The 144,179-nt window shown below is 46.9% G+C and overlaps 1 protein-coding gene across 2 annotated transcripts; it reads right to left on the minus strand.

The window, feature by feature from the left end:
- Window positions 1–949: 949 nt before the first annotated feature.
- Window positions 950–120,941, minus strand: LOC147708506 (eukaryotic initiation factor 4A-III). Of its 2 annotated transcripts, XM_086927191.1 has the most exons (12): window positions 120,608–120,941; window positions 109,289–109,361; window positions 108,140–108,206; window positions 107,571–107,633; window positions 99,622–99,754; window positions 99,106–99,186; window positions 88,983–89,124; window positions 65,026–65,164; window positions 48,736–48,851; window positions 45,380–45,487; window positions 19,423–19,550; window positions 950–1,199 (listed from the first exon to the last, which is right to left on the minus strand). In XM_086927191.1, exons 1-12 carry the CDS (start codon window positions 120,774–120,776, stop codon window positions 1,183–1,185), a joined length of 1,236 nt encoding a protein of 411 aa, XP_086783317.1. In that variant the 5' UTR covers window positions 120,777–120,941; the 3' UTR covers window positions 950–1,182. The 2 variants fall into 2 exon arrangements, with proteins under 2 accessions (XP_086783317.1, XP_086783318.1); XM_086927192.1 differs by lacking the exons at window positions 109,289–109,361; window positions 120,608–120,941 and adding an exon at window positions 109,232–109,283.
- Window positions 120,942–144,179: the final 23,238 nt, after the last annotated feature.

Genomic DNA, 144,179 nt, shown 5'->3' on the forward strand with positions numbered 1-144,179 from the left:
GAGTGCCAAAAATGTGCAAATGTCATATTGCTTGGTTACGTACATTATTGTGACCATTCACATGCTGAGTGCTAAAGAGGAAGGACTCACTAAGACGTTCTCTCTGCAGTGAACTGCTAGTCTACATGTTGAGAAAGCTTTAAATGCAAAATCAACTTTTTTTTTTACTTTGAGAACATTTTAAAACCAAAACTAATTTGAGTTGAAGTAATACATTCTCAGTTTTCATTTCTACACTGAGATTTTAAGGATACCTTATTTTAATGACATGCACTTGCAGAAGTCTTTAACCTGTATAATTAACTTGATGCTTTAGGTATTGTTGCCATATGCGCACTTTACTCTTTTCTTCTTCTTTTACACACTGTACTGATGAACTTGTCTCTTATGGTTATAATTAACCAAAACAGAGGCTAATACACTTAGTGTGAAGCGGGTGGACAGTGCACAGGATAAAGACACTGCAGAGGAATGCATTATCAACCAAAGCTTATGTCATGTAATACATATTCACTCTAAGACTACTCTGCCAGCAGAATCTTTATCTTGGATGGTCCCTTGAAACCCCGGCCTACCAATGGTGCAGTGTTAAAGTAAAGTCGTACAGTCCGCTAGCCATAATATTTTAAAGATAAAGACTTGGCCACGAAGACGGAGTATTCATTATTAGAGCAACGCCTCTAAAAGTATGCTGAGTTCTCATTCAAGAAGTTAAAACTCCAGAAAGTAATTACTTGTGGTCACAAAATATCATGAAGCAGTTGACTGAGCTCATACTTTAAGATTCATGGAGCCTAACATGCAGGAAGATGCTGCAGAATTTCAAAAATTCTGGTGCAGTATTGTTTCTTAACTATGGTATTTACCAGCAATATTAAATAGGAAAGATTCTCTATCTTTTTGAAGAGCGAGCACCACGGATGATCAATAAAGAAGTGATACTGATAACTACAAAAATGTAACCATTTTATTTTTTTGAAAGGTTACAAATCGATTTAGACAAAACGTTTTATTTACAAAGGTTTTTTTTGCAGTTGAAAATTCAAAACAATGGGTGACAATGTGTTGCAACGACATTAAAACTGCAGTTAAATAAAAAATACAATAAAAAAGTGTTCTGCGCCACCAAAGAAAGATGAATGTAAAAAGATTTTCCATGGGTCTGTCTTCACCTCCGTTCCATTAAATCAGATCGGCAACTGCAAAAAAAGAAATTGTTAAATGGCCATCAAAAGTTTTGTTTGAATAGTTAATACCCCATTTAAAACATACATTTAACGCGTTTCCAGTGTTATATGGCTGAATCAGAGCTCGTTTAAAGCCTTCTACTGCAGTTCACCACACCCTAATTACCAGCAGTTCTAGAACACAGATAAGAAGCCAGTGTAGGAAAACGAGTAGTGGGATGATGAAAAGAAGGAGCTACCCAAATCACTGACGTGGCTTGAGGTTCGTGCAGAATCTTTTTCCATATCTACCTTTGTTAATCCAAGAACAGTCAACCATATGCACCTCATAGCTCAACAGGGAGTACTGAACAGCAGAGCGGCCCTTTTCTAGCTCTGCTCCCAGGTAATACAACAAAATGAAGAACATACCATATGAAAGAGCAAACACTCCATTTCTAGTGATGTGTCCTGTGAATAAAATACTTATCAGGAATCTTGGATACAGATGATTTTCTGCTGATACACCCTGTTGCAAAGTCATCCTGTTCCCTGGGCACCCCCCAACTTTTTGCTGACTGGAACTGGTGGTAACTGACTCCGACACTTGGCTCTGTTTAACCAGGCCCAGGGCCAGTGCCAAGCTAAAAGGAACACATTAGAATACAGTTAAGACACCCAACATACACTAGGGTACACTATGGTATGATGGGGTACCCCTGTAATTGGCATGACCTACCACCTAAGCCCCTAGTATGTAATAGGGCAGGGGATTGAAACTACCTAGAAGTCTCCAGTATCCTGGGGCATGGCAGTTTAGAGGCCAGCAGATTCTCTGCACCAGCATGTGTGCAGTGCTGAAGCCTGAGGTCAGTTTAAAAGCTGCACTGGTGGCCAGGACAGCTTTTAAACCTTAAATTGTGCCCAAATTCGACTTTGGGGGTAGGGGCCATTAAATACCTACCACGTTTTTGCATATTAGGGAACCCCAGGGTCACCCCTAGGTATCCCAGGGGTGGGGGGTCAGTTATCTATAAGGAGCGCCCTTATAAAATGAGTTTTTATATGCCTGGGTAAAGTGAAATTTTACATTTCACTGCCCACATTGTATTAAAGAGCTGCTCAAATTCGACTTTGATGCTAGAAGGATTGGGTAAGGATGATCTGCAATATTTCTGCAGATTCAGAACCCCTGAAGTCTCCCCTAGTTGCACAGGGGGTGAGGGTCCTGTAGAAATTAGGGAAATACTTATTAAATATGGTTTTATAAGCCCTGGTTCTTGAAAAGTGGCCCTATTGCAAACCCCATGACCCATAGGTTAACATGGTAGGAAGTGATTGATTAATAAATATTGAAAGGAGAGGACTAGCCGGACCATTCAAAGACTTCCCAGAATGGTAGTACTAAATCCAACATTATTATATTGTTAAATTTCTCCTAAAGTGTACATACAATAAGTTATGAGACTTTGTAAGTCCAAATTCAGCCTTTCAGTGGTCTGCCCTGATTGCTCAGAGTAAAGTGGATTAGCCAGGTTGCTGGGAGAGCTGTGTGCTGTTCTATAGGAATGCCAGGCCAGGAGGTGGCATTGTAAACTACGCTCTTCAAAGGCAAGAGGGGAGGCCTGGGTTTCAGTCCACTATGACAGTCTGGCCCAGAGTCAGGGCTAGGCTTAAGAAAGGTATGTGCAGATGGTAGGGGGTGTGTTTAGCCAGATCTTACCTCCTTGCTGGAAAATCAGCCATTATGGATTTGGAAGAATGATGGGACAAACTAATGCCACACTCCAAAGGATGTGGTCATAACTATGAGGAGTTGCCCTGCTCTCATTGGTCAGCAGTGACCTGGTGCTTGACCCAGAGAATTTTGAACAAGTATCTGAGAGGGGCAGAGCCCTCCAGATCTGCTGCTTGAAACTGAATGAAGCAAGAAGTGCCCTGCTAAAGATTTTGCTGTGTGCAAGAAACTAAGGCCTGACCTATGAAGACTGCACCATCTGAAACTACAGCCCTGTGGATACCTTGCTGCCAAAAGACTCAAGAGTGGAAACTCCCCTGCAAGCTACAGGTTAACAGAGCTCACCTGGACAGACCCACAAAGAATTCAAAGCCTGGAGTACCAGTGGATTTGTAAGGGTTTTGTTCAAGTGGATTGCGGAATTGAAGTTTCACACTTTCAAGGACCCTCTTGGAGATTCCAGAACCTTGGATTGTGTGTTGGATACTTTGGGGCTCGCAAGCAGAACGCCAGGAAGGTGTTCTAACTGGACCCGCTTGCTGAAGGCGGCGGCCCACTACAGTGGTGAGAATTCTTCAGAACAATTTATAAAGTTGTGTCCCTGACAGAAAAAACGAAATGACGTAAGGGGCACTGTTGGTTTCTAAGCACTAGAAAGTGACTAATCTTTAAAAATTCATATCTCTGGTTCCCTACAGTGGATTATTTTCCTTTGGTGTCATTTAAAAGATAAAAATATTACCTATTTTTATAAATTGGTGTTGGATTTTTATTTTGTGTTTTAATTATTTACTGAAATGGTGTTTTTAAATGCTTTACATACCTGTCTTTGAAGTTAAGCCGGTCTGCTCGCAGCCACGTTAACAAGGGTTGAGCAAAGGAATACTTTTCTAAGACCTATGCTGAGTCCTATCATGTGTTAGTGGCCTTAGACCTACATTTGCCCCTACCAATAACCCACTTTCCAACACACCCTAATAAGGAAGGGAATAGGGGAGTCTGAGTGGATTTGGGTGGCGCTTTGAAGGCAGAAGGTGGTATAGATCAATAACCCTGGAAATTAGCTGCATACAGACGGAAGCAATCACGAGCAATAGCAGATTACGTCTCATCCACTTAAAATTTTTGCATCGGCTGTACCATACCCCCGCTAAGCTACACAGGTTTCACCTTAGAGACAATGATTGGTGTGAACGTTGTGGGAGAGAGGGAGCAGGCTTTATACATTTAGCATGGACCTGCCCCCAAGTAGCAGATTACTGGACACTGGTCTTTGAGGGGCTGTCGGATATGCTGGGGGTTGAAATCACGCCATGCTCACTTACAGCACTACTAGGGCTAACGCCTGACATTAGGACTGTCCACAATTTTTTTTAGCAATGGGGCAAATGAGGAGACAGAGGGGGCGGAGCAAGCCGGCAACGGGGAGACGCACCTATGCTAGATGCTCTTGTGGAGAGCTCCGGAGAGGTTGACAATACCGTTTTTTTTTTTTGTGACATGGGAATGATACAGACGAGATAGAAATGCAAGACTTGTGCCTATTTGGAGTTATGTTAAATTTCCTCCACGTACTGCCACAACTTCAGTCATACTGTAATGTGCTGATGACAAAATGCTGAGATAATTGTTATATTGACATGTTTAAAGAATGTCTTCAATATTGCGTTTTACCTTCTGTACACTGTGCATATTGTTTAAGGGGCGGGAGGGTGCGAGTTTCTGTTTTTTTTGTCATGGACAATATGACTGTAGACACAGGAAGGTGTTGATTCCATGTTTGAAACGGACAGATGATTGGATGATTATATTACACTGATGTACCGTGCAACTGAACAATATAGGTTTTTGAAAGCAAAAAAAAAATTACAAAAAATAGATCAATAACCCTTCATTTGATCAAGAAAGAGGTCAAATTACGAGGCACTTGGCTAGCCTGATCCTGTAATGTTACACAATATCCAAATGCTGATACTGCCATGATGAAAGTAGCTTAAAGAGCAATATCTAAAACTTAAGAAAAAATCCTTGCATTCTCTTTCGTCAATACCCTAACACACTGCCAGTTGTACTCGCCACATTAAGCTAAGTTATCCGACTCCGTATTTTGTGTAGTAAACCTCGTGGCAAACTGTGACCTAGATGTAATTTATCATACTTTTATATCGGTTGTGTTGTGAGCAGGTATCTGAAGGGGAAAAAACAGTGCAGCTGTTTGTTGGGATGAAGGTTTTTGGTGCAATACTGGTTATTATCCTGCCTCCTTTCTCAAGTCTTCATCCCATTTGATCTTTCTGGAGATGGCAACTAATAGAAAAGTTCAATAAAATCCGGTTTATCTCATGGCTGGAGTGAGCCTCCCAGGATTTTGTTAATTATTTAGAACTGCAGCACATTATGAAAATGCCAGGGGGCAAAGCTATTGCCATCAAATTATACAGTAAGATTAACACCACTAATGCATCTTATCTACATCCTAAATCAGCTATATTTACTACTTATGAGTGTACATATTTCTGTAAACATACCTTAAATCTTTCAAACATCACAAGCATGATAATCTATTGGTCAAATTGAACAAGTTACTTGCCTTCGGTAGTACATTATCTGATAGAGACAATATCTAGCTGCAGATTCCTTACCTTTGAATTTTTCTGGTATAAGGCTCGATCCAGAAACTTTGCATGAGCAGTACACCTTGTGCGCACAGTCGTATGACTCCATTCGGCTCTGCGTGATGGCGTCCATATCGTCTGTTATGACGTCATGGTCACCTATATAGGCACCATGCAGGCACGCGGATGTCAGTACTTTTCCACCCCAGAAGCGCATAGCCATGACATGACTGGCGTGTGTGCCAAAACTAGGGCCCTGAAAGAGGGAGGAAACCTAGCCCCAACGAATATGTTTACAGAGCAGGGAGGCACGGGTGGGTCTGTAAGGAATCTGCAGCTAGAAATTGGCTCTACCAAATAATGTGTTACTGAAGTTAAGTAACTGGTTCATCTGATAGAGACTTCTAGCTGCAGATTCCTTACCTTAGAACAGATACCCAAGCCAACCTGGCGGTGGACTGAAGACAAATTCCCCACACTAGAAAATCCTGCAGGACTGAAAAGATAAAATGGCCGTCCCTGCAGACCTCACTGTCCAGGCAGTAATGCTTGGCAAATGTGTGCAGTCGCCACGTTGCTGCCTGACAGATGTCCAGGTCTGGGACAACCCAAGCCAAGGCTGTAGTCACAGCATTTTTCCTGGTGGAATGGGCTCTTAATCCCTCAATGGGCTACTTCTTAGCCAAGGCGTAGCAGATCTTTATGCAGAGAACGACCCAGTGAGAAATGGTTATCTTATTCACTGCCCAAACTTTCTTAGCTCCCACATTCCCAACAAAGAGTTGGTCACCCAACCGGAACTCTTTTGTGCAGTCAAGGCAGAACGACAATGATCTTTTTGGTTCCAGATGATGGAGATTCCTCTTTCTTAGAGGGATAAGAGGGGCAAAAAAGGTGGGCACCGTGATAGATTGACCCTGATGGAAGGGGGTCACCACCTTTAGAAGAAACGAAGCACCCCTATCTATGAAAGTAGTCATATAGGGGGGGTTACAAGATAACGCCTGCAATTCGCTCACCCTCCAGGAAAATGTTATTGCCACTAGAAAGGCTGTCTTGATGGTAAGCAGCCAGAGAGAACAATTATGCGATGGCTTTAAAGGAACACACATGAGAAATGTGGGAACCAAATTAAGGTCCCACTGAGGCATGACCAAGGGCGTGAGTGGATACAACTGACCCAGCCCTTTTAAGAACCTATTTACAATTGGAGATTTAAAAAGTGAAGGTTGGTCTGGCAGCCGCAAAAAAACAAGCAGATAGAGCAGAAAGATAACCCTTAAGAGTACCCAAAGCAGAGCCCTGCTGGGTCAGGGTAAGAATGAAAAGAACAGAAGACGGAGAAGCAGAAAGAGGGTAAATAGACCTTTCTGTACAGTATGATACAAATGTTTGCCAACGGCAGGCGTATACCGTCACCTGGCCGCCAAAATAACTTGCATACTTCAGAATGGAAGATCAAAAGCTACGAACTGCCGCCAATCAATTTCCACGCATGGAGTGGGAGAGTTGACAGGTTCAGCCAGGGAAGCCTCCCCTGCTGCTGCAACAGAAGATCCTTCCAAAGGGCAGCCTGATTGGAGGATCAATGCTCATTCGAAGCAGCTCTGGATACCAGACTCTCCTTGCCCAGTTCAGAACCACAAAAATGGGGAGGCATGGTGAGCTAAAGAATGTTTTGATTTGTTCTGTATTCCGTCCATCAATTGTGTCTCTTTTGCTTTCTCGCCCTACGTGAGCCGGGTATGCTCAGACGTGGGTCCCGGGCTCACTGTGCCACTGGTGTGGCATGGTGAGCAAAAGAAGGATTGGATTTAACCACAGATCTCTTGACTGGGGTGAATGTTTTAATTTGTTCTGCATTCCGTCCCTCAATTGTGTGTCTTTGACAAAAATGATTTGGGCCCAGTCGCTCTTGATCTTCAGAACCCTGGGCAGAAGTGGTATGAGCAGACAGGCGTGCACCAGATCTGAGCTCCACTCGAAAAGAAAAGCGTAGCTGAGCAACAGCCGCCTTCGAAACTCCAGTGTGCAAAACTGCAGACATTGCGCGTGCTCTTCAGAGGCAAACAGATCTAACCAAGGTTCTCCCTACTGCTGAAAGACCATGCACTACCTCCGACTGGTGATGCCATTCATGACCCGCTGAGCATTGACAGCTGAGTTAGTATTCCATAGCATTCAGAGAACCTGCCAGGTGTTGAACCATTAGGGTTATGCCCTGTTCCAGCCATGTCCAGAACGCAGGGCCTCTTGACAAATGGTCTATGACCCCACCCGCCCAGTTTGTTGCAGTACCACATGTCGGTGGTGTTGTCAGTGTATACCTGTGACAGAGGGAAGAAATTCTTTCAATGCCAATAGGGTCCCTCAAAGCTCCAAAAGATTGATGTGGAGACCCGACTCCGCCAGGGACCCGTCTCCCCTGATCTTCACCACTACCGGATGGCCTCCCCATCCCAGGAGTAACGCATCGGTCACCACTGTGTGATCCGGCTGGGGAAGGGAGAGAGGCCTGCCTTTGACCCATTCACGATTCGTCAACAACCACTGCAGATCTCTTGAACCTCCTTCGAGATCTGGACCATGTGGGTGAGATTCCCTTGATGCTGTGCCTACTGGAACTTCAGGTCCCACTGAAGAGCCAGCATGCGCCACCTGGCATGCTTCACCAACAGGATGCAGGAGGTTATGAGGTCCAACAGCCTCAGTCTCACTGAAATCCAGGACAGAGGCTGAAACACTGGAATCATAACATGAATATACTGAACTCGCTGCTTGGGAGGGTAAGTTCGAAAATGCACTGTGTCAAGAACAGCTAAGATGAAAGGGAGTGTCTGAGAAGGAGTCTGGTGTGACTTCGGCATGTTGATAGAGAACCCGAACAAATGCAAGAAGTTCGCTGTAGTCTGAGGTGAGAAACGACAGTCTGGGCGAGGACGCCTTCAACAGCCAGTCATCGAGGAAGGGGGAAGACTGAAACGCCTAACCTGCACAGATGAGCTACAACCACTGCCATCACCTTGGTGAACACCCGAGGGGCGCTGGTAAGGCTGAAGGGGAGTACGGTAAACTGAAAGGGCTCGTGGCCTACCTTGAACCGCAGGTAACGTCTGCGCCCGGCACGATGGGAATGTGAAAATACGCATCCCGCAGGTCCAATGCTATCATCCAGTCTTCTTGGTCTAGGGCAGACCAGACCTAAGCATCTTGAACTTTCCTTCTTGAGGAAGAGATTGACTGTTTGAAGATCTAAGGTAGGCCATAACCGTTTGCTCTTTTTCGGAATAAGAAAGTACGGGAATAACAGCCACTGCCTACTTCTGAAAACGGCTCCCTCTCTACAAGCCCCTTGGCCAGGAGAGCTGCAACTTCCTCTCGGAGCAATTTCAAATTACCCTTCGCCAGCAGTTCTTGAAGTGGCAGTATAGGAGGAGGAAAAGAAAAGGAAGGAAAGGCAGAAACTAGCCCTTCTGAATGACCTGCAAGACCCACTTGTCCGATGTTATGGACCTCCAGTGGGGGAGATGATGGATTTTTGCAGAGTGAGATTAGGATGCTTGGAGGCTGCGGCTGCTCAGGACAGGGTGGCTGACTACATCGGGCTTCTATTCCTAGGATGGATTGAGCCGCATCCCCACTCAACTTGGGAAGTCTGCGCAGGACTGGTGCTGCTGGAACCCCCTTCTGTTGCCACAAAAGGGGCAAAAGCTAGACTGGCCACGAGAAAGGCCCAAGAATCTGGCCGTAGCCCAAGAATCCTTGAACCATTCCAGGGCCAAGTCTGCCTTCTAACCAAACAGACGGGAAGAATCAAAAAGCATGTCAATCATATTATCCTGGATATCGCCCGAGAAGCCAAACGTTCTAAGCCAAGCAAGGAATCGCTCTGCTCAGCAAATCAGTCATGTCAAGTCCACACCAGTTAGTGAATTTTGCTGCATCTCTCCTGTCCGTAACTGTCTGGGAGAGCACAGCCCGGGCCTCCTCCGGGACTTGTGGCAGCACTTGCGCAACCATCTCCTAAAGAGAATGGCAGACACAGCCCAATAAGCATGCAGCATTCAATGACTGCAATGCCAAGATGGAGGAAGAAACTTCTTGCCAAGTGATTTCAACCTCTTGGATTCCCTATCCGGTGGGGTGGAAGAGAACATGCCATGGAAGGTAGAAGCCTGCACCACCAAACTTTCAGGGGTGAGGTGTTGGCTGAGGAACTTGGAGTCGCCCGGAGCCAGGCGATGGTGGCGTGCAATTGTCCTATTCACAGAAGCCCATGTGCTAGGCTTGGACCATGTGCCTAGTAGGACATCCTTAAGTACCTCATTGAAGGGCAAAAGGGGTTCAGAAATGGAAGGCCAGGCGGAAGCACTTTGGTCGTATTAGTTCTGACCTGCACAGAGGGCAACTCTAGTCCAAGGACCTCAGCTGCCCTCCTTACCACCACTGTATTAAAAGCCCCTTCCTCCATAGCCACAAAAGGCTCACCAGAAGAATTGGCCTGCTCAAATAGGAGTCATATGGCCTTATAAAACTAATTTGAGAAGAGGACGATCCAGCTCCCGGAAAAGGAGGGACGCGCAAAGTCGACCCTGGCTTCGGCTCCACAGAACCGTGCCTAGAGCATCAGAGCTCCTTAGCTATCTTGTCGGACGACAGCAGAGGTGAAGACTAAGTCCACTTAGACTACTTTTTCTTGCGCCTCTTCCCAGGGTGTCCCGGGGACCTCGAGTGGAACAGGACTTGGTACTCAAGGAGTGGTTCCGCGACCGCCCCTTCTTCCACCAGGACCGGGATGTACACGGAGTCTTTCTGGATGGCCTTGAAAGCCGGCCCGCAAGGAGCTTCATAGCCTGCTCCCGCAAGGCCTTCGCAATCATGGCACGACAGTCTGAGCGCGACTTAGAGCCGTGTTCGAGACACCAAAAGGCATACGAGGTGGGGGATCAGTAACAGACATGGCACGGTGATCAGCATCGCACGGTTTAAAACCGGTCTTCCGCGAATACATCCCTTGACACACAATAGAAAAAATCTATAAAAAATATACAGGGTCAAAAAGCGATAGAGTGGGGGGCATGGCCAGCAGCATGGCGGACTAGACATGTCCGTCCGGAGCTCCGAGGGCCGAGAAAAGATCCTGTGTAATCTTGAGCTCAAGTGGAACATCCTGCATACAAAATACGGACCGAATGTCAAGAACCGCTGTAAATGCATGGATTGCCCCAAACTAGACTGAATTGACCCGTACCTGCCTGAAAGAGACGAAACGGCGCAGACCCTGCCGCAAATAAGATGGCGATTTACAAAAAGGGGGTGGTGATGAACAGAGTGTCTGAGTTAAACAGACCACTCTTACCCAGTCCAAAGATCAGGGCTTGATCCATCACCGTTATTTATCTCACTGCCCCATCCCAGCTCAGAACCTGGCTATATGCAAATCAGTCTGTCCCTGGCCCAGTGCATCATGGGAACAGGGCAGACTAAACTACCAAGCCAATTCTTCACCAGAAAGGAGACAAGCTACCGGGGACCGGTTTCTGGCATTTCAGCCTTCTTCGGCCCGGCTTGCTTGAATCCTGATGGAGTAGTGAGAAAGGGACTCATGTCTGAGTATACCCTGCCACACCTATAGTGGCCAAAAACGATTTACAAAAAGGGGGTGGTGATGAACAGAGTGTCTGAGTTAAACAGACCACTCTTACCCAGTCCAAAGATCAGGGCTTGATCTGTGCAGTGAGCTAAAAAACGGTGTTGGATCTAGCCCTGATCTCTTGACTGGGTGAGAGTATTCTGTTTAATTCAGAGACTCTGTCCCTCACCACCCCTTGTTGTAAATATTTTTGTCCACCCTAAGCGTGGAAGGGTATACTCAGATGTGAGTCCCTTGCTCATTGCACCATCAGGATTCAAGCAAGCCGGGCCGAAGACGGCTGAAATGCCAGAAACCGGTCCCCGGTAGCTTGTTTCCTTCCCAGTGTAAGAATTGGCTTTTGTAGTTTGGTTTGCCCTGTTCCCATCATGCACTGGGACAGGAACAGACTAATTTGCATACAGCCAGGTTCTGTAACTGGGATGGTGCAGTGAGCTAAAAAACGGTGTTGGATCTAGCCCTGATCTCTTGACTGGGTGAGAGTATTCTGTTTAATTCAGAGACTCTGTCCCTCACCACCCCTTGTTGTAAATATTTTTGTCCACCCTAAGCGTGGAAGGGTATACTCAGATGTGAGTCCCTTGCTCATTGCACCATCAGGATTCAAGCAAGCCGGGCCGAAGACGGCTGAAATGCCAGAAACCGGTCCCCGGTAGCTTGTTTCCTTCCCAGTGTAAGAATTGGCTTTTGTAGTTTGGTTTGCCCTGTTCCCATCATGCACTGGGACAGGAACAGACTAATTTGCATACAGCCAGGTTCTGTAACTGGGATGGTGCAGTGAGCTAAAAAACGGTGTTGGATCTAGCCCTGATCTCTTGACTGGGTGAGAGTATTCTGTTTAATTCAGAGACTCTGTCCCTCACCACCCCTTGTTGCAAATAAGATGGCGGCGGTGTGCACATCGGGGAGGACAAGTGATAAACATGAGGAGCCTGTGTCGCGGCAGTGACATGCTGGGTGCCGTATAGAGACTACTGAGCGGTGGAGGCGTGGGTCCGTACCGGTCGAGGTACGCGGGTGCAGGAAGACATGTCCTGGTGCGCACTGGAGACTGGCTGGTTTTGTTGAGGAGCCCGACGACGCTGTGACGGAGGTCGGCTCCAGTGCTCCAGAACTGGTGCAGGCAGGACGAGCCGCTCGCTGCACAGGAGGTGAGGCGTTCGCCGACCCGGAAACACTCCTGACGTTTGCAGCGTGTCAATTGAAGTGCGTGCGGGGGAGTAGCGCGTGGAGCCAGAGACGCTCGGCTCAGCGATCCTGCCGTGAGTAGCGCGCACCACATCAAAGTGGAGGGAAGACCTGCAGAGTTTGCAGGCACGAAACCCTCTGGCTGATCAGCACACAGGGGGCAGACCAAGAGAGGCATAGGCAGACCTGCAACAGACAGGACATAGACTGGGTCCTGGGACTTCCTACGAGGCCCCCGAGAGATGAATAAAACAGTCCCACAGCTACGGTACAGCAACAGGTGGGAGCTTGAATGAGAGGGTTGAACTGATCCTAGAGCTGACAACACTGCACAACACTCCTGCGCCTGGGTGTGGTTACACGCTCTGCGGAGGGGACAGCAGAGGGCGCACACGGGCAGAAGGGCATAGAGGACTAGTCTCAAAGGCAACATATTGGAACGCCTATAGGTGGAAGGCTGGTGGACTGGTGACGCACAAGACATGCGAGAGTTCCGGTGGCTGCTCACTGGCATAGTGAGGTTGATGCTGTGACGTCATCTGGCCGATCCGCAGGAAGGTGGCAGACTAGGAGTGGCACTAGACAAGCCGCAGAGTGGGTCCTGGGAATCTCCTGAACTGGGTGGAACAGTTCTGTAGCTCCGGTGGAACGGCGGATGGGAGAGGGACTGAGGAGGCTGGGCTGATACTAGAACTGCTAACTCTGCATATTACACCTGCAATAGAGTGTGGGTTTGTTCTGTAAGAAGGGACAGCAGGAGACTCACACGGACGGAAGAACATAGGGGACACCTATCAATGGAAGCGTTCTGAGCTACCTGAAGGTGTGGAGGACACAGGGGCACCAAAGACGGGCACACTGGTGACGCACAAGACGCCACGGGCCCCCCTGCAGCTGCTCGCCCGACATAGCGAAGCCCATGACGCAGAGACGGTCATACTTGCGGTTAGTTGGAGGTGTGCAACATAGCTCGCAGGGGCATGGCAGCATAACTCCTCACAGAACCAAGAGCGCGAATACATACTGCGACCTAATCGTCGACTGTGTTGTAGGAGGTGGTCGGAAGGCTGAGGTGACTGCCCTGGGCACGCTGGCGGTTGCTCCTCGACTTACCCCCACTCTGAGTGACGGGGTCAGATGGCGAGGGACAAGGACATCAAAAAGTTAATCAAGCGGAACAACGGATCTCTGAAGTCGAAGATACCACCCGTACCCTGCGTAGCGAGGTCACGGCCCTGACGACTACCATGAAGGATGTCCTCTGGAGGGTTGATGATGCAGAAAACAGAGCCCACCGAAATAATCTCAGCTTTCTTGGCTTTCCAGAGGCCATTGAGGGGACGGATGCTGGTGCCTACCTGCGCAAGTGGCTATTGGCTACCTTCCCGGATGTTCATTTTTCACCATGTTTCATTATAGAGAGAGCACACAGAATACCTGGGACCAGGTCCCCAACGGGAGCACCCCCGCGACCACTGATTGCAAGGTTTCTTAACTGCCAAGACGGAGATCTGCTCAGGGCAATCCAGCAAAAAGGGGAAGTCAGGCTGGAAAACACAAGGATCATTGCGTTTCCAGACTACTCGCAGGAGGTACAGAAGCAACGTAAAACGTTCGACTCAGTGAAGGACAAACTGCGACAAATGCAAATCACATATATGCTCCTCTTTCCTGCCAAACTTGAAATGATTTATCAATTCCGGTCCATATTCTTCAACACTCCGAAAGAGGTGTGGAACTGGCTGGAGGAACGCCCCATCCCGAGAGTCACTGGAGATGCGCTGCCGCGCTCTGGGAAGGTCCAGTCACTTCGCAGTAATAGACCTAGATTTCAGCAGCGTTACAGGAGAAATACGGAGGTTGTCCCAAACACAACACTTAGATCGACACCGTACAGGAACAGGAGACTGACGGTGACCACTCCGCGAGCACTGGACCCAGAAAGCATGCAACGCCTAGACAGCACCATAGGAACAGGGAAACTGAAGGAACCGGTCATGAGACACTCAGCAGACTGCACGGATCAAGACATTACGACGGACTCTGAGGAAGATCATCCATTGCTGCAAAACATTAACATACTAGAAGGTACGGGAGAGACTGCCACTGGGAATGGGCCACTGGGAATGGGGAAGACATTCGGAACCAAGCAGTCTCTGAAGAAGTTGATGAGCACTAAATGACCCGAAGAGCATCGGGTGACCGGACCACAGAAGGACATTGCACACTACCCCACGTGTCCTATCCTTGTGATATCGGCCTGTCTTTCTACAGCCACTTATCCCTTTTACCCGCTCTGTTTTTTTCCTCTTTCCAGGTTCAGACTGTGAGCTATTGTAATTTGCAGTGGGAACACGTGTCCAATTTACTGGGCTTTGCACACTAAAGCTTGAGAGCCCACTCACACTTGGCCCAAGGGGGGGGGGCAGAGGCTCTACACGAGGAGGGGCTGGAGGGGCAGGACACAGTTTAAGCTACAAAGTTTTGGGGGGTGGGCGATAGACCTCACCAATCTGATCACGACACAGTTGGTCCCGTTGACCCTGGGGATAGTCGGATGGATATTGGGGGAGGGTGGGTGGTGGGATTTGGGGTTGGTGTTCCGTTACAGTTGAGTGGCAAAACAAGAATGCATCAGACATCATGGAATTGCAGAAACAACAACAGTGTGGAGGGAAAAGAGTTCGCTGAGGGACTGACCTTTGTGCATCACCGAGATGGCTATACACAATTCAGAAGTGTATTCGATCCTCTCCTGGAATGGGATGGGGAATAAGGTTAAAAGAGGGTTGGTGGCAGCCTACATTAAGAAATTGAAACCAGATGTAATTCTCCTACAGGAGACTCACTTAAAGGGCACACAGTGTGGGTTCCTGGGTCGAGGGGCGTACAAAACATTGGCCCATGTTGGATTCTCTACTGGGGCGAGGTGGGTGGCAATACTTATTAGGAAAAACCCACCCTTTAGACTAGAACGCACCTGGACTGACCCTTGTGGCACATATGTAGCGGTGAAGGGAGTGTAGAACAGAAGGCACATTACCTTTATTAGTGTACACGCACCACCCAAGCTCAAGAGGCAAACGATGGAGAAACTCGCAGCAATTTTATTAGAGGCAGGCTCCGACACACATATTATTGGGAGCGACTTTAATGATGTGATGGACCCTACAAGTGACCGTATGACTGTCCCAACTGGAGACGCCACTTAAACGGTTTGTAGATACTCTAGCACTCATGGATATATGGCGAAGGCAACATCCCCAGAGTAGAGCCTTCTCCTTTTATTCAGGGGCCCACACAGCTTTTTAAAAGATTGATTACATATTTGCCCCAGTGGGAGAACTAGGAGAGATACGTACGGTAGAATATTTAGCAAGGGGTCTCTCAGACCACTCCCCTTTATGGCTCACGGTGGGAGCCCATGTGAAACAACCGAACGGGGAATGAAAGTTGAACCTTTGGGAACTCAAAGATACTCAGGTGGCTAGGGAACTCAGGGTTGACCGAGTTGTATTTTAGAGAGAACATGGGGTCAGTGGACTCTGCCATCACATTGTGGGAGGCATACAAACCTGTATTGCGTGATAGGGCACAAAATATAATAGCCCATAAAAAGCGGAAAGATGAGGAGGAAATTTCCGGGTTGGAATCTCAAATACTGCAGCTTGAATCACTGGCAAGTAAGGGCGACGATCCCTTATTGCTCCGCAGCCTACAACTCCTAAGGCAGGAATATTTTGCGCTGGCTAAAAGAGATGCACAACACGCGATCCAAGCCATGCACCAGCGTTTGTATGATGTAGGAGACAAAACAGGTAGACTGCTAGCGTGGCTTAGCAAAAAAAGAGCTGGATATCGGGTGGGTTTCTCGGATTCAGACGGAGGACGGCCTAACTCATTTAACTCAGGTTGCTATAGCTAACGCTTTTGCAGACTATTACGAGGCCTTTTATAAACAACGCAAGCTAGCTGAGCAGTCACAGATACAGGTATATCTCCGAACTCTGCAGCTCCCCAAATTAACAGATAGCGACTCAAAGACACTAGACGAGAAGATTACAACAGATGAAATAATGGCAGCCATTGGTCAGTTGAAGACTGGGAAGGCCCCAGGGCCTAATGGACTACCTCCAAAATTTTCAAGCAACACGCAACGCTCTTTGGGCCGCACCTCCTCCACTTATACTTGGCGGCCCACGAGATAGGAAGTCTCCCAAGAGACTTGCGGACAGCCACGATCGCTGTAATCCCAAAAAAGGACAGACCACCACAGGTGTGCAGCGCCTATCGCCCTATCTCTCTCAAACATAGAGACCAAGATATTAGCCAGAATTCTAGCAAACAGGCTCGCAGTAGTGATCCCTGGGCTCATTCATAGTGACCAATCTGGCTTCATGCCTAAACGGTCGACGAGACTTAACTTGAGAAGGTTGCGTAACTGGTTGGAGGTGGCAAATAAACGAGAAGAGCCACATCTCATCCGGTCACCGGATGCCGAAAAGGCATTTGATACTGTGCACTGACCCTTTCTTATGTCTGCACTGGAGGAGTTTGGATTTGATCTGGAGTTTCAGCGCTGGATTGCTGTACTTTACGAAAAAAAACCATGGCGAGGGTCAGAGTCAATGGGGTGGTGTCAAGGGACTTCCATATAGGTAGGGGCACTCTACAGGGATGTCCACTATCCCCCTACTTTTTGCATTAGTGCTGGAACCACTAGCCTGTGCGATAAGAATGCACCTGGATATAACGGTGTTTCGGAAAGGAGAGAATGATGGGACTGACAAACGCATATCCGTTCATGCGGATGACATATTAATGTATGTCACAAACCCCGGAATTGGGCTCCTGCAATCATGGACAGTTGTGAAAACTATGGTGCACATGCCGGATATAAAATCAATTGGGGGAAGTCGTATTTATACCCAGTAGATATGAGTGGCGCTTACACAGTCGGCCCAAGCCGACTCCAACTGGCGCAAGAGGGCATAAAATGCCTAGGGATCTAACGGATAAGGCAAAGGCATTGGATCATAACCTTTACATGGTGCTTCGGGAATTTTGCGCAGACGTGGAGAGATGGACGACCTTACCGCTGACATTGTTAGGTAGGGCAGCACTGTATAAAATTATATTGCTCCCTAAATTCCTTTTACGTATTACAAAACTATCAATTAATATCAGCTGAGGTGTTTAAGAAAATTGATGACACATTACGGACATTTCTCTGGGATGGGAAACCACCAAGGGTTGCATTGGCGACGCTACAAAGAAATCAATATAAGGGAGGAATCTCTCTGCCGGATCTTCGGGCATATTACTGGGCGGCCCATTTAGTGGTGGTAAATGAATGGCAGTACATGGATAAAGATCATCCCACATATGCACTTGAACACTCACAATTCATTCAGGGTCCGCACACTTTACATATATGGAGGGAAGGGCACGTCACAGCATCTGACTGCGACGAGGATTGTTGCAACAGCATGGAAACAGGCTGAACGACAAATGAAACAGGATGGCAGGGTCACCAAAGAAACGCCACTCAGGGTAGGAAATAGGCTCCAGGAAATCATGAGTTGCGAGGTTTCCGACAATGGGACCTGCTAGGCATTTCACAACTTAAGGACGTACTGCACCGTAAAGAGCTGGTCACTATCTCACACCATCAGGCTGAATATGATATGAACGCAACCCAACACTACAAGTACCTGCAACTGGCCCATGCATGGCGGGCGCAACACAGACACCACTGACATTCCTGAATATGCGCCCTTAGAGGGACGACTCTTGATGGGGGAGTTAGAGGAAAAAGCGGTCTCATGGACATACAGAACGATAATTAATAATAAGCTAGATACGTTAAAGAAGCTGCGGGCTACATGGGAGTCGGAATTGGGAGAGATGGAGGACTTAGATTGGCAAATGGCGCTGATGCATCCTCGAGAGGTGGCCATTAAATCACGGCTTAGTTTGATTCAATTCAAATACCTGCACAGAGTGTACTATGACAGGGCACCACTGCATCGTATAGTGAGGGCGAAGACACCTGATTGTTTGCGCTGTAGATCGTCAGAAGGTATATTCTTCCATACAATATGGGACTGCTCCAAGATCCAGCTCAACTGGGCTACACTGTTGGAGGAACTTGGGAATATTCTGGGAAGGACCGTTCCGCTTAATCCCCAATTTGCACTGCTAGGAATATGCACTGAAATTGACCTCCCCAAGCCACAGTTAATCTTACTCCATTTGGGATTGGTGGTGGCGAAACGTGACCTGGCTAAGGCATGGGTGGCGGAGACAATTCCATCCCTGGTTGAATGGAAAAAAAGAGTATGGACATGTATATGCCGAGGAAAAAGACAACTTATAAAGCACGGGCCTACCCCAAGAAGTTTTGGAAAATATGGCAGCCATGGCTGGAATACTATGGACTCACACTCTGTCTCACAGTAATCTCCTAGGGTGGGTAGGCAGATGGAGGAGGTGGCGGGGCCTACTTAGGATGCACTGGTGTATACTGCGACCAACTGAATTTCCACCGTTATTTGAATACGATACAGATGTCGAACTGAATATGTAAATATGTTTTGCAACTGAAGAATGTTTTCATATTGCAATTAAGAAAATGCCAATAAAAATAATTTAAAAAAAAAAAGCGACAGAGTGGTTGCTCTTTCAAGATCTGCGTTTAACTGGAGCAGAAAGAAAAGAACAGACATCCGCACACCTGGGTGGTGCCTATATTGGTGACGACAAAATAACAGACACACCCGATGGTGTGAGCAAGGGGTACTGCTGACACAAAAGCTTCTGGATCCAGCCTGATGCTTGGAAACTATGGTAAGGAATATAGAGCAAGACAGCTCTATCAGATTCCCTGCCCTAATTATAGCAGACATATAGGACCACAACTTGAACAAACTTCAATGACCTTGGGCAATAAGATCACCTAAACCGTTAATGGCCTTGCTATGATGTCTGGCTCAGCAGTTATGCACATGTGACAAAATACAGTTAAACGCTAGTGACAGACAGTGCTGCACATTCACTTACCATTCATTGGCATTTCATCAATCTGTGTAGAGTAGTACTGCTCAATATCACGCAGGATACGAATATCATCATTTTTTACAAAGTTAATAGCAACACCTTTTCGGCCGTACCGACCCGATCGACCAATTCTGTTTAAAGATAGAAGTAATTAATAAATGCGTTACTTTTTTTATTGAACAAAAACCACCCCATCGTACTAGGAATGTGGGAATATTAAACCAAAATACTCTAAGCATTGATAAAAATGCTAACAAAAATGGCTGCCAAAAATACAATCAATTATAAGAAAAATACTAGAAATATACAGGATTAGTGTTTATTACATGCTCAGAGAAGTCCCAACTCCTCATCATATAAAGAGTAAACTGCTCAAGGATTGCAGTAACTTTATTTACATTTTTTCTAAATAACTATATATGCCCAAAGCACAGAATATTGACACATAATAAAAACAGTAAAACACATTCAATATGGATAGACCTCAACAACAGATACATCTTTAATCTATATATACACACAAAGCTGAAATCTAGCACTATTCAATTCTTTCACTAGCAGAACACGAACATAGAAAAAAAAGAAAATTATCAACTAGTTAGTCCACATTATTTAAAAAAAAAAAAAAAAATCCAGAAAACAAAACAAGATCTTAAAACATTCAAAATGTTTCCTCAAAAAAAACTAACAAGGGATCTTAGAGACTGTTGGGGAATTCTAGATTATTATTGTCATGCTTACAAAAACAAATTCATGTCGTTAACAATCTCAAACTCTGAATATCCAAGTTTAGGATATTACCATGTGTGCAATTTCATGCCCAATATGGAAACACTTTAGCTAAATATTTAGAGCCCATAATGATGCATTAAACACCTGACAAATTCCATAAACATTGATCTGGCATCTCATGGAACACCAAGCAGGTCCAGAATGATTGACTTATTTTGGTCAAACTTATTAAATTATTTATTGCATGATTAATTAAAATCTTACAATTCAAAGATCAGCAGTCATCAATCATTAAAAATGTATCTACACCTGAAAGTTTATATAATACATTAGATAAGCAATTCAATTCTTCATTATTACGATTCATTATTACTAATATTAAAATTATTATTTACAGGTATAAGATCTTTACTTGTATGCAGTGTCTCATATGCAAATGTTGCTAACTATCAATAACTTCCAGTCCTAATACGCTCGATTCATTAAATTCCAACTTCTTTTTTACAAGGTTCATAAAGTTTGTAAAGTTTGCAATCATTACTAGATCTATTGGCTTAAACAAGCTAACAAAGCTTGTCTGCATGATCGTATCCCTCTTTCATTAAAACAGGTTTTTAAATAACTCTCTCTCAACCTTCAATGATGTACTATGCAAACCAAATGTATAATATGTATAATATTTTTTCCCATTGGTTACATAATCTACAAGGGGTTGGCTTAGTTGGTCTCAACCATGGCTTAGCATGCATTAGACCCGGCAAATTGCCAAATCTTTAGTCAAACTTAAAAGACCCAGCAACTAGCCTTGAGGGAAAGCACTCAGATATGGGAAAGGACCTGCACCACAGTCCTACGATTCACTATATAGTTGCCCAAGAGTGTCCTCCCCGATCATCTACCCAGCTGATGGTCCAACATTAGCAGGAGGTCTTTTTCAGTACTAATTGCCAATGCTTAGCTCTTTCTTTGAGACCAATGGAATTCTCATTCCTTTTTCCACAGAAAATGTAGAACCTTCCAGTCCTTAATGCACAGGAACCCTCATCAGAAATCTGTATGCCAGGGGAGGAGGAGAAGCTCAGCGCGCGTCCAAAATGGCCGCGGGAGCTTAGGGCTCCCGAGACCCTCGCTGCCCTCTGACACATCCTGTTGCCTATCCTGTTGTCTGACGGTGAAATGCTGCAGCCAGAGCGGTGCCGGGCGCTGAAATCTGCGTCCCGCACGGCGCCGTAGATCGGAGAAAAAGGGCCGGGAAGATTGTGGCCTGCTTGCTCAGAAGCCGGGGTCTCGAGATGGCATTAGACCCCGGCCTGAGTGTGTCAACAACGGGGCCGGAAACCGAAAGTCGCCATCCCGGCCTTAAACTCAGTGGGCACCGCCCCCCCCCCCCTCCCCACCCCCCTGACCTACGCCATCAGCCGGATTAAGGGAGAGGCATGCCCGCACCACTGTAGCACAAGTCTCCGCGGTGATTGCACCGCAACCCCGGCCCCATGAGCATTATCTGCGCAATATAAGGCTACAGAGAGCGATCTTGAGAGTTGGGTTGAGGCAGGGTGTCCCCGATTGGAAGTAAGGACACCTGTGGCTGTGGGGAATGCCCCTGAGTATGGTGTGCAGGTCGAGTGGGGCAGATGTAGCACAGGGGACAGATAGCTGGTACAGCTGCGGCCCGCGCAGGAGATCTGGAAAGCCTGTGAGTCGGAGGAGGACTGGCACTTAATGAGGGGCTCCGACTGCGGAATCTCATCCAGAGATTTGGACATTGCGCTGGCGACTAGGAGAGAGCGCCGACACAGGCGAGCAGAGCGATCTTACGATTGGCCGTCCCTCCTATGTACCGGTTCATGCTGTTGTTGGCGGACTACACTGGCAGATCAGGAGAGAGGCTAGTATCACTCAATCAGCTGTACCCATTGTCTAGCGCCACTGTCGCAAGAACTCAGTCACTGAGTGTCTAGCTCATTACTTGACCTCAAAATGGTGACCAAGCCTGATGCAGAGAAACAGCAATCTAAGGCTGCAAGAGGGTCCAGATACACTCAAGCAACAAGTTTGATCGATACACAACCCAGAGGGTTGCCTACCGGGTTTGGGAAATCACAAGATGGGAATGGAGAGGCGTTGTCCGCTATAACGGAGCCTACACTACAGGATGTGATGGCCGCGATCGACGGGGTGAAAACCTCCCTTGGTCAGAAGATGGAGTCCTTAGATCGCAAGCTGGACAAGGTCACTATTGAGGTTAACTTAATCCGAGCGGACCTTACCAAAACTAGTGAAAAGGTAAAGTCGCTAGATATCAAAACGACCAGTCTTAGTGATGATGTGGCACAGCTGCAACAGGAAGTCTGAAATCTTAAAGCCTCTGGGTATATCGCAAGTTGGACGAATATGAAGGAAGGGCCCGTAGAAACAACGTGCGCATTATTGGAGTACCGGAGAAGGCCGAAGGTCAGGCCGCGGACCTTTTTGTTGAGGACATCATACTCAATCACCTGAAACTTAAAGGCCTGGGAAATTTCTTTACAGTGGAAAGAGCGCACAGGATTCCAGGAGGGAGACCACGACCCGGAGCTCCACCCCGGCCGATGATTGCAAGGGTGCTCAGCTTTAGGGACAGACGCTATCCTGCAGGCCTCCCGAACTGGGGGCCCCCTGAAGTACGAAAATTCCACCCTCAGTTTTTTCCTGACTTCACGCAGGCGGTACTGAAACAGCGGCAAAGCTTCATGGGAATCAAAAGAAGGCTTTGTGATAAAGGGCTAAAATATACTATGATGTACCCTGCCAAGTTGAGTGGAACATGAAGACCGGGCATATTTCTTTGACAATCCCGAAATCGCCTTGGACTGGTTGGAGAGTCTTTCCTCCCGGGGTGAGCCGCGGAGAGGATGAAGAGGGCTCGCAAGAACAAGAATAAAGAGCAACATTGTTGCCGGTGTTGTTGGACGGGGTTGGGGGGTGGGCCATGGATGAAACGTTTCCGCGAACATGTTTTTGTAGATGTGGATTTAACAGGTACAATAATATCCTAGGGGTCAGGTGTGGAATCGGAGGGTCGTACTCCTCCTCGGATCTACTTTTCGATAGTTAATTAGTTAGATTATGGGGCGACAGGCACAATGCGAGTTGGGGGCGGGCGAAAGCCGTGAGCAGGGTGGGGGGCGGTAAGTGGGGATGGTTTGTGGGGTGGGTTTTTTGTTGTTTTTTGTATTATTAGTTGTGTTTTTTGTTATTGTTGACCAAGGCATCGAGTTGGAACGTAGCATGTTTATGTTGAAGTGGTCGGTGGATTGTCACTTTCTTTTCATCTTTGATGATGGGGGGTAGGGAACTGAAGGTTTTGAGTTGGAATGTGAACGGGTTGGGGGACAAAATCAAAAAGTGTGGTTCTCCAGTATCTTAAACACGTTCCTGATGTAGTTCTACTTCAGGAAACGCATTTGGTAGGGAATTCGTGTAAGGCGATGCATAGAATGTGATACAGGTTGGTGGCGCATGCAGGATTCACTTCAGGCTCCAGGGGGGTGGGAATCCTGACCCGGAAGGCGCTCCTGTTGGTAATTAACTATCTCTGGGGATGACAGGGGCAGATATGTTGGAGTGACGGTTCGTTGGGAGAGGCACACCCTCTCCTTGTTGTCGGTTTATGTACCCCCAGGCATGCAAGCTACCACTTTTGCTGACTTGGGAAAGGTTCTTCTAGATCTCCAGAGGGGACTACTGATTTTGGGGGGAGACTTTAACGCAGTGGTCTCTTGAGTTCTGGACAGATATCCTTTGCGGGATATGGGGCGGGTTCAGAGATGGCTGCCTGATTTCCTCGATGCCATGGGTCTGGTGGATGGCTGGAGACTGGTCCATCCGGACCAAAAGCAATACCCTTTTCATTCTGGTGCCCATGGTAGCCTTTCCAGATTAGACTACTGCCTCGTGCCCGCGGCTCACGCGTCTTACGTTGTGGAGGCGACACACCTTGCTAGGGGCATATCTGCTCATTCTCCGCTCTGGTTCAGTTTCTGTGTTGCTTTGGGGTCTGAGGGTAGGGTAGCCCCTATTAATCCCTGGCATCTGCGGAACCCTAAAATCCGGAGGGACCTGATTAAGGCTCTAGATCAGAGGTCTTCAATCTGTGGGGCGCGACCCCCAGGGGGTGTCGTGGAGTCCTTGGAAGGGGGTCGCAGATTCTGTCAGGGGCATGCAATTCCTGGCGTTGGGCTGATCGAGGGTGCTCAGGGCGGAGGCCGAATTCACACCGAGGTGTGAAAAACATCAAAGGCTCATTAACAAGTAGAAGGTCTTTTTAAGACCTGTCAAGTACTCGGTGTGGCTGTGTGTGTGTCCCTGAAACGGTTTCAGCCGGGCTCACACACATGAGCTGCGGGAGGGGGGAAAGTGGGTGGGGGGTGGGGTCTGGGGGAGCAGGCTGTAGTGTAGCCCTTTGAGTATAATCAATGTTGCGCGCCTGGAGCTGTGGGTCCCGTGACACGTCCCCCCTCCCGCCCCCAGCAGGGAGGCACAGAGATGCCCTCCCATGAGCGGGAAAGAAGGAAGACTCAGATACTGACCATCCCCCCCCCATGAGAGAGTCACAGAAAAGGTGAAGTGAAGTAGTGTGGCTCACTGGTTAGAGGCAGCAGACCCGAGAGCAGAGGACGGCCCGGGACCAGGGTTCGATTCCCGGCGCGGCAGGTTTCTGGACCAGGGTCAGCGGACTCGATAATTCTCTCGCCTCGGTGCCCACTCTGATCAGCGATCACACTCGGAAACTCTGGGCATTAGCTTGCCTCATCTTCACTAACGGCCCCACCAGACCGCCGGGGATGCCTGGTCTCACCCTGGAGATACCCATTAAGGGACCATCTCTCAGGGAAGCCAGGAAGGGTTTCGCAGCGGTCGAAGCGCCTTGGGACCCTACGGGTAAGTAGTGCGCTATATAAATGCCAATACATTTACAAAAGGTGGGTGAATGAATGATGGGTGGATGTATGGATGTAAAGATGGATATGTGAAAAGGTGGGTGGATAAATGATGAGTGGATGGATAAAAGGGTGGATGGATTGATGGATGGATGGATGAAAGGGTGGACGGATGGAAGGATGGATGAAAGGGTGGATGGATGGATGGATTAAAGGTTGCATGGATGAATGATGGATGGATGTGTGAAAAGGTGGGTGGATGAATGATGGGTGGATGGATGGGTAAAGGATGGATGTATGGATGTAAGGATGAAAGGGTGGATGAATGGATGAAAGGGTGGATGGATGGAAGGACGAAAGGGTGGACGGATGGAAGGACGAAAGGGTGGACGGATGGAAGGATAAAAGGGTGGACGGATGGAAGGATAAAAGGGTGGACGGATGGAAGGATAAAAGGGTGGACGGATGGAAGGATAAAAGGGTGGACGGATGGAAGGATAAAAGGGTGGACGGATGGAAGGATAAAAGGGTGGACGGATGGAAGGATAAAAGGGTGGACGGATGGAAGGATAAAAGGGTGGACGGATGGAAGGATAAAAGGGTGGACGGATGGAAGGATAAAGGATGGATGGATGAAAGGGTGGATGGATTTATGGATGGATAAAAGGGTGGATGGATAAAAGGTTGCATGGATGAATGATGGGTGGATGTGTGAAAAGGTGGATGAATGATGGGTGGATGGAAGGGTGGATGGGTAAAGGATGGATGTATGGATGTAAGGATGAAACCGTGGATGGTTGAAGGATGGATGTATGGATGGAAGGATGGATGTAAGGATGGATGGATGTGTGAAAGTGTGGGTGGATGAATGATGGATGGATGTGATGAGGTCTAACAGGCGCATTTATGGTTGTCAAAAGTTGATGATGAGTACCAGTTTCTAGAAACCTTTGTCAGAAGGGGGTCCTTACGCCTAAAAAGGTTTTACAAGGGGGTCTCGGCATCAGAAAGTTTGAAGACCTCTGCTCTAGATCATTATTAGAGAATGAGGGGTCGATGTCCTCTTCGATTACACTCTGGGAAGCATTTAAGACAGTTCTTGGGGGTCAGCCTTTATCATTGATAGCGGGAGCGAAGAGAAACCGAAACAAAGAAATTGTTGAAGTAGAATCTGAAATAGGTCGCTTGGAGGTGGGGCTGGAGCAGGAGGTGAGTCGTGCTACACTGCACATCCTGAATCTTAAGCAGATCGCTGGTCACTGACCGTGCCAGAACCCTGAGTAGAGAGCAGCAGGGTCGGCTGTAAGACGTCAGATAAAGCAGGGAAACTTATTGCTAGGTTGGATAAGAAGGATAGGGCGGATCGTGTTGTCCTGGAGCTTGTGACAGCGGACAGAGCACGACTCACAGACCCCCAGAGTATAGTGGATAGTTTTGCGGATTATTTCCACACTGTGTACACCTCGGTCTCGGATCTCCCGGAGGAAGACTCCCACTCGCTGCTGCGAGACTTACAGCTTCCATGCTTGACTAGGGAGAACCGTGATTTCATGGATAATGCCCTCACCATGGACGAAGTAGCCCAGGCTGTGCGCTCTTTGAATTCGGGTAAGACATTGGGGCCTAATGGGCTCCCAATTGAGCTGTACAAGCTTCGACCTGATAAGATTGCTGATAAGATTGCTTCGACCTGATAGGTTTATCGATGCCCGGGAGAAGGGGATACTACCCTATGATCAGAGAGTAGATTCTGTTGTGGTTATTCATAAGGAGGGTAAGCCAAAATAGAGTTGTGCTTCATATAGACCTATTTCGTTATTGAATGCGGAACCCAAGATCCTTGCCAAGCTTCTTTCCAATAGATTGATTAAGGTGATCAGCGGACTGATACATCCTGATCAATCTGGTTTTATTCCTCATAGGAATACAGCCCTAAACGTACGCAGGTTACATGGTGATAGCCAGGGCTCATACCCTGATGGAGCCTGCCATAAAAGCATCGCTGGATGCAACAATGGCCTTTGATACTGTAGAATGGCCATATTTGTGGGCAGTCCTGGCTAAATTTGGCTTTGGCCCCGACTTCATCCGCATGGTGCGTTTGTTATATTCTGAACCCCTCGCCCAGGTAGTGGTGTTTAACCGGGTCTCTGCGCCATTTTGTCTTGGATGGGGCTCTCTCCCCTTCTGTTTTCGTTAGCTCTTAAACTTCAGCGGCCTGGATCCGCTGGGAGACCTCTATTCGGGGTATCCAGTGGTCCCTACAGTGGGAGGACCGGATCTCTGTACGCAGACGATATTTTACTTTACCTGGCCTCGCCTAGAAAATCCCTGCACGTTGTTTGCGATGTGTTGGCCTCCTTTAGCAGGAACCCAGGGCTGTCCATAAATTGGGGGAAATCTCTTCTGTTCGTTCTTAGTGGGGAGACCCGGTTCCCCCGCGAAATTGCCCGATTCAGATAGCTACAGACTGGTTTAGGTATTTGGGGATATTTATTTCATTAGACCCCACAGTCCGTTATGGGAGGAATCTCCTTCCCCCTTTGGTTAGGCTGAGGAGCGACGTGGCCGGCTGGAAGAGGCTCCCTCTCTCCCTGTTGGGGTGTGTGGCCCTCTTTAAAATGATGTCTTTGCCTCGTTTTCTTTATGCCCTTCAAAATACATTAGATGTAGTGCCAGCTAGTTATTTTCAAGAGGTTGAAGGGTTACAGCGTAGTCTGTTATGGGAGGGTAGACCCTGGATTGAGTTAGCCAAATTGACGTTTCCATGGTATGACGGAGGTGTTGCACTCCCTGATATCAAGCGATACTATTGGGCCTCTCAGCTGGCAGCCATTAACCTAAGTACTTATGGGCCCCCCTCTGATCCTGGATACGCAATGGAAATATGGCTTCTCCCTGGAGGCAATTATAATAGGGCACTCTACACCAAGTCAGCGGGGAGGAGCATGACGGGGCCGACTAAACATGCGGTGCGGATCTGGCGTGATGCCACTAGCTCTTTGGGATGGAGGGACCGATTGACGCAGGCCACCCCACTATTTGATTCGGAAAAGGTGGGCAAGCTTTGGAACACAAGAGGTTTTGATAAGTGGGACCTGATTGGGATATCAACCATCAGCAAAGTTTGGGCTAAGGGGAGGATTAAAACATTTGAAGAACTACAGGCTGAATTTGAATTGAGGAGAACTGAGTATTTTCTTTCCCTGATTTATAAGAAGTAGATTAATCATAGGGCGGATCTCCTGGTAGAATTGAGGGATATATGGTTGCAAGATGGCGTTGAATTAGAGGAGGACTGGCAGTCTGCTGTGTCCTCACCGAAGGAAGTCGCGATCCAAGCACGATTGAGACTTGTTCAGTTAAAAATACTACACAGGGTTTATGTTACAGGGCCCCGTTTGGTTCGGATGGGGCTGTCTGATACAGGTTTGTGCAGACGGAAGTGTGGTCTCGTGGGTACATTCCTCCAAATCCTTTGGGAATGTCGATATATAGCCGAGTATTGGAGTAGGATACATGATATTATGCAAGAGGTTTTGGGAGTGGCGGTGTTGCCGGAGGAGAGGAGATGCCTCCTTAATATTTGGGAACCTACTGATCTTAATTCAGCGCAGACTAAATGGGCAACACTGGATGATAGGATAGCGAAAAGGAATATAGCTCAGCGGTGGGGATCCGAGAGGCCACCAACCCTTGAGGAATGGAAAGAGAACATGGATTGGTGTATGTTTCGTGAAAAGACTGTTTATTTGGCGAGGGGCCGGCCTCATAAGTGGGCATCAGTGTGGGGGTTGTGGAACAGCTACAGGGGGAAATTTGTGTGCCACCTGTAGATTCTCCCTTTGATATTCCCGCCTCCCTGTGATTGTTCAATACTTATGTACCCTTGTCCCTGTTTCTGGGTAAGGGAATGGTACACTGTACCAATTATGTATAAAAAATGTCATAAAGGTGAAGTTTGTTATCAACCTGCTCTGTGTAGGGGAAGCTTACACAACAGCTGGAGGAGCAGTGTACTGCTGCTTGTTCTTGCTCCACCTAGCCTATGTTTCAGGGTAATATATAGTTTCTTACCTGTCAGTGTAGTTTTGCAGCTTGAATAATTTCTGGATTTATTCCGCCATCTAGTGGTTGGGTCTGAAATTTTAGTATTTTCTCTCTTTGTTTTCCCCCGTGGCCCAGGTGGGCGTTGACATACCACCATTTGGTGTCCTTCGTGACGTCGGCGTGCTTCCTCCGGAAACTCCCACCTTTGGCCGCCATCTTCGGATTCTTTTTTCTTGTGTTATTCTTGTTTTTCCTCTTATTTTTTGAGTCTTGTTCATTCTTAATCCCTTTCCTCCGGTCTCATCTTTCTGTCGGAGAAGGGTGGGTTCACTAGTGAATCCAGAACGTCTTCAAGCTGCAAAACTACACCGACAGGTAAGAAACTATAAGTTTTGCAGCGTGAATCTTTCTGGATTCACTATGCTGTGCATAGACTTAGTAGCGGTTTATGGTGGCTGGGTGGTAGATGAGCACTGGTTACTGAATATGTGTTGTAAGACAGTCTGTCCCACTTGCGCTTCTTTGTTTATTTGGAGATCTACACCGTAGTGCTTGGTGAACGTGTGCACTGAAGACCATGTTGCAGCTTGGCAAATGTCTTGAATCGATGTTAGCTAGAAACGCAATTGTAGCTCCTTTCTTCCTCATTGATTGAGCATGTGCTGCTCCTTGTAACTGTTGCCCAGCTTGTTTGTGGCACAGTTGAATGGTTTGTGCAATCCATCATGCAATGGTATTCTTGGTAACTGGTCGTCCCAAGAAACTACTTGCGAAGGAAACAAAGAGTTGCTTTGTCTTCCTGCACTCCTTTGTCCTTTCTATATAGTGCATCACTGCCCTTCTGGCGTCCAGTGTGTGCGGCGCTCTCTCCATGCTTGTGGTTGGTTTTTGGAAAAAACTAGGTATCTGGATTGTTTGGCTGATGTGGAACCGAGACACCATCTTTGGCATGAAGTGTAGGTCTGTCCTCATTACAATCCTATCACTGTGTATCTGCAGGTAGGGCTCTTGAAGTGTTAGCGCCTGCAACTCACTCTCCGTAGTGATGTGATAGCTACCAATAAGGCTGTCTTTAGTGTGAGCATGTGCAGTGTAACCTTGTGCATGGGCTCGAATGGTGCTTCATCAATTGGGTCAGCACTACGTTGAGGTTCCATGCTGGTGCTGGCATTCTGTTTGGAGGTGCGATCCTTTTCGCCACTTCTAGAAATCTCTTTACGACTTGCGAGGTGGAGAAAGTTTTCCCCGTGTCTCCTCTAGTGTAAGCCACAATCGAAGCTAAGTTTACCCTTAGGAACGTGTAGCTTAGTTTGCTTTGCAGTAGATGTGTTAAGTATTTTAGCACTGTTGACTCCCTTGTGATCCTCCTTTTCAATTTTTCCTAAATGCACCATTCTGAGAATCTCTTCCACTTTGCTACGTAGCATTTCCTTGTGGTAGGCCTTCTTGCCTCCCTGAGAGCTGCCATTGTGCTCGCCTGTAGTTTGAAATGTGCAAACTCTAGGTCCTTAGGAGCCATGCCGCCAAGCTGAGGCGCTCTGGGTGTAGCACCCTTCCGTTCTGCATTGTTAACCGGTCCCTTCTATTTGGGAATTTCTGTGCTGGTGCCTGCGCCATCTCCACAATTTGCGAAAAACATGACTGTCTGGCCCACTGAGGCGCTATTAGTATCAGCGACATGTTGCTGATCCTGCATTTGTTGAGTACCCTGTGTATCAGTGGGATCAGGGGAAGAGCTTATGCAAATGTCTTTGACCAACTTATCCATAGCGCATTCCCTTGTGACCAATGGTCTGGTTGCGAAGTGTTGGCATTTTGTATTTTGGTGTGTTGCAAATAGGTCTATTTGCGGTGTACCCCACTTCCAGCATACTCTCTGTAATTCCAGTTCGTTGATCTCCCATTCGTGGGGTGCGGACGTCTGCCTGCTGAGTCTGTCTGCCTCTACATTGTCCTTCCCTGGGAGATGTATTGCTAGTAGGTCTATACTTAGTGGGATGGCCCATGCCCATATGTCCTGTGCTAGCCTTGATAGCGCTACAGACGGAGTTCCTCCCTGCTGTTGATGTAGAACATGGTCATGGTGTTCTCTGTTTGGATCAACACCCTGTTTCCGTACAGCTGCTTCTGAAATGCTTACAGGGCCAGGAACACTGTTTTTAGTTCCAGGTATTTGATGTGCTTGACCATATCCTGTTGGAACCATAGCACTCACCTTGAGCTTGTGCATATGCATGCCCTACCCCAGCTGGGAGGCATCCGTCGTGATGGTCATTGTTTGAGTTGGTTGTGTGAATGGTTTTCCCTGAGATAAGTTGGCTGTGATCATTGCTGCTGTATCCATTCCTGGAATGGCCTCATGTGTAGTCAAATATTTAGGACCAGGTGAATGCATGACGCCATCTTTCCCATTAGCATGCTCAAAGTACTCACTGTCAGAACTCTCCCCCCCCCCCCACCCCCCCCCCCCCCTTGCGGTAATGACGTGTTTCCTTCAGTATCGCCACTGTTCTCGACCTGTTGGGGAACACTTTGGCCTGTATGGTGTTGATCTCTGCCCTAAGAATATCTTGATTTGCTCTGGCTCTGTTGACTATTTCTCCCAATGAATCGAGAAGCCCAGTCCTGTCAGTGTTAGTATGACCTGCTGGATTTGTAGTTTGCTTTGATCGTACGAACTTGCTTTTACGAGCCAGTCGTCGAGATAGGGGCATACGCGTATCCCTTGCCTTCGTAGGTGTGCTGCGACAGCTGCTAGGCCTTTTAAAAACACCCATGGTGCGGATTTCAGGCCGAATGCCAGTACTGTGAACTGGTAGTGGCTTTGATTGATCACAAACCTTATGAGGTGCTAGTGTTTGTGGTTGATGGGGATGTGCAGGTATGCATCTTTTAAATCTATAGTAGCCATGAAGTCTCCTTGCTGTATTTGTGGTATTACCTCTTGCAGGGAAGTCATCTTGAATCTTTGAATCCTTATGAATTTGTTCAGGAACCTTAGATCTAAGATAGGTCTTAGCGTTTCGTCCACCTTTGGCACCAGGAAGTAAGTTGAGTAAACCCTTTCTTCTGTTAGTACTGCGGTACCACTTCTATTGCCTCCTTGCTTAGCAATTCTTGCGCCTCTAGGGTTTTCGCCGATTGGGAGTCCTTTTCAAAGGATCCACTCAGTTGACTGTCCCTGGAGGCAGTTGCTTTCGTCTAGTGTTTCGGCTGCAGAGTTCCTTTTGAGGACTTAGCTTCACCTCTACAAGTGTCACTCAGGGCTTTTGCTTCACTCTTTCGAGTGTCGCTTGGATGTTTGGGGGTCGATGACTTCCTTACCTCCTTTAATGTCTTCTTATGGACCTCGACGACTGTGCAGTCCTCCGGTCCTTCGGCGATGTTGTCCACTTCTCCACTGGAGAGGCCCAAGTCTCGTAGCGAAGGAGGTGTTCCCTGCCCCTTCATGTTGTGGTTCGCCATTCTTTGCCGCTCCCTTACTCTAAGAGTCTTGGGTGTGAACGCGGGGCAGGCATTGCAGTCTTCGCTTCTGTGGTCGAGCGGCAGGCAGAGGTTGCAGACTGGATGCTGATCCTTCTGGCCGTACTTGTGGTAATTGGTGCAAAACTTGAACGGTGTTTTGTCCAACCTCGCGCTCAGGGAGCCCCCTGCGAGCGCATTCTCCATCGAACGTCAAGGTTTTGTTTGTTAAAACTTCTACCTCGTGGCTCCGGGTACCTGACCTGTAGTCCTGTGTAGTTGAAAACGTGATGCTTTGTCGATTTTCTTTGATTTTGCAGGATTCTGCTTCCAAAACTCTGGAACTCTTGGGTAACGATCCAGACCCAACGGCGGAAAAAAGAATCTGAAGATGGCGGCCAAAGGTCAACGTCACGAAGGACACCAAATGGTGGTATGTCAACGTCCATCTGGGCCACGAAAAAAGGAAAAAAAGACTACAATTCCAGAGCCAACCACTAGATGGCGGAATAATGCACAGCATAGTGAATCCAGAAAGATTCACACTGCAAAACTTGTTCTGCCGCTGTCCATTTTCTTTTACCACGTCTATATGATGAAGTCTGTATGTAGGAAAGTAGCCATTTTTGACATTGTCATCCCAACTTTTTGCCTGGTAACTGATGTATTTTGACTGAAAGCACACTGGGTTCCTGCTAACAAAGGTTCTCAGTGCCAGAGCTTTCCCAAAACTGTAAAATTGTTCCCACAATTGACAAAACCTTTAGCATTTATTTATTTATGCAATTTGTTGAGCGCAAACAATTGCCCAAGGGCGTCTCGGCGCTATGGATGAGGCAGAAGAAAGAGGAGGGAGCTGGGTTACTGATTAAAAAGCCATGTTTTTATTTTTTTTCTGAAAATGGTCAGAATGGGAGCGGACCTAACATCTGGTTCAAGGGAATTCCAGAGTTTTGCCGTTGATACATGGAAACTACGATCACCCCATGCCACAGTTCTGGTGCGTGGTACTGTCATGGTGAAATTGTTCATTGACCGGAGTGATCGATTAGGGACATGAAATGTGAAAGGGTCAATGAGAAAACGTGGGCCTTGTTTGCACGAGGCTTTGTAGGAAATACAGAGCGCCTTAAACTTTATCCTATTTTTGACTGTAAGCCAGTGATAGTTTTTTATGGTGTCAGCAATAGGTATGAATTTGGGGGTGCTGGAAAGAAGTCTGGCCGCGGCGCTTTGAATAGATTGTAACCTTTTGATGACCTTGTTTTGGTTGTTAACCAAAAGTCTGATTCAATAATCCATGAGGACATGACAAATTAGGTGACCAGTGTTTTTCCCTTGTTGTTCTTACTAATTGACAGCGCAATTGGGCGGAGCGTGGAGAGCTTGCACGCCGCCGACATTTGTTAAAGTGGATCTGAATAAAGTGAGCAGCAATATAAAGGAGTACAGAAGGTGTGCATCTCTTCACTACTGTTTTGTGACCAGTGTTTTGCCAGAGTTAGGGGGAAGGAATGGGAGAATTTTTTTTATGGCTTTAAGTTTGAAAAACGATGATGAAACAATGGAGTTAACATGAGATGAATAAGTGAGTTTATTGTCTAGGAGTATTCCTAGGTTTTTAACCTTGTTGGCTGGGAGTGGGGGGAGGGCCTAGGTTCGTGGGCCACCATGCATCTGGCCAAGTAGGGGTGAGTTTGCCGAAAGTCATAACCTCAGTTTTATTGGAGTTTAATTAAAGACAGTTTACTGACATCCAATTACTGATGGCCAGCATGCCCTGCTGGAAGTTGGCTGATATTTTTTCTCCATTCTCCTTGATAGTAAGAATCAACATGGTGTCATCCGCATAGGATGTTAGGCTCATCCCCCAGTCTTTGATTACCCTTGCCAAATCAGTGACATAGATATTAAATAGGGTTGGACTGAGGGATGAGCCTTGGGGAACACCACAGGGTAGGGCCAGTTGATCAGATAAAAAGGTGTCTAGCTGAACTGTCTGGGTGTGGCCGGCTAAAAAAGATTTCAAGAGATCTTTTGCTTTAGCTTGGATGCCAATGGCACAGACACAGTCGATCAGGATGTTATGATCGACCGTGTCAAAGGCCGCTGTGAGATCAAGAAGGATGAGTACTGCCGCTCCTCCCTGGTCAAGTGCTTTTCTTATCTCATCGGTTGATTTGATGAGTGCAGTCTCAGTGCTATGCAGTTTGCGGAAGCCGAATTGACTGTCATCTAACAGAGAATGTTGTTCTATATATTGGGAAATTTGGAAATTCATCAGTTTTTCGACTATTTTTGCTGGAAATGGCAGACTGGCTATAGGTCGATAATTGTTAGAGTCATCCGCATCAAGGTGAGGCTTTTTGAGTAGGGGTTTAAGGAGAGTGTCCTTCCAGATCGCAGGGTAGATTCCAGTGCTAAACATAATGTTAAAGATGTTAGCAAGTTGGGGTGCAATGATATCTGAAATGGGCAGGAGAATAGAGGCAGGACAAGGGTCTTCGGCAGATCCTGATTTGATGGTGTTCATGGCTTCGACAACTTGGGCAGGATTGATGTTATGAAATCGTGAAAAATTAGGGCGATTGATGGGGGCAGCATTAGTGCAGGAGTCTGTGTGGGTTTTTGTGAGAAGTTGGTATATATGTTGTTTACCTTATCAACGAAAAAGGTAGCCAGGTTGTTACAGAATGCTTGGGACGGTTTAGGGGTGGATTGGGGAGGCAAGTGTGACAGTTTAGCTACCACTTGGTAGAGTTCTTGGCTTGCTCAATTTGGGTAGAGTAGAAGGTACTTTTGGCATTTTGGATGAGAGATTTATATTGAGTCATTTCTCTCTTGTAATTTTCCTTATCTTCAGTGGAGTGGTTCTTTCTCCAACGTCTTTCTTTATTACGGCATAATTGTCTCTGCAGTCTTAGAGCCTCAGAGTACCAAGGTGCCGATGGAGTAGTATGATTTTTTGAGATGGTTTTAGTAGGTACTAATTTATCTAGGGTCAAAGTGAGCCATTCTGAGTATCCTCTGGCTGCGTTGTTGGGAGTCTTGGGGCAAGGTAACTGTGGAGGCAGATAGCATTTCACGAAATTGTTGGTGATCAATGTATTTCCATGATCTAAAGGCTTTAGTTAGTCGAATATTATGTTCCTTATGTGACAAAGGATAGGATGGAATAGTGAATATGACTGCATGGTGATCTGTCCATCCCAATGGGATGATCTCCGTGATATGTAAGTTATTGTCATTAGAGAATAGCCCGTCAAGAGTATGCCCTGCTTCGTGCCAAAAGATTCTAGATCAGTAATGAGAGTATTGAAATCTCCTAGAATGGTGGAAGTGTCTTCAATGGCAAGAGATTCCATCATCTCAGCAAAAGTAGCTAAGAATTGACTTTTACTTCCTGGAGGTCGATATAGGAGGACGCCTTTAAAGCGGTTGGAAGGGCCCAGGACTATGGAAAACTGCAGAGCCTCACATGTGGAGAGTGGGAGGGGGTTAACCGTAGTTTTGAACTGGCTACGATATATTATGGCAATCCCCCCTCCGGTTTTTAGTGGTCTATCTTGCCTGAGAATATTATAGCCTTCAGGTGTGGCTATTAGAAGATCAGGTTCTGATGCCGGGTTAGTCCAGGTTTTTGTTAAAAACAGTATATCTAGTTTTTCAGTACATATAAAATCGGCGATTTCCTCTTTGTGCTTACTTAAGGATCTAGCATTAATTAATGAGGCTTTAATGAGTTTGGGAATTGTTTTAGGGGATGGGGTATAAGCTTGTGTTGATTGAGGGGCCTCCAATTTGAAACCGCAACGAGTGCAGGATTTAAGATGATAGAGTGGCTCATGTAGATTGTAAATACAATCAGGACATGTCGCTGGCGGGCGTAAATTGAGAAGGGCCTGATGGTAAGGTAAGGCAGAAGCCGATGGGTCAAGATTAGTGGCCCTGGGCGCGGTCCAGGCGCAGACTGGCGCAGACGGGCTTGAGTTTGGTGCGCCTTCGGCGCGCACGCTGCGCGCGTCCGCTGCGCTTGCGCTTCGCCCTTTGTAGACTGGGGCAGTTGAGAGACTGGAGCGCTACTTTCGGCATCCGCCGGAAGTGAGGATCTTTCAATGACTTCCGATATAGCCCTCCAAGCAATCGGCACAAGCCGTGTTGGAACAGGGCCTCGGAGCCAGAAGACAAGATTGCAAGTAAAAACAAAGTGCGCAGTAGGTAAGGCTTTTGTGCAAGTAACAAAGACTTAAACGTTTAATACAACAAGAAGAGCGGCGCCTTGTAAATTCAGGCAGCTCTCTGTAAATCCCTAGTAAATAGTACCCCATGTACTACCTTAGGTCTGAGGTACTAACAAGGGCCCCTAAGGGCAGCAGTACGAATTGCGCCACCCTAAGGGATCCCTCACCAAGCAACTGCAAGGCTGCCATTGTAGGCTGCGTATCTTGGTACAGACAAAAGTGAAAACACGTCACACATCCCTGTGTGCCATGTTCCCTAACACTGCATGTAATATTTGTAAGTCACCCCCACAGCAGGTCTAACAGCCCTAAGGCAGGGTGCTGAATATTACATGTGAGGGTATACCTGCATGAGCAAATATGCCCCTGTGCTGATCAGTCCTATTTCAGCCAGTGCAAGTGATTAGGAAAGACATTTTAACACATGTGCTAGACAAATGAGTTCCCCAGATCTATGATGGCTTCTCTAAAGGGATGCTTGGTATCAAACATCTCGTATTGGTAAACCCACAATGGCTCCAAGGATTGATTTACCAATACATGCCCCCAGAGGGCACCTTAGAGGTGACCCCTGAAAGCTTACCAGCCTCTGGTGTGCTCCCCGACTGGTTTCTGCCAGCCTGCAACCAGAGACACTGTTCTGACCCCCTAGGGTGAGTGCCTTTTGCTCTCAAGAGACCCAGAACAAAAGCCTGTCCATAAAAGGGGTGTCACACCCTTCCCACAGGAGGGCCTGCTGATTAGCCTTCCTAGAGAGCAGGCTTCAAAGAGCTGCTACCTTTGAAATGCGAATCTGACTCCCCCTCACAGGAGAGGAAGCCAACCCCCTTGGAAAAGCAGGAAAAATAGCTAGTCAGGTAGGCGTGCCACCCCCAGGCTAGTACCACCCCTAAGGTGGGCTAAACCGAGGTGAACACTATCTTTCAGAAGTAGCAATATTTGTGATGGCATGTTTAGTAATTCTGAGGCAGGGTTATACCCACTTCCAACAGAAAGTGGTCATATAGGGGCGTAGTGATTCCAAGGGTCAGTAGCCCATAGGCTACTGCCCCACACTCCCCTAACGCCCCTAACGCCCCTAAATTCAGTATTTAGGGGACTCCATGGCATCACAGAAGCAGTTCCTGATGACAAGAGAGGACACTGAAGAGCCACAAAAGCAGAGATTAGAGAAGTAGCTGACCTGGTACCAACCCTGCCAGCCTGTCTGCATCCCTTGGCGAAACATGCAACAAATGTCAACTTGTCCTGCAGGTGTTGACTCCGGAAAACTTGGGAGGACTGCCTACCTTCAATACATACCCAAGACATCTTGTGAACAGTGGACCAGTTCTCTTGCACCTGCAGGAACTCCAAAGCAAAAACTCTGAAGCCCCCAGAACCGCCAAAACGAATAGTTTCTTACCTGTCGGTGTAGTTTTGCAGCTTGATGATCTTTCTGGATTCACTATGCTGTGCATATTCCGCGGTCTTGTGGTTGGGTCCGATTCGTAGTCTTTTCTTTGTTTTTTTTCGTCGCCCAGGTGGGCGTCGGCGTCACCCCTTCCTGGGTGTATTTCCGGTGACATCAGCATGCTTCCTGCAGAAGCTCCCACCCTTGGGCGCCATCTTCGGATTCTTTTTTTCTGTGTGTCTTTCGTTTCCGAAGTGATGGCAATGTTCTATGTAGGTGAAACTTCTTTTAACCGCTTTGTATAAAAGTCATCCATTTTATTCTATGGTTTTTTGTTTTTTTTTACCACCTCTTTCTCTCTCCAGCCTCATCTTTCTGGCGGAGGTGGGTGGGTTCGCTAGTGAATCCAGAAAGATCATCAAGCTGCAAAACTACACCGATAGGTAAGAAACTATTCGTTTTGCAGCGTGAATCTTTCTGGATTCACTATGCTGTGCATAGATTTTGTAGCGGTTTCTCTTTTCTGTGGCGGTGGGTAGAAGATGAGCTTTGGTTCTTGAATATGTGCTGGAGCACCTTTTGTCCAACTTGTGCTTCTTTGTTCATTTGAACATCAACGCAGTAGTGCTTCGTGAATGTGTGCACTGAAGCCCATGTTGCCGCCAGGCATATGTCTTGTACGGGTGTATTAGCCAGGAAGGCTATTGTCGCACCCTTTTTCCTAGTGGAGTGGGCACGTGGTCCCTCTGCTAGTTCTTGTCCTGCCCGCTTGTGGCAGAGTTGAATTGTTTGCGCGATCCATCGTGCAATAGTGTTCTTTGTTACAGCCTTTCCCAAGAAACTGTTGGCGAATGACACGAAGAACTGCTTTGTCTTCCTGTGTCCTTTTGTCCTCTCGATATAGTGCATGGCCGCCCTTCTGGCGTCTAGGGTGTGAAGGGCTCCCTCTGCGCTATTTGTTGGTTTTTGGAAAAAAACTCGGAATCTGTATGGACTGGTTCATATGGAATCTGGACACCACCTTTGGCAAGAAGTGTGGGTCAGTCCTCATCACAACCCTGTCATTGTGTATTTGTATGTATGGTTCCTGCAGAGTTAGAGCCTGAAGCTCGCTCACTCGTCGTAGGGACGTTATTGCAACCAAGAAAGCTGTCTTCATGGTCAGCATCTCTAGTGAGGCCTTGTGGAGCGGTTCAAAGGGCTCCTTCATGAGTTCCGTCAGGACTATGTTCAAGTTCCATGCCGGTGGTGGCAACCGCTTGGGTGGTGCGATCCTCTTCGCTCCTTCCAGGAATCTCTTCACAACCTGAGAGGTGAAGAAGCTCCTGCCCATCTCACCCCTTGTATAGGCGACTATCGCTGCCAAGTGGACTCTTAAGGAGGACGAGCTGAGTTTCTTCTCCAGTAAGTGCGTGAGGTATTTTAGCACTGTGGAGTCCTTCATTTTATTGTGAAGTCTTTCCTTCCTGCACCATATTGTGAATCTCTTCCACTTTGCCCCGTAGCACTTCCGTGTGCTGGGCCTTCGTGCCTCCCGAAGGACCCTGAGGGTGCTCTCAGGCAGTCTCAAGTGTGGGAATTCTATGTCCTCAGGAGCCACGCCACCAGGCTCAGGCTCTCTGGCTCTGGGTGCAGTACCTCTCCGTTGTGCAAGAAGAGCAGGTCTTTTCTTCTGGCGAATCTGTGGGGTGGACTCTGTGCCATCTCCTTGATCTGCGAGTACCATGTCTGTCTGGCCCACTATGGTGCGACCAGTATCAGGGTCATGTTGCTCGCTCTGCACTTGCTCAGTACTCTGTGTATCAGTGGTATCGGGGGAAAAGCGTAAGCAAATGTCCCGGACCAATCTATCCATAGGGCATTCCCAAGGGACCCTTCTTCGGGTTGTCTGGATGCGAAGCTTCGGCATTTGGCATTCTGGCCTGTTGCAAACAGGTCCACTGATGGCGTTCCCCACTTGTTGAACAACCACTTAGTCTCCTGGGCATTGAGCTCCCACTCGTGGGATGTTGATGTCTGTCTGCTCAGCCAGTCTGCCTGAATGTTCTCCTTCCCTGGTAGGTGTATGGCCAGTAGGTCTATCCTGAGGGGGATGGCCCATCTCCATATCTCCTGCGCCAGTGTCGAAAGCGTTGTTGACTGTGTTCCACCCTGCTTGTTGATGTAGAACATCGCAGTGGTGTTGTCTGTTAGCAGAAATACCCTCTGCTTGTACAGTTTTGTTTGGAAGGCTTTCAATGCAAGGAAGATTGTTTTAAATTCCAGATAATTGATGTGCTTCGACGCATCCGCTTGAGTCCACAGACCCCTTACTTTGAGCTCTCCCATGTGAGCGCCCCACCCCATCAGGGATGCGTCTGTGGTGATGGTCACTGTTGGTGTTGGGGGTGTAAGAGGCTTTCCCTTTGCTATGTTCTCCATGGTCCACCATGTCATTTCCTTCTGCACTGCGTGCGTCACAACCACTAGATCCTCCCAACTCCCTGAAGCTTGTGACCATTGTTCCTGGAGCCACTCTTGGATGGGTCTCATGTGCAGTCGTACGTTTGGTACCAGGTGGATGCATGATGCCATCATCCCCAAGATCTTGCTCGCAGTCCTCACTGTCCGAGCTTGTCCCTTCCGGTAGAGGCGAGCTTCCCTCACCAGGGCCCCTGCTCTCTGTTGCTGGGGAACACTCTGCCCTGCAAGGTGTTGATCTTTGCCCCCAAGAAGATCTTGACTTGTTCCGGCTCCATTGATGATTTTTTCCAATGGATGGAAAACCCCAGGTTTATCAGTGTTCTCGTCACTGTATGTGCGTCCTTCTTGCATTTCTGGTACGAGTCTGCTTTCACTAGCCAGTCGTCCAGGTAAGGATATACGTGTATCCCCCTCCTTCGTAGGTGCGCTGCGACTGCCGCGACTCACTTAGTGAAGACCCTCGGTGCTGATTTTAGACCGAAGGCTAGTGTCGTGAATTGGTAGTGGCTGTCTCCGACCGTGAACCTGAGCATATGTTTGTGCGTTACGTTCATTGGTATGTGCAGGTAGGCGTCCTTGAGGTCTATTGTGACCATGAAGTCCCCAATCTGCAATTGTGGTAGCACCTCCTGCAGGGAGGTCATTTTGAATTTTGTGTTCTTATGAATGTGTTCAGGAACCTGAGGTCCAGAATGGGTCTCATTGTCTCGTCGACCTTTGGCACGAGGAAATACGTTGAGTATATTCCCTTGTTTCTTTCTTTGAAGGGAACCCGTTCTATGGCCTCCTTTTGAAGGAGCTCTCTCGCTTTTTCCTGAAGCCGCTGTAGCTGTTCGTTTGTTAGTGGCTTTCGCTTTGGTCTCCTGCTTGTTGGTCTTCCTTCCAATTCCAAGCAGTACCCGTATTGGATGATGTTTAGAATCCATTTGTCTGATGTGATCTTTCTCCATTCCTGGAGATAGAGTCTTAATCTTCCACCCACTGGTGTTACGTGGTGGTAGTTGTCCATTGTGTCCTGACCCCTTTGTACGTGCTGTCCCCCTCTTTTATGCTGTCCACGTCCATTTCCTCTCCCTAGAAAGGACTGGCCCCTTGACTGGTACTGCCAGGACTGCTTCTGTTGACTCTGTTGCGCCTGCGAGTCAGCCTGGTGCGTCTGTTGGAAAGCCTGGTGTGAAGTACCTGGCTGGTTTCCACCTCTTCCGCCGGGCCTCCGTGACTGGCTGCCCCTTTTGTTGCCTCTGAACTGCAAAGCTCCCATGGATCGTGCAGTTTCATTGACTTTCTTCAGTTGACTGAGTTTTTCCTCAACTGTTGTCCCGAACAGCATCTCGCCGTTGAACGGAGTGTTCAAGATGCTGTGTTGCACTTCAGGCTTAAAGCCAGAGATTGAGCAATGCGTGTCTTCTTTCAGTGACACCCATCATCATGAGCCTGCTGGAGGTGTCCGCACCATCCAGGGCCGTCTTGAGGCAACAATTTGCCGCATTCTTCCCTTCTTCCACCAGTTTCTCTGCGTTCTGCCTGGCCTCCTGGGGTAGGTCTTTCACCAGTTTTCCTAGCTCCTCCATGATCTGGTACATGTGCCTGTTTATGAGGGCATTGGAATTAGCCATGCGCCATTGGGTCGCGGCATTCCGTTCGATCCTTCTGCCCACTAGGTCCATCCTCTTGCTCTCCTTATCAGGAGGAGGTCCAGAAGGGGTGGCCACGTTAGCCCTCTTTCTTGCTGTGGCTGTAATGATGGAGTCAGCTGAGACCACGCCTCGAATGTAGGCTGGGTCCTTCGATTAATGTTTGTACTTTTTTTTCTGTTGTGGGAGTGACTGCCTTGCATGCAGCGGGCTCCCTGAATGCTTCCATCCCCTGCGCCAAGACGCTGTAGAGCATAGGTAGATACTGGCTCCTTGTTTGCGTGGGGAGTAATGTCTCGAGGAGAAAGTCCGCTTTCTGCTTCTCCTCGTCAAGCTTGAGCTTGAAAGCTGTTGCCGCCGACCGTATCACCGAGTTGTAAGCCCCGATGTCGTCTGGCGGCGATGGCCTCGAGGGGTATGTGTCGACCGCCTCTTCTGGGCTTTCGGTGTCGACATCCAGGTAATCCTCCTCCTGCGGGTCAGAGGTGGCCGACTCGGCGTCCAACCTGCTGTCCTCTTCCTCCTCATAGCTGTAAGCCTCGTAGGGATTCTCGTCCTCTTCCTGGTCGTGGACCATTTCGGTGTCAGGCTCATGTTCCTCGACCTGTTCCTCTTCCTCCTTGGCCACTTCCCGCATGGGTGGCTTGGCCTTGTGGGGAATCGTGAAGGCTCTCATCTTGGCGTCGAAATCCTTTTTCCGCTGCAAGAGGTTTTCCATTTCGGCTTCTAGTCGCCGTTTCTTCTTTTCCATCTCGGCCGCGTTGTCCGCGCCGGATTGTTCGGCCGCTCTCTTCGGAGCCTGGCTCTGCTGCGAGAGCTTCGGCGTCGAGGCCTTGGACGTCGAACTGGGTTTCGGGTCCCTGTACGGCGTCGAAGCTTTAGGGTCTTTCTCCCTCGACGTCGATCGGTCCTTTTCGGGGACGATCTTCGGCGACTTCTGCTGCTCAGCAGCTCTTGGCGCCAGGGACTCCTTCTCAGAGGATCCGCTGGGCCTGTGGGTAGCCACGGACGAGAGGTGTCTCTACGTCGGCGCTTTCGGGGCCTTGCCCTCGTTTTTTCGAGACTCGGAGTCTCTCGTGCTCTTGGGGAACGACGAGTCTCCTACCTTATCATATGTCTTCGTGTTATCTGTCTCTACGACCGTGTAGCTGTCGTCTTCGGCGGCAGCGTTGTCCTCTTCCTCCGAGGACATTCCCAGCTCGTACAGCGATGGCGTCGGGCCTTTTCCTTTGAGGGTGGCATGCGCTACCCTCTGGCTCTTCCTTACACGAAGGGTCTTCTGGGCGAAGACGGAGCAGGCGTTGCAGTTTTCGCTTCTGTGTTCTACCGGTAGGCAAAGGTTGCAAACCGGGTGCTGGTCTTTCTGCGCGAACTTGTGGTGGCAGTTAGGGCAGAACTTGAACGGCGTGTTGTCCATCATCGAGTGTTTAGGCCTCCCTGGCCGCGCGAACGTCGACGATCGTCGAAGTCCTCGATGAATTCTCCTTCCTTTCGCCGGGCAGTGTTCGGCCAAGTCCTTCGTAGTCTTCTTCTTTCGATATCTTCTCCAATTTCGATCTTTTCTAGTACTTTCTCCAAAAATGTCTGGAGCCCAAACGGGAACGATCCAGACCCGACCGCGGAAAAAAGAATCTGAAGATGACGTACAAGGGTGGGAGCTTCCGCAGGAAGCATGCCGACGTCACCGGAAATACACCCAGGAAGGGGTGACGCCGACGCCCACCTGGGCGACGAAAAAAACCCCCAAAAAAACAAAGAAAAGACTACGAATCCGGACCCAACCACAAGACCGCGGAATATGCACAGCATAGTGAATCCAGAAAGATTCACGCTGCAAAACCCAACACCTTAAGCAACCACTGCACCAGTCGCCCTGGCCAGAGTTGAAGTGGGCCAACAGTGTCAACAAGGTGCCCCTGCCTCCAGCTCTCGTGTCCATCATAGTTTCACCCCTAGTGGACTCCCCGCCACCTTCAGCCTCTGCACGCAGGTGCCCTCGACTGCTACCGGTAAGAAAACTCGACACCTTAAGTCACCTCTGCATCCCTTGGTCCCGAGACCCCAGGTGTCCCCATGTCACTGAGTATCGCAAGACTTGAACCCACCTGTTCGTTTAACCCAAATTGCCTTCCAGCCAGAGCCTGCAGCCTCTTTTTGCACTGACCGATCACCATAGAAACCTATTGTGCTCCTGAAGCGGTATGAAACTGGCCATCCTGTGCCCTTAGTGGTGTACTGCTGGTGATGCTTTCGACCTTGCCCACCCCTCTGGGTGCATGAATAGTTACATTCATCACTGGAATCAGTGTGGATTTATCAATTTGAGATGTTTGATACCAAACATCTCTATTTTCAGTGAAGCCATCATGTAGCTGGGGAACTCGTTTTTCACCATTTTCCAGCAAATGCTTTAAAAGGGCGTACCTGGTCACTTCTACTGGCAGTAATAAGACTGACCAGCACAGGGGCATATCAGCTCATGCAAGAATACCCTCACATGTAATATTCAGCTGTGGGAGTGACGTACAAATATTACACGCAGGGTTAGGAGCATGGCAAACAGGGATGTGTGACATATGGTTTCACTTTTTTCTGCACCAAGACCAGCAGTCTGCAATGGTAGTATGCAGGTGCTTGGTGAGGGGTCCCTTAGGGCAGCACAATACATGCTGAAGCCCTTCGGAATCCTCTTTAGTACCTCAGGCCCTAGGTACCAGGGTACCATTTACTATGAACTTCCAGAGGGTGCTAAACATGTTGCCAATTGGGGGGACAATTGTACAGTTTTGGGAAAGAGCTCAGACACAGGTTAGCAGGAACCCAGTGCACTTTCAGTGAAAATCACACTGTTTACCAGGCAAAAAGTGGGGGTGACCATGTTAAAAAGGGGCCCTTTCCTACAAGGACACTCGACAAGGACTTCACCACTTAGTTCAGATTTCGTCAGCCAGTGTTTCTTAGAGGCAATTGCCTACCTTTACAAAACTTTCTACTTAACATTACTACAGCAAGTAAAAACAACTCTAGTAAGATCAAATGTAATCTCAGCAGATTCATCCTTACCTGTGTATGTACAATTCTCTGTTGTTGGGCAAGTCATAATTGATGATTAGTGACACTTGAGGAACATCTAATCCTCTGGCCCAGACGTCCGTAGAAATGAGCACCCGGCTGTAAAGACAAAGTGAACCAAATGAACAAATCTGCAATATTTAATGATCTAATTAAGGCCGGTGCTTTCAAACTCTAATATAATAGTAAGTTATGCTAACTACATATTAAGTAAGGACAATTTCTTCTACAACTGTCCAACTGCAATTCGTTCGACCATGAATCTGTGTTAACCTCTCACAGAATTAACTCCCTTCAAAGGCAGCAAAACACATGCCTTCTAAATCTTTCACATGTACCCATGTGTGTGTGCAACTATCATGGACTCCTCACAAGGCCATGTCAACAAGAGGCCTTTTATTTGTAAAACTAAATCAATGCAGATTGACCAGTGTGTTATAAGGGCATTAAGAGGAATAGTGGTAAGATATTAATGCAACCAATCTGAGTGATACAGACATCACATAATTATTATTATTTTTTTTTAAAGCTTCCCACTATCACCCCTGGAACTTAAAACGTCTTGGACAAGTTGCCGAGATATCATAAGTGACAGTCACTCCACAGCATTTTATATTTCCAAAAACACGACTCCGGATACTGGTTTCCCTAAAGAGAATATCACAGAACCTAGGATGTAATATTCCAGAGGCATAATGGAGGATACAAGTGTAGACTGATAGAAGCATGTGATATCTGATTGCAGTTTGAGGGGGGTTGAGATAGGGGATCTTGTACTATATAATCAAATAATGTATCAGACCCCCACCTTCAATCACTACTGGAGAAAATCCGGGTCAAGCAAGTCTTGTATCAAGACCTACTGATTGAATTGTGTTTGGGCTATGCCTCATTTAACTAGATTGCACTGTCAAATATACATTTTTGATATGGTGCATTCTTCATCTGCTGATTAACTACTCTTTTACTGTCAGATATTTACACATGTAAAGCACTGGCTTCTCCTTTTAGGGCATCTATGAACAGTATGGTCTGTGCTGTTAGGGATCGAGCGTAGTCCTCTTTTCAGGACCATGCCTGTGTGATCATGTGACCTACCTGTGGGAGTTAAGTGCTGGTCACTCCCTTCCCTCGATGCTTGGTATCTATTAGTTTGGTTCCTGGTCCTGGGCTCTGGTCGTGTTTGGAAATCTGTGATATTGCTGTGCTATGCTTGCGGGCTCGTAGGCGCAGACAGAGGAACCTTTGTCCCTACCTTTCCGGTCCCCATCTTTCCCGTTGTTGTTTCCTTTGACCTTTTCCCCTTATTTTGCTTTGTGTACTGTGGACATTTTAGCCCAGACGGGTTTTTGGTGACTGGGGCTCCAGTGCCCGTTTTTTCCCGACGATTAGCAGCAGTCCGGCGGGATTGCTGTTTGTAGAGATTTGTACGGAAACAAACGAACTTTGTAAATTACACGCAGCAGACTTCCGCGTCTTGTGTGACTATCCGCCTCATTGTGCTGGGCGGTGCAAGATACAGACGCTTACGGATCCAGCCTACGCGGGAGCGATCTTCTCTGTCAATAGCCTCATGGAAGGCATTTTCATCCAATTTCTGTACTAATCTTGTCTATTCAATGTATTGAACACAAGATTTAACCTTTAATACACCTCCTTTGGAACGGGCTAGCGCCCATGATAAACGACTAGACAGTATAAAAGTTAACTGTGTAACCTCCAAGTGTGAGCAATAAACTTAATAGATTATAAATCATAGAAATCATTTTCATTGCCTTACTGGTGTTTAGATATTGCAGCTTAATCACATGCTATAAAGTGTTGGTGCTATTCATTACAAGAAGTCGTAAATATAGAAGAGATGGTGGGGCTTAGAAGAGAGCGCCTATCCCAATCCTCTACCCTAACAATTATTCCTCCTCCCCACTTTTCAGCTCTCTCACTGCCTAAGTAAGCTTTAAGAGGTAAAACTAACATTGCAATTTGCCAGTTTACCCAACAGAATTAAAATCAGCAATTTAGCTCAAGGAAATACAAATTGTATCATAACTTAACACAAAATGATTTTCAGGTGGATGTGATAAGGGTATGCACTATCTGCGGGTGAGTTTCAACATTGTAAGGACCTAAATAACAATACCCTTGTGCGTAGAGAATGAATAACCTAGGATGGAAAGATTCAGAGAATAACTGATGCAACTTTTCCCATTATACCTATGTTGAAGTGTCTTTCTTTCTCCCCTATCTAGAGTAAAAATGTTTAAGGGGATTTCGCCATAACGGAATTCAAGCATATTAAAACTAACCAACTCTTCAACTTATGGTTAAGCAGCCATAACCAAGTCTTCCGAGCACTAAGCTTTAAATATTAACTCTGTTGTTCTAAGTCTTCATATAAACTTGATAAAATTGTCCAAAGAACTTATTCTCGAACATAAGATATTTCTGCTTCTCCTACAGAAATTTGTCAGCCACTGCAATCTCTGTAAACACATTTTCTAGTGCCCCACCACGAGTTCTAAAAATCACTTTTTCGTAATAGAGATCTCTACTTCGAAATTCTTTGAGACCGATAATTTGTGTGACAACTATCTGATGAAATTTAAGAGGTAACCCTATTTACAAGAGCAGGTAAATATTCGCAAGAGCAAAGTTCAAGCTTAGGAGATTAAAAGTGAGCGGAGCTACCCAAATACGAAGGATTTAGAATGTTTACACTTTCTACACAACATTCTGACTTTGATAAAGAGTTTCTGAAGAACACAATGGCAGATCGAGTGATTGTTAAGCTTTTAAGTGCACAATACCAAACCTCACTCACAAGTCTAAAAAATGCCTTTGAAAACTCGAAATAATTTGCTTCATACAGGACAGACAGAGTACATGATATGGCCATCTCTCTTAAACAAATGGTTCAGGATTAATGAGACTATTTCAATAATGTGGAACCCCCAGAGACCTACCAAGCCATATAACGCATGCCTAAGTCCAGTTTAAGTCCAAATATTCCTTTTATGAATGAGGAAAAAGGGAAACTTGGGTGGTACACGTGAGGGGATGTAGCAGTGATTGTGGGAGCATCAAGGTTACTAAGATCAAACATTAGCAAACAAAATAGAGAAATTCAAAAGTGTTCTCCGATTCTGCAATGGATGTTAAAAGGTACACAAAAAGAAAGTATTTCTTTAGAAGATTCTCTGCTGACCACATAAACCCAAACCACTGACATGAAAATGTGATAAGCATTCAAATGTAACTAATGATGCTTAAACTAGAACATTTGATGAAAATAGGATTTTAGCATTCTCTACTCTCCCGTTAAATATTCCAGCTTGACACATACGTACCTTGCACCAGACCGAAATTCTTTCATAATGGATTCTCTCTCTTTCTGTGGCATGTCACCATGCATTGATGAAACTGTAAAGTTTGCTTCTCTCATTTTCTCAGTTAACCAGTCAACCTGAAAAATACAACATAAAGCCACAGAGAAACGTAAGAAAACTGTACATTTTGTGGACATACATCTGCTTTGTAAAGAAATGAAAAACTATTAATAGGTACCAAATTCAACGCATTCCCAACCTAAAAAAAGCAAAATCATTTCCAGGGCACTTTTTAGTTCCATGTTTACAGTCACTTAACCTTTTACATATAACCACATCCAGAATATATTTTGAAAAGTATATGTTAAAACACTAGTTATTGAAAGTGTTTGAAGATAAATCTTTCCTGCAAAAGAAACAAAAAAGGGTGACTATTAAGGGTAAAACTCAAGTTGGCCCCATCAGAGAAAGGAGAGAACCAGATCACACACAACGCATCATGAGATGACCTCGCAGACACCATCTACAGACCATGTATAATGTAATGAAAGATTAGGACTCAAAATCAACTGTAGGAGAGAGCTTCATTTCTTACTTAAAAGGACAGAAAATGGAGAACATGCATAAGTAAGCTGTGAAAAGGAGGAAGACCACTTATTCTTACAAGCCCCACATAGCTAAATACTTGAAATGGTCAACTCTACAACAAAAAGATCAAGCATTTGCAATGCAACAGGTCTCGCAGCATTAACATTTGAGTTATTGGCATTGTATATGACAATGTGTTGCATTACATTTTTAGCAAAGTCTGTATTGGTGTATAAAGATGATTTGCAAGATGATAGCCGTTGCAAAATATAAGCAATGTTGGCAATAATATTATATTATAATAATATTGTAAGTTACTGTTGTACTTATAAGCATTTTGGTAGCGCATAGTGATGTTGTGGTGCCCCTGAGTGATGCTGTGGTGGTGCCGAGTGATGCTGTGGTGATAGGATAGATAGTGAGGGCGATAGATAGATAGATAGAGGGAGGGCGAGATAGAGGGAGGGCGAGAGAGAGATAGAGGGAGGGCGAGAGAGAGATAGAGGGAGGACAAGAGAGCGATAGAGGGAGGGCAAGAGAGCGATAGAGGGAGGGCAAGAGAGCGATAGAGGGAGGGCAAGAGAGATAGAGGGAGGGCAAGAGAGAGATAGAGGGAGGGCAAGAGAAAGTGTGTGTGAGAGAGTGAATGTGAGTGAGAAAGTGTGTGTGTGAGAGAGAGTGTGTGTGTGTGTGTGTGTGTGAGAGAGAGAGAGAGTGTGTGAGAGAGAGAGAGTGTGAAAGAGAAGAGAAATAAGCTACTTATCAAGGACTTCATTTAGAGAATGGTGGTAACGTATAATCCTCCAAAAAGCAATTAAGTATCTTCCATATGCGTAATTTCCATCAGATGATTCTCAAAGAAAAAGAATCGCTGTCCTCCAGGCATTGTACCGACAGTGGTAATCGCACTGAGGGTGAATTCTCCAGTGAAAATTAAAGAAATCACATTAGCATCACATTTTTGAGTATCATAGGTTGCCACCCTTCTCTAAATTTGGTTGCTATTGTCAAGCTTCAAAATACTTTATTTCGGCTACAAGCCATATTCGGCTACAAGCCATAAAAGTACAGAAGACAATTTCATCAATATAATACATTAGTAATTAGGTTGCTATTGTCATCTTGTAGTCATTTCTGCTCATTGCCTTAGCAAAATCGCATAGGAAGTATTATAAAACAGGGTATACAGATTGTGGAATGTTTACTTGAAAAATATACTAAATGCCAATAAAAATGATATTTAAAAAAATATACAAGTATAATAAAACAGCAATGTTTTACAAATCTAAATTACACTCCTGAAAATCGTAGACTGTGATTTTTTGCGTTCTCAGTTGTGCCAAGGTATATTCCAATTTCCCATGCCATAGTATCTTGTTCCTCCACTGTTGGCTTATGCTATAATCACATTTTTAGCTATGATGGTTGTTAATCTGATGCTCAGGTTTCACGGTCCAAACCAACACTAACAGGGCTGCAGACTACAGCCGTACACAAGATTTAAGGACACTTATTGGTAACTCGCACAAAATAGCTTGAACCAAAAAATGGGAAGGGCAAAGCATAAATTCCATGTTTGCCCCTGGTCTAAACCATCGAAAGCACTTGTGCTCTTCAACACATTCAATTGTTTCAATTGATACTCAACAGATTCATAATTTCTCTAACACATTGGTAGTTTGACAAGCTATACCTTTTGCTACATACAATGAAAGTGATTTCATTTTTTTATGCGTAATTTTCTCATTGATATTTCAAGCAAAAGCGTGAAGATAAGAGGTACTATATCTCAAAATAATGGGTTTGAAGAGAACAATTGTTCAGCAGGGCTGAATTCCCCAAAATATCTGATAAATTCAGGTTGTCCTACACAAGGGTGAAAGTGCGGGTCAAGGACATTTAGTAGGACCTGCAGATTTCCCAGATACTCTGCAAAAAACATTAAGGCAGAATGTAAAAAAAAAACAATCATTGCACCTACCTGGTGCAAAATAGCATATTTAGGCTCCTAAAGTCGGTCATTACCACGTACTGCCAACAAATATTCTCCTCTAAAGTGCGTTCTGCAATCCCTCAGCAGTTTACGGACCATTGTCTAAAGACAAATTCAGTAAAGCGTTCTCTTTTCAACTTGGTGCCATCCTTTGTAGGAGGTATGCAAAAGGTCTTGCAGGCCCAAATTATATTTAAAAGGTACAGTGGGCCTGGGATGAAATAATGCAGCCACCTTGTCTGTTTATTGAAGCCAGTAATTAAAATCTGGGGACAGCGAACACTTCTAGAAAATGAAGACAAACAAGGAAACGAGGAACATCTCATTTCTGGAGACTATTTTTTCAAGATCTAATCCCTCCTAAATAGCTTCACAAATCTCTCCGCCGTTGCTACAGACCTCATTTCATAGGGCTGAATAATCAGTGCTTCCATGAGGCCACACCATCTTGGCTGACTTGTCCAGGTTAGTCTTGCCTGCAGATATGTCTGGGGACGGCCAGGCAGTCCCATGTGCCACACCCATGAGGATAAGGAGCGATGCAATGAATGCGCATTCACCGCGACCTGCCTGACCCCCATTACCGCTGCACTGCACCCTCGGACGACTAGCACTGGGCTTCGATTCGGGGGGTGGGGGGAGCACCAGCGAGCTGTCCTGTGACAGTTGTGGGCTCAGGGAAGCAGAGAGTGAAAGGCTCTGGTTTCGGCAGACTAGCGCAGGGAGTTCCATTTGACTGGCAAATGCGGCCGGCCTGGCTCCGTGACGCACCGAGGGGAGTAGCGTCCATCCGCACACATCTCTTCCAGTCACTCGCCCTCCCTGTGCAGCTCAGCTGAAGCCTGGAGCTCAGAGCGAGCCTCGGGCCCTGGCTGGGTGAGGGCACCCGCCGCCCCACTCGTAGGTATCATTGGGGGGGGGGGGGGGGGGCGCGCTATCAGTCACTCATAAGACCCAGGGAGGCACCGAATGCTGCTCTCTGCAGCTGTGTTTAAGGAAACACAGAGGAAAAGAGACATACACCAAACACACAACACAGGCAGAGACATAAAACAACACGCAGTTGTCAGGCTTCCCCATAAAATGCACAATGGCAGGTGAATAAACACAGGGTGGACCATTGATATCAGTTCGGGCTGGACAGGGCTCTTTGGCACCCGCGGTCCTGCCTTGATAACCCTGGTCCTAGGGGTCAGGAAGGCAACGAAAGGGACAGAAAGCAGGGGTCAAACAACCCAAACTAGGTGGAGGAGCTTCGTGCGCAGCCAAGATGGTTCCGAGACCCTCGCCACCTCCCGCATATATCCTGCATCTTATCCCGATTATTACGACGGGTTATTGAAGACGCAACCCAGCGGATATAATAGCTGTTTTCAGAAATCGATTTGGACCCCGGGAGCCCCCCCCCCCGAAGAGTCAACTTTCGGTTTCATTCCTGATTTTTCCACCTCAGCCTATCTCCGCTCAACTCTGGCTGTCCAGGATCCAGACCCCGCAACTTCACCTGGTGACAGTGGCCGAGAGTTCCTGGTCGTATGATCTCCTGCCGAGACTCATACTCGGACTCCCCTGCAGCTGAATCGTGAGGAGTCATTTTTACCAGGTCTCAAAGGCCCCTTCGGGGCGCAAGATCTAACATGGCGGGCAAACCAGACGGCGAGAAGCGAGGGGGTACCATCCAATCGAACATTATGGATCTCTATACCCATCCTAAAGGGTCCCCTGGTGGTGCGAGTAGGACTCTGGAAGAGGCGGGTGATGGCTCTGCTGCAGTGGATGATTTGACCCTGCGTGATGTCATGGGCATCATTGCTAGCATGAAGACCTCCATTGGTCAACAGTATGAGGCATTGGCCCTAAAGCTAGACACGGTGGCGATCGATGTCACCTTGATCAGGGCAGACTTATCAAAGACCAATGAAAAGGTCAAACCCCTAGATTTGAAGACCTCCAGCCTTACGACCGATGTGTCCGATTTGCAAACTGAGGTTCGCAATTTACGGTCCTCCAACGATCTCTTTGCTCGCCGGCTGGAGGATTTTGAAAGTCGGGCAAGACGCAACAACGTGCGTATCATTGGGGTCCCTGAAGAGTCGGTCGAGTTAACCACAGATCTCCTCGTAGAAGACCTCATATTGAATCACCTCGCCCCCAAAGGCCTGAGCAGCTTTTTCGCGGTGGAACGTGCGCACAGAGTGCCGGGTGGGAAGCCGAAGCCGGGTGCCCCTCCACGGCCTATAATCGCCAGAATTTTTAATTATAGAGACAGAGACGCTATTCTGCAGGCATCACAGGTGGGTGGCCCTACTAAGTTTGAAAACGCTTCGGTGAGCTTCCACCATGATTTCACCCAGTCCGTTCAGAAACAAAGGATGGGGTTCCAGTGAATGAAGCGGCGACAGAGACATGGGTATGAAATACGCGATGCTTTTTCCATCTCGGCTACGTGTTGAACACAACGATCGGACGTTCTTCTTCGACCGCCCTGAGAGTGTGAATGACTGGCTTGATACACTGCCTACACAGCGTGATCGTTCAGAACATTCTGGAGGTGCTGCGGGTGGCCCGTTGGAACAAGAATGAGGAGTGGTTACCGGTTCCCGGACAGTGCACAGAACTGGCAGCTGTGGTTTGGTGACTTTTGTACTTGCAATACTTTTGGTGTAGTACCCAGAGGTGGCGAGGGGGATGGGACTCTCCCTCCTCCGGGTTTTCTTCTAGTAGATTAGTTTAATGTTAGGGCGACAGGCACACTGCAAGTTGGGGTGGCTTTTGAGTCTAACACAGGGGTACAGGGTGGGGGGATGTGTTCCGGGGATTTGTTGGGGGGTGGGGGGACGAGGGGTTTGGGTGTGTTTCATTTTGTTTCAAGGCAACGCATTATTCTGCATCTTGATCTGGGTGTTGTGTTCGCTGTGGGGTGGATTCTGCCCTTACTTTTGGGATGGGGGGGTAGGGGGTTGAAGATATTGTGTTGGAATGTTAACGGGCTGGGAGATAGGATAAAACGTGGAGTAGTATTGCAGCTACTGAGACGCCTTTCGCCTGATGTAGTTTTACTGCAGGAGACGCATTTGATCGGCAACACCTGCCATGCCATGAATCGGCGAGGCTATCGTCTAATTGCACACTCTGGATTTACCACTGGATCTAGGGGGGCGGGTATCCTAGTTAGGAGTTCCCTCCCCCTGGAGTTAGAAGATACAATTCTTGACGACAGGGGACGCTATGCCGCTATCACTGGTAGGTGGGAGGGGAAGACTATCTCATTGCTTTCTGTGTATGTCCCACCTGGTTTACAAACTATGACCTTTGCTGATCTGGGGAGAATAGTTTTGGGGCTCCCCGAGGGCATTCTTGTCATGGGCGGAGATTTCAATTCGGTCGTCTCCGGTAGGGAGGACCGCAGCCCCCCCAGGGACCTCACAAGATCACAGTCTTGGTTGAGTGGCTTCTTGGAGACGCTGGGTCTAATAGATTGTTGGAGGCTGCTGTATCCGGGACAATCACAATACACCTTTCACTCTGGTGCTCACGGTAGTCTCGCTAGGCTTGACTATGTCTTGATGCCGGCTGCACAGGCCTCTTCGGTAAGGGAAGTCAGACACTTGGCCAGGGGTATATCGGACCACTCCCCACTGTGGCTTCTGATGGACATGAAGATGGGTTCTGAGGGTCGAGTGGCTCCGATCAATCCTTGGCATCTCCGTGACCCCAAAACCCGGGCCGAGTTAGTTAAGTCTTTAGATCAATATTTTGCTGAAAATGTGGGGTCAGTGTCCTCTTCTGTTTCGCTGTGGGAGGCTTTCAAGACTGTTATCCGTGGTCAGGCGCCATCGTTAATTGCGGGCGCGAAGAAAAGCTAAAATGAGGCCGTGGTCTGTCTGGAAGCCGAAATAGCCAAGCTGGAGGGGGAACTGGAGTTGGGTATCACTCATGATAAAGTGCATGTCCTCAGTCTCAAACAACTTGACTATAGGGCCCTGGTAACAGACGCTTCTAGAACCATTTGTAGAGAGCAACAGGGGCGACTTTACGATGTTGGAGACAAAGCTAGGAAATTGATTGCTTGGTTAGATAGAAATGAGAGGGCGAGTCATGTGGTTCCCGTGATTGAGAGCGCGAATGGTGTGCGTTACCGACCCGGTTGAGATTGTGGAGTGTTTCGCTGACCGTTCTTGAAATGTATATTCCCCAGTCTGACAGACCAGAGGAAGCCTCGCATCTACTGTTAAGAGACATTGCGTTGCCTCGCCTATCGGATCCTTATAGGGATCTGATGGACTACGCGTTTTCGGATGATGAGGTAGCAATTGCTATTCGCTCCGCCCGCTCGGGAAAAGCTATGGGCCCAAATGGTCTCCCCGTCCAGCTTTACAAGCTGCGTCGTGACAAAATGGCGCCGTATCTTCGTCAAATGTTCATGGAATCGTGAGACGTCGGTTCCCTTCCCTATGATCAGCGACTTGCGACCATTGTGGTGATTCACAAGGAAGGGAAACCACGGGATCGTTGCACATCCTATAGGCCTATATCGCTCCTGAATGCAGAACCCAAGATCTTTGCAAAATTGTTGGCAAACCGATTGATAAAGGTGATCAGTGATCTGATTCATCCGGATCAGTCTGGGTTCATTTCGCATCGTAATACCGCATTAAACCTGCGGCGTCTACATGGCGTCCTGGCGAAAGCAGCGTCGCTGCGTGACCCGGCCATCTTGGTTTCCTTGGACGCCACAATGGCCTTTGATACAGTGGAATGGCCATATCTTTGGGCTGCTCTTGCAAAGTTTGGTTTCGGCCCTGGTTTCATCGGCTGGGTAAAACTCCAGTATGAGGAACCACTGGCTCAGATTGTTGTGAATGGTCGGGTCTCTAAGTCCTTTGTTCTGGGGAGGGGCACGCGACAGGGGTGCCAGTTGTCCCCACTGCTTTTCGCCCTCGCCTTGGAACCTCTGGCCGCTTGGCTGCGGTGGGAACCATCGCTCAAGGGTATTCCGTGGACCCCTGATTTTGACGATCGAATTTCACTTTACGCAGACGATATTCTGCTGTATCTCACGTCGCCTCGGAAGTCTTTGACCGTACTGTTTGATGTGCTGAACTCGTTTGGGAAGAACTCTGGCCTCGTGCTTAACTGGTCTAAGTCCTGTGTTTATGTAATCTCTGGGGACACTCCCCCTTTACCACGCATCTGCCCCATACAGGTAACAGACCGGTTTTAAATATTTGGGGGTCTTTATTTCACTGGACCCCGCGGTCCGTTACGAGCGTAATTTGCTTCCCCAGCTCCAGCGCTTGAAGTCTGAAGTTGCGGTCTGGTGTGGTCTGCCGTTGTCCCCCCTCATCAAGCGTGGATGCGGCTTAATGGGCACTTTCCTTCACATAATTTGGGACTGCCCGGAGGTTGTAGGGTTTTGGAGTTGTGTACATGCAGTAAAGGAGGAAGTTACGGGAGTTCCCCTGTTGCCCGAAGCCAGGCGCTGTTTGCTGAATGTTTGGGAACCGACGGATTAGGATGTTGCGTAGACTCGGTGGGCGACCCTTGGGAATAGGATAGCCAAGAGAGATATAGCACAATTGTGCGGGTCCCAGAGAACACCCACTATCTCTGCATGGAAGGAGAATATGGATAGGTGCATGTTTCGGGAGAAAACGGTGTATGTGGCTCGCGGCAGACCGAGGAAGTGGGGTAAAATTTGGAGCCAATGGAACTCGTACTGGGGTGACGTGTGCACTCCTCCCCTCATTGATACTCCGAATAAGACTCCTTCCCCCTAACCTGACATTCCAAGTGTTGTTTAGTCCTAAGGAAATGTGATTCTGTTTCCCCCCTGCTCCCCCCCCTTTTTCTTTTGTCATTGACGATTTGTATTGAATTGTAACACGCTTTCCCCCCCTAAGAGCATGTGTCCAGCAGTATTGCCTTTTATTGCCTTGTATATTCATGTTTATTTTAAGAGTTATAAAAAAAATAAAAAAGAACCCAAACTATGTTCTCTAATTCGCACTCCTTGCTCCACCTCATCAGAACAAGTGGCAACACCCCAAATCATATTGGTGACGGTTGGAAGTACCCGTGATTCTTGCGCTCGGTGTTAGAGCCTGATGGCTGCCTGTGAAGGATTCAGTGTCCCGTGCTCCTACAGCCGCCCTCAGTAGCAAGACGTGAGCGAAAACAAAACCTTCCGTGGGGCGGGACTTCCGTCTACGGAAGCCCGCGCACGCGCCCACAGAGAGAAGCAATGCATGGGAGCCCCGTGGTGGCGGCTGAAGTCCGGAGTGGAGGTAAGTGGGCCTTACTTGGGGGGGTCTCAGTGCACGTGTGTGTGTGTGTGCGCGCGCGCGTGTGCATGCGGAGGGGGTGGGTTCTCCGTATTTATGTGTGCGTGCATGGGCGCTCGTGTGTGTGCGTCTCTGTATATGCGCATGCGTGTGTGGTGTTGGAGCTTCCCAGGAGACAGCAGCTGGCCACAGAGAGCGCTCTCGCGAGCGCGTGGCCCGCTCAGATCGCCTTCTCGGAAAGGAAAAGCTGGCGGCCAGGTGCTGTCTCCTGGAAAGCTGCGTCGTTCACAATAGGTCTCTGGCGAGACAGCGCTTCGCGCTGTAATCGCCACGAGACCTAAAAAGCATTAAAAAGTTCAAGACCTCCAAAAAGAATATTGCAGGAGACTAAGTTATGGTCACAGTGTGTCCTTAAGCAGAGTTTAAAGTCGGACGGTCTCAACTACACTCATTTTATTTTATTTACAGTTTGGCATTAATGAATTATGAATGTATGTCATCAACAATGGACTCCACATCGGCATCTTCAACCAACTCACTAGGCATCCAGACTAACCAAAACACCGCCGTCAGACTCATCTTCGACGTTCTCAGAAGCGTTCACATCACTCCTTAATTCCTAGAAATACACTGGCTATGCATCCAGAAACAATGCCAAATCAAAGCTACCCATACACACCCACCAAGCAACACCGAACCTGCATACCTCACCGACAGACTTCACCTCTACCATCCAACCAGACTAATACCCTCAGCTTCACTAGGGCTTGCACAAGTTCCAGCATTCGCAGAAGCAAGTCAGGAGGGTGCTCTTTCTCCTACATCGCTGCCAAGACCTGGAATGAACTCCCTCAACACACCAGGACCGCCCCTTCGCTACTTAACTTCACAAGAAACTGAAGATCTGGCTGTTTAACCAGGAGCTCCGTTTGCCCTAAGTTCCTGCTCCAGCGCTTCACTACCCACAAGGGTGATAAGCTGCGCCATACAAATCGACCCAACAACAATCGAAAAAATTTCACCCAAACAACGATACTCGTCCCAGTGGCTCATCTATGGTTAAGCTACCAATGTGTCTCAGAAATAATCTGTCCTAATATGCAAAACATCACATCCACAAATGTCAGACATCGGGGGATAAATTGGTAGTCCAAAAACATATTCTTGAACTTCTAAGAGACTCTTAAGACTCCTATATCTTTGAATGGCAAGACCTGAGAATTGGTTACTTCACAAAAGGAAGAGCTGAGACATTAGCAACTAGAACACTACACCTACACTCGATCTTCCATTAAGGCAGCTATTACATGCCTTCAGATTCCTCTGACCTCAGCAGTATAAATCATGAACAGTCAAATGAACAGTGGACGAATGGTAGGCAGGTTGTTTCAAATCAAGAGTGTGCTATTTGAGCCAAAATCAAGCAAGATTTACAGGGTAGCCAAATTAAATAGGGAAATGTTAATTACCCACTGTAACCATAGCCTTCTGTATTGCTTTATTGTGCTACGCAAACCTGTCCTTCTACCTTTCAGGATGGTCCTGTTTGACAATCAGTCAAGCCCACTGGAGATGCTCTGTGTTCAAGATTTTTGTCAACATCATATCTTGCTCGGACTATAGGGTAGCACTCCAAAGTATACCCCCATTTATAAGTCAAAGTTGCTACTGCTTTATCAGTCGAGGATGAGTGTGATTCTAGTCAGGGGCACAGGTCTTGTCTGGGACATTGGTAAGATAAGATGTCTATGGTATGTTGGGAGAGGTGGTAAAGGACAGTGCTGAGTTCTGGGGTCCACTGGACCCAAGATAGTCTTATTTTGTGCTGGTTGTTACCATCTTTAATATCCTAGCCAGGATGTACACATCCTGCCTGCCAGATACCGGTTTTCCTAGAGGGTGGACAAAGATCTGTAGACTTATTTTAATGCCAGTTTCCATTTTCCCCTGCCTGAGAGAAACTCCCTGCTGCCCCTCTTTGTTTTGTATGATGTGGCCATCTCCCCTGGTAATAGCACTCTGAAAAAACGCCAACTGATATCAGTTCAGACAGTGGGTAAGAAGCCTTACAAATCTAGCTAGCAACATGAGGAAGATGTTCCTACAATGTCAGAGGAGCCTTTCCGCTATCAAAAGTACTAGAACATATGGTTGGATGTGGAGTTTTAGCACTGACCTCATTTATTCTGTGCTGGCTTAAGCTTTGTTGAATGGAAGAGGAGGATTGCACACCTGTGAAAAGGGAGTAAAACCCTCTGTTGGGTTACCATTCTCAACAGACACTGGCCAAGTCTAGGAAGAGTCCTCGTATCGTGTGGCGTTGACCACAGTCAAAGAGGTCACTCCACCAACCCAAGCTACACGGGAGTAGTAAAGCCATGTTTGTTTACTAAGAAGCTTCATCACTTTCAGAAATTCAGTCGGATGAGGTGCATTGTTCAGGTCACTTGCTCAAAGTTTACGTCGACTTATGGGGTACAGCTTGTCTTCACACACTTCTGGCACAGAGTTTTATCCTACAGCAAGTTGTGCTGATTCTTTAATAATGTAAACTATTGTCCTAGCCATCTCGTTCATAGTTGTTGCTGGTTCAAGTTGCAGGTCATATCTAATCCAATCTGACCAAGGGCGCCACATGGGCCTTACAGAGCCAGGGGACGTATGCAAATGTGAATGGTATATCGACTGCCCAATCCTCCGTTATAAATATCTGTTTATTACCTAAATGGACCCATCAAAATTTCTAATGTTAGAGCTGGGGACTGAGGATGTAACAGAAGGGGCTTCACTAACACTTTTTTTTACTGTGGGCCTAAGGTTGGTCTAATACCTGGGTTAACAAGTATCATTCTATCTTGACAGATGTCCTAAGGAAGGTTCTGAAATTGAAGTGATGTATTCTCTATAACTTAATTTTAGACAGCCGTTTTGAAATGGCTTTAAGGATTAAAAACAATCAAGTAAAAGATAATTATGTTGATATGCTGAATTGTCCCTTTTACGCCAGTTAGCCTATACACTTAAGAATTCATTTAGGAATATTATAGCTGAGAAGTTTAACTACAAAAATGGCACCCAATAATTAAGTTATGCGACTAAAAATTGGCAGTTTGAAGTTAATTTAGACTTGTTTTTCTTGGTTTTTTTTGTTAATATGATTAAGATCAAAATGGCTGAAACCTTTATTGGCGGACTAGAAGGTGAAATAAAGAAGAGCTGTTGATATTCAAATGCAGAGACCGGTTCTGTGTATTAAATTTTTTTAATTTTAAAGTACAGCAAACTATAAAGAAGAGCATGGAGAAAGGTTACCGAAAGTGAAAAGTGTATAGCTTCTTAATTCTCCTCTTCAGACAAGATTTCATATTTCAAAGAGTGGGGCCTATTTTTTATTTTAAAAATAGTTTTCTTGCTCTCTGTATACAAGTTTTACATGGTTCTTTGAATTTTTGTATGGAACTGATTGAGTCTATTGTATCTATAGGTTGATGGAAAGTTTAAAAAAAAGACGAGGACTAGTAGCTACTGGTGTCATCCTATACTTTTGTTTTTTAATGCATTTAGAATCACAGGTAGACATACAAAATATAGCAGTATAACTAACCCCAACAATTCCATCATTGTACATAAAATCGATATTGTAAGTACCTATCCCCAAAGTCACACACTGCTTATGCATGATCCTAAATATGGTTCCAATCATGAACCTAACAGTGTACATGGCTTTCACCCCCTAAAGGAGTAGTCCCTAATCCGTCCCCAAATCTTACAGAACTTCATTATGGCTGATACTCTTTGGGAGTAAAGCTTTTCTGTGGATTCCACTTGTTTCATACTATGTTCCAATTGGCCGAAGGTTGGAGTCTCCAACAGTCTCCCTTTTTTCAGGATCGAAGATTTGGCCACTAGTGAAGCGGTGCCATTCTATACTGCTGTGGATGGTCCCACCTCTGCGGAGGACTACCAAAAACAATGTCTACTGCAACAGCAGAAACAGAGATAGCTACTCCTAAAGATGTTCAATAATATTTTTAGAGTCATTTAGGGAGAGCCTGCTGGGGACCTTTAATTTGTTTCCAATAGAAGCCAAAAGGCTGATCATCTGGTCCCTGGGTTTGCGTAGCAGGAATTTAACACCTCGTGTTGATTGATGGCTGGATAAATGACACCCAGACAGTATAAGTACCCACAATTTCCCCTTAAATGTGTGAATCTCAATTGGGCAGTTAGCTTTAAGGATAGACTTTCTAAGGCTATATACTGGACCATTTTGGTCGTTTGAGACAGGGGGCATCTTTTATTTCTATTAAGGCAGTGGCTACATCAAAATAAACAAGCGTACCAGTTCCTTTGTCTATTTCACAAGAGTAACGTTTTTGGGTAAAGAAACCTGAAGACTTCTAAAATGTACTAAGACAACAAACGCATCCACCGCAAAAGAACACTGGCAATGAAGTTAAATGTAAAACTGGACATAAAGACATTTGCGGCTCTAACTTTGGTCCACAGGGTTTTAGGGCCTTTGATTTTCTTTTCTTTATCATACTTTTAACTGTAGTATTGTCCTTACCGGTGCTTTTCATTTAAAAAAGTTATGGGACAATCACTCCCAGAACATATGGAGTGTTCTCTGCTGAATCCAGAGAGACGATTTACAAAAGGGGGTGGTGATGAACAGAGTGTCTGAATTGATCAGACCACTCTTACCCAGTCCAAAGATCAGGGCTTGATCCATCACCGTTATTTATCTCACTGCCCCATCCCAGCTCAGAACCTGGCTATATGCAAATCAGTCTGTCCCTGGCCCAGTGCATCATGGGAACAGGGCAGACTAAACTACCAAGCCAATTCTTTACCAGAAAGGAGACAAGCTACCGGGGACCGGTTTCTGGCATTTCAGCCTCTTCGGCCCGGCTTGCTTGAATCCTGATGGAGCAGTGAGAAAGGGACTCATGTCTGAGTATACCCTGCCACACCTATAGTGGCCAAAATCGATTTACAAAAGGGGGTGGTGATGAACAGAGTGTCTGAATTGATCAGACCACTCTTACCCAGTCCAAAGATCAGGGCTTGATCCATCACCGTTATTTATCTCACTGCCCCATCCCAGCTCAGAACCTGGCTATATGCAAATCAGTCTGTCCCTGGCCCAGTGCATCATGGGAACAGGGCAGACTAAACTACCAAGCCAATTCTTTACCAGAAAGGAGACAAGCTACCGGGGACCGGTTTCTGGCATTTCAGCCTCTTCGGCCCGGCTTGCTTGAATCCTGATGGAGCAGTGAGAAAGGGACTCATGTCTGAGTATACCCTGCCACACCTATAGTGGCCAAAATCGATTTACAAAAGGGGGTGGTGATGAACAGAGTGTCTGAATTGATCAGACCACTCTTACCCAGTCCAAAGATCAGGGCTTGATCCATCACCGTTATTTATCTCACTGCCCCATCCCAGCTCAGAACCTGGCTATATGCAAATCAGTCTGTCCCTGGCCCAGTGCATCATGGGAACAGGGCAGACTAAACTACCAAGCCAATTCTTTACCAGAAAGGAGACAAGCTACCGGGGACCGGTTTCTGGCATTTCAGCCTCTTCGGCCCGGCTTGCTTGAATCCTGATGGAGCAGTGAGAAAGGGACTCATGTCTGAGTATACCCTGCCACACCTATAGTGGCCAAAATCGATTTACAAAAGGGGGTGGTGATGAACAGAGTGTCTGAATTGATCAGACCACTCTTACCCAGAGAGACAGCATACGGTTCATCAGCATTTAGGAGACATACATTTTGTGCAACTTTTCCTTGGAGTACCCACTAAAGGAGTTCTAATCACAACGTGAAGTCATTGCACTTCTGGCTCCCTCATCCCCCAATGAAGAGCCCTAATACTTTGAAAAAGTGACATAGAACTAAATCAACCTTTACAATTACAATGATGTGCAGAAAATGTTATTTTTGACATCCACAACCACCATCAATCACCATGTGAAGAAGTCTCTTCCTTGTTTTAAATAGCAATAATAAAAAATAATTAGCGTGGCTTGCGGCACAGCATTTTTAGCTGCATTTCCTGTAGGTTTCAATATGCTACGAGGTATTTATGCATCTAGCACCCTAGCACTAATTTGTGTCACCAAACAGGGATGAAAAAACAGGACCTATCCTAAAATGAACCGCTCACTGGTATGGTGCTTAGATAGTGGAAAGAATATTGGGAGAACCCCCTCCATACTTGCCGAGTTAAAGTGAAAGACACTGCTGCCCCCATTCACAAGGAGGGTGCAAGCCTGCAGGACAAGCAAGTGACAATGCTATTAGAGTGAATGAGGTGGAAAGACAGTATTGAAGGCAGTATTTTCTATACCTCCGAACCATGTCTTATAACACCTGCAGCACTGAAAACACCAGTTTGAGCAGTATGAAAAAGGAGCTATGAAGGGAGCATAGTGGATAAGCAATCTACTAAAGCAATAAGCAATAAGAGAGAAGGTGTCTGGTGGATAAACTACATTTGAACAAGTTTAATTTTTCTGAGGGTATGCATGCTCCTATACAGTATTCAAAGTGAATAAACTTGTGCTTGCAGCTTGGAAGCGGCACATGGTTCTTTTGAGGAAAGAAGCATAGGAATGCCAAGTGGTAATGGGGTTTTTTGCTAGGGGGAAAAAAAAATCAGGTTCCAGCATTTTTTGAGCCGTTTCCTGCACCTTCAAATGTACAGAGTTCCTTACCAAGTCATACTAGAAGTATCAATAATGAAATTTAGCAACCATTCTACACCGCAGAATTCTTGGCATCAGAAAAAAGGCACAGGTGCCTTTTGGTAATTTTGGCTTCAACATAACCCAATTTTACACAGAATCAGGGTTTTACATTTTAAAAGCTGGAAGGTAGCAGAATCCAGTCTAGGACATAGTCAGCTATAAGACTACTGATTATCTACAGACTGTAGACATAGTCAATGCTCATAATTTTTCTAGAGCAGGCACAGGATCAGTAACAATTTTAGAACTAAAATCCAAATCAAAAATAAAATGGAAAGCCTTTACTACGACATCAAAATGAGTATTGCTTATTTTATAATTTATCAACTTATGTGACCGCCACAGGACATTGATAGGCATGTGATATATACATACTATTTAATGTTTGAGCACACACAATTTAAGCAAAGAAGACCAAGATAAAGACCTGTACTCTCAATGGACTTTGCCACATGCCAAAGAGGACTTCTGGCACCACTTTGTATGTAATTCCAGAAAGAGACATTTGAAATGTATATCTATCCTTAGACTAGGTGATTTAAAGGGCAGATCATTGCAGACAATTAAAGTCTTCTAGCAAGCTGGTCTAAACATGAAAAAATAAGTATATGCTTTTGCAGAAATGCACACAAAATTATAGGCTATTGATATTTTTTTCCTGAAATCTGGATCCTCGAGGTATACCTTTCGTTTGGTATTACAGAAAATGACTGCCTGGGTGATGGTCAGAGTATCGTAGAGGTCACACAAGGTATCAAACTTCCACTCCTCCCGTTCCACGGCCACAAAGAACTGTTTAATGCCTTCCAGAGTCAACTCATCACTGGGTAAAACAAAAAAGTACATGTTCAGTGATAGACAGATGCGCCAAAATTCGCTTATATGCATCAGATTAATTAAACGTATCTCCCTCAGTCGTAACTTTAAACTCTGATGCCAATTTAAAAACACTTATAAGAATTTATATATCAAACACACACACATTTATAAGTGAACCCGACACAGACTCCTGGTCCCTCATTTCCTCAACATCATACATTTCCAGTGCAAAACACATCTTTTATAAACTGCACGAGATATATCTACAGTTCATTTATTATCCGAATCTTCCACAGTGTTCTGTGCATGATTGTGGACAATGAAGTCATTGAGAAAGAGGCCTCACATTTTTGCACTTGAACCATTAGCTTGTTAGTTTCCATATTAATTCTTATTTAGGGGGTAATTAACGTTTAGACCAATTTATACTAACATCCTATTGATTAGTAAACGAGGGAACAAAAAGGGGGACAAACTGCTATAAGAACCAAACAAGGCTACGATGAAGCACATCACTTTTTAAGAGTTATCTGGTGTAATGAGCCCTGTCCAAGCTATGCAATTAAAAACAAGCATTGGCAAAACCAATATGTGTGGCCTGGCCAAGACTGATGGTATTTTATTTACAAAGACGTAATTAGGCATTACAAGTTACAAATTAATAAAAAGGAAAATCACCACAGTCTAAATGTGAAGTGCATATGCTGTATGCTGGGGGCGGAGGAAGAGGAGTGTGGGGGGGGGGGGGGGGGGTTACATCAAGCAAACTAGTCACTTATTGTAGAGAACCAATGACTGAAGTGGCCTGACCCACTGCCCCACGCTCTAGTGAGCTGAAGCAAAATGTGAAAGACACTATGAATGAGACTATGCAAAAAAAAAACAGATGACTTAAAGCCAGTGTAGGTATGTATGAAGCCCTCTCCAAGCTAGATAAAAAAAACATTTATATTAGCAAATTTAGATGTATTCAGTTTTGGAACACAGTTTAGATTTAAGGCCCTTATGGGATAGTACTATGAACACCCACAATTCACATTCACAGACAAAGCTTAGTCAACAGAAGCACAGTTGGGAACATATACTTGGCAGGGTCAACAGGTGACAGTTGCAAGCAGAGGATGGCTATGTTGGCAAACTCCTATGGCGAAAACATAGGCTCCTTTATGTACAACTTTTAATATACTTGATTTATTTATCAATTTACAGACTTTAGCCCAGGGCTCACTCTTTACCATATTCACTTCAGAACACGCTCGGAAAAACTGTATTAAGGGGTTGGAGTCCAGTCAGATGCAACAATAGGCACCAACTGGAATTCTTCTGTATTTCTTAAAGATAATGATTTTCTAGTTTAATGCACTATGGAAAAGTTAGGTTAGTGCACTATGAGAAAACTCAGTTTAAGTGGGTTCCTGAATTTAAGACAATTACCTCTATGTTAGAGCAGGAATGGAGGATGTTCCAGAGTTTTGTATGCTGGATGCTGAATGATCTTTCGCTATGTTGTGCTCACCTGTAGGAACTTAGTAGATCAGGTAAGGGCACCATTTGCAAGCTCCTACATGGCACATTGTAGTCAAACTTTCGTAGGCAGCAGGACCTTCACTTCAGCAATCTTAGCAAAATGTACATTTGCATTTAATTCTGTAACCTTTAGATTTCACCAAGATCCACGAGTTGCCTTCAATGCTGGCTTGTTATGCTGTTGTGCAGTTATTCTGGCTGGCACTACACTTTTTACTTAGGTGATAGACTATTTAGCAATCAACAAAGCTTGCATTTGCGGTTTGTTTCAAGTAAAAGAAGGATTTCCAATAACAGAAAGTTTGTTATCCCCTTTTCCTTCGACTAGTAGTTGAGTCTACCTAGACACCCCATGATTAGCAAACGCTCTCCCATGTTGGAGCCAATGCAAAAACTAAGTTCCTCCTGGCTCGTAGTATGTAAAAATCATGGAATATAATCACAGGCCAGGTCTGAAGCTCATACCTGTTGGTTAAACTTCTGTAGCAGATGTTATGGTCCACCAAGCAGCCTATAGGCCAGTGATAAGCAAGGCCGTCTTTCTGCATTCATACAGGCTGATGGGGATTTCTCTGAGATGTGCCAGGCAGTGAGTGTTTTGCTGGTCTGAAGCCAGACAAACGGCCATTTAGTACAGCGGTCTTGTAACTTCTCTTTCAAAGATTTAGCTCTGATGCAGGAGAATAACTGCAGGCTTCAAATAAACAGACTCTTTCACTAAGCAAGGATTCTCCTTTCTTGTGGAAAATACTGTGTCCAGCCAAATATTGTCTGTTAATTATTGCTAAATCAAGTCTCAGCAAATCAAGGTATTTCGCATGCTGACACGACTAATCATTCCCTAGTATGCAAGGTATGTTAGCTGCCAGATTGTTAATACTTCCTTATTTTACAACAGGTTTGGGGGTCTGAGAGGAGTTTGGATAATGTCTTAAAAAGGTTAGGCAATGCTCATTTTGCACCCATAGGTGGGACAATCCAGAAGTCTCCTGCAAGCTACTTTCCATCAGTAAGGTAGAGTCAGATTTTGATGTGAATCAGCCCTCAAGAAAAATCTTGCAGGCTGGTTAGAAAACCTTGGCAAAGAGTACAAAAAGGTCTTGTTGTGGGTTCAAACTCAGACACATGGAATATACCTCTACAGTTTAATTTCATAACTACAAGGAAGGTTCTATCACATTCAAAATTATTATTATGAAATACATAGACCTTTAGAGTACAATCAAGATGTGTCCAATTATTTGGCTTCATAAGAAAGGATGCATGGAAAAATGATTGTATCTTTACAAAGTTTCCTCCAGTCTTTAATGATTGCATGTGGTTGTATCATTTAATCAGTATAGACTGATAACTAGACAAGACTCCTTTCTTAATACAAAGCTGCTTCAGATTGCCTAGTTTTAAATCTGCATCCACCCCAGCACTTAATCGGTGATTTGCAGGTAGTTAAGCTGATGATGCCACAAGAATAGGGCAACAAAGCCACCCACAAATAAACGATCCCTTCCTCCCAGTAACTTTTGTGCCACTTTCCAGGCCTTTTAGCGAAAAATATTAACAGCAGCAATGCCCAGTGCATAGTATCCTGCACACATAAAAAGCTCTTCTAAAAGCTGCCAGAAATAATTAACTGCCAACTGAAACACAATCGGCAGAAATTCAGCCATATCAACTCCCTTAAAATAATTCCACTGCCACAGCCTGGAACAAATCAGAGTCTCACAGAATGACAAAACCATCAACACAAATATGTAGTTCTACTCGCAGAAAAGCTTCACATCCCAGACATTGCTTAGTGGAGTCCTTGTAAGGCACTAAACCAACCCCCACCTGCAACGTGGACTCTAGTCTAACACCCCTAAACCACTACCCATCTTTCAGTAACAATCCAAGAAAAGGATCATTAGCTATATTTTCACAGATCTGCAGCACCAACTGAACAATTATTCGAGCCAATTTTCTGGTAGCTTCATTTTATCATTTCATTAAACAAAAGGCAGTACAGAGATCTTGGCACCAAACCTCAATTCTAGGGGCATTCAGTGTTTCACAGTTTACAGTGAATGTGACTTTGGAGGAACAAAAACATAAAAGTGTTCCAATCAGATGCTCTGTATTCTCTTACACGGCCAGAGTAGCCCGGCTTTTGTAAATGGATTCTCTGCTGAAGCCCAGTAATCTATGCCTTGACATCACTCCACTATTGCGTGAGTGCACACTGGAGCAGCAATGTCTCATTGCCATTAAATGGCAGATTTGCAGTGATCTCCACTAGATCCATGAAATCCGTGATTTAGCCTGGAGAGTACAACTGGGGTTTGGTGCTATCAAGATGCCCATTACATTTGTAGATTGGCATAAGCTCCCAAGTAAAATCAACTGGCAATACCACATCATGTAGAACAACTCTTCAGTCAACTCATCTTTGTTTCAGCTTATATGTGTATGCTCTATAATACACAACAAACATAGGTTACAACTACACGTAAAACAGCAAATGTCAATTAAACACACTACCATACCAAAAACATTACTTCGATAAAATCACTAAGCAAATTTGGGATTTCCAATCATGGTCACTTAGCTCACACCGGGAGCTACTACTCAAAGTTCTTTTTGAATAAAATACAGGGAAAATGTCCTACCAGGAAAAAAATTCGGACAATTAAACATGCCGTACTGAAAAAGAAAAAAGAAAATAATCCTAGCTGCTGATGCAAAGGACATCAAGTGCAAAAAGCAAATTGAACAAAGAAGTAAATTATATACAAATGCTCTTATTGGGGGCATTTAAAAGGTAAACTGGGTCTAGTAGCATTTTAAGCAGCGCAAATATATGAAGATACCGGGTTAAAAATTAGGTTAGAATCAGTGCGCATGGAAAAAAGCATCCTTACAATGTACTAAGTTGTAACCACTAAAAAGGAGGCAGACGTAGGATCTTCTGGCCTGCAGCACGATTAAACAGAGCAATATGAAGCGGGTGAGAGATTCATAACCCCCAAACTCACAACAGGCATCTGTGCACCTTTCTTCTTTAGGCCAGGTGCAATAATACAACCTCTCTGGCAATCTGCCTAATCTAATTATAATGTACAGCGCTATTTCGATTTCTAGATACAGTTGGTCCAAACATGGTTTGTATGTAGGAAAGGGTTTAAAAGCGTATTAACAATTTGCTGCTCAAGTAGGCAATATTGTGATCCTGCAACTTCTCTAACCATATGCCCACTCATTGCAGACCTGATCTCCTGATTAGACCAGTACTCTGAGCAGCCTATAGAGTTCAAGGTGGCTGACAAGTGGTTGTACCAGGGTACCCTGGTTGACTCTGCATTTGACCAAAGCTCACACAGGATTTTCAAGTAAATACTCGGGTCAAGCTTTATCCAGATTGTGATCCAATACAAGATTGGTTGAAGCTCTATGCAATGATCAACAGAAATAAGACCCAGGTCCAGCCTGAGAGCTTCAATTGGGGTTTGAGAGATAAGATGAAGACGAAGGAATGGATTTTTAGATCCCACATTCCCACAACTTTCGTTCGGCCCCCCCAACTCAGCCACATATGTCCCAGCAGCTACGGTCTGTGCTTTATATGCCTCAAGGGTAATAAGTCTACAGCTACAATCATAGTAAAGCATGGGCATATTGGCCCAGGGTAACCTCACTTTTTAATAGTTGAGGGGACCAGTACATTCTTAAATAAAATCTGAACCCCACATATTCATAATTTTCCACACGCTCCAACAGAGTTCCATAGATTTTAAATGCATTCCTAAGCTTGGCTCGGTCGTTTAAAATCATACTTTGTTTTTACTGTATTGATCTGAAGTTTCTTACCTTTGCAGTAGTCCGCAAATCCTCTAAGAAGTTTGTGCACAGAAATTTCGGTGCGGGATAAAAGGACAGAATCATCGGTAAATAACAGGAACGTCAAAGCCCTCCGACCCTTATATTGATTGCCAAGCGAGAGGCTTTTTCTCCTCTTAGGTCGTATCTAACTGATGACGAATTTTTCTCATAGAGTTTAATTGCAGACACCAATTTCTCTGGGGACCCATGGCAGATGAGTTCTGCCGCAGCAGGTGTCGGTCGACTGTGTCAAAGGACATTTTTATATCAATGAACGTCATATACAGCCATGAGCTTTTAATAAATGTGTATTTTAACCCTCTGCTGTATAATCACATTGCTTGATCGAGTGTGCCTAGGCCTTTTCTAAAGCCTGTTTTTGAAGCGGTGATAATCTTGTTGTCCATGGCCCATTTTCCAGGAGGGTAAGTAACAATTTGTGATGGATCTTGCAAATTCTATCAAGCAGAGAGATTAGGCGGTAATTGGCAGGGTCATTTCGCGGTTCTTTCTTGTGAAGCAGTGTGATAATTGCTGCCCTCCATGAAGCAGTCGTTAGTATGAGTCCCCACAAAGAAATATCTGATTGAAAGAGATACCCTGGTACACAGTCAGGACCAAGAGATTTATGTTGCTTATGGTTGAGAATAGCTGTTCGAACATCTCCAACAGTGAATTCATCATTACAAGGCTCGGCAATAGCAGTTGCTATATTTGGAGGATAGGTTAGGATACCAGATAGATCGAATTATTGAGGGGCCTGGTGTGGGCTTGCCGGGTATGATGACGTTCCCAAACAGGCTTAATTATACATTGTTAAGAAGCATTTGTATTGAGAGTCAGATGAAATACAGGTTTCTAGATTCCTTGATATGAAGAAATGAAAGTAGACAAACATGAGTTAAAGTGACATGTCTGGTTGCCAAAATTAAATCAGTCTATAAGCCACTACCACAAGTGTGTGTTCCAAGCAATCTCAGTACCTTTCCACAGCTCTAATAAATGTTCATTCAGATACAGCAGTGGGCACAGCTATGAAGCAAGCCACAGCAGTGTCTGCGAGGGTCGGACATCCTTAAACGACTTTCTGCTCCACCACACAAGTACCTGTTTTTGGAATGTGGAGATTTTCTACTGGTTAAGATGACATACTGTTCCTGCTTTAATCTGCTCTCATATTGCGATTGCAATCTACACAATAGCATCAACATTATCCTGGGGAAAACATGATCTTAAGACAAGAAAGCTAGAGGCATCATTTAAGTGCAAGAACATCAAATAAAACCTGTTTCTATCTGCCAGCATCCTCACCCTAGCATCTGTGATGGAAAAGGTAAGCAATTAATACTAGGCAAATGGAAGCACTTCAAGATTCTGGCACCTCATTCTTTTAGCATAACTTGTTGTAAAAACTTGGAAGGATGAATGGGTGGGTGGATGTATGGATGGAAGGAACGATGAAGGATGAAAGGTGGGTGGATGAATGAATGATGAGTGGATAGATGTAAAGATGAAAGGATGGATGGATGAAGGATGGATGGATGTGTGAAAAGGTGGGTCGATGGAGGATGGATGGATGAAAGGGTGGATGGATGATGGATGTATGGATGGATAAAAGGTTGCACGGATGAATGATGGATGGATATGTGAAAAGGTGGGTGGATGAATGATGGGTGGATGGATGTAAGGGTGGCTGGATGGATGGAAGGATGAAAGGGTAGATGGATGAAGGATGGATAAAAGGTTGCATGGATGAATGATGGATGGATTTGTGAAAAGGTGGGTGAAGGGTGAATGGATGGATGAAAGGGTGGATGGATGAAGGATGGATGGAAGGATGAAAGCGTGGATGGATGTATGGATGGATAAAAGGTTACATGGATGAATGATGGATGCATGGATGGATGTGTGAAAAGGTGGGGGATGAAGGATGGGTGGATGGATGGATGGATGAAAGGGTGGGTGGATGAAGGATGGATGTATGGATGAAAGGGTGGATGTATGGATGGAATAATGAAAGGGTGGATGGATGAAGGATGGATGTATGGATGGAAGGATGAAAGGGTGGATGTATGAAGGATGGATGTATGGATAAAAGGTTGCATGGATGAATGATGGATGGTTGTATGAAAAGGTGGGTGGATGAATGATGGGTGGGTGGATAGGTAAAGGATGGCTGTATGGATGGAAGGATGAAAGTATGGATGAAGGATGAAAGGGTGGATGGATGTGTGGAAGTGTGGGTGGATGAATGATGGATGGATGTTATTAGGTCTAACAGGCGCATTTAGGTTTGTCGATAGTTGTTGATGAGGAGTACCAGTTTCTAGAATCTTTTGTCGGAAGGGGGTCCTTACGCCTAAAAAGGTTTTACAAGGGGGTCTCGGCATCAAAAAGTTTGAAGACCTCTGCCCTAGAGATACATAACACTATTTGGGCATCATCCGCATAGGAGATTACTGAAAAGCTCCTTATCAAATTCACAAGTGGAACCACATAGATATTAAATAACATGGGACTTAACGAGGACCCTTGTGGGACCCCACAACGTAATGAGAAAGGTTTTGAAGTGAAGTTTCCTAAAGAGACTGATTGCTCCCTTTCATTAACAAAGGAGCAGAGCAGATTGAGAGCTGAGCTCCCCATACCTATCTCGATCAACCGTTGTTTCTGAACCGAATGACTCCAGGTGTCAAAGGCTGCGGATGAGTCCAAAAGGACCATTGACGCCTTGCTACCTTTATCCATGATGTCCATAATCTCCTCAAACGTTACAACTAGAGCAGATTATGTGCTGTGCAATAACCTAAAGCCGAACTGGTCTCTATCCAAGATATCATTTTGATCAAAATATATTCAGAGAGAGCAATATTTAAACGTCTCTATTTCCGCAAAGATCGTCCAGAAGTTCTTTTCTTCATTTGGATTTAAAGTTTGTTTTTTGATTAGTGGAAGGATAGGTGCCTTTTCCACTCAATAGGAAATCGCAATGCCTTAATAATGATGTTGAACAGCATGGCCAACAGGTTAAAAATGCATTCTATTTCATGAAGCACATTAGGAAGGCACGGGTCCATTGGAGCCCCAGAGTTAGTAAGCTTTTTCAATTGGACAACTCGCTCCGTTGTAAGAGATGGAAAGTTGCATTAGGCTTGGTGAGTGATGTCCGATCGACTATCTACTAAGGGTGGGAAGGTGGCATTTCAACTTACATTAATGTTCATATATACTGGTTTGACGTGGTTTTGGAAAACTTTAGCTAAGTTGTCACATAGCTGTTAGTGGGGGTTAAAATACTGCCAACAGGAGGGCTGACGATCATCTGTACCACCTGGAACAGTTCCCTTGGAGATTTACTGGCTGCTAATTTTTTTTTCTGTAAAATGGCTTGTTTGGTTTTCCTTTTATCATATTTTTATACTCCTGAATGATCAATTTTATTTGGTTCCCTTCTAAGGAGTAATTACTCCAGCAAGTGCTTATTTAAAAAAAAAAAAAATCCCCCCAGAGTTCTGTATAGCATGAACTTGACCCGAAGTTATCAGCTATCAGAGCGCTTTACTTGGCACCAGTAAGTTACATGAGGAACATTAATTTCTTGGTCTCGCCTAGCGTCGCAGCGCATGAGCTGCTCGCTCTGCGAGATCTATTGTCGTTGGGTTGCTTTGGAAGTGGAGTCGAAGCTCCACCCATGCTTTTGATTGGCACGCATCATTCTTTATGGTAAACGCTGGCATCCGATTGATGGTGAGGCTTTTTGATGACCGCCCTGTCTCCCTTAGGCACCGCCCACCCAGAATGGACTAGTCGCCTGTTGCTCGTCATGCGCGCAGTGGGTAGGTCGGTATTTGTTATATAAATACACTTATGTTTACACATCGCCTGACCACGGTCCTTCCTGGTTTACCCCAGACTCTTCCGGTATGTTCCTGTTTCTGTCTTTTGATAGAAGTCACTTCCGGTGGGGTTTCCTTTTTGCGTTCCCCTTCCAGTTGTTCTTTCGGTGATCTGTTATTGTTCCTCTTCTGGGTCTAAAGATAGTTTCCTGCTTCTCCATCCTGGGGGCGGATGGCGGCTCGGGCAGTACTGCTGCTGCTCCTTCTGGGGGTGGCCGGCACCTCCCACAGGGACACGGAGCCCATGTACCGGGACTGTGTGAGCCAGTGTGACCAAAGCAACTGCACAGGGGCCCATGGGCGGCAGTGGAAGGAGCAGCAGCCCTTCTAGATGAACCAGACGGGTGAGTGGGGCGAAGGGGGCAGATGGAATTGTGACTCTGTGGGCATACATATTATATATTTTCTTACTAAGGAAAGTCTGTGCATTTTTGTCACTTCCGCAGTATTCAATGCCTTTCTACATCAGTTCTTGAGAGAAATTCGATACATTGTTTTTCTTTTAGTTCTGTGATACTCCGATCTTTGCCCCTGCTGCCATCTTCCTGTTCCTTCACTAGTTTTAGGGTGACAGAATCTTGCCCTGTTCGAATGGAATGACCCTTTCTGAAAGGTCAGTGTGACTGAAAAGTAATGCAAATGCTACTTACCAGTATGCATCTGTTCTTGGCATGTAGGGCTGCTGACATTCATATCTGTGCATAGTCCGCCACCTAGTGTTGGGTCCGGATGATTGCACATTGTTGTCCTGGAAGAGTCTTCGAAGTATCACGAGATAGGTGGCTCCTCCCCTGGACTACAGTGCGCATGGGCATCGCCTCCATCCCCAGATTGTTTTTAGCCATTGGCAGAGATGGAGTGAAGAAAGTGAGTGATGACCATGCTATGAGCATATGTGTAAATGAATAAATACTGCAGCTGCTACAGGCGCCGGGGAGGAGGGTGGGCGATATGAATGTCAGCAGCCCTACATGCCAAGAACAGATGCATACTGGTAAGTAGCATTTGCAGTTCGAGGCATGTGGGCTGCTGAATTCATATCTGTGCATAGAATACATAGCAGTCCCTCCATTAGCGGCGGTCGCCCGTGCCAGCTGCAGCAGTTTGAAAAAGCGTTTTTAGAACAGCCTGACCAACAGCTGCCTGCTGTTTGGAATGCACGTCTACACAGTAGTGCTTAGTGAAAGTATGTGTGGTAGACCATGTGGCTGCTCTACAGATGTCTTCTAAGGGAATGTTACCTAGGAAGGCCATAGAGGCCCCCAACTTCCTAGTGGAGTGGGCCCTTGGTGGGATAGTGAGAGTGCGCTTAGCTTTAGCATAACAGATCTGAATGCATTTTACTATCCATCTAGCAATCCCCGCTTTGGAGATTGCATTTCCCTTGTGTTGTGTGGCAAAAGCAACAAAGAGTTGTTTGGTTTTGCGGAAATCTTTTGTCCTGTCCACATAGTACATCAAGGCCCTTTTCACATCAAGAGTGTGGAGCATACGCTCCGCCAGCGTCTCTGGGTTTTGGAAAAACACCGGCAATTCAATTGTTTGGTTCATGTGGAACTGTGAGACCACTTTGGGTAAGAATTTAGGGTTAGTGCGGAGCACCACCCTGTTAGCATGTACTTGGAAGAAAGGTTCTTGGATGGTGAGCGCCTGCAGCTCGCTTACCCTCCGTAGCGATGTAATTGCTACTAAGAACGCAACCTTCCAAGTAAAAACTGGAGTTCACAAGAGTGCAGTGGCTCAAAGGGAGGACCCATCAGCCTTGTAAGAACCACATTGAGGTTCCATTCTGGAGCTGGTGGAGTCCTTGGTGGAATGACCCTTTTGAGTCCTTCCAGAAAAGCCTTGATAGCAGGGACCTTAAAGAGAGACAGGTGCTGCCTATTCTGGAGGTATGCTGCCATAGCAGACAGGTGAATGCGGATGGAAGAGTACGCTAGATTACATTGATACAGGTGAAAGAGGTAACATATGATGTTCTGAATGGAAGCATCTAGCGGGTCAATGCTGTGGTCCACACAGTAGATGACAAACCTCTTCCATTTAGCCGCATAACAAGCTCTAGTAGTGGGCTTCCTTGCCTCCCGAATGATGTCCATGCAATCGGGAGGAAGATTGAGGTAGCCAAACTCTAGGACTTCAGGAGCCAGATCGCCAGGTTGAGCTGTTGCGGATCTGGGTGCTGAATGTCGCCATGGCTCTGCGTCAGAAGGCTGGGAGTGAGATGAAGCCTTTGATGCGGTACCACGGAGAGTTCCAGAAACGTGGTGTACCATGGTTGGCGAGCCCACGTTGGAGCAACCAGGATGAGCGTCATCGAGTGTTGCCTGAGCTTGCGTGCCACCAGCGGTATCAGAGGTGCTGGGGGAAAAGCGTACGCAAATCTGCCTGACCAGTTCATCCACATCGCATTGCCCTGTGATTGGGGGTGTGGGAACCTGGCGGCGAAGCTTTGGCATTTTGCGTTCTCCTTTGTGGCGAACAGGTCTATCTCTGGATGACCCCACTTTTGGAAGTACGGTTGGAGTACTGATGGATGTATCTCCCACTCGTGCATCTGATGGCTGTGTCTGCTGAGCAGATCCGCCATTTGATTGTCCTTGCCCGGGAGATGCTCTGCCATGAGGAAGATGTTTCTCTGAATGGCCCACTTCCACATGCTCTGAGCCAGATGAGACAGCTGTGGAGAGTGTGTACCTCCCTGCTTCTGGATGTAGTACATTGCCGTCATGTTGTCCGTCCGGATCAACACGACCTTGTTGCACAGATGTACTTTGAACGCCTTTAAGGCCATGAAGATTGCCATCAGTTCCAACACATTGATGTGCATCTTCCTTTGCTGAAGTGTCCATAGTCCCTGCACAGTGTAGTGGAGTACATGCGCTCCCCATCCCTGGAGAGAGGCGTCCGTCGTCAGGATGATCTGTGGGACAGGCTCTTGGAATGGTCGGCCCTTGCAAAGGTTTTGTGGATTCCACCAATGCAGAGAGTTGTACGCCCGACCGCTCACCAACACTAGGTCTGTCAGTTGCCCATGAGCCTGAGTCCACTGACGTGCAAGGCACTCCTGAAGCGGACGCATATGTAGTCTCGCGTGCGGGACAATGGAGATGCAGGAGGCCATCATGCCTATCAACTGCATGAACACCCTCGCTGGAAGCGAGTGTTGGGGTCTGAATCGTAGGATCAGCGCCTGGATACTGGCGATTCTCACTGAATTCGGCTGCGCAGTGGCTGCCAGAGTGTCGATCGTCGCGCCCAGATACTGTCGCACGTGGGCGGGCTGGAGATGGGACTTCGGGTAGTTCAGAGAGAATCCCAGATCGTGCAGGAGGTGAATGGTGCGTGACACGTGGTCTACGCACTGCTGTTCCGTCTTTGCCTGAATAAGCCAGTCGTCTAGGTATGGAAAGACATGGACGTGCTGGCGACGGAGATGCGCCGCCACAGTCGCTAGGCACTTTGTAAATACTCTCGGTGCCGTGGTGACCCCGAACGGCAGGACTCTGAACTGGTAATGCTGGTCTAAGATCTTGAATCTGAGATACTTTCTGTGGGAAGGATGCAGGGGAATATGAAAATAGGCATCCTTCAGATCCAGCGTTGCTAGGAAGTCCCCCTGTTGAAGCAGGGGAAGCACCTGCTGCAATGTGAGCATATGGAAGTGCTCCGAGTTGATGTACCAGTTCAGGGGCCTGAGGTCCAGGATCGGTCTGAGTGATCCGTCCTTTTTGGGGGATCAGAAAATACAGGGAGTAAACCCCCGTTCCCCGTTCTTGCAATGGAACGAGCTCTATTGCCCCTTTTTGCAGCATGACCAGAACTTCTTGCTGCAACAAGGTCAAGTGCTCGTCTGACATAGCACGGCTTCTTGGCGGTATGTCCGGTGGAATGGACGTAAGTTCCAGACAGTACCCGTACTGGATAAGAGACCTCACCCACCTGTCCGTGGTGATGGACCTCCACGCCGGCAGGAACTGCTGGAGTCTCCCCCCGACAGGTGTCGTGTGATTTGGGGGAAGTGACAAGACGTCACTGCTTGTTGGTGGTGGTGGACCTGGATGCATTGTTTCCACGTCCCCTGCCTTTGATATTGTTGCCTCTGTAGCCACCCCTGCCCTTGTTGTTGTTATACGAGGACTGGGTGTTACCCTTGTAGTATTGTGTGGATTGGGATGCCTGTCCCCTCGAGGTGCCTCTTGAATTGGAGCGGCGAAAGGAACTACCCCGAAACTGCTGACTTTGTAAAGCCCCCATAGATTTGTCAGTTTCAGTATCTTTTTTCATCTTTTCTAGGGAGGCATCCACCTCAGGGCCGAACAGATGGTCAGGATTCACTGTTTGACCCAATATTGTGGTTTGTATGTCGGGTTTGAACCCCGAAATTCGAAGCCAGGCATGACGTCTAAGTAACACACTTGTATTGATAGCCCTGGAGGCAGTGTCTGCCACATCTAGGGCACATTTGATGGATGCATTTGTAATGAGTTTACCCTCCTGAATGAGCATCTCCCCCGCCTCCTTATATTGGTCAGGCAAGTGTTGTAGGATGGCCTCTAATGTGTCATAATGGGCCCTATCATAACGTGCAAGCAGGGCTTGAGTGTTAGAGATCCTCCAGATGTTCGCTGCCTGTGCGGCAATGCGTTTGCCTGATGCCTCAAAGATCTTGGACTCTTTGTCCGGGGGAGGAGCGTCACCAGTAGTCTGCGAATTCGCCCTCTTTCGAGCGTTGGAAACCACCAGGGAGTCCAATGGCAAGTGTCCCTTAATATACGTGGGATCCGTGGGCGCCGCTTTATATTTCCTGTCGATGCGAGGATTGACCACCCGCGCCCGGGTGGGCTCCTTGAACACCTCCTGTGCATGCTTCAGCACCCCTTTCAGCATCGGTAGTGTCTTGACTTGTTTTTCGGCTACCGAGAAGGTGTCGACCAAGAAGTCTGCATCCACGGGGTCTGAGTGCAGTTCGACGTCATGGTTCGCTGCAGCTCTCTCTATTAATGCATTGAATGCCGCCGAGTCCTCTGTCGGGGACGTCTTTGCGGCGAAAAGTTGAGTGTCCTGCCCCGACTGCGGGTCGTCTGTGTCGCCTCCTGCTGTCCAGGGCACCTGCTCCTCCTCCGGATCCGAGTACGCAGGATAGTTGTACTCGGCCTCTTCCTCGTCCACATCAGGCACGGGGGAATGGGCCGGCGAGTGTTCCAGGGCTTGTGGAGACAGAGGTTCCATCAGAGCCGAAGAGTCCGCAGAGTACCTTTTGTTCTTGAGTGGAATCCTAAAAGGTTCCAAGGCCGGCTCCGACGTAATCTTTCGTTTGAGGAGCGACAATTTTCCGGTGTTGGCGTCGATGATCACCTCACGACGTTCCTCCACCGCAAGCGGCTGGAGCCGAAGCTTCGACACCACCAAGGCAGCCTTCGGCGTCAATACTTCCTGAGAGTGTCCGCTCTGCTTAGGCGCGAAGGCCTTCGGCGCCGACTTGGGAGGAAGGGTAAAACGAATGGGCGTTTGTTCCTTGGCAGGCTTTGGCGTGGGCCTAGGCACTACAGTGTCCTGGCTGGGAACCACAGTGGACTGTTGGATCCGCTTTAAGGATTCTCCCACCTTCTTTGTAAGGGAAGCCGAGGGCTGAACTGTCACGAGCGACTCTTCGTCTCCGAGAGCCCGGTCGCCGGTAGGCCTCTTCTTCGGTGCCGACGCCCCATGGCCTGGCGCACCGTCGGCGTGACGCTTCTTCGAAGCCGTCTTCGGGTCTGCGACCCCTTTCGGTGCCGACGCAGCCGCGTCGGATGCCTTCACCTTCGGCGCCGACCCAGAGGGCTTCGGGTCGGCCATTTTGGCGCGGCTCTTCTGGTCGGCCATTTTGGCGTGGCTCTTCAAGTCGGCCATTTTGGGTTTCGTGGAAGTTGACGCCTCCAGAACCTTCTTCACCAACGCCACTTTCGGTTTCGGTTTCGCATCCGAGGGTGCGAGACCAGTTGGCTTCACTTTCGGTTTCGTCTTAGAAATGTCCGTGACCGGGCCCGGAGGCGGGGACGTAGGACTCATAGTTAGATCTTGGGTAAGGCCCGAAGGCGATCCCTCGACCTGGGCCGTATGATGGGGAGTAACCCCAGAGTCTGGTTGGGGATGCTCTTCCTCCGAGCTATCACCCATCGTGGCACAAGCCAGATCGTCGTCCCCTACCTCGTCGGAGGCTTCGTCGCAGGCCTCCTCATCCGCGTCGTAGGTCTCTTCCTCGGACGCGGGGCCAGGGTCCGACCCTTGTACGTCGTCTTCTCCCTCGACCGATTCCTGGAAGATGTCATCGGGTGGGGGTGCCGAAGCCGACAATTGAGCCTGGAGCCGATTAGCCCGGCGAATCTTTAAAGTCTTCTTACTTCTAAATTTCGAACACGCCATGCAGGTGTCTTCACGGTGATCCGGTGACAAGCATGTATTGCACACGGGGTGCACGTCGAGGTGCGAATATTTAGAATGACACAGCGGACACTTCTTGAATGGAGTCCGCTCCATAGCAAAGGGTGTAGTGTAGGCCCGTCCGCGTCGAAAGCACGTGGAAGGGCAGCAAGAGATAGGAGCTGAGAGTCAGTAAGAAACCCGAACGCAACTATACCGACGCCCAGCCTAAAGACCTTTTGGTCTCAAGTAAAAAGTAGAACAACTATCGGTTCCGACAGAGGGAACCGAAACACATCCGAACCCAATGGCGGAAAAAAACAATCTGGGGATGGAGGCGATGCCCATGCGCACTGTAGTCCAGGGGAGGAGCCACCTATCTCGTGATACTTCGAAGACTCTTCCAGGACAACAATGTGCAATCATCCGGACCCAACACTAGGTGGCGGACTATGCACAGATATGAATTCAGCAGCCCACATGCCTCGAACTCATGCCCTCAGGAGCGTTCTCATGACCTCCACGATGGCATCACACTCCACTGATGTATGGATCTAACCCCAATGGGCAGAGGCAGTGTAGCGCCACTAGATGCTCTTGTAGTTCCCAGCGAGGGACACAACTGCTTCTAGAGTCATGCTGACGAGGGTGGGCAAGCAAGAAATACACATTTTTTCCAGACACTTCCATGCACTGGTCTGTTTGTTAACTCTTCTATATCTATTACACGTGGAGTGCAGTGCATGCATGTATAAAAAAAACAATTTTAAACAATCAGCCATAGCTTATTTCCAATTTCAGAGGGAACGAATAGTTTCTTACCGGTCGGTGTAGTTTTGCAGCTTGATGATCTTTCTGGATTCACTATGCTGTGCATATTCCGCGGTCTTGTGGTTGGGTCCGGATTCGTAGTCTTTTCTTTTCTTTTTTTTTTTTTTTTCGTCGCCCAGGTGGGCGTCGGCGTCACCCCTTCCTGGGTGTATTTTCGGTGACGTCGGCATGCTTCCTGCGGAAGCTCCCACCCTTGGGCGCCATCTTCAGATTCTTTTTTCCGTGTTTCTTTCGTCTCCGAAGTGATGGCAATGTTCTATGTAGGTGAAACTTCTTTTATCCGCTTTGCATATAAAGTCATTTCTCTCTTTTTTTTTTTTTTTTGACCACCTCTTTTCCAGTATAAGAATTGGCTTGGTAGTTTGGTCTGCCGTGTTCCCATGATGCACTGGGCCAGGGACAGACTAATTTGCATATAGCCAGGTTCTGAGCTGGGATGGTGCAGTGAGCTAAAAAACGGTGATGGATCAAGCCCTGATCTGTTGACTGGGTTTGAGTGTTCTGTTTAATTCAGATACTCTGTCCATCACCACCCCCTTTTCTGAATCTTTCACTCTCCAGCCTCATCTTTCTGGCGGAGGTGGGTGGGTTTGTGTAAATTGTGCAACTTAAAGTATTTTCGTAAGAGTTTTGCTGTGTGCTTAGTACTCTGTCCTCATAAAGAGTACAGGGCTGTTGTGATCTAAATAAATACACTGTTTATTTTCATAACACTTGTGTGGTGTCCTTTCACTTGGTGTTCAAGGGGTATATGTGATGGTATAACAGCTGGCTTAACACGCCCTCTAGAGTTTAGCCCGAAGACTGCTCGTATCCACGCTACTAGGATAGCTGGTCTATAAGGTTGACTTACAACCAATCACCATAAGGGTTGTTTGGACTGATACAAAGTGCTCACTAGAATAGTGAACATTATATATCAGGCCAACTTCTCACAGAGGCGAGCTTCCCTCACCAGGGCCTCTGCTCTTTTGTTGCTGGGGAACACTCTGCCCTGCAAGGTGTTGATCTGTGCCCCCAAGAAGATCTTCACTTGTTCCGGCTCCATTGATGATTTTATCCAATGGATGGAGAACCCCAGGTTTATCAGCGTTCTCGTCACTGTATGTGCGTCTTTCTTGCATTTCTGGTACGAGTTTGCTTTCACAAGCCAGTCGTCCAGGTAAAGATATACGTGTATTCCCTTCCTTCGTAGGTGCGCTGCGACTGCCGCGAGGCACTTTGTGAAGACCCTCGGTGCTGATTTTAGACCGAAGGCTAGTGTTGTGAATTGGTAGTGGCTGTCCCCGACCGTGAACCTGAGCATATGTTTGTGCCTTACGTTCATTGGTATGTGCAGGTAGGCGTCCTTGAGGTCTATCGTGACCATGAAGTCCCCAAACTGCAATTGCGGTAGCACCTCCTGCAGGGAGGTCATTTTGAATTTTTGTGTTCCTATGAATGTGTTAAGGAACCTCAGGTCCAGAATGGGTCTCATTGTCTCGTCGACCTTTGGCACGAGGAAATACGTTGAGTATATTCCCTTGTTTCTTTCTTTGAAGGGAACCCGTTCTATGGCCTCCTTTTGAAGGAGCTCTCTTGCTTCTTCCTGAAGCCACTGTAGCTGTTCGTTTGTTAGTGGCTTTCGCTTTGGTCTCCTGCTTGTTGGTCTCCCTTCCAACTCTAAGCAGTACCCGTATTGGATGGTGTTTAGAATCCATTTGTCTGATGTGATCTCTCTCCATTCCTGGAGATAATCTTCCACCCACTGGTGTTACGTGGTGGTAGTTGTCCATTGTGTCCTGACCCCTTTGTACGTGCTGCCCCCCGGGATCCTTTCTGTGGGTGGGCACACGGGTGTCTCTGAAGTCATTTAGAGGCGGGCTGCTGGCCCCCTCTTTTATGCTGTCCACGTCCATTTCCTCTACCTTGAAAGGGCTGGCCCCTAGACTGGTACTGCCAGGACTGCTTCTGTTGACTCTGTTGCGCCTGCGAGTCAGCCTGGTGCATCTGTTGGAAAGCCTGGTGTGAAGTACCTGGCTGGTTTCCACCTCTTCCGCCGGGCCTCCGTGACTGGGTGACCCTTTTGCTGCCTCTGAACTGCAAGGCTCCCATGGATCGTGCCGTTTCATTGTCTTTCTTTAGTTGACTGAGTTTCTCGTCAACTGTTGTCCCGAACAGCGTCTCGCCGTTGAAGTGTTCAAGATGCTGTGTTGCACTTCAGGCTTAAAGCCCGAGATTCTGAGCCATGCGGGTCTTCTTTCCTTGACACCCATCATCATGAGCCTGCTGGAGGTGTCTGCACCATCCAGGGCCGTCTTGAGGCAATAATTTGCTGCATTCTTCCCGTCTTCCACCAGTTTCTCGGCCTTCTGCCTGGCCTCCTGGGGTAGGTCCTTCACCAGTTTTCCTAGCTCCTCCATGATCTGGTACATGTGCCTGTTTATGAGGGCATTGGAATTAGCCATGCGCCATTGGGTTGCGGCATTCCGTTCGATCCTTCTGCCCACTAAGTCCATCCTTTTGCTCTCCTTATCAGGAGGAGGTCCAGAAGTGGTGGCCACATTAGCCCTCTTCCTTGCTGTGGCGATGGAAGTCGGCTGAGACCACGCCTCGAATGTAGGCTGGGTCCTTCGATGAATGTTTGTACTTTTTTTCGGATCTGGGAGTGACTGCCTTGCATGTTGCGGGCTCCCTGAATGCTTCCATCCCCTGGGCCAAGACGCTGTCGAGCATAGGAAGATACTGGCTCCTTGTTTGCGTGGGGAGTAATGTCTCGAGGAGAAAGTCTGCTTTCTGCTTCTCCTCGTCAAGCTTGAGCTTGAAAGCTGTTGCCGCCGACCTTATCACCGAGTTGTAAGCTCCGATGTCGTCTGGCGGCGATGGCCTCGAGGGGTATGTGTCGACTGCCTCTTCTGGGCTTACGGTGTCGACATCCAAGTAATCCTACTCCTGCGGGTCAGAGGTGGCCGACTCGGCGTCCAACCTGCTGTCCTCTTCCTCCTCATAGCTGTAAGCCTCGTAGGGATTCTCGTCCTCTTCCTGGTCGTCGACCATTTCGGTGCCAGGCTCATGTTCCTCGACCTGTTCCTCTTCCTCCTCGACCATTTCCTGCATGGGTGGCTTGGTCTTGTGGGGAATCGTGATGGCTCTCATCTTGGCGTCGAAATCCTTTTTCCGCTGCAAGATGTTTTCCATTTCGGCTTCTAGCCGCCGCTTTTTCTTTTCCATCTCGGCCGCGTTGTCCGCGCCGGATTGTTCGGCCGCTCTCTTCGGTGCCTGGCTCATCTGCAAAAGCTTCGGCGTTGAGGCCTTGGACGTCGAACTGGGTTTCGGGTCCCTGTACGGCGTCGAAGCTTTAGGGTCTTTCTCCCTCGACGTCAATCGGTCCTTTTCAGGGACGATCTTCGGCGACTTCTGCTGCTCAGCAGCTCTCGGCGTCAGGGACTCCTTCTCAGGGGATCCGCTGGGCCTGGGGGTAGCCGCGGACGTGATGTGTGTCTCTTCGTCGGCGCTTTCGGGGCCTTGCCCCCGTTTTTTCAAGACTCGGAGTCTCTCGTGTTCTTGGGGAACGACGAGTCTCCTACCTTATCAGATGTCTTCGTGTAATCGGTCTCTACGATCGTGTAGCTGTCGTCTTCGGCGGCAGCGTTGTCCTCTTCCTCAGAGGACATCCCCAGCTCGTCCAGCGATGGCGTCGGGCCTTTTCCTTTGAGGGTGGCGTGCGCTACCCTCTGGCTCTTCCTTACACGAAGGGTCTTCGGGGCGAAGACGGAGCAGGCGTTGCAGTCTTCGCTTCTTTGTTCTACCGGAAGGCAAAGGTTGCAAACCGGGTGCTGGTCTTTCTGCGCGAACTTGTGGTGGCAGTTAGGGCAGAACTTGAACGGCGTATTGTCCATCATCGAGTGTTTAGGCCTCCCTGGCCGAACGTCGACGATCGAAGTCCTCGATTAATTCTCCTTCTTTTCGCCGGGCAGTGTTCGGCGAAGTCTCTCGTAGTCTACTTCCTTCGATATCTTCTCCAATTTCAATCTTTTCCTAGTACTTTCTCCAAAAATGTCTGGAGCCCAACGGGAACGATCCAGACCCGACCGCGGAAAAAAGAATCTGAAGATGGTGCCCAAGGGTGGGAGCTTCCGCAGGAAGCATGCCGACGTCACCGGAAATACACCCAGGAAGAGGTGACGCCGACGCCCACCTGGGCGACGGAAAAAAAAAAAAAAAAAAAAAAAAAAAAAAGAAAAGACTACGAATCCTGACCCAACCACAAGACCGCGGAATATACACAGCATAGTGAATCCAGAAAGATTCACGCTGCAAAACTAATTTACTCTCCAAGGCTCAAAATATCCACATACTCTTCGTTTGTTTTTGCTCTTCTTCTTTCTTCTCTTACTACTTAAATTCTCTCACCTTTTCTCTTCCCTGTCTTTTGCTCCCGGTAACCTTTCGCTTTCCAGTCTATTGTCACTTGTTCATCCTTTCTCTTGTGGTCATGGATGTGCATGCTTTCATGTGCTCTTCTCCAATATCAGGCCTTACCCTTTCATGATTTTTTTCTCTTGCACCCTTCAGTGTTGCACAGTATCCGTGTATACTGTCTCTTGCTCTTTTTGTATTTTTACACCCTCACGTCTTAATCTCTTCTAGTCTTCTCTCTGCTGTCTTTCCTGCCTCGCCAATTTCTTCCTTTCTTTCCCACTGCTCAAGCTCCCCTTTCCTTTATTGTTGACCCCTGTTCTTTTCTCTCCCTAGTCCCCTTTTTGGTGTGTCTTGCTCTCCCTCCTTTAGCTCACCCATCATCAACCCCTTGCCTATTTCTGCATCTTTTTCTCCCGGTCTCGTGTCCTCTCACTGATGTTCTTTGCCTGAAAGGTCAGAGCTGAAATTCTCTCACCTCCCCTGTGTTGACTCTTGTTCATTTAAATGAGGATGTCCTAGGCAGGTCCAGGAGGACCAAAATCATGTCAATTTAAACAAGCATTTGCAAAGCGTCTTGCATTTACGCAAATTTAAGCTATTGGCATTGTAAATGACAATACGTTTTATTTAGGTATCAAAGACCAAAACCTAAATAAAAGGCATTGTCATTTACAATGCCAATAGCTCAGGCTCACTTAAATGCGAGACCTGTTGCTTTGCAAATGCTTGTTTTGTTAGGCACGGGGAGATTAAGTGATTTGCCCAGAATCATAGGATGTTCAGCGTCATTACAGAGGTCCGAAACCCAGATCCCCAGACTAGAGGCCGCCAGCCCTAGCCGTTAGGCCAACTCCTCTCCCCAAAAGTGATTAATTTGTAAAATATGTCCAGGCGCTCAAAGTTGTGTAGGTGGCCACACCCACGTTCCCACCCACTTCCTCCACTTGCCCCACCCACTTCATCCACTGGCTTCACCCACCTATTTCCCTTAATCCAAAGTGGTGTAGGCTAACAATTAAAGACTGGCAGAGGAGGCAGTTGCACAAGACACAATCATTTGGCAGCTCATCACTAAAAAACCACGCCCCCCACACTCAGTTAAGCACACCAATGGATGGGAACCTGCACTGCAGGAAGGTGAAACTCCGTTGACGACTGCCTGTGTAGTCTATGTAGCAGCTTTATGGTACGGCTAGGTTTGTGAGCTGTCCTGAACTGCAGCCAATTGAACCCGTAATGTGTGCCACCTTTAGCCAGTAAATGGCTTTGAAGAACTACCATAGTACATTGCGTTGTGGGTTGTCCAGTTTAACTTTATAACGTTTCAAGAATGTGTGCTGATGGCAGAAAATAATATTAGTTGAATATGCCACTCGACGCAAAAATAAAAAAAATCCACTTAAAAGTCAGCAGCTGTGGAGGAAGAACTGCATCCGTGGGCCCACACTATAAAAAGTAATTTCACACAAAAACAAGATTACCTGAACGTGCCACTCGAGGCAATTTTTGGTCGAGTGGCACGTTCAGATAGTCTTGCTTTTCTGCCATCAGCTATGTACTAGTGTTTAGTGTTAAATTTGTCTACAAAGCATTCATATTGATTATTATGCTAAATAGCGTTTTATCGTGTGGGGCACATGCCTGCAGATCTGCCTCTACTGCTGCTGAATTTTAACTTTAAAAACATTTTTTACTGCAAAAGTTTAAAGCCAGCAGCAGTACAGAAAGAGCTGCAGCCATGGGCCCCACACTATATAAAACGTTATTTAGCATAATTATACAATTCAATGTTGTAGACCAATATAACTCTGGTGAAAGGCATTACTTACCGGCACTGCGGGACAACCTTTTTATTTAATCTGCGAGGAAGGAGGTCTGCTGCATGACACGCTGATTGCCTCCGTAGCCAGACAATGATTAACTCTTCAGCAACGCAGTATGCTGGGCGGGCCGCAGGTGAAAACAGTACTCATTGGTCCGATTCGGGGCACAAACTTCATGATTCGCCAAGGAAGGACGGGGCGAGGATAATATATTTTGCAATCGTTTATTGGTAGTGCATTATGCTAACGCGCTAATAATGAATGACTGCAAAATGGAAATAGGGTGTGACTGTGTTGGTGATCTACGCTGAGGCAGGGACCCAGCCCAGGCAGTTTCCGTTTTGGGCGTCAATTTGATGTGTGGGGCTCACATTCAGGCGGGCGACAGAGCCGCTGCATTCAATTTGAAATATTTTACCCACACATGCATTGATGTGCGATATACGCACTTCACATGGGGGGGGAATCCGGAACGGTGGCACCTACTCCGAGAATGATTATTACTTACACTGCATGTGGACTAGGCTATAGAAATAAGAAGAAATAAGTGCCGGTTCTAAGCACCAGAAAGCACTGGCACAAATTAAGCACTGATCTCCACTAGACTTTTTCTGGTCATTGGCAGATCTTTTTCAAATCCCTTATTTGGAAGAATACGAGGTCTGTGGTTTTTATCTATCTTGATGGAGGCCAGTTTTCTTTTTTTTACTGCATCTTTTATCTGATTGAAATAACTGGAGGCAGCTTAATTTGCATCACAGAACAATGAAAGTTGAGAGGCCTCAAAGATTCCATTCAACTTGCTCCTAATTATTTTTTCCAGGAGCTCGCCGTTTTTTCCTTGCGAATCATTTACCAATAATTTATTTAGATTGATATTAAGACTAAATTGCATAGGCATGTGATCAGGAGGATGTCCTTCACTTGTAACTGGATGACTGGAAAAGATTCAGTCCTGGGTATAGCCTGCAATGCGTATCAGGGAATTCACCAACTGTTTTAAATCGAAACCAATCAGATTGTCAGTAAGTGCGTTGGATTCTTTATTGGCTGGATTTGTAGGAGCACCTTTCAAAACATCACATACCGTTTCACCAAGATGCGGATGGGATCAGTCATAAACTTGTTGGTCATCTCCAGGATTTCATGAGGCAGTGTGGCACTGATCAGACAAACCTGTGTTGCGGGTGGTAAATATCGATATACGTCATAAATCTGTTCTTTGAAACCTAATAAAGCGGGAGAAATATAATGATTAATTGGCAAAGACTACAGAATGCTGATAAATGTTTTGTGTCACAGAAGAATGAAATAAAATATTTCTTAGAACACAAGAGATGAACTAACATTTTCAGTTTCAGTTTATGATCACACTTATCTGGTCTGTGTGTGTAATTGTGTACCAGAGCCAGACGTAGCTCACCATTAAGCATGACATCCTTCATGGTTTACGTATAAATATGACCCTGGAATAATGTGCATCCATCCATTTCAAAAGCTAGTCTTAAGTCCATGCTAGAATCTCACAAAGAAATTTCCAGCAGGTTAGATGGCTAAGCCAAAGTGTTGGAATTGCAATTGTCATCATTAGCCACATACCTTTTATGCAGCAGCGACAAACAGTTTTGCACAGCTGTTAACCATCAAAAACAAGGAGTCCTAATCCAAAAATCTTCTAAAAAATTATACAAACAGTATGAATTAAAGAATAGGATATCTACACCAAAATCAAGGTGCAAGTCACAGAGGAAGGCCATGTTAAGCACACTCTTCAAACAAAGAACCAATTATCGAGTAAATAATCCAATGCCACAACTACCTCAATAGATTAAACTATATTTCCATAAAGTGCCCCCTGCTAACAACAGGAGAGTGTCACCATGAATCTCCTGTAAACATACATAACCTGTTCTCAAATCAAGATGCCACATCCTATGGCAGCAGCAGGAGACCTCTATTAAATCAGAGGGATGCTCCTGGAGTTTCGACTTTAATGCACCACACCGAAAGACCCAAATCGCATTGCTAAACTGCTGTGCTAACAGCAGGAAAGGGTTGGCCACAGTAGATTGACATGTACTAACTTGCACTATTCTGTTTATTTCATCTTGAAAGGCTACCCAACGGTGAAGAAAATTTAGGAAGGAAACGTGAAATAATTGGTATAATGCAACACTGTCAATAATAATTGGTATAATGCAACACTGTTTCAATAAAAAGGGGAATATTTAAGGTACGTGAAAATAAGTTGTCCTACTTTGTTATGAAACAAGCATTGGAAATGCAATAGGTCTCGCAGTAGTAAAGTTTGAGCTATAGGTGTTATTTATTTTTTTGTTTTTTATTTATGTGTTGTTTTTTCGAAATAGCTAAATTAATAGCTTTCTTCTTTACAAAGCCAATAGTTATAATTTTTGTAAATGTGACACCTCTAGCATTTGTAAAGCAACATGTTTTGTAATAACGGGACTTATGTGACTTATATGTATTGATATAAAAAAATCAATGGCTTTAAAAAACAATTAATAATTAATACGTAAATCAAATGGATTTTATTTTATATTGGCAATAGCTTAAAGTTTATTAAATATATTTAGTGAAGATGCTGTGGTTGCGCTGGGTGAGGGAGGGTGAGGGTGAGGGGTTGAGGGTGAGGGGTTGAGGGTGAGTGAGGGTGAGGGTGAGGGGTTGAGGGTGAGGGGTTGAGGGTGAGGGGTTGAGGGTGAGGGGGTTGAGGGTGAGTGAGGGTGAGTGGGAGTGAGTGGGGGTGAGTGGGGGTGAGTGGGGGTGAGTGGGGGTGAGTGGGAGTGAGTGGGGGTGAGTGGGGGTGAGTGGGGGTGAGTGGGGGTGAGTGGTTGAGGGTGAGTGGTTGAGGGTGAGGGAGGGTGAGGGAGGGTGAGGGGTTGAGGGTGAGTGAGGGTGAGTGAGGGTGAGTGAGGGTGGGTGAGGGTGGGTGAGGGTGGGTGAGGGTGAGTGAGGGTGAGTGAGGGTGAGTGAGGGTGAGTGAGGGTGAGTGAGGGTGAGTGAGGGTGAGTGAGGGTGAGTGAGGGTGAGTGAGGGTGAGTGAGGGTGAGTGAGGGTGAGTGAGGGTGAGTGAGGGTGAGTGAGGGTGAGTGAGGGTGAGTGAGGGTGAGTGAGGGTGAGTGAGGGTGAGTGAGGGTGAGTGAGGGGTTGAGGGTGGGTGAGTGAGGGGTTGAGGGTGGGTGAGGGGTTGAGGGTGAGTGAGGGTGGGTGAGGGGTTGAGGGTGAGTGAGGGTGAGTAAGGGTGAGTGAGGGTGAGTGAGGGTGAGTGAGGGTGAGGGTGAGTGAGGGTGAGGGTGAGTGAGGGTGAGGGGTTGAGGGTGAGGGGTTGCGGGTGGGTGAGGGTGAGTGAGGGTGAGGGATTGAGGGTGAGGGGTTGAGGGTGAGTGAGGGTGAGGGTGAGGGTGAGTGAGGGTGAGGGTGAGTGAGGGTGAGTGAGGGTGAGGGGTTGAGGGTGAGTGAGGGTATTGCTACGAGCTTTACAATTCCCTGCATTGTATTCACTTAAAAAATTGTTTTCGCATCTGGTCCCTCCGTAATTAAGAAAAAAAATCCATCCATCCTCCTCTTTTTATTTTGTACAGTTTTATAGAGCGTGAACTTGACCCAAGGGTATTGAAGCACTTTAAAGGTCACATTAATTGGGGAGATGAAGTGATTTGCAGTGACAGGATGTTAAGCCGACTCCAGCACTTCAATCGGTCCCCAGTTAGAAAGTCGGCAGCTCCTGCAATAACCACTCCCTGTCCTCTACATGGAACATCACCTTAGTGGTTTAAAGTAAATGTTAGGCCTCAGCCTTTGCTTTCAAAGAGCATATAAAGCCCCCTTCTGGTGCAAGCGGAAGGTTTGCTTTTAACACCAAAGGTGTTCAAACAGAGCCGAGATCCGTACACGTTTCTTGGTACTGCTGTGGTGGCTGTTTGGCAGCTGAATATTTTAGAAAATCTGGCATTTACTTACGTACGTTCGGCTCGAGTGCAGAGTTGGGTCCCAGGTGACGAGCTGGGAAAGGGTGTTGCTGGCTTGCAGCCTCTGAAGTGATTGACAGGCAGTCCCAGGAATGCAGGGCTTAGGCCCTAGATGCCCGGGACTGCTTGTAAATATGACACTTCTAAGCGTCATAAATGGGAGGTCTCTTTAGACCCAGATAATTGAAGTCCAGGGCCAGAATTTGGTCAGCCCTTAGCCTGCATAGTGATTGAAAAAACATAAAAGGATACTGCTGTTTGGCACATGTTCACTGGAGCATGTCCCTCTCAAGATTGCTTGACTCTATTCTCAGAAGGAAGAGAGGCAGTCAGGCATTGAGGGCACCACTCTGCACAGGCTTAAAGCCCTTATTCTATTAAAAAAGAACTAATATGGATAGTAATTGCTCTTGACAATTCCCATCCATATAGCTTGCAAATCTTGGTGGGCGGTGCCCTGGTGCCCTCTACTGGCAGCCACTGCTGCCCGTTTCAATGCAGAAAGTAACCAGTAGATTTCAGTCCAACTCTATTCTACAGAAACAGGACGGACGCGTGTGTAAACAGTTATAAAAGTCGAAGAAATATTCGGCACGTAAAGGCTAATAATTAATTAATGTTCTAAGAATAATGTTAATTAGAATTTGAGGAAACTGAGATGAGAAGTTTTACGGATATGTAATACTTGTGGAAAAGATTTTCTACCAAATGCCATTCATGATAAAAGCAGATATTTTTCTCATCTTTTGAAAAGCTCATTGGTATTTTCGTCCAACATCCAGAAGATTAATTCAAATGAGTTAGAGATCTTATCAAAAACGAACAATAACTCAACTAGTAAATCAGTAAATATATGTGCACAGGTTAGGCAAACAATTCTTCCATTAAGTGATTACAAACCTCAGAGTGCTAAATAAAAAAAAAAAATACATGAACTAGCAACGGCTGCTGTTTCTGAGGTACCAAGGCTGTTTTGCTAGTCGGGCTTGACGATTTCTGATCTAATTTTTGCAAGAGACTACGCGTGGGGGAGGAGAGGGAAGTGAAGAGATCTAGAGAGCTGCTAACAAACAAATCTATGGCGGGGAGGGGGCGGAGCGGGGGAGAGGGTGTTAAGCAGCAGGGTACAGACGGCTGAGGGAACAGACGGCGAACAGACGGCGGGCATTCTGGAAAAAGTAAAGGCAAATACTAGTACACCTATGGACATCTCACGTAAACGACGTGAGTGTTTTTGGATATTCTTTTTTGAGTCTGTAAAACAAGGACTGAATGAAGAAATTCAGTGGATTATTACCAAACCCTGGTAATTACTAATACACACTGGTTGTTTTCAGCTTCAAAGTTATACCTGGGTTAATAAATTGGTTACTGTGAGGTTTTACGAAGCCTTTCTCTATACTAGTGACAACCCAGAGGTGTGCTTATCTATCCTCTTTAGGCTTGAAGAGGGCTTTCATGGGTATATGCAGGAATGGCCAGGTGTATGCTAAACATTAACATGGTCTTATATGCAGATCATAATTTTTCTGCCAAAAGTGAAAGGTAAGTGTCTTGATCCATCACTGCTAGTCGAGAATTCGATTTTCAGGAACCCCTAACAACTATTGCCTTTCACAAGTGCTTTTAAGGTAACTCTGTATGTCGAGAGTGTATATATATATATAAAAAATTCCCCCTCCTTTTCTTTGGGGGGTCCCTTATCGGTTGAGCACGTTTCCGATTGTTAAATTATCAGTATGCAGGGGTCTGGCCATTTGATCCAATAGGTAATAAATGTTCGGAGACTTCGACTTTACTTACAGCTGAATATTACATGCCCGCAATTGACATCGTGTCGACATCAAGGTAGTCCGTTGTCTAAGTTTAGCGTAGGGCAGTCGCTTGCGACGTGGCATGAATTTGAAGAAACGATTACAGGAGACTTCGACTTTATTTTTAGGTATATATTATATACCGGTACTTGATATCGCGTCGATACTACTCTAAGATGGCGACATAAAGTGAGTCCGCTGTCTATGTTTAGCTTTCGGCAGCCGCCTATGACGTGGCATGAATGTGAAGAAACTATTACAGCTGATAGCTATTACAGCGTTCCACCTATCCGCTTGCGGGCTATTTAAGTTGGAAGCATGCCGTGCACTTCGCAGTATCTAATAACCCGAGGACGATGGCGGAGAAGATTTTTTACGGATATGTAATACTTGTTTTGCTAGTCGGGCTTGACGATTTCTCATCTAATTTTTCCAAGAGACTACGCGTGGGGGAGGAGAGGGAAGTGAAGAGATCTAGAGAGCTGCTAACAAACAAATCTATGGCGGGGAGGGGGCGGAGCGGGGAGAGGGTGTTAAGCAGCAGGGTACAGACGGCTGAGGGAACAGACGGCGGGCAGGGGAGGGGGCGGAGCGGGGAGGGGGTGTGAAAGCAGCAGGGGCCTGGAGTGCGGCTGAGGGAACTGATGTGCACGCGCTTTTAAGCTCAATGCGCATGCGCATTGAGCTTAAAAGTCACGGGCACTGCAAGGAATCGCCACGATTCCTTGCAAGTTGGATAAAGAGTGGATAAGCCCCCATAGTCTCGCTTGCTCGATGCGCATGCGCATCAACAGGCGAGACCTAAAAAATAATGGAGACTTCATTAACAAGGATAGCATGGCTTTTTGTTTTAACACGAGTCACTGACCTCACATGACTTCCCATTTAACACTTCTAGCGATGGCCACCAGACTAGTGGAAGACCCCATTTCATAAGTACTGTAAAAGTACTCTGCAGAAAACCAGAAACTAAAAACGAGGGCGCTGGAGATGCAATTAAAAAGTTTTAACACAAGCGTTTGACTGCCATCTTGCTCTCTTTAAAAGGGGAAGGCAACAGTAGTCCGGTTCTAAATTGGATTGAGTTCTGCTACCATTGTACCTTCTCTGTACAATCATCTCCTTCGCTCCTACCCTCTCGGAGTATGGCAGCATGGAGAATGAAGAGAATTGCTTTGTGCAGTCTTAGCCACACCCACAGCAAACCAGACAAGGTGGCATTCTTGAAGGGTTTTTCGAGTACTTAATCCTATTGACCTATAAGAGTTTCACCTCACTTGACACATTGACACCGGAGAGAAAAATACAAACACAGAAAAGCTATACTGAAAGATACCCATGTCAAATCAAGCTTTATTCGATTTCCGCATACCATACACTAGTCAAAGTAGAACAGATGCAGTGGTGAAAAACTGTATGCAGATTACAGAACATAGGCACATGCATATTAAAACATGTAGGCAGGCTTGTGAGCCCTCAAATAAGTGAGCATTAAAAAAATGACTAGAAGATATGCAAGGCAATTGGCTATGGACAAATGAAGACTCTTTACAAATAACTAGGGCTTAGAACTAGAGCTAAGTGCCTCATCTGTCTCTGCCTCATCTGTCTCTGCCTCATCTGTCTCTGCCTGTCCCAGCTCTCACTCTCTGCTGCCCTCTGTCACCTCACCCGGTGTGTGTGGCAGCCCAGGCAGAGACCGCTTCCGGGGCACACACACAGCCACACTGGAGTACTTCACATGTCTTTAAAAGACCATTAACTTGCTAATGAGGCTTTGTTGTATTTGACCTCTTCTTAGTGCCCCTGCAGCTCCACTCTGACAATGGCTGGAATCGCCCGCCCCAATAGAGCAGATTCTGTGTTTGCTGACACTCTTAAAAAATTTTTTTTTTTAAAAAGAACACAGGTACGATGTCTGCAAGGTCCGCGGGCCGCCAAGGAAGGCTTGCCGGGCTGCTGGCGGCCCGCGGGCCTTACTACGAGTACCCGTGCTTTAGACCATAACCCCCAGTCGTTACAGTAAAGTTAATTGGGAGCACTACATTTCAGCAAAGAGACAAACATTTGAGATAGATTGATAGATATCCAAACTCCAGCTCCCATTATACCCTTAGCCCCTACCAACTGAAAACAATCCAACAAAAACCCAAACTCCTTACCGCCCAACAGCTGCAATCTCCTACTTCCCCCTTCCGGCGTTACGGACGTTTAACTCCTGACTGACCACTATCTCAATGCTATGTCCACAATAATCAATGAGGCTGCACCCATGCAACTGAAAAGAGTTTCGTCCAAGATCTCCAACCCATGGTATGACGGGAGCCTCAATGATGATAGACGGGCCATGCGAATGGCAGAGCGCACCTGGAGGTCAGCCCCCTCTGCACTGCACCTAAAAACCCTGAAGAAACAGAGAAACGCCTACTTCAGGAAAATAAAACGCTCAAAAAGAGATTTCTTTAGCCTCCAGCTCGGCCAAGCAAAAAACCGCCCAAGAAAATTGTTTGAGCTAATCAGAACGCAATCCAAAACTTTTTTGTTCCCTGTGTCTGAGTAGCCGCTCCCCCCTTCTTTTTTGTGTGTTATGTTATAGTACCTGTCTAAGCGCCAGGACGCCCCTTTGCTGGGGCAGCTGTGCGCTATAAAAATAATATTAACATAACATAACAATCCAAAGAACAACCCCAGACACTCAGCACCATGGGCGTTACACCTTCCTGTGAAGACTTCTCTGCTTTCTTTAACTAAAAAAACCGACAACATAAGAAGCGATCTCCTCAATGACGCAATCCTTTACTCCAACCCCCAACACACAGCAGCATCTGAACCAAAGAACAATGCTACATGGTCATCCTTTGGCACCTACTCCGAAGAAGAAATTGGCAGATTGCTCAGCACCCTGAAACCATCCAATCACCTCACTGACCCCCTTCCTGCTAACGCTGTAAAAGACTTTACCCCTTTGCTCCTCCCACTCTGGACTAAGATTATCAATAGCTCTCTTCAACAAGGATCCATCCCTAACGCCCTCAAAGTCGGACAAGTCACACCGCTACTAAAAAAACCAACAGCAGACCCCTCTGATCTAAACAATTACCGCCCTATTACAAATATTCCCACTCTCGCTAAACAGTTGGAAAAATGCGTACAGCTACAACTAACTAAACACATAGATAAGTTTGATCTCCTCGACGCTCATCAATCAGGCTTCCGAGCAGGGCACAGTACCGAAACTGCCATGACTCACATAGTTGACGACGCCCTCCAAATCCTAGACCAAAACGATACCTGCCTCCTCATCCTTCTTGATCTCTCCTCAGCATTCGACACAGTTAAACATGAGAACCTACTCGAACTATTAAAGACAAGAATGGGCATTTCTGGGACTGTTCTCAAGTAGTTCACCTCCTTTCTACACAACCGGTCACAAAGATTCAAAAGCAACAACTTGATGTCCTCTCCGGTACCTGTATCGCTAGGCGTCCCTCAAGGATCCTCCCTCTCCCCAACACTGTTCAACCTAGTTATGGAACCTCTCACTACTTTGCTACAAACATCCAATGCTCACTTTCACATGTATGCCGACGACACCCAACTTTATCTCAAAATACAATCTCTCAAGGACATCATGCTTCTGAACACCACGATCAGAAACACCCAATCCTGGCTTGCCGAGAATCACCTCAAACTCAATGCGATGAAGACTGAGTTCCTCCTGATCTCACCTCCCGCAAAAATCTCTACGGCTCAAACATGGCTTAAGCACTTAACGGCTCTAAATGTACAACCTACCATTGTAGACTCAGCAAAATCTTTAGGCATAACACTTGACGCCAATCTCAACATGCAGCAGCACATTAGCAAGGCAACCAAAGGAGCGAACTTCCAAATCAATACCTTGAGAAAACTTAAACCCTTCCTTCCAGCCAAAGACTTCCAAACTGCAGTACAATCTATAGTCATCCCGCACATAGAATACGGTAGCACCGCCCTCTGCGGGCTCCCCCTAACTACAACGGCACCCCCAAGAGCGTCCCTTAACGCTGCAGCGAGACTCATCACTGGCTCAAAAAAACACTCGCGTATTTCCCCTGACTTTAAATCCCTTAACTGGCTACCTTTTGAAGCCAGAATACATCTGAAAATCGCCTGCATGACGCACAAGGCTGTACACATGAACTCACCCGCCTACCTCACTCAAAAGCCGTCAATTTCTGGTGGCTCTAGAACTACTAGAAGCACAAACAATCTTCTGCTGAAGCCTCGAAGATTTTGGAAGGAAAAAACCTATAAACGCTCCTTTTCAGGAATGGCACCCAGGATCTGGAACTCACTCCCTCCTGAAACCAGGCTCATCTCCTCCAACAAACTTTTTAAGAAAGAAGTACAAGCGATCCTCATGGCTAAATACACATGATCTATTATTCTGTATTTCTCGTGAATCCGCTCTGTACTACCTGCCTGACCCCTTGGTCTATTTGTATTATCGACTTATCTGATTGTATACGTTCCCTCTTTGTATATTTCTATATTGAGGACGCACCTGTCTGACTTTGCACACTGCACCTACACCACCTCAACTATCCCTACTCTTGTACTACTGATGCTCCTGTGTGACTATACACCCTGCACTCACCTACCTCAACTATGCCTACCTTTTTGCTATCTCCAAAAGCATTTTAAGCACGCTTAAACAAGTATATGCTCTTTATTTTTGTACTTTTATATTATTGGCGCAACTGTTTGACTATGCACCTTGTACCGACACTACCTCACCTGTGACCTACCTGTTGTATTTTTGACCTACCCATGTAACTATGCACCTTGTACCTAACTACCTCAACTATTACATTCTATTACTCTATCACCCCCTTGTAGTGTAAAGCGCTCCGATATCTGCAAAGATCTTGTTCGCGCTATATAAAACTTTCAAAATAAATAAATAAAATCCTTTCAAAGGAATTCCACAAAAGAATGCTCATTTAAGGCACTGCAGCAAGTTCCAAAATGTTTATTCAGCACAACTGTTGCCTTGTGCCAAATAAACAGTACCTGCGATGTTGGAGTGAGCCTCCTTTTGTGGAATTGCCTTGGAAGCAATACATCTATATATAAATATGTACACACAGTTTTATCCTGCACTTCTGCCAATCAAAAGTTGTAAACCGCACCCTTACCCAATATACTGGTATGCAATTTACTGACCTTAAATGAACAGAAGAAGGGTGGGGGGAGTGGGTCAGTCTCAACACACAGATCACATATATCTGAGCCACACACATCTATCTCACTGAAGCATCCCCTCAGCTATAGAAAACGAGGTGCATGTAACAGATAACAAGTACCAAATATTCATTAACAAAAAAGCAATTTAATTGTGTCACAAAATGAGCATACAAACCTTTATTGAGCATCTCATCTGCTTCATCCAAAACCAACATTTTAATAGCACGTGTTCTCAAACTTCTGCGACGAATCATATCTGCAGGGAAAAACACCATTGGCTTATTACTAAAACATATGACACAAAGCATCGACCTTGCATCTATTAATAGGACAAAGCTATTCTAAGCACCAACTTTTACCAGAAAAACTAATATTTGAAACCACACCTTGCTGTATACCAAACTAAGACCTATTCCCTGTACTAGATCTAAGAATGGACCTGGAAAATTAAAATCAAAATTACATCCACAAAGCTAGACTAGTAACTCGAGAACCAATGCCAACTGGGTTCTAGAAAACCCACCTGCAACTCCATGTGGTGGATCCTTTAAAATGTTCCCAGTTTAATGTCTTCCAAGAATTGTGGCAGAGTTACATATCAGTATTGTACCCAAATATTTCATACACAAATCTGGGATTAGACTATTTAAAAAGCATCCACTGATTTGCAGCACACCACCAAAACGCTTACCAAACACACGGCCAGGGGTTCCAGACACAACATGTTGCCCATAATCCAGCTTTCGGATGTCTTCTCCCACGTTTGTTCCTCCTATACACGAGTGGCACTGCACATTCATGTAGTCACCTAGAGCTAGGAGGACCTGGGCGGAACCCCCCATGCCAAAATAAAAAATAAAGTTAGACAGCGACAGAGCATCCACAACACATAATTTGCTCAATATTAGAGAAGTTTTTTCTGCTTCGGAAATGGACAGTAAGAAAAACAAACTTCAAGACAGACTGACAACTAAACGTATCGTGATTAGGTCAAAGTTAATCTATTTCCCCTCATTCAGGACTCAAGATACTTACTAGAAGCAAGTACTGTGCATCGGGAGTCATGTGGGCTCAGCTATTCCCAGAATTTTGGCTATCAGACATATTGTTCAAGTCATTGACTATCTTCATTACTAGGCAGTTCAATGGACATCAACGCATTTACCGCGGTGTCCCAGGGCTCGATTTACCACCACACAGCTAATTTGTTTCAAAGTACTCTTATTTGGATCTTGATTTTCAAAAAGGTATTGTGAACGAGCGGGAGATTTTATTTGTCCTAATGAAATGCATGCACACCTCCATTTCCTTTGTAGCTAGCTCTCTTCTAGCAAAGTTGGCTTTCTACTTGGCTCACTGTGGAGCCAATATACAATCCTATCTGGCCACCTTTAAACTGTCCTGACATGTGACTACCTGCACCAGAAGCCCCCCATAAAAGCCAAGGACAATGACTGAGAAATGCATTTTTCTCTGATAGATTGGAGAGAGCCTGCACATTAGTGTCCAGCAGATGCTTACAAGAAGCAGACGTTTCGAGGGAGGATTGTCATCCCGCAGGCTAGTGTCAGGCCAGTTTCCTGAAGACTTTTGCTGCTCTGTACAGACTGAGAAAAGGAAAGGACTATACTGAAAAAAGAGGAACCAAGCACTGAACAGCAGGAAGCTCTGCAGAGACCTCAGTCAAGCGCACACTGGAGAACCAAGACAGCCTGGGAAACACGAGATTCATACATTTTAACTAGTGAAGACAAAGCCCACAGAATCCATTGGCTGGGTCATTGAGTTGCATTGTAAGGCGCTTTACTGGTACATCCTTAATGAGCATTCGCTCCAGAGTGGACTGTACAATGCTGTACACTAACGTGCCCCATACCTGTCCTCTAAACCACAGAGGCCAGATGATTCTACTTAGTCTGGCCACTGTGTACTTTTACACTGGCAACCCAAATTTTGTTCTAGTCCATGTAATTCCTCAGAAATCTCGACTTTTCCCCAACTCCAAAAATACAGTTACCCGGTGAACTGAAGAAGCACTGGGGTCTAATGGGTTCCTGCAGTCACATGAATGCTCCAACCAACCAATAAAAACATGACTAGCTGTTTGTGATTCAAACTCCTAATGTGTGGTACCCAAAGGGTACTACTACAAGTGGATGTCAATCCAATACCACCACTCAGAATTTGAGATCAGTTGGGTTCTCAACTGGTCTCCAACTGCACTGTGTCCCTGGCTGAACAACAGTTACTGATTCACGGTTGCCACTGAACTGGACACAGAGGTGCTAGGTACACAAACTTCTCCAGTTGTATTTCACAAAAATGTACAACCTCTTTTCTGAGACAAATTCAAATTTGTATATCCTATCGGGTTAAGTTGACCCCAGAGAAGTTTAGGGAACCGAAAGATGTAGATAAGGAATGTGGTGAGGTTTTGCAAATAGAGAGTTTTACAAGAATGAACTACTCGCACCTTAACCATCAGGCCCAGAAATGTGAAGAGACAGTTTACATACCATTATCCCGGTTTAAGTCCAAGGTAGAATATTTAGAGAATGAGGCAAAAAGCCTGAGGTCAGAGTCTTGGGGGCGCCAAATCACTACACTAATGAGGGGCTACAAGAGGAGCTGCAATTCACATCAGTGATAACAACGCGCTTCACTTATCTTCTCACAAAGGGTCCATCTAGCACAACAGTAGAAAGACCACACTGTTGGCAGAACAGAGTGACTCCAAGCACTGCAAATTTGTTCATTCAACAGCAAAGCAAATGTACCCCACCCCGAGTGGAAAAAAAATACACATCTTCCTGAATCAATTAATGTCACTCTAATGGAGGGAATGAAACTATGGTAAGCCAAGAAAAAACTTGGCGAGTGCATCTACTGTGGTTCCCAATTAGGATGAGGTGTCCCCTGTGACCACTAGTTTCGAAGTATGACCAAGAGTTGCCTTTGTTGCTATTCCCAAGATGGAAAATATTTTCCAGAAAGTACCAGTTCACTGAAGGAGATATTGCTATGGACACATCATTGGGATACTTTGATGTAAGATACATGTTCCCTGTGCAAGTTACCCTTCATTAAGTAGCAAAATTTGAGTTAAAAAAAAAACATTGCAAAAAGCAAATATAGCTAAATCAAGGATGATGAAAAATTGCCAACTACTATACAGATAGATGAATTCTTAAAAAGTTCCTAAAAAGAAAACATGCAGCCACGCCATTTCTTCAGCAGCAAGGTACAACAGGTGCATAGCAACAACATTGTTGGTGTTTGATCTTAAGTCAATGAAAGCAGCAAAGACATGCTGGACTTCTGGTTTTACAATATAATATTGCTTGCCTTTCGGAGAAACTATTTAAAGCTAAACAGTCTAGTGTTAACCTGAGACTGTAACAGCAGTCACAAATGAACCATGTCTCAAATCAACTTCACAACTGCAGCAGGAGGGCAAATGAACGTGTACGATAGAGGAGGCATATGCACAGATGTACACATGTCTCCATTTAGAGGGCAAAAAACACAAATCAAGGCACATTATACAGAACAACTGATGCTCTGTCCTGGGGAGTGGGGTTTGGGAAGTTTTTCAGTTTTGGGAATGTTCGGGGGGGGGGGGGCGCAACTGCATTGGGGGGGGCTATGAACCTTCGTTATTTGAATCGGACTGTACGAAGTTGGAATGGGGACATTACCTAATTTGAAATGCCTGACGTGGAATGTCCGGGGGCTACGGACTATGGTGAAACGTCACAAAGTACATGCATATCTAGTACGCAGGGGGGTTCAGATTGCTATGCTCCAGGAGACTCATCTCACCAAAAAAGAGTGCGCTGCCTTGCAGAAAAGATGGCGGGGCCAGGTGTTTGGCACCACTTACTCAGCGTATGCCAGGGGGGTGTTGATCTGGGTGAGGGCGGGGATACCCTTTCAAGTGCTGAATCAAGTAGTGGATCCGGATGGCCGGTTTGTGGCGGTGGAGGGGAGGTTATATGGACGGGATGTGGTTTTCTGCTGTGTATATGCACCGAACACTGAACAAGCTCGATACTTTGATAGCCTCTCGGGGTCCTTGGCCTCTTTCCTGGCGGGCCCGATAGTGTTAGGGGGGGACTTCAATTCGATCACGGATGTAGCTCTGGATAGGTCCCATCCCCCCCTGGTGGACTCCCCGGTGCGCAGGCTGGCCGCGCACAGGAAGGACTGGCAGGAACGATGGGGGTTGCTGGATGTCTGGAGGGAGCGGCACAGGGGAGCCAGGGATTATTCCTTTTATTCTGCTCTCCATGATCTGCATGTCAGGATTGATTCGGTGCTCTGCGGTGGATCCCTAGCCCCATTGATTTCCCATGCGGAGTACCTGGCTAGGACTATCTCCGATCATAACCCCCTATTGGTACACATTCAGTGGCAGAGAGAGCGCTCACTGATACCAACATGGCGGCTTCGGCCGGAGGCGCTTGAGGATTCTGTGTTCAGCGACGCGGTTCGGCAAGGCATTGATAGCTATTTCGGAGTGAATGAGGGCACGGCCACGAGTAGGTCCACTGAATGGGATGCAATGAAAGTGGTGGTGAGAGGGGTGTGTTTGGGTAGGTTCTCGAATGCTCGCACTACTGTGTTGAACGACCTAATGAAAGCGGAAGAAACTTTGAGGGACTTGGAGCGCCGCAGGCCGGCTAGGCCAGATTTACAGGCCCAGTTATTGGAAGCGAAGGAAGTGGTTGCCACCGAGACGGAACGTTTAAGGTGTTATGACTACAGGCAGTATATCATCAGGGCACATGCAGAAAGGGACAAGGTGGGTACCCTCTTGGCCAGACTAGCTAACCCGGAACTTAGGGGCTGCCCGATCCTCAGCATTAATAATGCGCAGGGAGAAATGGTGTACTCCCAGGCAGCGGTATTGGAACGTTTTAGGGGGTATTATGAGGAATTATACCAGAGTCAGCTGGGAGTGGGGGTTCAGGACATTGCGGAATACCTGGAGGAGAGGCAGCTTCCGGTCCTGGACGAGGAGGACGCGAAGGAGCTGGGTAGCCCGATCACGCTCACGGAAATACGGGTGGCCATCAAACATATGGCCCGCAACAAGACGCCCGGGGTGGACGGACTGCCGATTGAATTTTATCAACAGTATGTGGACAGCTTGGCTCCCAGGCTGCTGGTGGTGTATACGGAAGCTTTCGAGGCGGGGGCATTGCCTGGGTCCATGCGGGAGGCCTTGATTGTACCGCTCCTAAAGCCTGGCCGGGATGCCGCGGATGTGAGGTCTTATCGCCCGCTATCCATGCTGACGGTAGATTATAAGATCCTGAGCCGAATCCTAGCCACCAGGCTGGCCCCACATATGACGGGCCTGGTACACAAGGACCAGGCCGGGTTTATACCCACGAGGAGCACGGCGCTGAATATCCGCCGCCTGGTGGGAATAATGGACGCCATCTTGGACGGGGAGGGAGCTCCGGCGGTCCTGTCCGTGGACATCGAGAAGGCCTTTGATAGTTTGAATGGTCTTTCCTGGATGGAGTGTTAGAGAGGTTTGGCATGGGCGAGGGGTTCCGCAGGTGGACGAGGGTCTTATATACCTCGGCAACGGCGAGAGTGCGTTTGGGCGGCCTGGTGTCTGCGGCGTACCCGGTGGGCAGGGCCACACGACAGGGATGTTCTCTCTCCCCCCTATTGTTTGCTCTGGCGATGGAACCCTTGGCGGTCCATGCGAGGTCAGGTGACAGGTACGCGGGGATAGTCAGCGGCGGGCAGTGGCATTATATATCGCTATATGCGGATGACTTGCTCCTGTACCTAGCTGACACCTCGGGGGCATTGGTCGGAGCGATGGATCTGTTGTCTGAGTTCGGCCGGCTGTCGGGCCTTAAGGTCAATTGGGCGAAGACTTGTGTGTTCCCGCTGCGAGCGGGATCGCCAGTCCCTGGCAGCGATTTAGGTGTGGTATGGGAGCCCTCTTGCATCACCTATTTGGGTGTTCGCATCTACCACGCGACTGCGGACCTATTGGAGGGCAACATTGGTCGCGGTGTCCGGGCACTGCGGGGCAGCTTGTCTTTCTGGTCGACCCTCCCGCTGACGGTTCTGGGTAGGATTGCACTGTTGAAAATGGTGGCGCTCCCCCGCTTCCTCTATTATTTCCGAACGCTGCCTGTCTGGATTCCCCAGGGGGTCTTTAGAGACCTGCGGTCAATGATTATTGGCTTCCTATGGGGGCATGGCCGCCGTAGAGTGGCCCTGAGCACGCTACTTCGCCCCAAGCTAGAAGGGGGCATGGCTGTGCCCGACTTCGAGCTGTATTATCTTGCGGCGCAGTTGCAGGTCCTTACACAGAACGTAGCTAGGGTGTTTCGGGGTCCAGAGGAGGTCCGGGATCGGGGGATACAACGCCACGTGCTGTCCTACATCATCATGCAACAGAGGCTCGAGTTACGGGCCCTCACCATGGAAGAGCGGACGCTCCGGCTGTGCTGGCAGAGGAGCCTTCGGAGAGCGAGGGCATCGCGGCCTTATGCACCGGAGATCCCGATCGGAATGCTGACGGCTTTGCCGCACGGGGGAGATTGGTCCCCGTTGCTGGATTGGGAAGAGGCGGGACAGCAGGTAGTGGGCGACTTATACATAGACGGGGCTTTGGCGCCGTTCGAAGCGCTCCGGGACCAGTTCGGGCTGCCCGATGGGGGTTTCCTACTACACGCGGCAGTGGTGGCTGCCATACAGAAGCACTGGACAGGGGGGCTCATGGAACCCACAACGACTACGGCGTGCCAATATGTGGTGATGGCGGCAGGTACGTTCAAAGCTGTGACGTGCCTCCATAATAGGATGCTGAATGAGGGACTGGAACCACTCCAAGGGCTCAAGGCTAAATGGGAGGTGAGCGTAGGCCGACCCATACCGGATACGGCATGGGCCACATCCCGCGGCGCACGTGGAAGGGCACGAGAAATGCGCGCTTTCAGCAGGTACATTTCTATGTGCTTCATAGGGCTTATTTAACTCCTGAGAAATTACAGCTGTACTTTCAGGTGCCGGATGCTCGATGCCCACGGTGTTCGTCTCTGGGAGCGGACATGGACCATTTGTTTTGGGGGTGCTCACACCTGGGGACCTATTGGGCGGAGGTAGGGGAACTCCTGAATGAAGTGACTGATAGGGAGGTGGAATTCGATATGGCGGCGTGCCTGCTGCTCTGGTTCCCGCATACTAAACACACCAAGGTGACAAGCAAATTCATAGACCTGGGTCTGATATTGGCGCAGAGGGAAATATCGTGGCATTGGAAGTCCAGGGGGGGACCCTCACTGCGTAGATGGAAGAATGAACTGCTGCGGTGGTCTGACTGCGAGAGTGTGCTCCGGATGAAGCAGGCTGTCAAGATGGGGAATGAGAAGGCATTGGATGCGGCGCGTGCATGGGAGTTAGTGGTACAAGCTTTGCGTGATTCTTTGGTAGAGGATGAGGATGGTGAGAACTAAGCCGATGGACACCGCGGGGCGAACACAGAAGTATTGTACCACGCACTGTAGTGGATCCATCCAATTCGACAGGACGAGGCACACACCTTAGCAGTTGCCAGGGGAGGGGGGGCTTTGGGGGGGCTGGTTAACGGGAGTTTGGGGTGGGCCGGAAGCCATTAGATGGTAGCTCGTTAGGGCATCTTGGAGCTACTAGGACGGTGGGTACTGTGTGGAGTGTGGAATGGCTGGGGAGAGCGGCCAGGCGTGACAAACCCATAGCGCCTAGGGCAGGTCCCGACAAGGGCGGTACCACTGATTATCACTGGGATGGCTGACGGGAGTGATGTTGTGGGTGGGGGGGTAAAAGCAGATACGCAAAACGACATTTCAACCATGGTCCCTATGGGACGTGCACCGTGATGTTTTCCTATTGAATGAAGTAATATGCCGCCCGGCCTCCGGGATGCGGGCTGAATGGCTGTGTACGATTGGGATTTCTTATTGGACGGGGGGATATCACGAGTGAACTGGCTGATTAATTGTATCCTGTGGTTTATAATTCTGCAATAAAAATATATTTAAAAAAAAAAAAAAAATTATACAGAACAACTGTTGTGAGGCTGCCCAAATTCCTAATCTATTTAGAAAAGTAATAAGATGTTGGTTATCAGAGTAGCACCAAACTAACCATGGAACATTCCACATAAAAGCAATAGAGCAATGACTATATAGAGAAACACAGACTAAAAGGAGCAACTAACAGAGGACAAAAGAACGAGACTTTGGATAGTAAGTGTCAATTTTACTTTATCAATGTCAATCAAGCGAGGATGTAAATTTAAAAAAAAAAAAAGCAAGGGAACAGAAAACAGGCAAGAATTACGAATATGTACAAAAAGTTCTAAAAAAATATGGGACATGAAGAAAAAGCATATCTTATCACCTCCTACATGTTTAGAGTCACAGCCAAGTTTAATCAATTTACAGGAGCTTACACTTCTGACCAAGTTCAAAACAGTCAAAACCATTTTTAATAGAAATTATCTGACCGTTTAAAATATTTTTTTAAAACAATTATTGCATTTGATCTCTACTATGGATTTATAAAGAAATTAAAGCAGAATTACAAGGAGAGCAAGAACATGCAGTTAAGCTTTAACATTTTTACCTTCTGTATCTGACCCGCCAGTTCTCTTGTTGGTGCCAGGATTAATGCTTGGGTTTCACGTACCTTTATACAATGAAACAAACATTTTTAATATTTACTCTGAACATTACAGCACATTAGGCTTGATAATGTAGTATATTGTGTCAGGACCAACTATACTCAATTTTAAAATTACCTTACCAAAAGTCTGCAGCCAAAGTTTATACATTTCTGGCATCCCTTTACACTAGCACTTTCCGAATTGAAGGAAGGGCTAAAACACACGGTCGAGTGTTTTAAAATGAAATTCAGATATTAGATTTTAACTTTACAATGCAAAAGATAACAAAAATGCTGCATTTCACGGGGTGTCCTAATATCTGTCCCATATGTGCCACAGGACATGGAGCCCAATAGAAAACAACATAGCTCTAACACTGCATAAATGATAAGATAGGCATTTAATCAAGTTGAAAAGTCGCTGTAGTTAATGTGTGTTGGTTAAATTAGGAACTCGGGTTGTTTTGCTAAAGCTGTGGCCTTTGGAAGTGTCTGTAGCAGAGATATTCATATCAAATGTATTTTATCACCTGAATGTCCAGGCACTGGAGAACAGAAACACAAAACGTTGCAGTCTTGCCAGTACCAGACTGTGACCTGGAAAAAGAGGAAACATTTGTAAACTAGGGAACACTCCATTATTAATAAGTGTTACAGGAAGACTATGTCAAGGAAGCAGCAAGTGTACATTTTACCCTGCAGCGCTAAAGTAGCCAGTTTCCAGACAATCTGGTTATTATATGTTTTTAAAACAATAAAAAAAACAAAATTGTGTAATTTCCATACTGAGTGAGGCTGCTGTAGCATCTCTAGAAACAAAGCTATTCCCTAAGGACTAGGTGTTATTCCGCAGACTGATGTACAAAGTGCCCTTCTGTTTTAAGTCAAACCCTTTCCTTCAACCAAGTTTACTTTACTTCTAATCATCAAAACTTCTAGTACCTTCCACAAAAGTGACTAATAGAGTAGCACTGCATCAAAACGGGACGCACAGCATGAACATTAGCAAGTCTCAGCTTCAGCCAGAAGAGGTCTTATAAGTACGATGTGGCAGAAACAGCACTTCTACTTCATGGTACCTGGACTACCGACAATAAGGATAGTAGTCTACAATTTGTACTTACTGGGAGAGCTATTTTAGAGACAGCCAAAGTGGTAGCACTGTTAGGACAGCATGTTCACAAGGCAGAAGACATGAATGCTGCACAGTCACAGATTCAATGGTCACCAACATGCGCCGGTGGGGCATGGTGAACACAGGACCGTACTGCCAACCTGATTTGGAGGGTAGTCTACGATCAGACACATTAATACAAAACACAGGCATGTCATTAGCTTCTTGCAATTATCTAATGTAAAACTGGATTAATGGTCAAGCTCGGAAGCTTGAAAGGTGACTGAGCAAGAAGACATAGTTGCGTAGGCAACTACCTTCCTTACCATCTGATTATAAAAAGAAAAGACTAAACAAAAGCCAGCTTGGGAAGCTTCTTCAGGGTCTAAACACCATGACCATTAAGCTGAGGGTTCCATGGCTAAAACCGTAGCCTCAAAACAGATACTCCCCTATTCCATTCAACTCACATTTCCAAAATGAAACCATCCCCTACATTCACTCATACCTGAATACGCTATACTGCATGCTGTAATCTTTCTCTGTGGTGTAGAGTCGGACTTACTGTGCAATTACATCTCTTCCTTTGATGATCTGTTTAATAGCTCGCTGTTGGATAGCAGATGGCTTTTCAAAACCTGAAAAAGAGGATATTAAATCAATGAAAACCTTACACAGTAAAATCGGAGGTTGCAAAAGCAATTTAAGATCATTTTTATGGATTGCTAAAAACTGAAATTTGGCGTGATCAGAAAAAAGAATAGTGGAAGCAATTTCACTTGGACCATGAGAGTTTCAGGTAAAAGTTGTAAGAGGCCCGTATGCCCTACTTCAGCAATGCACCGGGCACAATCGAGTCGCCCCCCCCCCCCCCAAAATAAAAATTGCCAATGTACCTGGACTACACTTATATATACACACATATATATACACATATATATACACACACACATGCATACACGAGCAAATGTCCCAGGCGGGGGGAGCGTCCTTTAGCTGGCGGCGAGGATGGGACACCCTCGCTATACTTATTAAATCAAGTTTCCTCATCAGGGACGCCGCACACCTCTTCAATGTTGGTTAGTTGTGCTTTATTTTCCTGTAGGTTTCTCCCACCAAGAGAGTGGGAGAAACCTACAGGAAAATAAAGCACAACTAACCAACATTGAAGAGGTGTGCGGCGTCTTCTTTGATGAGGAAACTTATATATATATATATATATATATACACACAGACATACTAATAGCAGTCACGAGTAGGTTATATGTTTTATCATTGAAAAGAAAAACAAAGGCTCAGATTTCACTCATACAAAACCAATTAAATTCAGCAGCTTTAGTTACCTGAGCTAATTATTACTTACGCCACCGCAATGCACTGCTTATGACCTCACATATTGCATTATTCATGATATGGTCAGTGACATCACTGATGACATCACAAATGATATCACTGATGACATCCAGTGATTGTGAGTGTTTCCTAAAATACAGTAAGATACCAAACATATTAAATAAAAAAAACTGTATAACTGAGTGATATTATTTATAACACATGTGAGTGGCTGAGTGTATCCATGTGAGTAGGTGTTCGAGTTGCTCTATGGTTGTATTGGGTGAGTGAGTGGCTGTGTGTGTGAACGGGTGAGTGGATGTGTGGGTTAGTGTATGGGTGAGTGAGGATGTATGGGTGAGTGAGTGAGAGGATGTGTGGGTGAGTGAGAGGATGTGTGGGTGAGTGAGAGGATGTGTGGGTGAGTGAGAGGATGTGTGGGTGAGTGAGAGGATGTGTGGGTGAGTGAGAGGATGTGTGGGTGAGTGAGAGGATGTGTGGGTGAGAGAGGATGTGTGGGTGAGAGAGGATGTGTGGGTGAGAGAGGATGTGTGGGTGAGTGAGAGGATGTATGGGTGAGTGGGTATGTCAGAGGCCGTATAGGTGAGGGATGGGGAGTGAGTGTGGCTATATGAATGTGTTGGTGTATAAGTGCTGCATGGGTGTATAAGTGACTATGGTTGAGTGAGTAAATGTGAGTTGCTGTATGGGTGTGTTTCTGTTAGTGACTATAGGTGAGCGAGTACCTATGTTAGTATATGCATGAGTGTGCGTGTAACTGTATGGGTGAGGGAGACTGTATGGATGAGCGAGTAGCTGTATGGGTGACTGAACGGCTATATGGGCGCATGAGTGGCTGTATGGGTGAGTGGATGTGAGTGGATGCGAGTGGCTCTATGGATCAGTGAGCAAGTGTGAGCGCTTGTATGGGTACACAAGTGGTTGTGTGGAATGGGTGTATGAGACGTATGGGATGGGAGTGTTCTGTGGATGACGTCTTAAGTGATGTCAGTGATATAAAATGGGAGGTCATAAGCAGTGCATTGCAAGTGCATAAGTTATAGTTAGTTGAGGTAACTAGAACTGCCACATTTCACAGGTTTTGTAAGAGTGAAATCTGATCCCAACTAAAATGTCCTTGCAACCTTTGTTTTCTCCCAGTGAATTTCTAAGCGGTTTTACATTGTATTCCCTAAATGTAACCTGTAAACTTTGAGAATAGGTATGCGAGTGGCTCTATAGATGGATGAGTGGGGATATTAGTGGCTGTATGGATATGTAAGTGGGTGTGCAAGTGGCTGCATGGATCTGTTAGTGGGTGAGTGAGTACCTTTGTGGGTCTGTGAGAGGCATTAGGGTTGTGTGAGTGGCTGTGTGATTCTGTGGGTGTGTGAGAGCGTTGCTCTGGATGTGCGAGTGCCGGTGTGAGAGTGGATTTGTGGGTCTGTGGGTGGGTGTGCGAGTGCCTGCAGGTGTGTCGTTATATGACTTTTGGGCATTGGTATACTAAGAGTATTTAAAAGGGAGAACCATGGACTTAGCACTCACCAGGAGACAAGAAATGTAAATGTAAATGTACCGGAATTTATATAGCGCAAATTACCGAGCTGTTTCTAAGCGCTTGCTTAGGGAACCCGTCCTGGTATTCCCCTGTGAGATAACCCCGGCAGGGTATCCGCAAGGTGAAAGCCAGGCATCCCGCCGCGAGGGGCCGTTGTGGAGATTAAGCAAGCTATTGCCCAGAGACGCAGAGTGTGAACCCGTGAATCGAGTAGGCACCGGAGCGAGAATTGTCGAGTCCATGGACATTTTAGGACTCAAGACCCCGCCAAGCCGGGAATTGAACCCTGGTCCCGGGCTGACCTCTGCTTCCAGGTCTGCCTCCTCTAACCAGTGAGCCACACTTCTCCACAAGAAAGAAACAGCTTGTCACAGTCACTACATATCAGATTACGCTCCATTAGATCAACAATGCAATCATCTCCATTATGTATTTGAGATTGCTTTCCAACGTGGAACACGAGAGGAAACACATTTGATTTGCCTTCACCAAGCCAAAGAAGTTATGAACGTTTGTGCTTTACAGAAATGGAGCTTCAACTGGGTCACTTGCTATGTTTATATTTGTAAGTGCTTCCCGTTCAGATATAATTACTGTGAAATGTGCACCATAGCCAGACTGGAACCTCTTTTTTTCCCCAGAAGAGTCTCCAGTTTTCCCAAAAACATCTACCCAACTGGAGTATTTTCATCTGGTTAATTAGTGCTGCCTCGATGGGTAAACGTCTCATGCATATTCTGCACTACAGCTGTGTAAAGGACCACGCAGAAATGTTTCCAGTGACCTTGTGTGCATGCAATTTCTGCAACGTGATTGCTCCTCAAGCGTCTTCATCTACAAATCTGTGATACATGAATCCTCATTAAGAAAAGATGACAAGACTAAAGAGGTGAATCGCCACCAAACAAGGATACTTCACCTTAACTAAATGAAGTAACTGCTTCTTTGTTTGGTGGAGAGGTCTTCATATTCCTCTGCATCAATACCGCGCAACCAAAATCATCTGCAAATGTGCTCGAGGTCCTTTCATTAAGCTGTCCATCAACGTGGGAAGGGAAGGGAGACCGTTGCATAATACCACTAAAGAAAACGAAGAGAAGGCCACGTAGCCCTGGTCCATGCCGATTTCGACCCCATCACCTGGGGCCCAGCCTCATCTCCCTGGTCTGTGCCACCAATGGAATCTAGTGTGCATGTTGGAGACCGCGGTGGGGAGTGTCAAAGCCTCTGCGGTCCACCTGCTGGAAATGCAGCTCCGAGTGAGAGAGCAGTACTTTCATCTCATTCTCCCTGCCCGCATGTTTGCCTCGGGAGGAGGGTGTGTCCTGTCCCCCCCAAGATGTTCTGCATGGGCCCACCTAGAGAGGTGATGGTCCCTGAGGCTGTGTAAATCCTGGAAGGGGGCCGCATGACCCGCCCCCCCCCCCACTCTTTAAAAAAGCAGCAGCAATTACCCCAGGAGAATGTAGGTCCCCGGGGCATTATTAAACTTTTGGATGGGTGCCCTGTGCAACCTTCATTTTTAAAATTTTATTTTGCATGGCCACAGGTGGCCATAATTATAACAAGCGCAGGAGACAGTGCTTTTTTTCTAATTTGCTGCGATATTTGCAAATTCTGTAGTGAATTTTTAAAAAGTGCTTTTCTGCCCAGCCCGGGGCCCTGTGGGACCCCAGGACCAAGGCCAGGGGGTTACACTATTCGTACTCTACCCCCATTTCTTGTTTATGCATTTTCTTTTGGGATTCGGCTGAAGCAGAGTCCCAAGATGGCTGCCAACACATCCTGGTTAACGTGTTTGCAGTCAACCATAGAAATTCAGCAGTTAGAGTTACATGAGCTAACTATAACTTACCCCCTAATGTGCTTAGGACCTCACATAATACATCACTGTTGATATGGTCAGTGACATCAACCAGTAAGTGTTTTCTAAGAGTTTATGATCATATACTAAGCTACTATAAAAGTTAAATTAGTATACTAGGTGAACTAGTAAAAGGTGACACTACTACGAACATATATTATGTGAGTGACTGTATCTGTGTGTGAGTGGGTATCCGAGTGTCTGTAGGGGGAGGAATACGTGGATGTGCGAGTTAGGGAGCAGGTGGCCGAGTGTATGAGTGTTTGTAAGGTTGAGTGGGTGGCTGTGCTGAAAGGCTGTATGAGTAAGTGACTGGGTGTGTAAGTAGCTGTATAAAGGAGAGTGTGAGTGGGTGTATGGGTAAGTGACTGACTGATGTATGAGTAACAGTATGGATTTTTGAATTGTTTTCTGAGTGGCTGTATAAGTGAGCGAGTGGGTGGGTGAGGGTGTGTAATTGGCTCTATGGACAAGTGTACCGTTGTGCAAGCGCTTGCATGGGTGAGTGAATGGTTTGGATATCATTGATCATGGAATTAGTAATTAAATATGTGAGGTCATAAGCAGTGTGGCACACGTAACTAGAACAAGGGGTTAAATCAGATATTATGCATGGATAGTAATCGTAAACTTATGAGTCCCCATGTAAAAATGCTTCACATAGATTCTGTCCCATTTGCCCGGGGTTTACAATCACATTCCAGAAACGCCTACCAGAATGTGAAAGATGCCCATCTTCTGCCAAAGCTGCCCATGATATCATGGCCAAAACTGTGCCATGTATGCCCACCATAATGCTAAAAACTTGGACATCACATCAGCAATGGACATTAGTAGTTAAATCATGACCGCGATTCGGACAGGCACATTCACAGCATGATTGGCAAAGATAGGTGCCAAGATGCCATGATATGTCCACAGATATCTCAGGGTGCCAACATTATCTCAGAAAAAGACATCATTGTGTCACATTAGCCCCGTATAACGTCAGTACCAGATATATTTGGGGTTCCCCGACAGCAGGTATGGCTTGCAAAAGAAGACAATGCCCTTCAGAGAGGAACACAATGCCAGACAATTACACAATACATATGACCAAAACAAAACTTTAACAAGTGGACATAAATACATCACAGACCACTGCATCAATCTGAAACAAAGAAGGCCATTGCCTATCTCCACTCAATTCAGAATTTGATCTTATTAACTGCAGACTTGCTAGTGTACGGTTTTTATGCACTGTCACCATCACTGGCAGTCCCTCACACTGGTGACTTCGCTCTAGCTATTGCTAGCACTTTTTGGTCTAGTTTTTTCAGAAAGTGTAGGACTGAGAGAATGGGGCTTGCAAAATGGCCATTCTCCATGTGAGTTAGCTAAATTGAGGGTTGACACACGTGGTCATGCTGCAGATACTTCAGGGTGTTCAGTGAGTGTTTGTGCGTAAGCATGTGGCCCTGCTATTGATTTAGCTGGAGGTCACCAAAAGAATACAACAAGCATTTGCAATGCAATAGATCTCGCATTTGCGAGAGTTTAAGCTATTTGCATTGACAATGAGAATGTCTTATTTATCCGTTTTGATAATTAACACAAATAAAAGGCATTGTCATTTATAATGTCAATAGCTCAATCTTGTAAATGCGAGACCTATTTCATGTCAAACAAGCGACTGCCATTGTTACTGCTGCTTGGAAAATGAAAGCACGCATGGTGCGCTGAATGTTGCAGGAATGCATGTCGGACCAGCAGTAGGAGAAACTTGGTAAAGAAAATAGGGCTTACAGACCAAATAAGACATACCATGTAACAACATAAGGAAAAGGGACAATCCTCACTGAAGGTTACAAATTAAGACAAGGCGGTACTAAGGGGGGGGGGAAATCAACAAGCCTATTAACAAATCAGAAGTCAGACTTTACAAAGGACAATGACAAGCCAATAAAATGTGGGCAGAGCTTCAAGTCAATACTAATACAGCATGCCTCGCAGAGCAGCACATGCGCTGCCCAGGCTCGACCAAAAAAAACAAGCATTTTCAATGCAATAGGTCTCGCATTTGTTAAAGTTAGAGCAGTTGGCGTTGAAAGAGGATGTTTTTTTACTTTTACTTTTTTATACCAATGGCAATAGCACTATGTAAATATAATTAATTGACGGCTAATAGAAACACGCAAGTAAAAAACATTGTCATTTTCAACGCCAACAGCTCCAAGTCTAACAAATGTGAGACTTATGACACTGCCAATGGTTCATTCTAACTGGTGTTTCTTCCGTTTCTAGAGTTCAGGCAGGTTTGCTATTTCTTTATTTTGCACTCAGTGGTGCGCCTTCCTCATTAGTAAAAAATAAATAAATACTTTATTCGGCTTTACAAGTAAAACCATAAAAGTTACACAGCACCAAAAACAGTTTAAAAGTACAATTCATAACAATAAAAAATAAAAAGCCCAATAAAATACAGTGAGATATATAGATCTAAAACATGCTAAGGGGGAGAAAGGGAAACAGGCAAGCAGTGTCCGTGAGTACATCAGCAAGTGAGGAAATGAGGAATGTCCTACCATTAGGGGTTTGTTAATTCTCCAAGCAAATGCTAGATCTCAATGCAGACTTCAGAAAACCTACTACAAATGGTATACAGTCTGGTTTCAACAGTTGTAAGTAGAATAGAGCAGGGCAGACCTGGGTATAATTCAGCTTCTTTAAAAGGGGTATTAAAAAATATCTGCGAGGGACTTTGTAAAAATTACAGAAAAACATAAAGTGCAGCAAATCCTGAGGAGACACTCCGTCGCAGCCACAGGATGCTAACACCTGACCTCCACAGCTCCCCTTTGGTACGGCCAGTAGCAGGTGAAAATAATCCAAACGGAACCTAATCAGTAAAAAAACGCTCATAGGACGACAAAGGCCACAGGAGATGCGGTTCTGTAGAGGGAGTAGTTTTGAGCATCACACATTTACGGACGCTATGTTTTCCCAGTTCAGCACAATCTCTATCAAGCTTTTTTAATGTCTTAAGTCTGCTTAACAAAATCCACATCCTTTCCAGTATTAAGAATAGATTTTAAAACAAGCATTGGAAATGCAATAGGTCTCGCATTAGAAAAGTTGGAGCTATTGGTCTTGTAAATGACAAATATTTTATTTATTTGTTGGTTTTCCAAATAGCTAAATTGATAGCTTTGTCATTTACAACGCCAATAGTTATAACTTTCGCGAATGTGACAACTATAGCATTTTGAATGCAACATGTTTTGTATGTACGTGACATAGATGGCAGCTCTGGTCGTTAGGCCACATCTCTAGAGAGCAGGAGAGTGCAGCAGGTGTGAGAGGGTGAGTGGGTGTGTGAGGGTGAGGGTGAGGGTGTGGGTGTGTGAGGGTGAGTGAGGGTGTTTGAGGGTGAGTGAGGGTGTGTGAGGTGGTGAGGGTTAGGGGGTGTGAGGGGGTGGTGGATGTAGGACAGTGGAAAAATGTCCGCTATATAAACTGGTGCAGCTTAACGTTGATTCGGAAGAGGGCACGAGTTGATCACGACCCCCCCCCCCCCCCCATGGTAATAAATAATATCCCTCTCTGCGGACCTGCACACATGCTTTACGCCGTGCCGATAATGGATTCATGCCGATAGTTGAGAAAGGTGTTAAAGGAGAGTTAGAGCACAGGAAGTGGTAAAACACTGTGGTAATAAATGCATGAATCGGAGTTTACTAGTAAGCTCGCTCCTATTATCATCTTTCCGTGTGCTTCATACATTGCACCAGTGAGGCATAAACACATTGATGTCATGCCGGTGTGCAAACATGTCCCCAATTAAAACATGTACTATTAGTATACTAATAAACGGACGTTCACAAATGTATGACCACGCACCACCTCGCAGAGCTCTTGTGTCATGCTCTCAGAGGAGTCCAGCAGAACATTCACACGGTGCAAACCCACTTTCGGCTCTGGAGCTGGTAAAAACCTCTGTTCACAACTACCAGAGCCACACAATTACCATTTCACAAATCATCTGTAAAGCTCACTGCTACTCAACTGTGTAAAGAGAAGAGTTATGTGGAAATACACACACAATCTTAAAAAATATATACTGCCCCCCTCCTGCCCTTTTCTGCTACTGGTCTCACTGTGAGGGGAGCGGGCAGACATGTAAATATGAAAGAGGGGCGAGAGAGTTTAATGCGCTCTGAAGACCCTGTCCTAGACGGATGATTGGGAAGGGGGGGCTGTTACCAGAGTGCCCGGCTCAGTAATAAATAGGCAGTCGAGCCCTATACTGTGTGTTGTCGGACACCCGGAAAGGAAAGAACGCTGTGAAACTTACACCAGGACCCGTCACTGCTGCCAGGCTCACCCACCCACCCCCAGGCAAACAGCACGCGGATTTCGCGCATCTTAAATTCAGAGCAGTGCGATTCAATCCAGTGATTCTTGCTCACAACAGAATCCTACCCCCAAAAAATAATAACAACAACATCCGATGCGGCTAATAAATGGGCTTCATTTTCAGGTGCTTTTGGTAAAATGAATTTCAAAAGGAACAGAAGAAACCAAAACTCCAGCGGCATACCGTCATCTGTTTTGGTCTGGGGATACATTTGCCAATTTCTGCCGATGTAACTGCATCGGCTTGGACGGCTCTGATAAATAAAAAAATGCATTGCAGGGCGCTGGAGGGAAGAGAGAGGAGGGGGGAGGAGAAATGCGACACGGCGGGCAGGGGAGGGGGCGGAGCGGGGAGAGGGAACAGACGGAGAGAAGGCAGATAAGGGGGGGGGGGGAGGAGAAATGCGACACGGCGGGCAGGGGAGGGGGCGGAGCGGGGGCCTGGAGTGCGGCTGAGGGAACTGATGTGCACGCGCTTTTAAGCTCAATGCGCATTGAGCTTAAAAGCCACGGGCACTGCAAGGAATCGCCGCGATTCCTTGCAAGTTGGATAAAGAGTGGATAAGCCCCCATAGTCTTGCTTGCTCGATGCGCATCGACAGGCGAGACCTAAAAAGGTCCGGCCGCCCCAGCTCTTCGAAACAATCCTGGATGTATTTTAACCATGGAATGCGCAGCATATAATCGAGACTTAACATTTCTCTTAAGATCTGGTGGTTGAGAACTAAATCTTTGTTCAGCCAACAATTGAGCCAAAACAACAAAGGGTGCATAGCCAAGATACCACAAATAAAAGTCAACCCCACTTCTTCTCCGCCACCTGTAGGGCATCAGTTGCCGCATAACCCCATATTTCACTTCCATAGCTTGCGATGGCAACACTTTTTGCCTGGTATATTTTCAGCATTGCCGCAATAGGGCGCTTACCCATCTTAGTGGCAAAGTTAAAAATTGCTGTATTCGCTCTTGTAACCTCCCCTCTTTCTCCTTTGAATAAGGGACCCCCAGTTCAGATTGTCATCTAGTAAAACACCCAGATATGAAAATGTTGTGGTCAGGGGCACCTTTTCACTGCCCACTTTAAAGGGATACAGCTTCTTTGAGCGAGTCCCGACCTGCATAATGTAAGATTTAGAATTAGTCATTGCTAGGTCGCGGTCTTCCATGAAGTTCCGAAACGTGTCAAGCAGGGTCTGCAGGCCACTTGCTGTCCTAGCAATGAGGACAGCGTCATCCACATATAGAAGGACAGGCAAACCTCGACGCCCCACATAAGGAAAATCTGCCCCTGTTTTTACCACTGTCTTGTGTGGGCCGTTAATATATAAATTAAATAGAAATGGGGCCAAAATGCATCCCTGCTGTACACCCCTCTCAATTTTAAAATCCCTTGAAACACGAAGATCCTGAGCATATCTGATGTTAGCCTTAGTGTCCCTATGCAGATCCTCTAGGAAGTTGACCAGATTGTCCTCCACCCCCATGGCCCTCATGGATTGCCACATTTTCTACCGATTGACGCAGTCAAAAGCGGAGAAAAGAGGCCATGTAGATCTACCTTGGCGGACAACTGTGTACTTCCCCACGATCAAGTATAAATTAAGGCATTGGGCTAAAGTGGAATGCCCTGGACGGAACACATATTGAATGTCAGTGACATTCTCCTTTTCTTCCGCCCAGGTGGCTAATCTTCTCAGAATTACCCCACCTACAACCTTGACCACAGAATCAAGAAGGGAGATCGGTCTATAGCACAAAGTGCTGCTATGATCGCCCTTCTTGAGGACCGGTACAATTGTAGAGGTGCCCCAGGACTCCGGGCAACCAACCCTAGCCGCCGCGTTGAGCGCGGCCACCAGAACCGGGGCCCAAAAACAAAAAGATGGGTTTGATTTAAAAAGGTCCGGAGGGATACCATCCGGGCCTGGGGCCTTATTGCACGACAGCCTAAAGAAGCCCATCTCCACCTCCTTCTGCTCAAACAATACTGAGACGTGAGTATTGACACTAGCTTGATGTTGTTGGGATACCGTATCGCTTTTGAAAATAGATGTAAAATGTGCCACCCATTCATCCTCAGTTATATTTGTAACTATTTCTCAGTCCCCAACCTTCTCAAATGGGGGACGATTAATGCCCCAAAACCTAGAGCTACTCTGTAGGGTACTTTGTTCCAATAGATCTCTCCAGGTTTCCTCCTTCAATTCACCCTTCCGGATAGCCAATGCCCGCTTATATAGGAGACGAAGGGCACTGATCAAAGATTGATCTCTTGGGATAGCTTTTAAGGCTTCAAGTGTCTTGCAGCTTTTGAGAAGGAAGCATCAAACCATCTGGGTTCACAAGGCAGTGTTCCCCCAAAAAACATATCTATGACCAAGCACTAAGACGTTTGGCAAACCCCAGCCGTTCCTTGAAGAGATCACTCCTAGGGGGATCACACACCCAGATCAGAGTACACTTTCTTTCAGGAAAGTCCAGATCCAAGCCCCTTTATCCTCCGCCCAAAAAGCACACCCGCAAGAGCTTGCTTTACAACCCCACTCGCCCCATAACTCCAAAGAAAACCAATAATAGTCACAAAACACTCGCCCATGACCTCGCCAAGCCCAATAGTTCCACGTGACGGGGTCAACTTTTTTTGGGCCTCCCTGACGGATCATTTGAACTTCAAGAGTTATCTGAACGCCCCCCCCCCCCCCCCCCCGACCCATAGTCTACCCGTCGCGCACCGTAAGCGTAGATGCCGCGCAGCAGGTCCTCGCGCAGGCCCATGGTGTCGAATGTAGGCGTCACGTCCACCTCCTCGCTGGTCTCAAACTCCACTTTGGTCATGTCCTCGTCCTTCAAAAGTCTCTTCCGCGCCGAGCTGGCGGAGGTGAGGCCCGCGGGAGACGACATGTCTGCGGGATGGTGGCACCGGACCCAAGCAGGTCACCGGCGAGACTGGAAGAAAACGTAAGGGGAGAGCGCATGCGCGATGACCCTATGGCCTTACACGTGAGGCTGAGTCGGAAACAGGGAGTCTGGGACTCAACACTCTGCACGTGACCAATGTGTAGATGCACTTCCTGCAAAGATGCTGCCATCTTGCAACACAAACACAGAAAAGGGACTAACGTTAGTGGGGCTGTATGAAAACCACCGTTTTATAAAGTGCTACTGTGTTACGCAATATTGAGCGCCGTCCGTGAGCGCCATGTTGGTAGAATAGTGGCTCTGGAATCCACAGCTATTCTTAACGAGACGGACTTGAGGACTAGATAAAATATGTTTTATTCTACGTACTGATAACATTTCCTAGCTATCGAGACAGAAGGATTCGGTGCTACTAGGGACAAGAGAGTCGTTACCAAGTGCAGTACGTAAACAGTAAATACTACGTTTGCCAAAGGACACAAATGAATCAAATTGTGACAAAATAACATTACAGTCCAGCATTCACAGTATCGTGAGGGTTGCTGCTGGGTGATGATTTTTACCGGCTTGACTGTATTTTAATGTTCCTGCAGGTGCAAACATTTGGAAATTCTATAGCAGGAGCGGAGGCTTCGGATCATTATTCTCTTTCTTTGTTCCAAAATCATAACAGCCTATGAAAAAACATAAACTTTAAACTACATAACCCACGATCGCCAGTAGTCCATCTCTCCACCAATCGCCGTGTCATGTAGCAATAATGTAATTTATTATTATGTATTTATTAATTTAATGCATTTTTATATAGCGCAGACTTTACCCGAAGGTGCCAGAGCGCTGTACAATAGAACCAGTTGCGTTACATGAGAGAAATGGTACAAAATAGAACGTTACAAAAATAAACAGGAGACTAGAAGAGATAGGGTAAAACCATAGAGGCAATAACACAATATCAAATACAGCAATCAAGGGTGGGGAATGAACAAGAAAATATTAAAAATTTACATTGATGAACTAACTTCCTAGAGGGGTCTGAGAATGAGGGTATTAGTTCTGAAAGTGTCTTTGGAAGAGAATAGATTTGAGGTCAGCTTTGAAAATCATGATGGAGGCGGTGGCACAGAGCAATGGTGGAAGCGAGTTCCAGATTCTCACTGCATTACCTGAGAACGATTGAGCCATCGATCTTTCCCTTTTGAAGGAAAGGGCTCAAACAGAAACTTTTCCACATTACGAGAAGGTCTCGAACCTCCAGACATTTTCAGTTTATTCGCCAGGTAACAAGGGGAGGAAGTGTGCAAGGCTTTGTGGGTGATGCAGGCAGTTTTGTAAATAGATCTTGCCTCGATGGGAAGCCATTGACGAGAAGACAGGATAGGAGTGATGTGGTCTCTTCATTTGGACCCTGAATTAAAGCTAGCTGCTGAATGGAGAATGGATTTGAGGGGGGAGAGGTGAGATTTGGGTAGGCCAGTCAGAAGAGAATTGCAGTAACCCAGTCTAGAGAGAACTAGCCATTGGACCAATGTTTTTAGGTGTTTCTCCGTGAAGAACCGATGAATCCCCCACAGAAGGCGCAGCTGGTAACATGCATTCATAGCAATGGAGTTGATGTGGGAGATTAGGTTGAGTCTTTTGCCAAGTATGACACCTAGGGGTTTAGCGCTGTCGACAATGATGGGTTTATTGTTGAGTAAGTTCAGCTGGTCCATCCAGGATTGAACAGGAGGAGGGGAGAGAGAGGTGGATAGTAGGAGGAATTCAGTTTTGGAGGGATTGAGAATGAGTTGGTGAACTAACATCCAGTTGTGAAAAGAGTTGAGAGTAGCGTTGAGTAGTGAGTGTTCGTGAGCGGAAGACACCTTAAGGTAGATTTGAGTGTCATCCACATAGAGATGGTAGTGGATCCCAGATTTACTTAGGAGCTTCCCTAATGGTTCCAGACCGTGATTGATATGATATGATACATTTTTTTATTAAGAGCACGTTCACCAGCGGTTTCTTGGCGCTAGACGGGGATGCATGGACAAATTCAGCGAGAGATAGTTAATTAAAAGCCTGGGAAAAGAGCCACATCTTGAGAGATTTCCTAAACTGAGGATAGGAGGGAGTTTGGGGAAGTTTGGGGGGAAGGGTGTTCCAGAATCCAGGCGCCAAAGTTAAACAAAGTGGGTGCAAGGATAGAACCTTGAGGGATGCCTTGACCTACCTCCAATGGAGACGAAAGATTGTTCGCTATCTTGATCATTTGGGATCTGTCAGAGAGGAATGAGGCAAACCATTTAAGCACTGTGCCTTCCACGCCCATTCTCTGTTGAAGAGTGTTAAGGAGGGTGTTGTGATTAACAGTGTCAAGGGCTGCAGAGAGGTCAAGAAGAATCAGAAGGCACAATTCCCCAGATTCGAGTAAATGCAGCGCATCATCAATTACTTGCAACAAAGCTGTTTCAGTGCTGTAATTTTGAATGAAGCCAGACTGGAATACGTCAAGGAGATTTTTGTCCATAATATGTAGGGAAAGTTGTTTCACAAGACATTTTTCTGTGATTTTAGAAAGAAAAGGGACAATGGTGATGGGGTGGAAGTTGTTGAGGTCGTTCGCATCTGCAGAGGTTTTTTTTAGAAGAGGGGTAACCTGTCCTATTTTGGGGGCAGCAGGGAGGGAGCATTGACAGAGGAAGAGATTAACTAGCCGGGTCCAGTAAGAGAGAGTATTGGTGTAGAAATCAATGGCAATGACACTAGGGATGGGGTCAGAGGAATGGTTGGAGGGTTTGGTTTCAAGGATGCATTTGAGGAGGTCATTGCATTTGCATTTATATAACGCTTACTACCCCTGACGAGGCATCAAAGCGCTTTTCAGCGAGTAGCACGCTACTCCAGAACACAAAAAGGATTATTGGTGAATTAGAATAGGAAAATCTGAAAATTAATTTGAGCAGTGAACGTGCAAATCTGTTATTTAGATTGAATAAGGATAATGTAAGGATAGAAGAGAGGAGGGTTTACATTTATATAGCGCTCGGTACCCCAGATGAGGTGTCAAAGCGCTTTTCGTCGAGTAGCACGCTACTCCGGAACCCAACCAGGATTAGAGGTGAATTAGAATAGGGAAATATGAAATTAATTTGAGTGGTGGACATGTGAGTCTGTTAGTTGGATTGCAAAGGATAGTTGAGAGATAGAAGAGTGTAGGGTCTAAAAAGTGTTTATGTGGAGATCGTAGCAGCAGGAGGAAGTTTGGCATGAGATGGGGAGGGGGCAAGAGTTAGAGGGAAGGGTTTATAGAGGCTTGTTTGGGAGTTGTGAAAAGTATAAGAGGTTTAAGATGCAAGGAGGGGTAGAGGAGGGAAATGTCTAGAAAAGGTTATTTTGGCGGTCATGGTAGCAGAATGGGGTTTGGGGTGAATCAGAGAGTGAAAGTAGAGGATATATTGAGACGGGTACAGTGTGAGACACAGGGTAGTAGTACATTGAAGTAGGTAGTAGATTGAGGTTTGAGTTGTCAGAGAATGGAGGTAAATGATATATTGAGAGAGGTATAGGTTGAGATATAGGGTAATGCATTAGAGATTCTGAATTAGGAGTAAAGTAATAAATATAAAGATACATATGTACATGGAAGGTATATACGTATCACTAAGGGATTATATCTAGATTTGAGTTGTATTTAATAAACCCAGACTTTCAAATGTTGCTGTACTTTAAGCTAATTTATTTTAAATTGGGTTTTTTCTTCAATACTGAAGCAATTGTAGACGGATAGTTATGATAACAATTAGCTTATTTATGCACTGACCTATATGCATGATAAACATGGAATAATGTAACCGTAAGTAATATGTACATTTGTTAATACGAACTAATGAATATCTAAATATTTATAAACATGATTATACAGATTTACACAAAGGAATACACATATCTAGGTACAAATATATCATCCAAATATCTGTTTATATACACAGGGATATCCTGTATATTTATGTTTGAGTATGGTGGTTATGTGGGGAAGAGCCATCTCTTGAGTAGTCTTCTGAAGATAAGGTGTGGATCGTAAGTAAAGAGTTTCATAGTTTGGCTGCTTGAACAGAGAAGTATGTGCCACCTATGGTTTTTGTCATGTATGGTGGGATTTTGAGATTAGGTGCCAATCTAGAGCAGAGGTTCCTTTGTTGAATGTTTTGGGTGATTTTATTCCTTTTTTTTAAACAGTTTTTATTTTTTCTCCAAAACAGCATATGGAAATCATACATCAATGAGTTACATCTGTTCTGTACATCATACCAGTCCTATTGCCCCACCCTCTCTCCTAACAGTGTAACATTCCTTATATTATTTATACATTTTTATTCCCTTTTACTGCAAACTTCTCGATGTGTGTACGCATAAGTTATTAGGAACAAGTTGAGGACTACTCAATGTCTATGTCTGATATTGCAATCCGTATAAATAACAATGAGCCATTGCAATGAAACCCCCTCCCCCTCCCTCTTAGTCCAGTGTGTCCAGGTCCCTAATTTCACATTTCAATATTAGTAACAGTTCCTTCGTGTTTCGTTTCAGTATAATTAGGGGACAATGTCTCCTGCCTCCTGTTTTTCTCACAGGACTCCCATCATTTAACTCCAAACTAAACTATTAGGCCCACCCCTATTCCCAGGCCCAGCAAGGGGGGACCCACTGATGCCTCCCCGACAGAGCCCACTTCCGAGTCAGTGTCAGGTATCTGTAAAGCTATTACTAGGGCCTCCCACGCCCTCTCCGCTTCCATCACCTTCTCATTATTAGCACGTACCGCCTGTTGCAATCTAACCGTGCTCTCGGTCGTAGACCACTTGAGTAACTCTGATTTTCACTTCCCTATGCTAGGCCCCCGCATTGATTTCCATTGGCCCGTGATCTCTCTCTTAGCTAGCAGTAGGCCCAGGTCCAGGAACTTACTCGTGATTTTCGTTCTGGGGTTATGCGGAAACCAGTGTAGTATACAGGTGCCCATGTCAGTGTCTATGTGGCACTCCGTAATTCCACAATGCAGCTCGACCACCTCTTCCCAATATGTTCCTAACTGTCCACAACTCCACAGCATGTGATGCAACTCTGCTCCCTCTAATTGGCAGCGTGGGCACTGGGCGGTATCTGTCTGAAAATACAGAATAATCTTGGCCGGGGTTAAATAAGCCCTGTGTAATATAAAGAAGTGTATTAATTGGCAGCTTGCATTCCTAGTACTCTTCCAGGTCCTCCGAATCAATTGCGCCCATGTTTTTTTCTGGTATGTCCTTCCCAAGATCCACCTCCCACTTTCTTCGTAAGTCTTGCAGCGGCTGCAGGCCTTCTGTAACCAGTCGCCTATATACATAGGTGATCACTTTGATCGTCCCGCCGCCATTACTACATATTGGCATGTCATAGAGGTCTTTGGTTCCAAAAGCCCTTCTTTCCAATGACGCTGTGTCACAGAACCGCTGAGCAATAAATACCAGAGACGGGAGATGCGGACTGCATTCCACCTCACATCTCCCTCCTCCTTTATTTACAGCCAAACTGGAATTTACAGCCAAACTGGAATGCCATACCTGCTATCACCGCTACTGACGAGAAAGAAGACTGTAGGCCCTTTAAAACAGGCCCTTTCACATTCCACGGGGAAGGTCAAGTGAGCTCGACGTCATTGGAAGAGGAACACGGAAAAGGAACACAGGAGGCTCTCTTTGTTATTCGTAGTCAAACCCAGAGTAGTCTGGGTTGCTCCCCATTTGAACTCCTTTATGGGAGACAGCCTAGAACCCTTCTCAAGATGACAAAAGAGGCTTGGGAGTAGGTGAAACAGGGGGATACCCAAAATCTTCTTGAATATACTCAAGCATCAAAATCACGCCTACAAAAATTAAGAGACTTTGCTTCCGCCAATCTAGAACAAGCCCAAAGAAAGCAACAACTATACCATAACAAAGGAAAGAAATGGAGACAACTCAACATCCATGATTGGGCTCTGGTTTTGTTACCCTCTTCCATATCCTTAAACAGGCAGAATGGAAGGGACCCTACGAAGTCATTGATAAAATAGGTCTTAAACCTATCAGTTACGATTATCACCCAAAAAAAAACACATTTGCCACATAAATCTTTTAAAGAAGTGGTTAGATCCCTTCCTAAAGCTGTCCAAATGACCTTTATGGAAACTGAATCCTTTCCTTCTTCCGTAGACCAAATAAACATAAATGAGAACCTAACTCGCGATCAAAAAGAGTCTCTCTTCCACCTCTTAGAGAACTTTTCTTCCATTTTCTCTGATCTTCCGGGTAGAACCTCCCTAATCGAACATACTATCACCACTCCTCTGGGGAAAATAGTAAAGCAACGCCCCAATAGACTTCCCGCAGCCATGTGAGATGCGGTTATCACTGAAATAGAGAACATGTTAAACTTAGGTGTTATCAAGCCGTTCCCTAGCAACTGGTCTTCCCCTATTGTCATAGTACCAAAACCTGATGGCTCCATACGCTTTTGCACTGACTTCAGAGCGGTTAATGCTATATCAAAATTTAACGCCTATCCCTTACCCAGTATTGATGAATTAATCGAGAAACTAGGTGAAGCCCAATACATAACTACCCTCTATCTCACAAAGGGGTATTGGCAGGTTCCACTGAGACAGGACGATCAGGAGAAAACAGCCTTCAGTTCCCCCACTGGCTTATACGAATTTACAGTGTTTCCTTTTGGGTTACATGGGGCCTCTGCAACTTGTCAACGTCTGATGAATAAGGTACTCCATCAACACCAAGCCTATTTATCAGCATACTTAGATGACATCATTATATTCAGTCCCAATTGGGAACAACAACTCCTCCATTGTAAAGAGGTGTTTCACACATATAAAATGGCAGGACTACACGTCAATTCAAAAAAGTCCGAAGCAGGTTACACTAAAGTAATATATTTGGGATACTTTTTGGGGGATGGGGTAATTGCACTTCAACAAGAAAAGATCAAAGCAATCCTGGATATCCCTTTTCCTTCTACTAAGAAAGTTATCAGATCTTTTTTGGGCCTAATAGGATATTACTGCTGGTTTATTCCTAACTATTTTGAGAAAGTAGTACCCCTAACCGATCTGCTAAAGAAAGAAGTCAAAAATAAAGAATTACTGAACCCCTCCCAAACAGCCAGAGGAGCATTTTCTGCTCTCAAAGAGGCCCTAACTAGCAGTTCTGTCCTTGTTTCCCCTAATTTCAAGAAACCTTTCCTGTTGCAAACCGATGCCTCAGAGCCAGGTTTAGGAGCCATTCTCTCCCAATGGACCGAGGATAATTTGGAACACCTGGTATTGTTTATTAGTCGTAAACTGTTCCCAAGGGAAAATAAATATTCTACAATTGAGAAAGAGTGCTTAGCCATCAAATGGGCAATAGAGAAGTTACGTTATTACTTAGAAGGAACCCTTTTCACCTTGTATACAGATCATGCTCCCCTATTATGGATGAGTCGCAACAAGGGTAACAACCCATGTGTACTCCTGTGGTTCTCATCCTTGCAACCTTATTCCTTTGACATATGACATCGGAAAGGAATAGAAAACGGGAATGCTGATTTTCTTTCACGTACCTCAGATTTCCCCGAACGGGAAAAAACTGGGGCTGGGGTATGTCCTAGAACCGCTGAGCAAGAAATACCAGAGACGGGAGATGCGGACCGCATTCCACCTCACAGCTCCCCCCTCTTTTATTTACAGCCAAACTGGAATTTACAGCCAAACTGGAATGCCATACCTGCTATCACCGCTACTGACAAGAAAGAAGACTGCAGGCCCTTCAGAACAGGCTCTTTCACATTCCACTGGGAATTTCACGTGAGCACAACGCCATTGGAAGAGGAACACAGAAAAGGAACACAGGAGGCGGGGAAAAAGACGCAGACAAGACGCGAAGAGAAAGAATAGGTGTTTCCCGATCTGGCGGAGCCCCTGAAAGTGAAGAAAGACGGAGACGGAGAGAAAAGAGCGGATACTTCAGAACGTGAAGCAGAGCGAAGAAAGCAGTCGCCGCAGAGTACCAGGGAAGAACCCATCCATGGCCCAGGAGGGTCGTGGGTTACACAGGTGCATGGATGCCTGCAGGGTTATTTACGGGGAGAGCTAGATAGAGGTCGGGAGGGACAAAAGACCGAGGGGGTTGGAAGCACATCATAACTGGGAGTGCTAATAAAAAGAAGTTCCTAGCGTTTTCACATAGGTGCTGACAGCCTTGCAACTGGTCGTATTCCTCCATTCCCCTACCCCTATAACTTTATCCCTGTATTTTTTGGGGGGTTCTGGTGGTCCCTCACACCCTTCCCCATTAAGAGAACAGAGTAGGTTGAAAGACTTACCTGAGCCTTTTCTTTCTTTGAGGGAAGCTGGGTCAGCAAGACATCAGCCCTGGGACTGCCACAAGAAGATCCTGGAAAGAAGGAGAGAAAGAGAATAGAGTCAAGAGAAGACCGATTGAACAAATATATTTTGTTTGATTTATTCAATGAAAGAATATTAGAAGGAATTCACGCTGTATAAGCCTTTTCTGGGTCCCCGCCCATTACAAAAGTATCACACGCTGTATCACCAAGGCCAGGGCTGCATGTAGCAAATAATCCCCTTGCGGCAGGTCATATCTATCTCGCAACGTCTGGAAGGGTCACAACACCCTGTCTTTGTACAAGTCACCCATCACCTGGACCCCCAACGTCTCCCATTCTGCCACTGCCGACCAATCCTTCCATGCGGAAGGGCAGTACACATGTCCAATAGAATCTCCGGGGTATACGGACGATTAAGTCCGGCTCTACGCTGGTACCTGTTCCAGCACTGTCTCAATGTCCGCTTCTCAGCAGTAAGCGATCCCAAGTGCAGGCGTTGCTGCAATATTGTAAATGATAGACCGTGAAGTGGAAGCCATCGGCCCTCAGGTCCATCCGGGCTGTGAAACCTGCGAGCCACCGCCTGAGTGAGCCATTGTAGCTGAGCCGCCAAATAATAGAGTTCAAAATCTGGCCCGCCAGTCCCCCAACCACTCTTGGCCTCAGCATTATAGGCAAAACCACCGAAGGGTGGCTTTGCCTATAATGCTGAGGCCAAGAGTGGCTAATGCCGTTTCCCCACAAAAAAACGCTAACCATGGATCGAAGCTGCCTAAAGGTTGCCCCCGGTATTCAAATTGGCAATGTCCTAAAATAATATAGCAGGCAGGGGAGCACCACCATCTTCAGGAGCGCCACCCTGCCAGGTACCGACAGGGGCAGCGCACTCCAAAACGTTTTCTCGCAGCCCACGTAAGGCCCTTCCCGCATTCCCTTCCAACAAGTCAGCAGGCACATGGTATATATTAGCCCCCAGATAGGGCAAGCATCTCGGCACCCACCGAATTCCCGCTACTTGCGCAGAGCCCACCTCTGACGGAAGCACCAGGAAGAGGTATGTCTTCCCCAGTTGACCCCCAGACCCGAGATCTCTCCAAGCACCCGCAGCAGGTTCGTTGCCCCCTCCAACTCTTCATCTGTATTGGCCAGGTAAATAAGGAGATCATCAGTGTTTAGATATATATGCTGTTTGTCGCCCCTCAATGCCAGTCCCTGGTAGTGCCATCCTATTCTAGCATGCACAGCCAACGGTTTAATGGCCAACGCAAACAATAATGACAGTGGACATCCCTGTCGTGTGCCTCGACCTATGGAGCAGGGGGAGGATATCACCATCCCCGTCCGCACCCTTGCTGTTGCAGCGCTGTACAGCAACCCCGTCCATCTCACAAATGCCTCCCCTAGGCTAAATACATGCATAACTCGATACAGGTAGGGCCACTCTAGGCTGTCAAATGCCTTTTCTATGTCCACCGATAGTACCGCCACATTGGTGGTATCCTTGTGGTCTGCATCCAGTATGCGGAGAAAACGTCTTATATTAGAGGCCGTATTCTGAGGCGGGATAAAACCCGCCTGACCACGATGCACCAGATGTACCATGTGGGGGAGGAGCCGAGTCGCCAAAATGCTGCTCAATATCTTATAATCAGACGTCAGCATAGATAGCGGGCGATACACCGACCTATCTAAAGGGTCCCTTCACGGTCTCAGAAGCGGGATAACAATAGCTTCTCTCATTGAGGTTGGGAGCCTTCCCCCCGCTCGTGCTTCTTTATAAACCATCAACAATCTTGGACCTAGTATATCAATATAAGTTGAGTAAAACTCAATGGGTAGGCCATCAGTGCCCGGTGTTTTGTTACGCGCCATGTGTTTAATGGCCCGCATATTTCCCCCAGCATAATGTCCTGCCCCAATACATCTGCCTGCTCCTCCTCTAGCTGTGGCAATGTTATATCTGCCAAAAATTCCTCCAGTACAAAATCAGGGCCCCGCAACCGGCTTCTATATAAGTCATCGTAATACTCCAAAAACAAACCGTTAATCCCTTTCTGAGTGTAAACCGGAGTACCCGACGGTGAGCTCAACGGCAGGATAGATGTGCGCTGGGTTAGCTAGCCAAGCCAGCAGCTTACTTGCCTTGTCTCGTTCCGCATGCGCCCATGCTAGGTACGCCCTATAATCATAACTACGTAATCTCTCTATCAAGGTCGCCACCTCCTCCCTGGTACCTGACACTTCCTCCTGCGCCTCTGGGTTCTCAGGCCGCTCTCTCTCTTCGGAAGCGGTGTTCTGCCGATTCAACATCATGCAGCGATGTCCTCCTCACACCCGCCATTTTGGCAATGCACATTCCTGTCACCACCGCCTTAAAGCCGTCCCACTCCATCACAACACTAGGCGCCGTCCCCTCATTGGCAGCAAAATACTGCTCGATTCCCGTTTCTATATCCTTACGGAAGACAGTGTCCTTAGCACCTCCGGTCGTAAGCGCCGCATTGGTATTGCAGCTGCCATCTTTGTTGCAGTGCCCTGCCCTCCGCTCGATTAATATGATTCTCCTGTAGAAAGGCTACATGCACCCCCCCTTCGCACCAAATAAGCATGCACCCTGTTCCGTTTTCCCATTGTGTGCATCCCTCTCAATATGTCACCATTACGATCTTCCACCTCTCGGAACCTCTGTACATTGACCATGGACACACCGGTAGCCCCTACATCCCCAAACAACATTCATAACATTCCACAACAATCCCGCCCCAGAACAGGTCCTAACTAATCAGCACCAATCCAAAGTCACAACTAAGTTGCCTCCCTAGTAGCTACCAGGGCCGGCTAAATAGAAAACAAAAGGAGGGGAGGTGCCTAGCGACTCCGATTCAGAAGAGCCCCACCATCTTGTGCCATTCCCACTAATGCCACAGCTCCCGCTGTAGCACCCCGATTTAAGGGAGCCCCACCCCTGTACCCATCCCCCAACCGCCCAACCGAAACCCAAAACCCATCTTACCACCCCCCACAATGCGACACAGGATTGTCAATAAGCAAAGGCATCCTCCAGTCCTTGAAACAGTCTTACTGCTATGCATCAGCGATCTATCTCATCAGCAGTCCCTGGTGTGACATGAGGCATGGTGACACTCGCCTCATTCCATTCTTCTGATGCCGTCCGTTCTGATCACTTCTGAGTATCAGTCGCACCCTCGATTCCGATCCCTGCTCCTGAGATATCTCAGTCACTGCTTGAAGTGCCATCATCCTTTCCTTCTCCGTCTGAGATATCGTTGGCTTCTGAGAACCAAACAGCCTTCTTCCAGAACGCTGTGGCCGGGGAGGGCTCGGCGCCCCCCTGCCGGCCTCCGGGTCGCGGCCAGTTTCTCCCCGCCCTGACCTGTAGGATTCCAGCCAGTCCTACGCTTCTTCAGGACTATTGAAAAAATACGTTTTACCGTCCATGGCCACCCTAAGACCCGCCGGGAACATCAGTGAGTATTGCAATCCTTCCGCACGAGGTGCTTTCTTAACTTCCAAAAATGAGGCCCACTGTCGTTGCACCTCAAAGGTATTGTCAGGGAACAGCGTCACACTACTATTGTGCATCCCGAAGGGGCCCACAGAGCATGCCCTATTCAGAAGCATATCTCTATCTTTGTAGTGGAGCAAGCGTGCTACCACTGGCCTGGGTGGTTTCCCGGGGTTCAAAGGACCTGCCGGTACCCTATGAGCCCTCTCCAAGGTGAAGAAGGGGGACAAACCCTCCGGGGCCACTTCCGTCCTCAGCCAGGTCTCCAAATATTCCACCATGTTGTCTCCTTCCACTCCTTCCGGCAGTCCTACCACCCGTACATTATTCCTTCTTTTCCCCCCTTCAGCTTCCTCTGTCCTTTTCTCCAGAGTCTGTAATCGACGATGCACTTCCCCCATTTGTGTCTCCAGGGTTTTGTGTGCTGGTTCCAGGATTCCAAGGTGGCCTTGGTCTGTTTCACCCGGTCTGCCAGTTTTGTGTGGTCCACTCGGAGTAGGCCCAGCCGCAACGACACCTGTGCTATGTCCCGCTGGAGAGCGTCTCTAGTGTCCATGATGGCTTTCAGGATCACCTCCACTTGCTGTTGCATCATCCACTCAGGCTGCGATTCCAACGCCTCCGTCTTCCGCTGATCTGCTGCCTCCTCTTCATGTCCCGGGGGCGCACCCCCCTGCTTGCCCCTCGGTTTTCCCATTATTTCCCTGTCCACCGGTCCAACAGCCCCCCCGGCGGTTTACCGTGCCCTCTCTAGTCTTCCGCTCTCGCCAGGATTCTTCGCGACGTTCCCTGTTGTGGGGCGTCCTTACCACAATACCTAGTAGCAGTCTGTCACCATTCAGTCTGCAAGGCTCGCAGAGCTTTCTCCTGGCCACTCCCCGCTGGTCGTTGGTCCACTAAGTGCTGGACCCCATCCGTCTCCTGAGGTCCCAAGTGGCCGCTTACTCGGCTCCACTCTCGGATACGCCTAGCTCTGGAGGAAGAAACTCGGCCAACCCTGCCACAACCCTGATGGTCCCGGTCAAGCAACTTAGCAGCTCACACTATGCCATTTGGATGTACTCCGTTGTCCAGTGCCCCCAATCCCTGCACTCTGGCCTTATCTTCTATAGTCCAACCTCTGCGTCCTGCACCTCACTGGAGTGCTGTACTCTTTTGTGATCAGGAGTAAGCCGCGATCTTCTGGCCATCAGAAATGGGGTCTACCAGTGCTTCTTCCCTGCCAGGGGGCAGCCCAGGCGCCGGGTCCAGACTGTCCTCTCACTGCCCTATGGCCTCCTCATCCGAATTTCCGGTGCCCCCACTCACCGCCCAAGGAGCTGTGCCAGCTAGCTCCACAGGCTCCTGTTGTAGTATCTAGGGGGCTTCCACTTGGTCCACCAACCATCTGCCCCCTCTTGTATGGGTCCCTCCCACAGGGGCCTCTTCGTTATTTGCCTCGCCCCAGGCCCAAATGGTTTCTGCGGCAAGTGCTGCTCAGACAATCTTCGTGCTGCACCGTAGATACTCCAAAATGGCGGCCTCGCATTCCCCGCAAGCAGCCTGTGTCCTCCGCGATTCGCAGTGTCAGCGTGGGGAGATCTCTGCTACAATTTGTCCGGTCCTCCCCCGCTGTGCCTCGGAGACCCGCTCCGTCTCTCTATTTCACCGCTGCCGCCTCAATCGCCACTTACGCCACTGGGAGGAAGGGGGCCGGAGGGGGGGAAACCTCCGTGTTCTGCCTAAGCCGCCACCGCTCCAGGATCCCCTCCGCGGCAAGTAGCCGGGGCCGCTCCAGGATCCACTTCACTGGAATTAGGATACTCTGCCCACCGATCCTCCGCTCAGCTGCCGCATCATCTGTCCATCACGCTCCGCTTCAGAGTGGCTCATCACCCCTCAGCTCAGCGCCATTTTGAGCAGCTGGGGTCTCGCTCAAGTTCATCCCCAGGTTCCTAGGAACTGTGCCTTTTCCCCCGACAACCACCGCGGGCACCTCCAAGACGATGTGGCACGTCGGTGGATTTTTCTTATAGGGGCAATATCCGCCCCCAGACAGGAGAAATGTTGGGGTTGGCGCAGAGCTCTCAGCTCACACGTCCATCCGCATCAGCCCCTAAGCAACGCCCCCTTGGTGATTTTATTCCTGATGAGGAGCGGCCCTGTTCCATGTATCGCTTTGTGGGTGCTACAAAGCAGCCTGAATGTGGATCTTCTGGCAACTGGTAACCAATCTAGGGCCTTCAAGGCAGGGGAAATGTGAGATTGTGGCTATATATTTAAGAGTAGTCTGGCAGCAGAGTTCTGAATCCATTAAAGTCTTTTCATAGTTGTTAAAGATGATCTGTGGTAGAGGCTATTGGCGTAATCGAGTTTAGACAGAACAAGAAAGATTGTAGACTTGACCTTGTGTGGAAATCCCAGGTGGGGGAAAATACCTCGCACATTTTTTATAGTAATGAAGCTCGAGCTTGCTAGTTTGTCCACTTGGGCATTCATTGATAGCTTGAAGTCCATGGTAATTTCGAGGTTTCTTAATTCCTTAGATACTTTAGGCGGTGTTCCCAGATTGTCAGGCCATGCGGCAAGTGGGTCATAATTTTTCCAATCACCACATGAGTATTTCCGTTTTGAAAGCATTCAGTTTCGCTCCATGCCCTCCACTGATCCATGGCTCTGAGGCAACTGAAAATTGTGGGTTTCCAATGTCTTTGGGGCTTTCCAGTTTAAGGAGTACTTGTGTGTCATCTGCATTGTTATAGCATGTAAGGTGAAATTCATTGATCAGTGCCAGTAATTACTTTATGTAGATGTTGAAAAGTATGGGTGAGTTGATATAGAATTGAGGAACGCCTACTTTTGTGAAAATCGGTTTGGATGAGAAAGGGGGTATGGATGACATTAGTTCTGTTTTGAAAGTAGGATGTGATCCAGTCAAGAAGTCTCCTCTATGCCGGCTTCATAGAGTTTTTGTATTAGAGTGCCATAGTAAACTGTGTCAAAGGCAGCCGAGAGAACCAAGAAAAGTAGTGCAGCACCCCTTTCCGGTCAACTGTGTTCTTAAGGTCACCCCAGATGGCAATGAGGGCAGAATTCGTGCCTCTTCCTGGATGCAATCCTGTTTGGAAGTCTCAAAGTATGGAATCATCTTCAATGAATTGTGACATCTGGGCGAATGTTGCTCTTTCTATCAGTTTGCACAGGAAAGGTCCATTTGTAATCAGTCTGTAGTTCTCGGGGTTAAGAGGTTCCAGGTTTGTTTTCTTAAGTAATAGGCGTATGTTGGCCTTTTTTAGGTCTTCAGGAAAGATTACAGTAGTTAAGGATTTTTTGATGATTCTTCTTAGTGGTGTGGCAGCAGAGGTAGTTAGAAGAATTTTCTTGAAGGTTTGTGGCGGCCATGGGCCAGAAGGGCTGCCGGCAGGCCTGCATGCTTTGACCTGGTCCATAAATTCATTGTGTGATTTTTGTTGGAAGGAATTCAGAGGCTGAGTTAGCCTACTCTTGGAGGGGTTTTTTGGAAAGGAATTGGTGCTGGTGTTCTTTTTTTGTATTAAATAGGAGCCCAACATGTCTGCTTTGGTTGTTAATGATTGGCCAGTTTGTGTCTGTGAAGTCTTGAGTAATGGGATGAGCTCCTTCTAGGCAATTCGGTTTACGAAATTCAGTGCAAATTTTATCGAATTCTTTATTACCATATTTAGCATTGTGAATTCTGTCTGAGTAGTATCTTTTCATAGCTTTTTTGATTGCTGACTTGTATGATCTGTTAAGTTTCTGCAAGTGAAGTTTGTCTTGATTGGGGTTTGTTTTGAGCTAGATGCATTGCAGCTTTCTAATTTGCTGTTTTATCTCTTTTAGTTCTGTATTTCTCCAAGTTGCTTCCTGTTTTCTTTTGTTCTGTTGGTTTGTTGTCAGTGGTATGGGATTTCAAGAGCATCCTGTAGCCACTCATTTAGTTTTTAAATGGAATATTATTGTGCCTAGATCTTTATTGGATGTTATTTGTGTTTCAAAGTTTTCAAAGTTGAGTTTGTTCCACAGACAATAGGTGAATTCATGTAAGGGGGCTTTAGGTGTGTTACTTTGTGGTGTTTTATGTTGGGAAGCAAGCAAATGGCAGTCTGACTGTGTGACTGGAGTAATTGTTTGAAAGGTAACTATTTCTGGATTTGCAGAAATGACATCTAAGATGTGTGGGATGTGTGTGAGTTTGAGGACAATCTGATGTGGGTTCAGTCTATCTAGGCCAGTGATGATTGTTTTTAGATGGGGTATATTTTGTTAGCCATACCAAATGTTTAGGTCACCATGAATGCATAGATTGGAGTGTAGTGTCTTCAGGTTTTAAACTGTGTCTAGAAGTGTGCCTGGGAATGTTGCATTGATAGGTAGAGGTCTGTAAAGGAGTAGGAAGTTACAGGGGGAAGACGGTGTATGGTTGCATCTGGTCAAGCGGGCTTCAAAACCTTGTTTGGAGGCATCGCCAGCTTTAGTGATATTTAATGATTGCTTGCACACGACAGCTAGGCCCACTCCTCTTTTGACTATACGTCTTTGTGTGATAGTTCCATGGCCTTGAGGAACGTTTTTTTATTTTATTTATATAGCGCCGCTAATACCCTAAGGCGTCTAGGCGCTTGTCGACCAACATCCTGCTGCCATGAGGTGAAAAGTGCTGAATAATGAAATTAAAAATAGAAATGTACCAAATTTATGCCTTAAAGCACCTTGTCTTTAGACCCTTCCTAAAAGAGAACAGGTCAGGGGAGTTTTTAAGTGTAAATGGCAGCTGATTCCACAATCTAGTAGTGATATTTAAAAAAACTTTTGCCACCCCAGTTAGAAAGTCTTGCTTTGGGGACCTCTACTAACATATGTGAAGAGGACCGCAGCATTCTGGTTGGTGTATACCAGCGAAAGTAGTCCATCAAATATGCAGGGCCCTGGTTGTGCAGTGCCCTAAAAGCAATGTAAAGTGCCCTAAAGTTGATCTGTTTTTCCACTGGTAGCTAGTATAGGGTACTGAGGGACGCCTTTGCCGAAGAGTATTTTGGTAATCTAAAAAGCAGACGGGCAGCCGAATTCTATATAACCTGTAGTTTAACCAGGAGGACTTTGTTAATTCCAATCAAAAGGCCATTGCAATAGTCCAGCCTTGATGGGACTAAGGCTGAAACCACTGTTTTCTGCAGGTCCAGTGGTATGAAAGGGAAAATTTTCCTCAGGACCTTCTGAGAATAGCAGGCAGCTGAGGTAATTCACATGGTGGGAAAAGGACAGGGTGGTGTCACAGATGACACCCAGGTTTTTTGCCTTGGTGACTGGTGTGTGGAGAGGGCCTAGTTCCGTAGGCCACCAGTCCAAAGACCAGAGAGAGACATCTCTGCCAAAAAGAAGAACCTCCGTCTTATGTGAGTTCAACTTAAGACAGTTCTCTGTCATCCATCTACTCACATGTCCCATACAGGCATAAAAGTTATGGACTGTGTTTCTGGAGTCATCTGAGATGGATACTATAATCTGGGTGTAATCAGCGTATGACACCATAGCAAATCTGTAGGATTTGATAAGCCTGGCCAGGGGGACCACTTAAAGATCAATAAGAGTCAGGCTTAAAGACGAGACCTGTGGAACGCCACACGGAAGATTGAAGCTCTGAGAGCTGAGGCGGTCCACCTCCACAAATTATTCCCAGTCCGAGAGGAAAGAATGGAACAATGATAAGGCAGCACTAGCAACGTCTATTACTTGAAGGCGATGTAGTCGGAGGCTATGGTCCACCGTATCTAACACTGCTGATAGATCCAGTGGGATCAGTGCCGCCATGCCACCCTTATCTACAGAGTGTCTGATTTCTTCGGACGCTGTGATCAGGACAAGCTCGGTGCTATGTCCACTTCGGAAACCGTATTGAGATGGATCCAGAATGTCATTGTTAAGGATAAAAGAAGTACATTTTTGGTTTATGTATTTTTTCAAGAATTTTTGCCTGTATTGGCAGGCGGTCAATGGGACAATAGTTGCCTGAGTCTGCTTTATCCAAATTGTTTTTTTAATAGTGGCAGAATTGAAGTCTTTTTCCATTTGTTAGAGAAAATACCAGTTTTAAGAACAGGGTTAAATACCTCTGTGAGATGGCCGGTTATTGGATCAATCACAGAGAGAATAATCGAAATTTGCCTAGCTTACGTAACGGTAAGTTTCAATTCTATTAAGGACACGGAGGCGAGGATTATGCTATATCTTCCTTCGCTTTATTAACATAAAGAAACCACAGCAGCTTAGGAAAAGATATAATAAGAACAAAAAATGCTTTAAACATAAAGCATTGACGTAATGTTCAACAAAAAATCAACAACAACTCCCAAGAGTCTCTTTGTTATAATCATAGTCCACAGTCCTTTGTCACTGTTCATCATCCCTATATAACCGGACTTCCCATCATCTTCCTCCTCTTTCTTCGCGCAGATCACGCTTAAGCCTCATTGGTCCTGTTTAGCACCGTCGTTGCCTGCCAAAAAAGGAACAGCATCAGCGAGGTGGCCCAGGAAAAAGCTACAACAAGGCGAGGAGCATTCAGTGAACAACACAGTACAGACAACGTAAAGGAAAACGCTTTACTTACTGCCATACGGGTGGGTAGAGACACCACCGTAGTCCGGGTGGGATAATCCTCGCCTCCGTGTCCTTAATAGAATTGAAACTTACCGTTACGTAAGCTAGGCAAATTTCGATTCTATGTCAGGACCGGAGGCTTCAGATTATGCTAGTTTAAAGCTTACTTACCACCAACTGAGCTAAATCCACCACCGGCTTAAAATAAAACCTCTTGAAGGTGGAATCCGAGGACCAGTCCGCCGCTCGCATAAGGTCCTCCAGACGAGCACCCACCGAGAATGCCTTAGAGGCCATGGCCCCCCTGGCGGAGTGTGCTCCAAAGAGAGAAGTATTGATGCCCGCTTCTTGCATGACCCAACGCACCCACCTAGCGATAGTGGGGGAGGAGACAGCTTTGTGTGGCTTCCGCAGGGCAATCAACAACTGACGCTCGCCCGGAGGGCGTAGATCCAAGGTCAGGTCCTCATATGCTTTGAGGCATTGCACGACACACAACTTAGGAGTGTCAGTAAAGGCTGGATAAGAAATGGAACGCGACGACGTCTTAGTGCGTCGACCCACCGTAAAAGTAACCCCCTCCGGGGAAAAAATGCGTGCAGAAACATCCAGCGCGCGCACGTCCGAGACGCGCCTACAAGAGACCAGACATAACAACATGGCTAATTTCGCCGAAAGCTCCTTCAGAGACAGATAAGAATTCGCTGGCCACGATAGGAACAGGTTCAGGACCAAATTGACGTCCCAAAGGACGGAGTACCTGGGCTCTGGTGGCAGCGCGAGGCGAACCGCTCGCAGAAGCCGGCACACAAAAGGGTGTTCCCCTACCGGATGGCCATCGATGTTATCATGGCCTGCAGAAATTGCCGACCGGATAGCATTGATCGTTCTATACGCCAAACCCTTGTCGGCCAAATGAGCCAGGAAATTCAGCACGGGAACAAGGCCGGCGACCATGGGATCCAAATCCCTTCGTAAACACCAACGCATCCACTTAAGCCAAGCGGATCTGTAACGCTTCGTCGTACTATCGGCCCATGCTTTGGAGAGCAAGTGCTCAGCTGACCCCGAAAGGCCCGGGAGCGTCCAGCGTCTCCTGAGAGCCTCCACGCCACGAGGCGGAGAGTGTTCTGCATGACGAGAGGGTGAGGTTCCCGATCCGGGCTCGTCAGGAGCAGAGGAAACAGGGGGAGTAGGATTGGAAAATCCCAGGAAAGTTCCAGAAGAACCGGAAACCATACTTGAGACCTCCACAGCGGTGTAACCAACACCAGGTCCGCACCCTGGCGGCGTAATTGAGCCGCCGTCCGCATGATCATGGAGAACGGGGGAAACGCAAACGGCTGTTCCCGACTCCAATCCTGCAAGAACGCGTCCGTGGCCTCCGCCAGAGGGTCCGGCCTCCAGCTGTAAAACCGCGGCAGCTGGTGGTCGAGACGGGACGCGAAGAGGTCCACCGAGAAGGGGCCCCAAAGGGAGTGTAGCCACCGGAAGACTCCCGGATCCAGTTTCCACTGGCTGGCATCCCTGAGATGTCGAGAGTGCCAATCCGCTACCTGATTGGACTGGCCTGGCAGATACTCCGCCGTCACCGCAATGCGACGAGACAGGCAATAATCCCAGAAGTCCTTCGCTAAATCCGCCAAGGCGCGGGACCGAGGACCTCCCAGGTGGTTCACATATCGGACCGCCGAAACATTGTCCATCCGGAGCAGGACACAGGCTTTGACCGAATCTTTGGTCCAACAGCGAACCGCGAAGGAGCCCGCAAGGAGCTCCAAACAATTGATATGCAATTGTTGTTCTTCTGACGACCAGGCGTCGCCGGTGGAAAAATCCCCGCACCGGGCGCCCCAGCCCGACCTGCTGGCGTCGGACTCTATGATTAAGTCCGGAGCCGACCCGAAGATCGCTCGCCCATTCCATGCCTCCATGTGAGACAGCCACCATGACATCTCCTCCTTCACTTCGTCCGTGAGGGGAACCCACTGATCGTAACACATCCCACGGCGCAAATGCTGCGCTTTCAGGCGCTGAAGAGCCCTGTAGTGCAGCGGGCCTGGGAAAATCGCCTGGATGGAGGACGACAGAAGACCCACCACCTTGGCGACATGGCGCAGTGACGTACGATCCCTCGCGATCGTCTGCCGAAGCAGGTGCCGTATCTTTGCGACCTTCCGGCTCGGTAGGCTCAAGACCGCCTGCACCGAGTCCACCACGAAACCTAAAAAGGTGATCTGCTGAGTGGGAACCAAGACCGACTTGGAGCCGTTGACGACGAACCCCAGTCTCTGAAGCAGGCCGACCGCTTGACGCAGTTGTCCTGCCAGCACCTCCGGGCACTGCCCCATGAGGAGGATGTCGTCTAAGTATACTATCATACGGACCCCCTGGCTTCTGAGAAACTCCACTACCGGGTGAAGGACCTTCGTGAAGCACCACGGGGCCGAAGAAAGGCCGAACGGCAGGGCGGTGAATTCGAACACCCGGCCGTCCCACAGGAATTGTAGGAAACGACGATGAGGGGGGTGGATGGGAACGACCAAGTAGGCATCCTTGAGATCCAGTCGCACCATCCACTCCCGAGGGAGGAGCACGTCCCGAAGGAGGTGGATCCCCTCCATCTTGAAGTGACGGTAGACCAACCACCCATTGAATTCCTTGAGATTGATCACAGGCCTCTTGCCCCCATCCGTCTTGTCTACCAAGAAGACGTTGCTGAGGAACCCATGCGGGTGGCGCGTTGATAGGCGGATGGCTCCCTTGCGCAGCAAGTCCGAGACCTCCCCGTCTATCAATCGCGCGTCGGAATCTGAGAAAACCATCGGGCGCGGGGGCCTCACCTGAGTTGGCTGGTCGTGAAACTCTATATGGAAACCTCTCACAGTTTGCAAAACCCAAGCATCGGCAGTGAGCAACTCCCACTCCCCGTAAAAGCTTGCCAGCCGCCCCCCAATCGGAACTTGATCCAAGCAAAGTACACTTACCGGGGGCATTTCCTTGTCCGGACTTCTTTTGGAATCCTCTTCCACCATAGCGTTGTCCCCTCGTGGGGTAGAAATTGGTGTAGTTGGCCGAGGTCTGGTACTGACCTCTTCCGGAGCCTTGTCCACGGTTGTTGGTCTGCTGACCACGGCCGATCGCGCGGCCCCTGCCGCGACCGGCCCCTCCAGAAAAACGCTGGTGAAACACCCTCTTGATGCTGGACTGGGCCTTGTCCAGCGACGTGAACGTGTTCACGAACTTTCCAAGCTCGCGGATGAAAGGTTCACCGAAGAGGCCACCCTGGGCCACGGCACCTGCCTCCGACGAGGCCAGGTCCCCCAGCTTCGGGTCCAGCTTAATAAGGAGCGACCGCCGCCGCTCCGTGGACAGGGCACAGTTGGCGTTGCCCAAGAAGACGATCACCCTCTGGGCCCAGTTGGAGAGCACCTCCGGTGAAATGGCGGTGCCATTCGTCCGAGCCTCCTCCGCCATATCGAGGATCTTCGTGGCGGGCCCGACCGCATCCAACAGCTTGTCCTGGCAGGCCCACCAGGACCGATCGATCCCCTTCCTGGGGTCCTTCATGAATTTCGCCAGGAAGGTGGCCATCTTGGGGTCCAATTCTGGGGTCATAGCCACCTTCCCCTCCAAAGTAGGCCGAGGGCATTCCCCTCGCAGGCAACCCCTCGCCTCCTTCTCCAGGGGCTTGCGCAGCCGGCCCGCGACAAACTTCGCCACCGTCTCCCCCGGGGCCCAGGCCGCGGATCGGGGGTGGACGATCTCGTCCGGGTCCAGCATGCCCGACTCATCTCGGGGCATCTCCTTTCCCGAAGGCGCCGGGAGCCAAGACCGTGTCGACTCCCCGTCGTCATCCGTGTCCGGAGAGTCGTAGATCGGGGAGGCGGGCGCCGTTGACAGACCGCCCGAAGTGCCAGGGTCCACCAAGGGCGTCGGAGGCACCGCCGTCGCCTTGGCCAGGAAGGCGTCACGAAGACGCTCGAAGGCGCCCTTATCCACGCCTTGGGCCTCCGATGAAGGCTCCTCACCCCGGGGTCTCTTCGGAGCGGGCGGCAACCCGCCGGACGTCCCCGGGAGCTCGGGGGGCGGCGGCACCTGCGCCGCTGCCAGCTTGGCACACTCCTCTACGATGCGGGCCGAAAGGCGGTCCTCCATGGGCCCTACCACCTCCGTCACACAACGATAGATGGAGCTGTCCACCGCCTGATAAAACTCATCATCCTGCAGATAGGGGCAGGCCTCCTCATCATACTCCCCTTCCATGTCGGAACCAAGGGCAAATGCAAGGCACCCAAGAGGGCGGCAACCGAGAAAGTTCTCGAATGTGGGCAGGCCCAGCGGCTGCGATCACGTTTTGGGCCAGCTGACGTGGCAGGTGGGCTGCACCAACCCCCAAGCGCGCAGACCCTCCTCGCCGGGACCGGGTCTACGTACCCCTCAAGCGCGCTAGGCCACACACGAATAAAGAGGTGCACAGATCTCGCCCGAAGGCGATTCACGCGGTCAAAACCGCCATACAGGCCCCAAAGGGCGTCAATTTGTGAAGTACAGACCCGGAGCACCAGGTGTCAGAGGGGTACGCGAGGGTCGGCCCCTGCGCAAGCAGACCCCACGGCGCGGCTCCTCGCACCGCGGAGGCGCGCCGGAGGGTCGGCGAGGCGACAGGCCGCCCCCTTGCGGTCTATGTACACACCGCACACAAGTGGGAAAAAAGTCGCGTAGGAACGGCAGAACGTTCCCGCAACTAAGGGACTCTGAAAGGAAATAAACCATGCAAGGAGTCCCCAAAGACCGCAAGACATCAAGCACAATAAAAGAAGACAAATAGAAAAGCACTTATCTGGCTGCGGGAGCAGCGAAGA

This window comes from Lissotriton vulgaris, chromosome 6, assembly GCF_964263255.1.
Source record: "Lissotriton vulgaris chromosome 6, aLisVul1.2, whole genome shotgun sequence".
In the NCBI taxonomy this organism is placed as follows: Eukaryota; Metazoa; Chordata; class Amphibia; order Caudata; family Salamandridae; genus Lissotriton; species Lissotriton vulgaris.

Coding starts and splice junctions, on each gene's coding strand:
- LOC147708506 (XM_086927191.1), bottom strand. CDS start 120,776: ATGTCGTCTCCCGCGGGCCTCACCTCCGCCAGCTCGGCGCGGAAGAGA. Junction 108,207..109,288: donor GGAAGAGATGTAATTGCACA/GTAAGTCCGACT, acceptor CTCTTTTTCCAG/GTCACAGTCTGGTACTGGCA. Junction 65,165..88,982: donor ATCCGCATCTTGGTGAAACG/GTATGTGATGTT, acceptor TGTTTTACCCAG/TGATGAGTTGACTCTGGAAG.